This window comes from Schistocerca piceifrons, chromosome 8, assembly GCF_021461385.2.
Source record: "Schistocerca piceifrons isolate TAMUIC-IGC-003096 chromosome 8, iqSchPice1.1, whole genome shotgun sequence".
NCBI classification, from domain to species: domain Eukaryota; kingdom Metazoa; phylum Arthropoda; class Insecta; order Orthoptera; family Acrididae; genus Schistocerca; species Schistocerca piceifrons.
In genome coordinates this window covers 153128450-153272628 of record NC_060145.1, presented here as the reverse complement: position 1 = coordinate 153272628, position 144179 = coordinate 153128450, and the positions used below count along the sequence as shown (strand labels likewise).

The window sequence follows — 144179 nt, the reverse complement described above, 5'->3', positions numbered from 1 at the left end:
TTCCAAATTATCGGCGGAAAGAGAGGTTTTTGAAAATGTTGACGAGGTTTGTTTTTCCAAAAAACCTCAAAAGACCTTGCGTGTGCGGAACCATAGCATTTATTCAATGCAGTTGGTTCCGTTTAACTTTGTTTTTCATGTTTTTTACGAAAAATACCATCCGGCAACTTGTACTCGTAATGTCGAAAGCGACGATTTATTGTACATCTTTCGCAAGCCGTCCGTGCCGGTCAAAACTTGAAGGTAACAAGTCGTTTCGGGCTCCTTCCAGGTATAAGGGATTCCTCAAATCACGTACTAGCATACATTTACGTATTTTTCCCGTTACATCAATTGTAATATAAATAGTAAAGAAAGAACTGTGTTAGAATTATATAAAAAAAAAACTGACGAGCAGGACTCAATCCAGCGACCCAGCGAATACAGGGCTTGAACGCTAAACACTTTTTTTTAATCTCATTTTGTTCGCTTTCGTTCGTTGCATCTGCTCGGGGCGGACGTCGTAAGACATCCGTTTAAGTTCGTTGTTGATCGATTAACTCAGTTTTTTTAATTACAGAGGGCAGCTAACCCTCTGACCGAACACGCTGAGCTACCGTGCCCGCAACCGTTCGGCTGCTGGCGGTTCATGGTAAAAATGGCCACGCATATATATATATATATATATATATATATATATATATATATATATATATATATATATATATATATATGTTGTTGTTGTGGTCTTCAGTCCTGAGACTGGTTTGATGCAGCTCTCCATGCTACTCTATCCTGTGCAAGCTTTTTCATCTCCCAGTACCTACTGCAACCTACATCCTTCTCAATCTGCTTAGTGTATTCATCTCTTGGTCTCCCTCTACGATTTTTACCCTCCACGCTGCCCTCCAATACTAAATTGGTGATCCCTTGATGCCTCAGAACATGTCCTACCAACTGATCCCTTCTTCTGGTCAAGTTGTGCCACAAACTTCTCTTCTCCCCAATCCTATTCAATACTTCCTCATTAGTTATGTGATCTATCCATCCAATCTCCAGCATTCTTCTGTAGCACCACATTTCGAAAGCTTCTATTCTCTTCTTGTCCAAACTATTTATCGTCCATGTTTCACTTCCATACATGGCTACACTCCATACGAATACTTTCAGATATATATATATATATGACGACCGAAATTATCTTGCGATTTTCTCAATAACGCTTGAGAAGTACGCGCCACTGCTTACACATTTTGTTGTCCTCTTGGAGTACTACGAGTATACGAAGTTTGCAGTAAATCCGCGTTCCAAACGTCGTGGCCTCCCCTTGTGACTAAAGGATCAACAACGAACTTTAACGGATGCCATGTGACGTCCGCAACGACCAAACACAATGATCAACAACGAATGTCAATCCTCAGAGCCCGGGTTCGATTCACGGCTGGGTCGGAGATTTTCTCCGCTCAGGGACTGGGTGTTGTTTTGTTCTAATCATCATCATTTCATCTCTATCGACGCGCAAGTCGCCGAAGTGGCCTCAAATCGAAAGTCTTGCACCCAACGAACGGTCTACGCGACGGAAGGCCCTAGTCACACGACATTTGCATTTATTTATACTCATGGAATACGATGGTATGCAACGGAATACGGAACAGCTTTCGTGGAGATTATAACTGGCTTTAGTGCGATGAAATGTTTTATAGGCACGGAAAGAACAATTGGCCAAATGCAGTGCACATGTCATAGTTGTAGTTCTCTTACGTCCATTCTCCCATCCCTGTTTGCTGTGACGCAAATATTTCCTTCTGTCCTTGCAAGATCACGCACATGAGAAAGAACTGTAGTTTTGGAGCACCTCCAACTTCTCGCAACACAATAAATAACTTTCCCGTCAATTTATCATCCAGATTAACAGTCGACATAATTGTATACGAAAGTGTGAAGGTACTGATGTTAGGTGATCTTGATACAACTGTCTTGGTACCTCTAATTTCCAGGGTTCCGTTCATAAGCAGTTCCTCTTCAAATCCCAATCGGTCGGAATTGAAAATAAATTCCTTACTGAACTACGGGATAAGTTCGTTTATCTCATCTACAAATTTTCGTTCCGATTCCGCTGTTTGCTGTGCATCATCAAGTTGACGCTTTGTTTCAAATTTCATTCCAATTCCGTAGCATTCTTTGGAGTTATGCAACCATCCACTGTTTCCCTCGAAATCACTGTAATCTATTGTTGATAATTCTTCCGGGTTATATGGCCGTGGTCCATGGAATTCTTCTGTTCTTAACGTTTCGTCCAATACTACATTGGACATCCTCAGAGGTATGGCTGGTCCTGCTGAGTCCTGCCGACTGACGAGTCGGGCGTCGGACAGCGGCCTAAATACCGAGGGAAGTGGGCGTGGTCTAGCTTGCACATAGTAGCAGAGAGAAAACTAGTCAGAGGTAAAATGTAATTATCGATAATAGTCCGTCATAGATAAAAATCACTTATCGCTTCTGTAAAGCCACTGTCCATATCTTGCTTGATTTCAAGGCCTCTTCTTTTCTATTAAAACTATCTTCATGTTTATAAATTTCAATAGCCTCCCTATACAGTCGTGGATAATAGTTCATGGTAGCACTTAAAACTGTAGTTTCAGAAAACTTAACTACATGATCACCTGACTGAAGTGCATGTTCCGCAACAGCCGATTTATCTATTTTTCCCAGTCGGCAAAGACTTTTATGCTCCTTTACCCTCTTATTCACACTTCTTTTCGTAGTACCAATATAGACCTTGCCACAAGTATACGGAATTTTATACACACCGCATGATGATAATGGTGGCCTTCTATCTTTAACAGAACGAAGTACTTGTCCTATTTTTCTGGTAGGTTTGAATACCGGGATCACTTTATGTTTCAGCAAAATTCTGCCAATTCGATCTGTAACCTTACTAATGAAAGGTAAAGACACCGTGTTCTTCCATTGCTGTGTAACATCCTTGTCCTTTGGCCTGCTGTAATTAGGTCTTAAAACTCTATTAATTTCTTTGTTTGAGTACCCATTCTTTTCGAAGGCCTGTTTCGGATGATCCAGTTCCGTATCCAGATGTTCCGGCGTACAAATCCACGAACTATTATCCACGACTGTATAGGGAGGCTATTGAAATTTACACTCCTGGAAATTGAAATAAGAACACCGTGAATTCATTGTGCCAGGAAGGGGAAACTTTATTGACACATTCCTGGGGTCAGATACATCACATGATCACACTGACAGAACCACAGGCACATAGACACAGGCAACAGAGCATGCACAATGTCGGCACTAGTACAGTGTATATCCAACTTTCGCAGCAATGCAGGCTGCTATTCTCCCATGGAGACGATCGTAGAGATGCTGGATGTAGTCCTGTGGAACGGCTTGCCATACCATTTCCACCTGGCGCCTCAGTTGGACCAGCGTTCGTGCTGGACGTGCAGACCGCGTGAGACGACGCTTCATCCAGTCCCAAACATGCTCAATGGGGGACAGATCCGGAGATCTTGCTGGCCAGGGTAGTTGACTTACACCTTCTAGAGCACGTTGGGTGGCACGGGATACATGCGGACGTGCATTGTCCTGTTGGAACAGCAAGTTCCCTTGCCGGTCTGGGAATGGTAGAACGATGGGTTCGATGACGGTTTGGATGTACCGTGCACTATTCAGTGTCCCCTCGACGATCACCAGTGGTGTACGGCCAGTGTAGGAGATCGCTCCCCACACCATGATGCCGGGTGTTGGCCCTGTGTGCCTCGGTCGTATGCAGTCCTGATTGTGGCGCTCACCTGCACGGCGCCAAACACGCATACGACCATCATTGGCACCAAGGCAGAAGCGACTCTCATCGCTGAAGACGACACGTCTCCATTCGTCCCTCCATTCACGCCTGTCGCGACACCACTGGAGGCGGGCAGCACGATGTTGGGGCGTGAGCGGAAGACGGCCTAACGGTGTGCGGGACCGTAGCCCAGCTTCATGGAGACGGTTGCGAATGGTCCTCGCCGATACCACAGGAGCAACAGTGTCCCTAATTTGCTGGGAAGTGGCGGTGCGGTCCCCTACGGCACTGCGTAGGATCCTACGGTCTTGGCGTGCATCCGTGCGTCGCTGCGGTCCGGTCCCAGGTCGACGGGCACGTGCACCTTCCGCCGACCACTGGCGACAACATCGATGTACTGTGGAGACCTCACGCCCCACGTGTTGAGCAATTCGGCGGTACGTCCACCCGGCCTCCCGCATGCCCACTATACGCCCTCGCTCAAAGTCCGTCAACTGCACATACGGTTCACGTCCACGCTGTCGCAGCATGCTACCAGTGTTAAAGACTGCGATGGAGCTCCGTATGCCACGGCAAACTGGCTGACACTGACGGCGGCGGTGCACAAATGCTGCGCAGCTAGCGCCATTCGACGGCCAACACCGCGGTTCCTGGTGTGTCCGCTGTGCCGTGCGTGTGATCATTGCTTGTACAGCCCTCTCGCAGTGTCCGGAGCAAGTATGGTGGGTCTGACACACCGGTGTCAATGTGTTCTTTTTTCCATTTCCAGGAGTGTATAAACATGAAGATAATTTTAATGGAAAAGAAGAGGCCTTGAAATTAAGCGAGATATGGACAGTGGCGTTACAGAATCGATAAGTGATTTTTATCTATGACGGACTATTATCGATAGTTACATTTTATCTTTGACTAGTTTTCTCTCTGCTACTATGTGCAAGCTAGACCACGCCCACTATCCTCGGTATTTAGGCCGCTCTCCGACGCCCGACCCGGACCTCGAACGTGCATATGACCGCGTATGGCATTCCGGTCTCCTCTTCAAACTCCAAACCTTCGCCCTTCCCATTAACTACGTCCGTCTGATCGGCTCCTTTCTCTCCCACCGTCCTTCCTATGTCACCATCCATAACACAGAGTCCTACACCTTTTTCCCCTCTGCCGCTGTGCCCCAAGGCTCCGTCCTCTCCCCCCTTCTGTACACGGCGGACATGCCGCCGCCGTCAGCCCCGGTCCACCTTCTCCAGTATGCCGATGACACCGCCTTCCTTGCCCTTGCCCCCACCCTACAGCGCTCCCAACACCTTCTCCAATCCCATCTTGACCGGTTCACCGCTTGGTGCAACCAGTGGTTGCTCAAGGTCAATCCCTCCAAAACCCAGGCGATCATTGTAGGCAAAACCACCCCTTCCTTCCGCCTCCTTGTTTTCTGTCTCACCATCTATGGCCGTCCTATCGCCCTCATTCCCACCCTTAAGTACCTTGGCGTCACCCTCGACCGTCGCCTCTCCTGGACTCCCCACCTCCGGACAATCCAAGCCAAGGCACGCACCAGACTCAGTCTCCTCAAGCTCCTCTCCGGCCGTACGTGGGGTCTGGACCCCTCCACCATCCTCCACACCTATAAGTCCCTCATCCGCCCTATCCTTTGTTATGCCCATCCGGCTTGGGTCTCCGCCCCCCCCCCTACCTTTTATAAATCCCTCCAAATCCTTGAACGTCATGCTCTCCGCCTCGCCTATCGCATCCGTCTCCCCTCCCCCACGCGGATCCGTACGATCTCATCCCCTTCCCCCACCTCCTCATTTTCCTTGAAAGGATACGGATCCTGTACACCTAACGCAAACTCGATCCTCCTCACCCGCTCGTCTCCCCGATCCTCTCCCACCCCCGCCCGCTGCCGCACCTGTATTCGCACGTCCCACCCGGTCTCCATCTCTTCACCCTCCTTACCCTCTCCCAAGGTGGCTTCCGCCAGCTCCCCCTCCCTGATGATGCTCTCCTCCCCTCCATCTACCCCTCCTACCAACTTTGATCCTCCCGCCCTCCTCCTGTGCCTGCTCCTCTGGGCACCCTCCCTCCCTTCTCTCCCTTTTCCCTCCATCCTCCTTTTCTCCCCCCTCCTCCCCCGGGCCTCCCCTCCCCTGTCCCTCTCCTCCTGCCCCCGTCTCCTCAGCCCTTGGCATCCTTTTTCTCCCCTCTCCCCCGCCTCACCCCTGTTCCCCTCTTGGCAGGTCCCCAGACTCGCACACACTAAGTGGACATTCGTGCGCCGGAGATCACCGCCATCAGTGTTTCGTGTGTGCCGTCATGTTTAGTGTTCAGTGTTCACCGTCACACTCCATCGTTCACCAGTGCCATCGACATCTTCAGTGTTTGTGCCTCGTGTCAACAGTTTGTAATGTGCATTGTCTTCGAGTGTGAACGGCCTCATGTTTTTTATGTTTATGTGTCTACTGTTTTTTCTCCCACCGTTTTGTTCCAACCCATGTGTCTTCTCTGTTTTATCATTGTACTATCTTTGGCTGAAGAGCGGCGTATTGTGCTGCTGCCAGCCTACCTGTTATACTGGTATTAAAATCACAATAACGAAAAAAAAAAGCCCGACCCGTCAGTCGGACCAGCAGGACCAGCTATACCTCTGAGGATGTCCAACGTAGTATTGGACGGAAAGTTAGGAATAGAAGAATTCCGTGGACCACGGCCATATAACCCGGAAGAATGATGAACAACAGTATCATCCGGTCGTGAAAGCCTTCATTGTTTCACTGTAATCTATGTGGCGCGCAGTGTGGTGTGCATAACGTAGTAGGCCACTATCGTGCACATCATGTAAGTTGTATCGAGCATCCTTGAAGCGTGCAAACACCAGTTTTTGTAACAAGTGCGCCCTGTACTCCCTTGAATATCCGTAGATTTCCTTAAACACCACACGGTCATGTTGCTGCGGATTTATTCGAAATCTGTTCATACTTCTTTTTTTATTATGCTGCGAATGATGTTCCATGTACGTAATTATGTTTCGTAACCGCTGGAGACGGGATTTGTGGCTACCTGTCCGACAAGGATGATGAATTACATGGGTCGACACATGCTCCAATATCAGTTTCACTTGTTAAGCACCTACCGCCATCGCTGTAATCCTCATGTATATTGTCTGCGCAGTCGAGCGTATACAATACCACACACTTCACTGAATCATCTTGCAGAAACGTAATATTTCATCTTCCACTGCTTTCACACTATGCGAAATTCGTTGAGTTAGTTTCAGACGAAATATCGACTTCGGCATTTGTTTTTGTAGATATACCATTGCAGTGTTTGCCATTGCTCTGCTTTGTATCAACAACACTAACAATGTAGCACAACTGTGTACAGTTCGTCAAACAGACAGTGAAACTACGCTTCATGGTCTCATGCTGAGTACGCCATTGGAAATCTCCATCCCTCCCACTGTTGTCATTGTCAACCAGTACTGTGGTTGCACGGTAGCAACATGTGGGGCGTCGAATGCCGTAAGCATCACTGGCCTTTTGCGACCTCGCACTCAAGGAGTTCCTTGTAAGTCTGCGGGTTCTACCATTTGGCAGCCTTCTTAAGAGGCGGCGTGAGTGTTCTGGCGTAGGCAGTTCCAAGTAGTTGAAAGGAATTCTGAACCATTAAAAAGACAGTCGCATAGGTCGGTGATTGTGCTCTCCATCTATCAGTTTGGGCAAGACATTTCCCAGTGGTTACTGTCTACCAATGTCTGCACGTTGAGGCTGTGATGCTTCTTTCCGGGCATAAACGCTTCATTCACGCGACGAGCACCGCTGCGACGACAGATTTATTCTTCGGAGCTACGTGGAGCCTTGTGGTGGTGCAGGCAGCGTTCACTCGAAGAATCTCCAAGAATCGAGAATAAATGGCTGTGATTCCTCTATTATTATCATGTATGAGCAGACAGTTTTTCAGTAGTCATAGCGCATCTGTTATTTACAGATTAAGACGTTGGTGGAGGGTTAATTGTTATTAAGGGGGAGGGGTGCGGGGGTGAATCTTAGGAGAACAGATTTATCGACAGACGTTGCGCAGTCTCTGTAGCTCTCTAAGATCGCATTCTATATTACAGCAAGAGATGTACCGAGGCTCCTGTGTGTCGATGACTTCGCATGTAGAAACAATTTACTTTTTCTGCACTATGGTCTTTGCTCAGTCTCATTTTGGATGGCGGGGTTATGTACTCTGTATAAATTTGCAAATATTACAGTGCATTTTAACTGCGCTGTCACGGTGCGTATAGTCGCTAATGACATTCGTCATTAATAACCCATCACAATTTAAGAAGAACAGTGATGTATATACCTAGAACACTACAGGGAAAAATTGTCTGTATTACCCACTGTTTAAGCTGTCAATGACTCAGAGAGGAGTGCATTAAGCAGCAACAAAATTTTTTGCTCATTTGCACAGTAGCATAAAATGTTTCAAAGGTAGGGAAGCAAATTTTAAATATAATTTAAAATTATTTCTACTGAAAAACACTTCCTATTCCACTGGCAGATTTCTACTTCAAAACTGATAGCCAGCATAAAAAAAAAGAAGTGTAATTGCATATGTAGGATTAAAAAAATAATGATTTCATTGATGTTAAGACTAATCATGTAAACATATCCTGTAGACTAACTCGTTCCACATCATTTTGGTAAAATAAGCGTTCAAATGGTTTATGGAACATTTAACTATCTGTGGTGTTTATGTTGTCTCACGTGGAGCTCTGGCTGGCCGAGACTGACATGCCCACGAAAAATCGTTTGTTTTGGAAGATTCATTCTTATTGGTCCAGAGCAAAGACGTCAACAGATTTCCGTAGGTGAACATGTATGTGTGAGCGAATTACAACTTTAACTGTTTGCTGTGGTGGGATGCCCCCCCCCCCCATCCCCCCGCTCAATTCCTAATTTTCGTATGAGTGCCTTTTACACCAGCCACAGAGTTGGACACGATTACACATACATCTTGTTAAAAGCAGCGGAAAAATGCCCCTATCAGAGCACAAAAATGCGAATACGCTCCTCTTTATTAAAACACTCTGACTGAAAAGTGGGGTACCAGCTACCTCGTTCTACCTTCCCCAGCAACTTCAAAAATTTTCTTAAAAATATTGGCGTGCAAACATAGTCGCACTCTTTTTACAGGTATGTTTTATGCTTCTGTCAGTCGGGGAAAGGACGACTATAAATATCCTAAATTCAGTGTACCATGCTCTTTTTCACTCAATCATAACATATGGCTTCATATTCTGGGGCCACAGTCCTGACTCCAACAAAATATTTAAGATCCAAAAAAAGCTGTCAGGATAATGTTATTTAAAAAACAGAGAGACTCGTATAAACAACTATTTCGAAAACTAGGTACTTTTCCACTTCCATGCTAGTACATATTGGAGATACTAAGTTTTACCAAGCTAAATATTGGCAGCCTGAAGCAGAATCTGGACTGTCACCAGCACGGCACTACAGGGAAATACTTGCTGACACAGTTTCCCCATTCTTCCAAATTACATGCTGTTAGTGTAAAATGCATGGGGATTAAAAAAATAAGGCTTAAATCGATATTATTAAAATATTGTTTTTATAACTTACATGAATATTTTGAATGTGATTTTTCTATATTATAGATTTTCACACTTATCTTTCTGTACTATAATTCATCTTCAAAATGTAAATTTCTGTAAGGCCTAACTGACTGTTATAAATTGATCTACTTGTATGTACTTATTAAATGTATCTAGTAAATCTTAACTATTTTTATAAGTTATGCTTATCTGTACTTAATTTGATTTTTAATGTATCCACAAATTTTATTTTTAATTAGGCCTTGTTTACCTTAATTTAGGACATCTTGTGAGTATACGAATACTATATCTTGTAATCTATAACTATTATACAATTGTGTAAGTCTAGGTGTATTTAATTTGGTGTTTTGCATTTTTTAAATGTTTAGCTACTATAATGACTTGTCCCATATCATGTAGTACTCTCAGTACACAAAATGATTCAGCAGATCAATAAAGAATGAATGGAATGAATGAACTTGCAACTCACCTCGAATTCCCACAAGCTCCCCTAACTGTAACTCGCTCACACTCCCTAGTCCATCACTGTCAAGTCTCTCATTTTCATCCGCTCCCAGTTGCTGCTTTTCACTCACTCATTTGGCCCAACTCATTGTAATTATCTCTTTGTGTCTCTCTGTTACTGTCTCCTGTCTCACAGCACCAGTCACCTTCATTCTGTCCTACTACTAGTACCTCCTCCTCCCGTCTCCCCCTTGCTGTCTCTTACTGCTACTATCTCATTCATTCCGTCCCACTGCTTCTGTCTCTTCTCACTGTCACTATATCTCTCTTCCTCGTTGTCATTGTCATAGACTCTGTCTCTCATTATCACTGGTTCTCACCTACCTCTAGTTTCTCCTTCCCTTTATTCCTCTCCCATTGGCACTGTCTCCCTCATTTTTTTCCTAGAATTGTTCTCTCACTATCTGCTACACTCTGCTGCCGCTATGTCCCTCTCTCTCACATACTGCTATTGTCTCATTCGCTCTTTTTATAAAACAACCACTGTCTACTATCTTCCAGTATTTGTTACCTCTCCATCTCTTTCCTGCTGCCACTGTCACCTTCCCTCTCAACGTGTGTTACAATAGGGGCCTTTTTTTCGCTAGTCTCCCTCTTTTCCCTGCCACAGTTGGGCATGGCACTCATTAAAAAAAATTGATGTATCAGTAGAATTTTGATAGTTTATCTACTTGAAGCTGAAACTAATTTTACAACTCAGACGGGATTTTACAGCGTGGAGTTTCCATAACCCTTCTGATGATAACTGAGACACTTGACATTCCTCCGTACTGTGTCACTTTGTAAACTACGTTTAAGCCTCACACCACATTTTACATGCATATTTTACGTTCACAAGTAGCGTAACGTTGAACCTCTATCTGTCGGAAATGGATACGAATATCTAAAAATTTTCAAATTTATTCTAGATCGGAATCTTAGGAGTATATCATAAAAATAACATCAATTTATATATGAAGACAGTAACTGTTCTCGAAAGAACAGATGCTGTAGATGACTGTGCAGCTTTTCTCTGGAATAAATGATGACTAATTGAAACCCTCAGCTGCCGACAGGTGTTGTTGATATACCTCGATGTGGACAGCTGAAAATGTGTGCCCCGAGCGGGACTCGAACCCGGGATCTCCTGCTTACATGGCAGACGCTCTATCCATCTTTTTTTTTTCATTTTGTTCGCTTTAGTTCGTTGTATCTGCTCGGAGCGGACGTTGTAAGACATCCATTTAAGTTCGTTGTTGATCTGTTAACTCAGTTTTTTATTGTAGAGGGCACGTTACCCTCTGACCGAACACGCTGAGCTACTGTGCCGGCGTCCATCTGAGCCACCGAGGACACAGATGAATAGCGCGACTGCAGGGGCTTATTCCTTGCACGCTTCCCGTGAGACATTCCCAACTGTCCACAATTATACCTATGTAATGTACCTTATAGACATTTGCCCGTTCACTCATTACTCGCGCACGCTTTGGCGATTCCCGTAAGAGTTTGGGCAACCTGTGCGCATTCGAAGGTCAATGGCTGGGTAGCCTTTAACTATATATATGAAGACAGTAACTGTTCTCGAAAGAACAGATTCTGTAGATGACCGTGCAGCTTTTCTCTGGAATAAATGATGACTGATTGAAACCCTCAGCTGCCGACAGGTGTTGTTGATAGCCATCATTTATAACATCAATTTGCCGTGCACAGCCATCTTGGTATCCACGACCGGGGTTTGGGCCGCTCCTGACGGCGAAAAAATTGCGAAAAACGCTTTTTGGTTATTTCCTCAAGAAGATCTCTTGAGTTCAGATGCATTATTCATTTATTCACATATTCATTCACTAGTATACCCGTCAATTTAATTAAATCATGGGTTTATAACACGTATATCTGTCATCAATCAATCAATTTAATTTTTACATGCATATTTTACATGTACGAGTAGGATAACTTTGAACCTCTATATCTGGGAAAGGGATAAAGATAGCAAAAAAATTTTCAAGGTCGTTAGAGATCGGGATCTTAGGAATACATCGTAATAAGTTCAGCTATTTGCTGTGCATAGCCATCTTGAAATCCGAGGCTGGGGTTTGGTATCCAAAAATCATCATTGCAACAAATTTTTAAGCCTGCAGGTAATACAACTTTGGCGAATGGTTTCCGCAAAATACATTATTAACTCATTCATCATGGGTATACCCGTCAATTTAAACTACGCAATATCATGGATATAGCCGTCACCATCAATCACCAATCGATTTATTTAGCAATTTTACGTGCTTATTTTACTCGTACAAGTAGTGTAATTTTGAGCGTCTGTATCTTGGGAACGGATAAAGATATCAAGAAAATTTTCAAGACGTTTCTAGATCTGGATCTTAGGTATACATTGTGTTGTGGATTGGCAAGAGAGCCAACCCACTATGAGAGGAAGCCGAAAGGCACGCGTTTTAGCTCACGCAGGCTGGCGTGAGGTCTGGAACAGGACAAGGAAGTTAAACTTTAGCAAAAAAGGACGTAGCTGTTGGAATACTTAACTTTAATCCGTAAATGGTGAACATCGCTCTTGACGGTACATGTTTTACAGCATCAATAGTAACTGGTAATGGCGCTTTGCTAGGTCGTAGCAAATGACGTAGCTGAAGGCTATGCTAACTATCGTCTCGGCAAATGAGAGCGTAATTTGTCAGTGAACCATCGCTAGCAAAGTGGGCTGTACAACTTGGGGCGAGTGCTACGAAGTCTCTCTAGACCTGCCGGGTGGCGGCGCTCGGTCTGCAATCACTGATAGTGGCGACACGCGGGTCCGACGTATACTAACGGACCGCGGCCGATTTAAAGGCTACCACCTAGCAAGTGTGGTGTCTGGCGGTGACACCACACATTGTAGCGATTTCAATCGTTTACTGTGCATAGCCGTCTTGATACCTGCGCCTGGGTTGTGGTCTGCTGCTGACAGCGGAAGAATGGTGAAAAGCATATTTCTGGCGGCTTTGTCAGGAACTACCCATGAATTTACGTAAATGCATCACTCTTTTATTCATTCATTCACGGGTATACCTGTCTGTTTAATTAAATCAGGATTTTTTCATGGCTATACCCATCATCAACCAATCTGTTTAACTTTTACGTGCATGTCTTACATGTAGAGTAGGGTAACTTTGAACCTCAGCATCTGGGAAGTTTTCAGGATTGTTCGAGATCGGTATCTTAGGAACACACAGTAAAAATTTCAGCCATTTCCTGTGCATCCTCTGGTGGGTTTTGGATCGCTGGTGACGACGAAAATATGATAAAAAACCCTTTTTAGGGTTTTTCCGAGGAACCGCCCATGAATTGATGGTGCCTCGATAAATCCCATCAGTCCAACAACAGAACACGCCACATGCAAAAAGAACCGATCGATTTGTTCCATTTGCCTAAACAGAACAAGTGTGTAATATTCGTACTTTGAACCTTCACTGTAGGATAGTGACACTAAGACAAACCTTCTGTTGGATATAGAAATGGTCCCTAGCCTAAGGGCTGTCCTAAACACTTGACCCTACCTTTTTACCACCAAAGAATCCGCGGTATGAGCCCTGGAAAATCTCGTTTTTATGAGCGACGTTTTGGAACAAATTGTTAAGCTTACTGTTCATGCATACTGATAATTCACATTTCTTTGCCATTCCTGGAGAGGTAGTTTGGTGTAACGTTGGGCAATCATGTGGAGCACTCTTGTTCGCGTCTAGAGATTTGGTGGCGGCCGCAGCTGCCTGAGAAGTTCCATAACCGTGCCGACAACTCACTTGGCTCGGCATCTCACTTGGCCCGGCACATGCAAGGGAGAGTTCCTCATAATCTAGGTGTGCGTTTCTAGCAGTGTGCCAATTATACTTACCGTATTTACACTTGTCTTTGGGTGAAAGGCTTGGAAATCAGTAAAACTGCGGTGCTTAAGAATTTTCCTTTGACCGCCACGTCCTGATGTCATATAGTTTATTAATATTTACCGGAATATGCCGTGACATCATTATTTATATCAATCCCAACAAGTTAACCTCATCAAGCTGACAGACACACAGTTCAGCTGGAAGCGTGGACAGACTGTCACTTTGCTAAAAAAAAAGTCTAATAACCAGCAAGAACCAAATTTAGAAACAATGTCTTCCATTGTAATGAACATATTTTAGTCTTCTACCTTCCTGGACACATTTTTACACCATTTTTGCGTAATATGTCGTGACATCATTAATTTACCACACACTTCATTACGCTAGTATTTCCAGCCATTTTGCATTATGTATTGAGACGTCATTGATTTGGCCACACACAGCACTGTCATAGTAATGATAATGAGCATATGGCATTGGTGGCCGAGAGACCCCTCGCTGGGCGGTTCGGCCGCTGCTCCACAAGTTCTTTAACACCAGTATGGCGACTTGCGAGTGAATGAGGATGAAATGATGATAAAAGACACACGACACCCAGTCATCTCGAGGCAGAGAAAATCCCTGCCCCGCCAGGAATCGAAACCAAGACCCCGTGAGCAGGAAGCGAGGACGCTACCGCAAGACCACGAGGCGCGGACACTGTCATAGTGTCTTACCAATGTTCACGACTATATTCAACAGGTCCATGTTACAGGAGTTCTCTACCCTGCAGTACACACCTTGTCCTTCTGTTGCTTAGATGTATCTACCTCAAATGACTCTCAGTGGTTGGACATACTGGTCACCTCTCTAGGTGTGTGTTTTGCAGCGATGTACTAATACTTACAGGCACAGTAACTTTGGTTGGAAATCACTAAAGCTCACATATTTGCTATGACAACATAAATTTATTGATGTCATTATTTCCATCAACACACTCATTTAATACATAAACTATGACATCACACACAGATAATTTAGTGGTGGCTTAGCAATTATCTATTGCAGTGTGGTATTTCTTTTACATACAGCGTGTTTGGCTGGAAGTCGATAGTGCTTATAGAATTACCTATGGCATCATTATTTGTACCAGCAGGTTCGTTTCTGATACGTACACTATGACGTCATACACACACTAGTAATGTAGGTATGCCTTAACAGTGATAAATAATTCAGGCATGTGCTACATTATAACTGGCTGAGAATATCGTGACCTTGACATGTCACCAGCAGCAGTGTGGTGAACTTTCATAACTGCATTAAAGCTTGGAAAAATTTGGAAAATGTGGAAAAATACATGAAATTACGGAAATGAGTGTAAAACACATACAAGTATTGAAAAATTGTGGGAAAATTTGTAATATTGTGAGTGAATGATAGTACCTACAAACTACCAGGTGTGGTCTCTACTGGAGCCTTTAATGGCGAAATACTGAAATTGTTATTATCCAACACAACTTAATGTAAGTACAACAATTTGTTATTAACAAATAAATAAAGCTTGATCTTCTCCCTGTGCTGCCCCACTCCAAGGTGAACACCACCTACTCAAGTGTCACAGTTATAAAAGATGAAGATGGGGTGAAGGCTGCTATAATCTCATTGGTCCAGATGGAAAGGGAAGGGGTTGGGGTTCCCTTCAGTGACCTTGGTGAATTCTCAGTGGTTTTAGGGGAAGGGTTCATGGGGGTGACCTAGATTATGCGCCCAAGTGTGTAACTTGACACCAGAACTCCTTATCAGTGACCTCGAGTGAAGATAGTTATATGTCCCAGTTATGTCCTTGTATTACTTTACTCAGTGGTCAGCACGTCTGGCAGCTCTGTGAGGATCTGTGTTCGACTCCCAGTATTGTCAGGCATTTTTCCTTGGTGGGGGGGGTGCACTCACCCTTGTGAGGGCAAGTCAGGAATTGCTTGATTGAGAAGTAGAGGATCCAAAGTCAATAAAGCTGACAGTGACCAGAACAGTGGTGAGCTGACAGCACGCCCCTCCATACTGCATCTAAATGACGACTTTGGCACAGGATGACAAGGCAGTCAGTCTGTGCTTGATTGAGCATCTGGGCAAGAATACGGAGCTTTGATTGCTTGCTTTTAAAGCAATCAGAATGAAAATCAAAAGTAAACACAATGTATTATGTAAGATTTACACAAAATAGAAAGGTTACTAAAATTAACTGTCACACATGAAATTAAAAGATTACTATCATATTATTGTATTGTTCAAAAGTAACTGGACTTTAAAAGTCACGTTTTCTGGAAGTTCTAACCAAAAAACACAGTCTAATTATTAAAAATAATTTTTCTCACTGTTTGATTTTTCTGATTTTTCTGTAAAAGAAAATGTGCACTTCTGCTATATTTATGTTTCAATTATCAAATGGCTCTAATTAAAAAATGGAATGTTGTAGAAACTTCTGGCATCAAATTTTAACTTATAAATGCATGATGTATATATCCAGAGTGAAGCGAGGAATGAAAATTTGTGCCAAGACCAGAATTCGAAACTAGTACCCTGCTCACTAAGCAGATGCAATAACTAATATGGCACCCTGGCCCATGGGCTTTGCACAATTGCACAGACTACCCTAGCATGCCCCCCTCCCAGTCCAGATTCCCATTCACACCTCAGCCCACTTTGTATTCCCTCTATACTCTAGCAGTATTGCAAAGACTCTTCCGCTGTATTGGAATAGCACCTCAAATGAAATGTGGGGAATTACGGAAGCGTCCGATCCCGCCCGTCTGCTTTGACCCATGACGTCACAAATATGGCGGAAACAAAAACAAACACACACACTTTCCACAAGAAGCCTAATGACACTAACGGGACAAGCGCGGGAAATGGGGTGTTTTGGGTGGGGGGCAAACTAAATATAAACAAATTTAGACGCCTTGTGTAGCTACAACTTGTAAGTGAAGACAGCCATGCATGAATACCCACCCACCTCCCCAGGGGTCGTAACCCCTGCAACCCATAGAAGATGAAGATGCTTTAGTAGCTGATTAGTGTTTTTGTCTTTTTTAAAAAAAAATCTCATGGGATAGAACGAACAGATCAAAAAGATAAATATAGTAAACTAAAACAGAAATTGGAGGAAACAGATAATTAAAATAAGTAATAACAGTTTTTAAATTTAAAAAAAAATCTCACGAGATAAAACGAACAGATCAGAAAAGTAAATAAAATAAGATAAAACAGAACTGGAGACAGCCACACTCCAACCAAACTCCGCGCCGTCATGACGTCACACACAACACCCTTACGTCACGGGTCAAAGCCGACGCATGGGATCGGACGCTTCTGTCGACCTAAATGTGGGATCTTGCCTGAAACCTTGGGATAGCTGCTTTATCAAATGAAACTATACATTTTTGGAGACCTTTCAAGTCTCAGACATCTCTGATGTATGTATGCAAACTGAAGCAATGAATGAAAATTAGTATCAAGGCAGGGATTGGACTCACGTCTCCTGCTAACTAGACAGATGCACTAACAATAGCAACATCCTGAGCCATGCTAGATTAGTACATATAGTTGTGCAAAGCAACTGGGCCAGGGTGGTGTAGTGATACCCCACTGAATTAGCATTTGGAATTAGATGTTGTGGCAATGATGAGAATACACTGTGATATAAGTAATGTGTCTAAAATCAAAATAAATACTGTGCACAAATCATGTGTGCAAGTGTGTAAGAGTAATTCAACATACAGGGTGGTCCACTGATCATGACCAGGCCAAATATCTCACGAAATAAGCGTCAATCAAAAAAGCTACAAAGAACGAAATTTGTCTAGCTCGAAGGGGGAATGGTTGGCCCACCAGATGACGCTGCCATAGGTCAAACGGATATTAACTGTGTTTTTTTAAAAATAGGAACTCCCATTTTTCATTACATATTCGTATAGTATGTAAAGAAACATGAATGTTTTGGTTGGACCACTTTCTTCGCTTTGTGATAGATGGCACTGTAATAGTCACAAACATATGGCTCACAATTTTAGACAAACAGTTGGTAACAGGTAGGTTTTTTAAATTAAAATACAGAACATAGGTACGTTTGAACATTTTATTTCAGTTGTTCCAATGTGATACATGTACCATTGTGAACTTATCATTTCTGAGAAAGCATGCTGTTACAGTGTGATTACCTGTAAATACCACATCAGTGCAAAAGGCCTAAATGCTCAAAATGATGTCCGTCAACCTCAATGCATTTGGCAATACGTGTAACGCCATTCCTCTCTACAGCGAGTAGTTTGCCTTCCGTAATGTTCACACATGCATTGACAATGCGCTGATGCATGTTGTCAGGCATTGTCGGTGGCTCACAATAGCAAATATCCTTCAACTTTCCCCACAGAAAGAAATCCGGGGACGTCAGATCCAGTGAACGTGCGGGCCATGGTATGGTGCTTCGACGACCAATCCACCTCTCATGAAATATGCTATTCAATACTGCTTCAACCGCATGCGAGCTATGTGCCAGACATCCATCATGTTAGAAGTACATCGCCATTCTGTCATGCAGTGAAGCATCTTGTAGTAACATTGGTAGACATTAAGTAGGAAATCAGTATACATTGCACCATTAAGATTGCCATCGACAAAATAGGGGCCAATTATCCTTCCTCCCATAATGTCGCACCATACATTAACCTGCCAAGGTCGCTGATGTTTCCCTTGTCATAGCCATTGTGGATTTTCCATTGCCCAATAGTGCATATTATGCTGGTTTACGTTACTGCTGTTGGTGAATGATGCTTCCTCGCTAAATAGAAAGCATGCAAAAAATCTGTCATCGTCCCGTAATTTCTCTTGTGCCCAGTGGCAGAACTGTACACGATGTTCAAAGTCATCGCCATGCAATTCCTTTTGCATAGAAATATGGTATGGGTATAATCAATGTTGGTGTAGCATTCTCAACCCCGAGATTTTTGAGATTCCCAATTCCTGCACGATTTGTCTGCCACTGATGTGCAGATTAGCCACAACAGCAGCTAAAAGACCATTTGTTGCAGGTCATGGTTGACATTTCACATGTAGCTGAACACTTCCTATTTCCTTAAATAACGTAACTATCCAGCAAACGGTACGGACACTTGGATGATGTCATCCATGATACCGAGCAGCATACATAGCACACACCTGTTGTGCATTTTGATCACAATCGCCATACATCAACACGATATCGACCTTGTCCACAGTTGGAAAACGGTCCATTTTAACATGGGTGATGACTCATGAAGCAAATACCGTCCACACTGGTGGAATGTTATGTGATACTATGTACTGTACTTGTATGTTTGTGACTATTACAGCATCATCTATCACAAAGTGAAAAAAGTTGTCCAACTAAAACATTCATATTTCTTTATGTACTACACGAATATGTAATAAAAATGGGGGTTCCTATTTAAAAAAAAAAAAACGCAGTTGATATCTGTTTGACCTTTGGGGCAGTGCCATCTAGCAAGCCAACCATAGTGCCATCTGGTTTCCCCCTTCAAGCTAGACAAGTTTCGTTCTTTGTAGTTTTTTGTTTGATGCTTATTTCATGAGATATTTGGCCCAGTCACGATCAATGGACCACCCTGTATATAAGAGGCTGTATGATGTGGCACAAATAAAAGGAAAAAGATATGAAAAAACGTGTGATCTGCATGTTTAGTTCAAATTACACAACTTCCTTTATGAAGCATAGTATGCACTGTGATGCATCATTAAAAACTCTTTGCAACAATTCTTTGTCATGGACTCTTTATGGCAGACTTTTTCACCATTCCATGCAAAGAATCATGACCACATCTAGGTTTGATTCAAAGAAAGTAGATAGCTGAAAGTTCAGCCATCTGCTGCACTGCTGACAGAATGTACTAGTATTGTATGTAAATGAAGCAAAGTTGCTGAAGTGCTTTTTTCAGAAAACATTTTACTTGAAGCATAAAAAATTAAACATCACATATTTTGTATTAACATTATTTTTTGCAGTATGGTTATTCTCAAACAACTCCAGGGAAAATATTTGATTATTTCAAGCTGCAGGTCTCACATCACAGCCTGATGATGAAGTGGTTATCATTTTGTTATTGATGATAGTTATTACAGTACTTCAAAGTTGAGTAACTTGCTGCCCATAGTTTAAAGAATTTGTATTGAATTAAGAGTGTGTATTGTGAGTGATAATCTGGAGGAAATAGTATCGGCAGTTTGAAATTGTCACCACATTTCAAAATTCAGCCCTCAGCCATCTGCAGAAGTATTTTGAAATCTTGTGTATCCATTAGCAAGAGAATTCTGATAATAAAACCACGCCCATGTATTTATGATCTCTAAAAGGCCTAAGTCTCTTTCTTGTCAGTGGAGATTCATTTGCCAGTTTCTGTATAAATGGAAATGAAAATGTCCAAACAAATAATTTGTTTCATTCAACCATGTGTTTATGTTTGACTCAAGGAAAGAAAATGGGGAAGATTGAGACATCTGCTGCACTGCTGCAAAACTTTCTTTGCATAATCAAAGCAGAGCTGCAACCATTGCACAGGCACATGAAAACCACAGGTTCTGGACTCACATGTTTTTCTGCTTTGGAGTTGTTCTGAAACAACTGCAGGCAACTGGATGTCGCCAAGGTGACCTGCATGTCTCTAACTAGTTATCCTGCCAGGAAAATGGTGGGTACAGTGTAATGTGGAACCCAAGCCAAGTTTCCTCCTGGTGCATATCCACATCATTGAGAGGTAATGCTAGGTTAAAAGGCAGAGTGATAAAAAGTGACCAACCTGGGATTCAATCCCACAGTCTTTCAGTTTCTACCCAAACACTGGTCCACTAAACCATCACACCAAATACAAATTTGGTCACATTTTCTTCTACCCCAAGGAACTGCTGCTCTCTCAAGTTATGGTGGCAGTGGCACTGTTTTCACAATTTAAGTCATTACAGTTCAGATACTTTGTATGAAATATTTATATAGCATATAAAAAAAACCTTCTTCTGAAACATTGTATATATTGGTGGAAACCAGATGAAAATCACAACAGCATTTCCTGAGATTAGCCTGCTCATACAGATGGAAGCAAGGAGGCAACTTAAATTTATGTATAGAGAGATCACAGCTGATGAGTAGTATAGGAGAAGCAGCAGTGGTTTGTTTCAGTGTAGCTGCTTTTCCCCTAACATACAGATATAAAATGAAATAGAAATAACTACATCTACAGGGTGTTACAAAAAGGTACGGACAAACTTTCAGGAAACACTCCTCACACACAAAGAAAGAAAATATGTTACGTGGACATGTGTCCGAAAATGCTTACTTTCCATGTTAGAGCTCATTTTATTACTTCTCTTCAAATCACGTTAATCATGGAATGGAAACACACAGCAACAGAACGTACCCGCGTGGCTTCAAACACTTTGTTACAGGAAATATTCAAAATGTACCCCATTACCGAGGATACATGCATCCACCCTCCATCGCATGGAATCCCTGATGCGCTGATGCAGCCCTGGAGAATGGCGTATTGTATCACAGCCATCCACAATACTAGCACGAAGAGTCTCTACATTTGGTACTGGGGTTGCGTAGACAAGAGCTTTCAAATGCCCCCATAAATGAAAGTCAAGAGGGTTGAGGTCAGGAGAGCGTGGAGGCCATGGAATTGGTCTGCGTCTACCAATCCATCGGTCACTGAATCTGTTGTTGAGAGCGTACGAAGACTTCGACTGAAATGTGCAGGACCTCCATCGTGCATGAACCACATGTTGTGTCGTACTTGTAAAGGCACATGTTAGAGTATCCCGTATGAAATCATGATAATGTGCTCCATTGAGCATAGGTGGATGAACATGGGGCCCAATCAAGACATCACCAACAATGCCTGCCCAAATGTTCACAGAAAATCTGTGTTGATGAGGTGATTGCACAATTGCGTGCAGATTCTCGTCAGCCCACACAAGCTGATTGTGAAAATTTAGAATTTGATCACGTTGGAATGAAGCCTCATCCGTAAAGAGAACATTTGCACTGAAATGAGGATTGACACATTGTTGGATGAACCATTCGCAGAAGTGTACCCGTGGAGGCCAATCAGCTGCTGATAGTGCCTGCACACGCTGTACATGGTACGGAAACAACTGGTTCTCCTGTAGCACTCTCCATACAGTGACGTGGTCAATGTTACCTCGTACAGCAGCAACTTCTCTGATGCTGAAATTAAGGTTATTGTCAACTGCATGAAGAATTGCCTCGTCCATTGCAGGTGTCCTCGTCATTCTAGGTCTTCCCCAGTCGCGAGTCATAGGCTGGAATGTTCCGTGCTCCCTAAGACGCCGATCAATTGCTTCGAACGTCTTCCTGTCAGGACACCTTCGGTCTGGAAATCTGTCTCGATACAAACGTACCGCGCCACGGCTATTGCCCCGTGCTAATCCATACATCAAATGGGCATCTGCCAACTCCGCATTTGTAAACATTGCACTGACTGCAAAACCACATTCATGATGAACACTAACCTGTTGATGCTATGTACTGATGTGCTTGATGCTAGTACTGTAGAGCAATGAGTCGCATGTCAACACAAGCACCGAAGTCAACATTACCTTCCTTCAATTGGGCCAACTGGTGGTGAATCGAGGAAGTACACTACATACTGACGAAACTAAAATGAACGCTAACATGGAAATTAAGCGTTTCCAGACACATGTCCACGTAACATCTTTTCTTTATTTGTGTGTGAGGAATGTTTCCTGAAAGTTTGGCCGTACCTTTTTGTAACACCCTGTATATGTACATGTTCATAACTATTTTACAATTCTGTCAACACTTGCAGTATTTATCAGGCAGCTAGTTTCAAACCCTTTCAAGTTCATTTTCAAGCAAGTCTACTGAGGCTGTACTGGCATTGTCTGATCTTAATAATAAACATTGAGTGGCAACACATGCTCTACAAATGTTTGCGGGATGAATTCCACAATCCACATATGCCTGTTACCAATTCAAAATCAACACTTACGTGCCTGGTAGGGGGTTCATCAAATCATCTTCAAATTATTTTTCTACCATTCCACTCAAGAACAGTGCCTGGGAAAAAAAGACATTTGAAACTTTCTGTGTGAGCTGTGATTTCTATTATTTCATGATGCTGATCATTTCTCTCCAAGTAGGTAGACACCAGCAAAATATTTTCACATCTGGAGGAGAAAGTACAATAATTATCATTTTGAGTATGTTATCACTAGTCATATTTTGTTGTTATCATACTCCACATAAGTAGCTATCACAGTTGCCTCTGCCTGTCCACATATAAATTGGACCATGTTTGCATCCCTGAATGCTCTCTTTTATGCTGGGATTGATGGAACACAATGTGTGAACAAATGAATGAATGTTATGGTAGGTGTTTTGTAAACAAAAACCTGTTTATTTTCACAGTATTCAAGTGATTGATACAGAGACAGCTGAAGAATATTCATAATTTCCACCCTAGATGGTTCCTGAAATTTTTTAGTCAGAATTTCACTATGTATCAGTATATGATATATACTGCACAAAGCAAGAGTTTCTACTGCTTGTCTTCATGCTTGCCAAACTCTACTTTCACCAGCAAGTTCATCAGTCTCTCCCAAATTATGATCATCACAATAAAATAATAGAAATTATGGCTTGCACAGAAAAATTTAAGTAATCGTTTTTCCCATGTGCCATTTGAGAGTGAAACAGTAGAGAGACAGCTTGAAGGTGGTTTATTGAACCCTCTGCCGGGCACTTTGTCGTTGATAGCAGAGTAATCATGTAGATGTAGATGTAGAAATTGAGAACGTTTGGAACATTATGGGTAGGGCCCAACAACCATCATGGGATTTTGACAATCTAATGCACCAGTCGGACAGAATTTGTCATGATATCCCTCTGCAGGACATCTAACAACTCTATCAATCATTGTCAAGCTATATAGCTGCTTGTATAAGGGCTGAGGTGGACCAATGCATTACTGACTTAGTTTGTAAAGTTCTTTCTATTGAATAAATCATCCATTTTTTCTGAAACTGTAATAATTTGTCTGTCTGTACATCCACATCGCATCTTCTGATTTCTATCCCATTTAGGTAATATCTTCATGGTGCATTTTTTTTGTTTTTCTTAAAGTGGACTTCAGTATATCAGATATAGTTTTGTGATCCACATGGTTAATGGCTTTGGTAAGCTCACAGATCATACCAACAGAATAACATATTTTATAGCAGTGCCAGCACTTCTTTCAAGTTCTTTGTTTTGTCTGACAAAATTACAGTGTCATCGGCAAATCTCAAACTTTTTATTTCTTCTCCCTGAACTTTAATTCCTACTCCAGATTTTTCTTTTTTTCCATTAGTGCTTGCTCAGTATATACATTGGATAATATCTGGAATAGGCTACAACCCTGTCTCACTCCCTTTTCAACCACTGCTTCCCTTTCATGCCCATCATCTCTTATAACTGCCAGCTGGTTTCTATATGAAATGTAAATAGCCTTTCCCTCTCCATATTTTATCCTTACCAACTTTATAATTTGAAAGAGAGTATTCCAAATGACATAGTCTAAAGCTTTCTCTAAGTCTACAAATTCTATAAATGTAGATTTGCCTTTCCTTATCCTATCTTCTATGAGAAGTTGTAGGGTCAATATTGCCTTGTGTGTTCCTACATTTCTCTAGAATACAAACTGATCTTCACTGAGGTCAGCTTCTACCAGTTTTTCCTTTCTTCTGTAAAAGATTCAAGTTAGTATTTTGCAACTGTGACTTATTAAACTGATAGTTTGGTAATTTTCACACATGTCAGCACCTACTTACTTTGGAATTGGAATTGTTATATTCTTCTTGATGTCTGGGGGTATTTCACCTATCTCATATGTCTTGCTCACCAGATGGAATAGTTTTGCCATGTCTGGCCCTCCCAAGGCTATCAGTAGCTCTAATGGAGTTTTGTATACACCTGGGGCTTCTTTCAACTTGAGTCTTTCAGTGCGTTGCCAAATTCTTCATGCAGCATCATATCTCCCTTCTCATCTTCATCTATGTTCTCTCCCATTTCCATAATATTGCCCTCAAGTACATCTCCCATGTATAGACCTTAAAACTTTGAACATAGCTGCTAAGGTTCAGTGACCGTGTCAGAATTATATTGGAACAAATAAGCCCTTGGTCACAAATATTAAGTCACAATTGACCTGGTTTTGATGCTACTATGAGCGTTGTCTTCAGAATTAGACTAACTGTTCTAAAACATATTAGGTATATAGTACACTAATAAAATTAAAGTTTGTACTGACTGGAAAAGATGCAGTACTTACAAGTCACATATTAAAAAAGATCTGAGCCGGAAAGGCGACGTCATGAACAGTTATGAGATGGCGAGCTGCTAAGGGCTCCTCGTACGGTGAACAAGGGTTGCAACGAGACTGAGGTGCCCACTTTAGAAAGTGTGGGCAAGTAAACATGGTGTTGCTATGAGCGCCATCTAGTAACCGCAGAAACGACTAGTAGCATCGAAACCAGGTCAATTTTGACTTAATATTTGTGACCGAGGGCTTATTTGTTCCAATATCCTTCCAACTTTCTGCTTTCCCCTCTTTGATTAGGACTGGTTTTCCATCTGAGCTCTTGAATTTCATACAGGTAGTTCTCTTTCCTCCCAAGGTCTCTCTAACTTTCCTGTAGGCAGCATCTATCTTACCCCTAGTGACATCTGCTTCTACATCCTTACATCCTTACATTTGTCCTCTAGCCAGTCCTGCTTAGCCATTTTGCACTTCCCATTGATTCACTTTCACCTGCTTCATTTACTGCATTTTTATATTTTCTCCTTTCATTGATTAAACTCAATACCCTTTGTGTTACCCAATGATTCCTACTAGCCCTTGTCTTTTTACCTACTTGATTCTCTGCCTTTCCTCTCTCAAAGCTACCCATTCTTCTTCCACTGTATTCCTTTCCCCTGTTCTTGTCAATCATTCCCTAATTCTCCCTCTGAAACTCTCTACAACCTCTGGTTCTTTCAGTTTATCAAGGTCCCATCTCCTTAAATTCCTGCCTTTTTGCAGTTTCTTCAGTTTTAATCTGCAGTTCATATCCAATAAATTGTGGTTGACTCCACATCTGACCCTGGAAATGTCTTTCAATTTAGAACCTGGTTCCAAAATCTGTGTCTTACCATTATATAATCAATCTGACACTTTATGGTGTCTCCAGGTTTTTTCCATGTATACAACCTTCTTTCATGATTCTTCAAACAAGTGTTAGCTATGATTAAATTATGCTTTGTGCATAATTCTACCAAGTGGCTTCTATTTCATTCCTTTCTCCCAGTCCATATCCACCTACTACTTTTCCTTCTCTTCCTTTTCCTTATTATCAAATTCTAGTAACCCTTGACTATTAAATTTTTGTCTCCCTTAACTACCTGAATAATTTCTTTTATCTCATCATACATTTCCTCAATCTCTTCGTCATCTGCAGAGCTAGCTGGCATATAAACTTGTACTACTGTGTTGGGCATGGGCTTCATATCTATCTTGGCTACAATAAGGCATTCACTATGCTTTTCTTAGTAGCTTACCTGTGTTCCTATCTTGTTATTCATTATTAAGCCTACTCCTGCATTACCCCTATTTGATTTTGTATTTATAAACCTGTATTCACCTGACCAGAAGTCATGTTCCTCCTGCCATTGAACTTCACTAATTCCCACTATATCTAACTTTAACCTATCCATTTCCCTTTTTAAATTTTCTAACCTGATTGTCCAATTAAGGGATCTGACATTCCATGCTCCGATCTGTAGAATGCCAGTTTTGTTTCTCCTGATAATGATGTCCTCCTGAATAATCCCTGCCCAGAGATCCAAATGGGGGACTATTTTACCTTCAGAATATTTTACCCAATAGGATCCCATCATCATTTAACCATACAGTAGAGCTGCATATCCTTGGGAAAAATTATGGCTGTAGTTTCCCCTTGCTTTCAGCCATTCATAGTACCAGCAACGCAAGGCCATTTTGCTTTATGTTAAAAGGCCAGATCAGTGAATTATCCAGACTGTTGCCATTGCAACTATTGAAAAGACTGCTGCTCCTCTTTAGGAATCACACATTTGTCTGGCTTCTCAACAGATACCCCTCTGTTGTGGTTGCACCTACAGTACAGCTATCTGTATCACTGAGGCACACAAGCCTCCCCACCAACAGGGGCTGAGGGCAGTATTACTACTTTTGAGTGAACTGATAAAATTTGTAATCTCCTTATGGCTTGTGTTTTTGTAACTGATACCTGTTGGTGGTGCACACAGTGTCTGCACAAACAAATGTTACACATTTGTATTTGGTTGTCTATTTCTGAGTCCAGTGTTTATGGCCACTGTCAGGAATTAATCATTGCATTTGGTGATCAATATTTTGACAGTGTCATAATTTCTGCCATAGCTATTTTCTGGGGACTCCATTTTATTTGAGTCACTGTTTTTGTTTGTTTCTTGTTAAATGATGTTCCATAAACTTTTTCCCTTATTGTTAGTGTTTCATTTTAGGGGCATATTGCATGTATCTTTCTGTTTTAACAACACATGGAGAAGTTCACAATACAGATGGTAGTTGAGTTCAAAACTTGACTATCGTTTTTCCCCTGAATTAGGCAGAGCTCTCTCTTTCTAGCACAAAATGTACTTTATTCCCAGGAATTATTCACTTCTTATTCTTGCTGCTATTTGTTTTAGAAGAAATTAAGTGCTGTAAGAATATGTTTAAGAAAGAATTCAATTTTCCAACACTGTCTCTTTTATAAATTACTCCCCAGAAACTTCCCTTAATTTCTCTCTAAACGCTGTCATTGAGTCATTGTTTATGATTGTGCGATGCATTGTTTTTCTTCTATGATCTGTCCTAACTGATCAGTATATTTTATTGTTAACATTTGAGGATCATAATCAGATAAACTATTGAGAATTAGGTTTACATCAAAACCACAGCAGGTGGTTTGAGCTTGAAATAAATTGTCGATAGATGTTACCCTATGTCATTCAGTTCTCATATAAAATTTTACTGTGAAAAATAACCCAAGGCTGAACAGTAACAGCTCTATGTACACATAGCCAATATGCTACTATTTGACATTAAAGTCTCTACAAACAGTGATTCTCCAATTATATCTGCATAATCTTACTGAAAATGTTTCATCTGCTTTGTGAACCTGATACTTCCTTCTGATGGCCTTTAAACAGTTGGTACTCAGGCTTACATAGCTGGTGGACAAAAATATCAAAACACCAAAAATGCACCACATTACAATGCCTAATACAGTACAAGAACATTGATGCCATTAAAAACAGCTTCCAGTCATCTCAGACTTTATAAATACAGGTGCAGTATGGTTTTCAGGGGATTCTTATACCATTCTTTCTGTAAAATAGTGACAACTTGAGATAACAATGATGTGGTTGGATAGTAATCATGTACCCTTCTCTCCATAGTAGACCACAAACACTCGATAATATTCAGATCTGATGGCTGTGGTGCCAGGATTGATACAACGTTCATGCTCATAGAAAACCAGTGATGGATGATGTGAGTAGGGTGGATAGGAGCCCTCTTATCTTGGAACATTAAACCATAGGATTGTCCTGATCAGCCAAAATACTAAGCAGTACTGAGATCTTTCAGAGTAACCACAGAGCCCAAGGAATACTACAATAAGGCTGTCAAAATCATTACTAAACCCCCACCACGTTTCACTCTTGGAATGTAAACTCAGCCAGAAGTTGAAAACAATGTTCAACTAGACTCCCCCAACCAAATGACAATCTTCCATTGTTCCATAGTCCAGTTTTTATGGCTTTGTCACTACATTTTCCTGTTATGGAACATTTGCATCACTGATAAGTTGTTTTGGAATTCCAGCTCACCCTGCAGTTTTCAGCTCCCTTCATGCTGTTTTGGTGCTGACAGGTTTCGTGAGTATGAATTTCAGTTCTGCTGTGGCTTTTGCACTGTCATGACCACTCAACACATTTATTTGTATAGTGTCTTGGCAAAGGATGCTTTTCTTCTTTCTCTGTATGTAGCATAAATCCTTGATATGGTGCCTCTTTAAACACCAAACTCTTCTGCTCTCTTGGTTACAGGAGCCCCCACCATAAGGGCACCAACAATTTGTCCACATTCAAATTCACTTAGATCTGACATAATTCATTCACAGCTGCACAGATCACTATTATGACCATGAATGACACTTGCAACATGTTTAGGACATTGCACAGGAGTCAGTCACAGTCAAATAAAACAGCACAACCAGCTCTTCACTGGGATCTGTATTTATGTTCAAGCATACATTTCTCTTGGTGTTTCCATATTTTTGTCCAATCCCTGTATGTTTCATGATCCGCTATGGTGATACAGCCTCACTATTGTGACGAGCTGTTCAACACAACACCCATTAATTTCAAGGGCCTGAAACTTGACTTGATTTTTTTCATTTATAGCCACTCCCTCTTTCTTCTTGTTGGTTGTATAGTAGTATGATACTAGCTTATTTCTGTCAAGATGAATCTGTTAAATTTCAGTAATTTCCATCTGATGTTCCGATATGTATAACTATTTTTCAGAAATTATATATATCCTTAAATTTTTCTCTGTGTGGGAGAAGTTCGTCCTTTTTGTTTGCTGCCATTAATTTCAGTATCTATTTCATCCATGGGTACCTGGACACTACATGTGGTGCCACTGATGAGCTTGACATACGATCACAATTTCCTTGAATTTAGTGAGAAGTCTTTGTAAGATTCTCCTACATAATCACACTTGTCCATCTGACATCTGAAAATATTTCATTTAACATTTCTACACATATGGTCCCATGCCTTGATTTGCATCTATTAGGCAGCAGTCATTGTTATTTATAAGGTTTGACATTTCCAAATTTGAACCACAGCTATTTCACATGCCCATGCCCATAACTAAAGGTTTTAAGTTATTCCCTGAGATATGACATTACTGCCTCTTTATTTACTATTTTGAACACCTAAGTCTTTCTACCTGATTAAATGCCCTTTGAACTTTGGCAGTCATTTTTGCTGCAACTGCCTCATGGTCACTGATTTTTGGTTTGGACATCCTCAAAGAGATTAGAACTATTTATTGCCATCTAATATATTTCTGTCATTAATAGATTTCCAAACTATTTGCTGGTAGTGGATTTTCAGAGAAAGCATTTAGCATTGTTTAGCAGTATGTTTTGCCATGCCCACCACTTACTAAACTGTGATTATCTCTTTCAATTGTTGGATGATTACAGTTGACTCTAATCATTGCAATCTGATTAGGGAATATATGTATTGGTAAACTGAGGTTCCTTCTAAAATCTTCAGTTTCATCTCAGAGTGAGTCTGGTGGTCAGTAGAAGGACCTGTTTATAAGTTTATGAAGAAGAAAATATTTTAGATTCAGTCCTCTTTTATAGGGAATCTGTAGTTTACCAGCGGATCTACCCCACTGATAAACTGTGCCACTTGCTTTGAAATGTAACTATTTTTATGCATACGCATATGCCTTTCATAGCTGCACCTCTGTTGAATCTAGCTGAAAAGTGATTATTGAAAGAAGGCTTTTTTAAATTATATTTTCACACCAAGCTACAGTTTATTAGAAGATTGAGTCTCATTTACTTAAATTATGCACATCTAATCAGTTAGGCACATATTACACTCAGTTATTGTCCTATAATCTGATTTTTTTATTGCTGTAAGCAAACACTAAAATGACACAAAAATTCTTGTGTGGCAAACAAATATTTAACATAGTCACAGAACTATATCTGTACTACACTATCAGTCAAATCAGAATGAAAATGATGTGCACCTGTATATATAATTGGGAAATAACATAGTTCATGTCTGATACCTTTGCCACTGTGAGCATTATAACAGTTACACCTTCACAATTCAATTAATCATTTAAACAGTCAAAAAATCCTGGAATAAACTTCTGGACATGAAAATTTAATTAAAATGGTGTCCACCCTACCTCTTATACAAACTTACACTAATTATACCTATAAGCTGGCTATTGTTGTTTGCTGGATTTTCATAGTTTACAATTGTAGACCTAAATTTCTGAGTAATTGAATATTGGGGGGAGGGGGGGGGGAATATTCATTTTAACTAGTACTTTTATATATTGTAATTTATGTTGAATTATGCAAGCTAGTTTACCTAAATATGGAATTTTATTTCTGTAACAATGTTTGTGCTAAGAAACTAATTACACTGAAACTAAATGAGAGCAAAAGTTGCTAACATATTCTCACTATTAGCTGTATAAGTGCTATAGTTATTTATATGCCTTTTCAGCTACTCTATCAGGAAGTTAGTAATCAGGTGTGTGTTTACAAATGAACAATGATAGCAAAAACTGAGATTATGAGTATTGTGTAATTAACACAGTTTTCATATAAACTAATCACACTAAGAGATAATGGAACAAATGTCATAGATAATAAAATTAATTTGAATAAGCTCTGATTCAATATTCAAAGTCTTTAGGTATTGTGCCCATTCCATACAAATGATAATATTGAAGATATTTTAAAATGGCAATAATAATTTTTGTGTGTGAGAGAAATATAACAGATGAAGGGGATCCACCTGCTTTGTTACAACTTCAACTATAGTTACACTTCATATTTGAGTTACTCTGAGGTATCCACATAACATGGCTCAGTCTGATTGTGACTCATTATTCATGTATTCAAAGACACTGTTCTTCTACTTTTTATGAACTGCACAATTTAATTTGTCTATCAGAATGTTTCCAGTCTTTGCTTCAGATTGATATTGTGTCAAGATCTATTACAATTTTTATCAGATAACACTTCCAAATCAATAACTGCATCATCTGAAATTCCAACTAACAGCATCTTCTAAATTTATGAAGATATTAATCTATTTCTGTGGGTAACTTCTGGCCCTGTATATGATGCTCCAGTCTACGAATCAGACACATTGATAGAGGTTTCATACAAATATATTTTCTGTGGTAGACATTGGTGAGCTAAGGATAAATGAACAAGAGCATGCAAAGTTGTAGAATAGCAGAAATTCTGAGAGCCCACAGGCAGCAACCTCAGCACAAGAGTGTAGAGTAATTCAGTATCAAAGACTAAAAACTGTTTTATAATATCATTGTAACAGTCTTTGGTGAATGTTGTGATTCATTTCAATGTACTGTGATTAGATTGTTTGGGTTAGGATAATGATGGAGCTGTATGTGGTGTTACCTCTGTGTATTACTTCAACTATAATGGGTGATTGGTATGATGTGAAAAATATGTTTTGTGGTTCAGTGTGTGAAGGAATCTAATATTATGTCCTATGCTTTGCTCCTTTGCCTGTGACAACCTATAACATATACGAGGTTTGTTAAAAAAATTCCAGAACTTCATTCAAAAAATTTTTCTGCACTTACCTTTTAATTATTGTGCATGGTCTCCTTCCAAATCTCTCTACCACAACTAATACACTGCTCCCAACATTGTTTCCACTTCTGGAAGCAGTCTTGGTAAGCCTCTTGCTGGATTATGTGAAGCACCATCTATGAATTTTCTATTGTCTCATCTTCATTGCAAATCTTCATCCTTTTAATGGGGTTTTCAACTTTGCAAGTAAAAACAAAGTCTACAGGAGCCATGTCTTGAGAGTATGGAGGATGAGGCAGCACAGTGATTTCGTTTCTTGTGGAATAGTCATGCACCAACAGGGATGAATGTGTGGACACATTATCATGATACAAGAGCCATGAATTGGCTTGCCACATTTCAGGCTGTTTCCTTCTCACATTTTCTTGCAGGCATTGCAACACATCATGATATACCACTGATTAACAGTTTGTCCATGTGGCATGAATTCATGATGAAATAATCCTTCAAAGTCAAAGAAAACTATCAGCATGGCTTTGACATGTGAGCCAACCTGACAAGCATTGAAGGGAATCCTGAATGAGGGTCATCTTCAGCTTTTGTGGGGTCATTCTTAAACCATGTGAAACATTTGTAACACCTAATATGGCTTAATCACTTATCACTGCAGGCTTCCTGCATCATTTAGTGTGTCTCTATAAAGGTTTCTTTGAGTTTCATGGAAAATTTAATGCAGATGCATTTCTTCTGCCCATTACACATTAAACGTAGGTGTGTCTAGGTATGTGTGGCTGTGTTAGATGATACGGGTGCATGCCATGTAGTGTTTTCTTTTCCCAATTTACTTTCTTCGTATCTGTTGATGTTATGTAATCTAAAGGGTTGTAGAAGTGGTTATGAAATTGCAGTGGTGTAGCCGATGTATTTATATGAGTGATTGCTTTGTATATTTTGCTAGTTTCTGCTCGTTCTATAAAGAATTTTCTTAAATTGTCTACCTGTCCATAACCAAGATGGCGGCGTGTGTAGATATCCGCGATTTTACTCCAAAAATAAGTTACAGTGAAGCCGTTAAAAATTCGTGTGTAAGTTGCAAAAGTGAATTATTAAAGTATAATGAGCGTATTGCTAGTTTACAATGTGTAATCAGCAGTCTAAGAATAGAAATCGACAGCCTGAAGTCCGAAAATATGGAACTGAAGTCGAAGCGAAACATGGATCCATTGCTTCAAGACAGACAGAAGGACAAAAACTTTCGCGAGAACATGGCTACATTGGTGCAAAATGACGCTGATAAATCATCAGAATGGAAGGTAGTACACAACAAACGTCAAACAATCGGCACTAAAAATTCGTGTACAGCAAATGTTTCGAGGTTCGAGAATGTAAACAATTTTGATGTACTTTGTTCTAGTAATAGTCTCACTAAAAGTGAAAACAATCGTAAGAAGAGTGTGCCGATAAACTATCGGAAAAAGGTTAGGTTTGATCTTCCAAAGCCACAACGTTCAGTTAACAGCAATGAAAGTGGCAGTGGTGTGATCCAGTCTGCTGTGAGTGAAACATCAACAAATCGTTTTCACATTTTCGCTGATAGTCATGGTAGAGGCATGGCTGATATAGTGAAAAGCAGTTTTAATGCTGCCGATGTTTGTGGAATTGTGAAGCCAGGTGCTAAACTTCAAGAAGTTGTAGCGGGGTGTGATCCTGAAAAAGTAAAAAACGAGTGTGTGATCTTAATAGGTGGCTCAAACAACGTTGCCTGCAACGAAGGGAATGATGCCATACAGTCGCTCAGGAAGAAAATATCGGCGCTTCATCAGTCTAAGGTATTTGTTGTGAACATTCCAAAGAGACATGACTTAATTCCACAGTCCTGTGTAAATGAGGCTATCTCACAAACGAACTCTAAGTCAGCAAAGTTGTGTAAGCATTTTAAAAATACTTGTGTTGTAGATGTAAGCAGTTTTGGACGAGAATTATTTACAAGACACGGTATACACCTGAACAGATCAGGAAAAAAAGCATTAGGTACCCTCTTAAAAACAAAAATATTGGAAGAAGTCCACAAATGTACCCCAAAGTTGGAACCAATCGCACTTGAATGGCTCCAACCATCAAGTCAGACTCGGTTTCAAACTCAAATGTTTCAGGAAATTGTTAGTAATGAACGTACTGTGTCTGTAGCTACCGATAATTTTTTAGGCAAAAGTTTAGATCTGTCTCTAATTCCAAAGAAATGACGATTTTTCACCAAAATGTGGGAGGACTTGGTAATAAAGTAAATGACATTACTGTTCTGTTAGAGGAACCACAAGGAATAAAAGATACTGATACATTATGTTTCAGTGAACATCATGTGAAAGATATTGAAAGGTTACAGCTAAGTGGTTACTGTCAGGCAGCGCATTACTCTAGAACCATAATGGAAAAAGGTGGAGTGGTAATTTATGTAAAAAACAACATATCTTACAATGCATTAGATTTAAAGAGCCATTGTATAGAGCAACAAATTGAAGTATGTGGTGTTGAGATTACTGTAAATGACTTCACAGCTGTAGTGTTAGCACTGTATAGATCTCCCTCAGGGAATTTGAATGTATTTCTTAAGCACTTAGATTCTTTATTATCCATACTGTACTCAAAGTCCAAGAACTTGATAATTACTGGTGACTTTAATGTTGATTTCCTAAATGAGAGCAATAGTAAAGCTGATTTAGTACATTTAATGGAGTCTTATAATCTGATGGCAATAGTAGATTTCCCAACTAGGATTACTGTTAACAGTAAAAGTCTGATAGATAATATATTTATAGATAAGTCTAAATGCAATGAGCTCACTGTACATCCAATCCTTGGCTTTTCTGATCATGGTGGTCAATTGCTTAGGCTCAATTACATCAGTGTGTGCAACAGTTCCGAGCATTCTTGGAAATCTTTTAGGATAATAAATGAACAGGGCCTTAAAAAATTCAATGATAGCCTAAAAGAGATAGACTGGAGCCGAGTTTATAGGGAAACAGATGTAAACAAAAAGTACAATTCATTTTTAAATGAATTCATGTCTGTATTTGAGTCCATCTTTCCCAAAAAAGTAGTTAGAAATAGTCATATAGGCAATACCAAGAAGTCTTGGATCACTACAGGGATAATAACATCTTGTAGAACAAAGAGGATGTTATACAGTTCTCTCAGGACTTGTAATGATCCAAAGAAACGACAACACTACAAACTTTACTGTAGCATTCTCAAGAAGGTTATAAATAAATCTAAAAGTATGTGTATAAAATCAGAAATTGAAAGCTCAGAAAATAAAATTAAAACTATATGGAATGTAATAAAGAGGGAAACTGGCAGGACAACAGGGAACATGTCTCAGGTAGAGATTAATACAGGGGACAGTGTCATAAAGAAACCTGAGTTGGTTGCAGAAATATTTAATAACCACTTTTTGAGAGCAGCAGAGAAGACAGGCTGTAATGGTTCTATGGAAGAATCATTGTCCCTCCTACAGAAAGCTATTAGTAACAGAATCCCACAGATATCCTTACCTCCAGTTACTGTAAGCGAAGTCATAAGAGTAATTAGATCCTTAAAAAATAAAAATTCTGCTGGTGTGGACAATATTTCTAGTAAAATACTGAAACACTGTTATAAATTTGTTAGTCCCGTCTTATGCAACATATACAATGCATCCCTACAAGATGGGATTGTCTCTGACAGACTTAAGTTGGCTGTAGTGATTCCTCTCTTTAAAAAAGGGGATAAAAGCATTGTTACAAACTATCGCCCAATATCCCTATTAACTACCTTCTCGAAAATTCTAGAAAAACTCATGCACAGGAGGATTGTAGACCATCTCAACTTCCACAGTATCTTAAGCAAAAATCAGTTTGTTTTTCGTGCCGGTCTTTGTACTGAACAGGCAATATTCTCTTTCAGCAACCAAGTTTTGGAAGCCATTAACAAAAAAATATCTCCAGTGGGTATTTTTTGTGATCTTACGAAAGCCTTCGACTGTGTAAACCACCAAATTCTTTGGAAAAAGGCAGAATACTATGGTTTAGGTGGTACTGTTGGCTTGTGGCTGCAATCATATCTACAGGATCGGAAGCAGACTGTAATGCTAAATGGCTCTTCTGGAGAACCTGCCTCGTCTGAATGGGGCACGATAACGTGTGGTGTGCCTCAAGGCTCCGTTTTGGGCCCACTGCTTTTCCTCATCTTTATTAATGATCTTCCTCTTTGTTCTGAGACAAACAGCAAATTTACCCTGTTTGCCGATGATACCACAATTCTAATTGACGATTTGATTGATCATGATCTTGAAAAAACTACAAATACTGTTTTTAATGACATCTTAAATTGGTTCTCCTCAAATGGTCTCTCGCTCAATGCAGATAAAACTCATTATATGAGGTTCCATACATCACAAAGTAATCCCGATGAAATTAACATGAAATGTAGAGGTCAACCAATACAGAAAGTTGAAGACACAAAATTCCTGGGTGCTTACATAGACAGTAAATGTAATTGGTCAGTTCACATTCTTCATCTATGTAAAAAACTTAGCTCGGCAACATTTGCATTACGGGTAATTTCTTCAGTGCCTGAAGCTGACACTATTAAGGTTGCCTACTTTGGCTACTTCCACTCATTGATGTCATATGCTATCATATTCTGGGGGAACCAACCACTTGCAAAAAAAGTTTTCACCATCCAAAAAAAAGCAATCAGAATAATGTGTGGGGTCCATCAAAGACACTCTTGCAGGCACTTGTTTCGGAAGATAGGTATCCTAACAACTGCCTCACAGTATATTTTTTCCTTGCTCACCTTTGTGTGCAAAAATTATTCCATCTACCAAGACAACAGTAAATTCCATGGTTATAATACCAGAAACAAAAACAATCTACATTTAGAAATGAAATGTCTCACTCTGGTACAAAAAGGAGTTTACTATTCCAGCATTAAGCTGTTCAATGCTCTACCACGACATATCAAATGTGTTCATACAGAACTGCCAAAATTTAAACAAGTTCTCAAAGATTACCTGACAGAAAAATCTTATTATACTGTGGATGAATACCTGAAAGAAAATGTATACCATCACTAAACGTATTATGTCTAGAAGTAGTTCAATTGATTTTATTGTGCATTTGGGCATTAGCACACTTTTTGTAACAACAGATTGGCTGTACATGTATTTACTCTTGTAGGCCTAATATCTGATTTAACTTTGTGCTCTTATCTTTAACCTTTATTTGAAACTCCTTTTTCTGTCAAATGGTAGTTATGTTATCTAGCTGACATTGTACCTGTTACTGTATTTATAGTATGTCTTACTTAAACTATGTACAATTTGCCATTGAAATGCCCTTGTATTTATTGTAAGTTTAAATTGAAACCTGTACAATTTGACACGTTCCATATCCTTGTGATTGACTCACTAACTGGATCTACGGAACAAGAAATAAATAAATAAATATGCCAACTGCATTTCGCTCCAACATGCAATTAGCATAAAATTAGGAATGTTCCAAAATTTTTTGAGCAGACTTCATACGCAAGCCAGAGCTTGCTTTGCTCATTGATCTCTCCCCCCCCCCCCTCCCCCCTCTCTTTCTCACCTCCTCCTCCTCCTCCTGAAATTTCATTCAAGTAAAGATTATGAAATACTTCAGAGAAGATTACTGCATTTACAAAAGTATTTTTCCCCTTTTCACTGCACACAAAATCAGCTTTGTGTATCTTGCTAGAAGGATTGTAGACTTAAGTAAAAAGAGACTTAAGTAAAAAGAGAAAAATAATCAAATTTCTGCATTTCCATAATCAACAGTGTCCTCAACCAGCTAAAATCATGGTAACATCCATACAAAGGAAAATATTATACTTAACACAAGGAACTTTACAGTGCAATAAATGTTAATACTTGTTCACTAAGAGATGACTCATCATATAATAGTTAGTGGCATAAAGGTACAAAATGTTCAAATGTGAATAACAGTTTGATATGTGGTAATGCTATACTATGAAGTTATTTCATTAGTCATACAAGAACAGCTCAGGAAGTAGTTTGAAAATGAACAAGTACATTTTAATTGGTAATCATTAACTCAAACATGAATGCAACTGCAACAGAAAATTAAGAAATAGTATAAAATAAAAAGTGATGCCAATACTGTGATGCAAATGCTGCAAAATAAGTTTTACAGGCATAGACTACAGGAATACTGTCCTTACATCCTACATAAAGAGAAAAATACCTTTATTGATGGAATATTGGAATATAGCACAACGTTTCCTTGTTTTGTAAGCACATTTATTCATTTTTCAACCCCAATGAATAAGGAGTTCTCAGGTGCAGCAATAGATTTAATCATGAGTATATTGTAAGAAAACAGAAACTTACTTACCCTTCAATGGTTTTTACACATTAATTATGAAAATCGAGTTGGGACATACATATAAATAATCACAAATGAAAACATAAGATTTCGCTATTAGATGTAATTCTTAAAAAATGATGAGAACACAGCTACTCAAACTTACACAATAAATTACCATATTGCATATTTATGCATTTTATTCACAATAAATATAACAAAATAAATTATGAACTCACAGCTCTTCAACTTTCCACTGTAAATAATACATTAATAAGTTATATTTACATATTACCTGCTTTCCTCCTGTAGAGTACCTTTAACCCTGCAGATATATGTATTGCTTGCATAAATTCGTTAATGTGTCTTGAGGGTCCATGACCAGTACTGTATTACAAAGTTATCAGAATAGAATCTTGTTCTGTGTCATATAAATATTACAACTGTGATGACTCCTTCAGAGCTTCAGTCAATCAAATTGGAATATTTGGAAGAACACAGTCAGCTTCAACACTTATTGCTCTCCTTCAGTTTTTGGCAGGTATGGCATATTCAGATAAAATGAATGTACTAAGTGAAGTAGCATTAACAGTGATGTGAGACAGTCTATGTAGAAGAACGTTTGGTTGATTTTCATGACCATCTAGACAAATACAGCTCTGGAACGCAAGCTCTGGCGTGACCATTGTATCTTGACATCCTCTCTATAGCACCAGGCAACAAAAATATCACTGAAGAAGAGTACACCTTCTAGTATTGAGATTATTCCTGCACACACAGCACCAATAGTCTTCCTCACTTGTAGCAGACACACTCCAGAAGTAATGAACATAATGCAACCAAATACTGATGACAGTACCATCTGGAACACATAAAAGTAAGAATTAACTTTAGTTCTTGAATTAACACCACAGTTTCTAAAAACTACATTGTGTAAGATTATACATTTTAAAATCAGAACATAGTTATGAGAGAAACACAAAACTTTTTTTAATAGTTGAAATTTTTATACTACATATGCATCATGCATTGCCAATTTTCTTATGACTAGAAACAGTATTTTGTGCTTAATCCATTTCACATAATATGATAATCTGTTTAATCACTTTGGATTTGAGAGACAAGCTGTGGATGCCTAGACAAATTTCTCATTTAAATTTAATCAGAAGGTTTCGATTCCCTGTTGTCATTACACTTTTTTCTGATTCAGTAATGTTTTCAGGTTTGTTAATATGCCTATTAAATGCTCAATAGTTTATGTTTATGTACATAAAAATGCACAAACACTCCGTGTTTCTTATTCCATGTTTCACTGTGTCACCCCCAGCTATTAGAAATCTGAGGCGAAGAAAGAAATTAATGTGTTATTTGATTAATAGTGATTTAAACAACTACTTTTAGTGCATGTTCCCAAGTCACTGTCACCAAATCATCATTTCTTCCAGTTATTATTTGCTGAAAGAATAACTTCTTTACTAAAAATCATATATCTTTTTTGGAATTTACCCAATAACCTGATAATACTGGGTGATTTAAATAATAATGCAAATGCTTGTTATATGGGTAATTTAAAATTACCAAATTTATTGAATTCATATATTGTAGTAAATGTAGCAACTTCAGACACCAGAGTAACAGATTTAACCTCCAATAGGATGGACCATGCAATAAATAGCGAATATGATTAAGATATTATTAGGCTCACATCTCTGATCATTATTACCAGCAAATTGGACAACTGATAAAAGACCAAGAAACTATTTGTAACATTCTTAACAACCATTTTACCTACCCAAATGGCACCATAACTCCAGACACAGATGCATTCAACATCCTAATACTCTGCTACATAGCAGATAAGGACTCAGAATTGATGGAAGTAAAATAACAAGAGATCAACAAAATAATTCTATGGCTAAAAAACAAATACTCAGGTTGTTGGGATGGTCTTTCCAGCACAGAACTTAAAGAATGCACAAACATTGTAGTTAAATCAATTACATATCTTGTCAGTTGTAGCATCAAAGAAGGTATGCTTTTAAAGGAGCATTGTCAGATCAATACATTAAAAAGAATTAAAGGTGGAAGACCAATGTCTCTGACTCCTACATTTAGTAAGATTTTTGAATCAGTGATTTTAGGACATCTTAGTGTGTTTCCACTACAAAGAATGTCCTTGCAGAGACCCAACGTGGATTTTGTAAAGATCTCAACACCACAATAGCTGTCACAGAATTTTTGCACCAACTCTAGCTATATAGATGAAGGAAAGCATACTTTAGGCATAATTTAGGTCTCACAAAGGCTTTTGACCTCATCAATCATGCACATCTCTTTCAGAAACTTAGGGCATACACTGTCATGCACACATCTCTTAAACTCCTGTCAACTTACCTAAAAAACTGTAAACTTTGTACAAACACAAAATAATCAAAATGGGATCAGAAAAATTCTTGGTGCAGTAAACTTCATTACAACAGCAATTAATATACGATCAGAAAGTATAACTCTTGATCAAACACCTTTATTTGTCCACATTGAGGTGACAAATGTAATAATATGTAGATATTATTTTCAGTCCACATTGAGGTGACAAATGTAATAATATGTAGATAATAATATATGAGACCTTATTTTGCCTGGTGTAGTGCAGCAACAAGATGTGGGAGGGATTCAACAAGTCATTGGAAGTTCCTCTAAGAATTATTGAGCCATGCTACCCCTACAGCATCCATAATTGCAAAAGTGTCACCACTGCTGGATTTTGTGCACAAACTGATCTATAGATTATGTTCCATAAATATTCAATGGGATTCATATTGTACAATCAGGATGGGCAATTCATTTCCTCAAATTTTCCAGAATGTTTGTGATGAAGCAAGCTGGGATCTTTTTACTTCCTCTCTTGTTTTGCCATCTGTCTCCTTAAAATTCATTTCTTCATTTTTTAACCAATTATGATTAACATATGTGAATATAATCTGCATTTTCATAAAAGAGAAAAGTTGGCCCTCAGTTTCAAAGAATATAACACCAGATCAAATTTTGTGCTTAGTTTTTTGTGTATGTCATCAATTTCCTAATTTATTTTGACTATTCCTAGTTAGTATCTTTTGTTATAGGGTGAAATAAGTAATTGTTTCATAACTTAAATTCTATTGTTGACTTATAAACAAATATAAATTCTGTACTATTTATAAACATTTGGAAGATGAAACAATGGCGTTCTTTAGGTATTTATTTGGCTCTAATCGAAAACATGTTAGCAAAGCCAGCCCTAAATTAATTCCAAAGTAAATACCAGTTTTGTCAAAAGTATTGTTCATGTATCTATATCTGTTAATTTCAAGATGTAAACAAGTAATACGGCTTAACCCTTGTAGTAGAAGAAATTGTTAAAAAGACGGAATTTTTCTATATATTCAGTTAATTGAATGAAGTATGTTTCAGTTGTAATTTCTGTAACTTAAACATTGAACAATGTTTAGTTCCAGTACTATTATTGTAATGATATATAAAGGCCCAATTTTTGGGCTCGAGACAGTCAGCCCACTGCTGATTTTCAGATGAGAACCCATCCTGGTTAGGTCAACAACAATGCATCAGCTTATCTGTGAAATAAGTGTAAGACAAATAGGCCATGTGTTAAAACAATGATAGTGTCTGTTCAACATGTATTGTATTATTCTATAATGGCTGAAAATGGTCTCCTAGGTAGCCAGACATAACCATGTCCAGTCAATGATCAGTTCAGTCCATATAAACACAGCTCATACCATTATGGAGCCACCACCAGCTTGCAAAGTGCCTTGTTGACAACTTGAGCCTATGACTTCGTGGGATCTGCATCACTCTTGAACCCCACCATTAGCTCTTACTAACTGAAATCAGGGCTCATCTGATCAGGTCATGGTTTTCCAGTCATCTATGATCCAACTGATATGGTCATGAACCCAGGAGAGGTGCTGTAAGCAATGTCATGTTGTTAGCAAAAGCACTCGCATTGTGCATATGCTGCCATAGCCCATTAATTTCAGATTTTGCCTCGTTGTCCTAATGTATAAGTTCTTCACACAGCCCACATTATTTCCTGTGATTATTTGATGAAGTGATGCTTCCCTGTTAGCACTTCTGGTTACACGAAAAGTGCGCGAAAGTAAATCTAAAGTTCGTCAGCGATGATTTTCCGTGGACATGTCACGGTTGTTTACGTGACGAAACGGCCGATCTTGTAAGTGCAGTTGATACAAAAAACGAAATTATAAAGTTACTACGAAGTGACATTGAGGCATTAAAAACCGAACTTTCAACCATCAAGAAAGAAAACGATACATTAATACAAGAAAAGAAGTCCTGTGTGTGTAAAAGCCATCAAACGGAAAAGCAAGAAGATCGCGAAAATACGAATGACCGATCGTACTTTAAAAACAACATTTCAAGTGTTCCCGTTGATGTCTCGGTAAACTCAGTAAGCCAAAAACCGGAAGATAAATATAAATGGAAGGTGGTGACATACAGCAAAAGGAAAAACAAGGCGACAGATACGCAACAAAAGGAAAATGACTTTTTAATAATTGGCGATTCGCTGCTGAAGAATATCGCTGTCCCCAATTGCAAGATCGACGTACGACCTGGTATTAGAACGCATCAACTCGGTAAACATTTTAAAAATATGTTAAATGCAAGACAAGATACTACAGAACCAGATTCTGAAACCAGACATAACTATAATGTGTTTATACATGATGGGACGAATTCGTTAAGGAGCAGCAGTGAGGAAGAAATGGCAAGCGAAACAAGAAACATGATTCGTACTGCAAGAAATATGTATGCAGGATCTCGTCTGATACTTAGCGGAATCATAAACAGAAGGTCGGTGAGTGAAAAATATATCGCCAAAATAAACTGTGCTCTTAAAGAACAATGTGATCGTCTTGGGGCAATTTTTATAGACCCAAACAAATTCCTATGTAAAAACTCACTAGCAAAGGATGGCTTGCATTTAAATAGACTGGGGTCTGTAACGTTCAGCAGAATGTTTGCAGATGTCTGCAAAATCATTAGATGCAAGGGAAACTAATATGGCCTGAAGGGGATGAAAAATTATACACCCCAGCTGGGAAAGAAAAATATAAGCACCATACAAAAAAAGACGATACTAAAGAATTTGCCCCAGAATACAGCTCACAACATGTAAACCAACAAAATAAAAATTACATAAAAGTACTTCATCAAAATATTCAATACTTTGGTAACAAAAAAAAATTAGAAGCAGAAGTACTCCTGAGTGAAGTAAGACCAGACATATTATGCATAAGTGAACATGGACTAACTGAAAGTAAAATACATAATGTGGCAGTAAAGGACTACAAACTAGCTAGTTACTTCTGCAGATCTAAATATAAGGGTGGTGGCGTTTGTATATATATTAAAACAGGTACTCTTTCAAAGAATGTAAACAGTGAAGCTGCTACATTTCCCATAGCTAGAGAAAAAGACTTTGAGGTTACTGGTATAGTGGCAGAGGATTTTAGAGTGTTTTGTGTGTACAGGTCACCATGTGGCAATATTAGCATTTTTCTAAAAAAGTTGCTAGCTTATTGAGAATGAATATGAAGAGAAATCTTATTATATGTGGAGACTTCAACATTGACATGGGAAAAGACACAAAAATAAGACAGGATTTTGAAGAATTGTTAATACAGCATAACATGAAAGTGACAATAACTGCACCAACAAGAGTGACTTCACAAAGTGAGACAATTATTGACAACATAATTACTAATATGTGTAACTATGAGTCACATGTAGTTCAGACAGAAATATCTGATCATCATGGACAACTAATCAGCTTTTGCAGAAGTAATGACACAGTATCAGAACCAAAACAAACAACCAAAGAAATTAGGATCATCAGTGAACAAAATATCAACATCTTTAGAACAATGTTAAGTAAGGAAACCTGGAATGAAATCCTACAGGCCCAGAGTGTAAATGAAAAATATGATGCATTTATTTCAACAATTAAGTACCATTTTAATGTAGCATTTCCCAAAGTAAAGAGACAAGAAAGGCATCAAGATCAAACACAGTGGATTACGAGTGAAATACTAGAACAGCGAAGGAAGCTTCAGGATGTGAGACGGATGGGCGAAGCTGAAAACTATAAAATGTTAAAAAAGAAGTATAGAAAAACAATAAGAGAAGCGAAAGCAAGAGCAATTGACACCACTACAGCGAACTCAAAAAACAAGGCAAAGGCAGCTTGGAATGCAATCAATGCTGAAAGAAAGGAAAAAGATGGGTCAAACAAAGAAGAAGGTATTAGGTCAATTATAGTAGACAACACAGTGGTCACAGATGGTATGGAAATAGCAAACATTCTGAATAATAACTATATCAGTGTAGTAGAAAACCTAAAATTGGAAAGAAATAGTCAAAAACAGAAGGGTATTAAGGTACCAAAAAGATCATGCAGTACTATGTTCTTAAGACCAGTCACGGAAGATGAATTGCGGAAAACTATACAGAAACTGAAGTCCAAGAAATCAGCTGGTGATGATGAAATATCAAATGTGAGGAGATAATAACACCACTGCTGAACATAGCAAACTGTTCTTTCAGAGATGCAATTTTTCCAGAAAAACTGAAGATAACGAAGGTAGTGCCAGTGTACAAGAAAGGGTGTAAGGATGATCCCAACAACTACAGACCAGTTTCACTGATATCAGGTTTCTCAAAAATCCTAGAAATGCTTATGTATACCAGATTAGTTAACTATTTGGACAAACATAACATTCTCATGACCTCACAACATGGTTTCAGAAAGGGTAAATCTACAGAATCAGCAATTGTCAGTCTAACAGAATACATTTTACAGTCCTTAGATGAGAAAAAGGTTGTCTCTGCAATGTTTCTGGATCTTTCAAAGGCATTTGACACCATTGACCATGAAATGCTGAGACAAAAATTAAGCAACTATGACATTCGGGGGCAACCAGGTGAATGGATAAAATCATACTTGTGCAACTGCAAGCAGTATGTATCATTAGGAAACTCGTACCAATCAGAAACCAAATCCATCAAATATGGAGTGCTGCAGGGTTCGGTAATGGGGCCATTGTTATTTAATGTATTTGTTAATGATATAGGTGTTGAGGAGGAAGAAAAGAAAATATTGTATGCTGATGACATGACAATACTAAATAGTGACCAAAATATGGAACAGCTTGAGAGAAGAGCATACATATCTGCAAATGTCACAGCTCAATGGCTGTTGGAAAATGAACTGGTTATAAATCTAAAAAAGACTATGTATGCAGTGTTTAAAAACAAGGAAAAGGCTGTAGACATGGATTTAGAGGTTGACGGAACAAGGCTGGAAGAAGTAGAATCTGCTAGATTCTTAGGTATTCTTGTGGATAATGAACTGAAATGGAAAAAACATATTAATAATGTCTGTAAGAAACTGAGCTCTGTCATATTCTTAATGATGAAGCTATCACAGTATTCAGACAAGAACCTTCTGTGTACAGTGTATCATGGACTTTTCGAACCATACTTACAGTATGGAGTGACGGTGTGGGGAAACTCAAACAAACAAGAGACAAAACGAGTGTTCACATTACAAAAAAAAGCAATTAGGACCATTTTAAGAAGAAAGACCTCTGAAACATGCAGAAACTGTTTCAAGAATTTAGGTATCTTAACTTTTTCATCATTATATATATACAAAACAATAATCTACATCACAAAAGGTAGTGAGGACTGGATTACAAATGCTAGTGTACACACCCACAATACAAGAAAGAAGAATGAAGTACGGAGCATACCCCACCGACTGGCAATGCTAGAAAAAGGACCCCAGTACTCTGGTATCAGACTACTAAGAAGTCTGCCCAAAACCCTGCAAGATAGTGTACTTCACAATGAATTTACAAAGAAACTTAAAGACTATCTCATTGAAAAAGAGTTTTACAGTGTTGCAGAATACTTATGCCATTAAATTTGTATATATTGTTACTCATTATCAGTGATGTAAAAATGTAAGCTAAAGGTGTAGAAAAATAATTGATAAAGAATTTTAATACTTTGACATGTCCTATATTACACGTACATTTACTGTACATGATGTAATCTTACAGGATCAAATAAAATTCAATTCAATTCACAACTTTATATAAACATTGCTGTCAGTCATGAAGTGAAGGCTGTCATCCAGTGCATTGTCCATGGTGAGAGGTTATGTCTGAATGTGGTATTCACACTCTCGACACTGAGGATTTTTGAATATGGAATTCCCTAATGATTTCTGAACTGCCTGTCCAATGCACCTAGCTCCAATTAACATTCCACTTTCAAAGTTTGTTAGTTCCCATCGTGTGGCCATAATCACCTCGTACATGAAGCACCTGAGTACAAACTACAACTCTGCCAACTCACTGCCCTTTTATACCTTGTGTATGCAGTACTACCCCATCTTTATATGTGCATACTGCTCTCCCATGACTTTTATCACCTCAGCATATGACAGAAACAGTAATGCAGGGCGTGACACAGGGGTCAATATTATGATTATTTGCTTTTATTGTGTATGTAAATGATATGCATCTTTCAAATTCCCATATAACTACTCACACTGAAGACACATCTCTACTGTTTTATGGTGACCATGAGATGGCTATAACATATTTTTCTATATACAGGATATGTGAGGCGATTAAATATTTTAGTAACCAAGGCCCAAGAGCAAGTAGCACAAAACCAGAGGTACTGGAGTTAAAATAAGGCAATTCATGTAAAACTTATGGGAGATATTTGTGGAATTTCATCTACAGACCTCAAAGACAGTAAATTTCTTGGTCTACACTTGTATGACAGTCTTTGGTGAGAAAACCATGTTAACTACATATGCGGGATAATAAACAGTGCATTGTATTTGTTTAGCCAACTGTCCAAAATTGTATGTAATAAAACACTAAAAAACAGTGTACTATGCCATTTATAAGCTGTGGGATAGAGTTGTAGGGGTGTGCTACTGTTGTGCACTTGAACTGAAGAGAGATGTTAGGCTGGTACATGGTCTGGGATATAGGTAAACCTGTTGTGATTCTCTTGTCAAAAATAAATATCTCACTGTGCTATGATGTACATAATTGCAACACAAGAAATAAGAACAGTTATTACAGACAAAGAAGAAAATTATAAGTAATAGATCACCATCCATATATCAGTGGCTCAATGTTGTACAACGAACTGCCAGAATCGATAGGACTATGTGCTGGGGATCCATTTCAAACAAATTTAAAAAACTTTTCTTGTAAGTAAATCTGGGTTCATTGAAAGAATTCTAAGCTATAACTGTTATTTATTAACCTTTGTAGTTAAATATGTTGTTACTAAACCTTTGTACACAAATGTGATATGTATTATATCTTTGTAGCATTATTACTTTTGCAAAAGCCATCATTTGATGACTGCATACAAAAAGAAATAAAAGTACGCGTGGTGCCGATGAGATCGACACCAGTATCAATCTGAGCATCATCTTTGAACTAAGCAAAACATTATCTTTGTGTAGTTCCACCAACCAGTTCTCTGTAAGCCTTACTTGTGTGAAGGGCAAATAAGTGAACTCCTGATTATAAGGTGTTGTTTGGTGCATCTCACCCAAACATCCACCTCATATGTATTAGGATTACACAATCTGAATTGTTGTTTATGTTTGGGGATGCAAATATTATAACAGATATATTATATGTTAATTTTTAATAGCTGCTTGTCTACTGAGTAACGAGATCACACTAACTAACAAGCTAGTCAGTGCTTGTATTTGGTTGTTAGTGAGCTTTTCCTTGATGAATATGCCCAGTGATATTCTTCTATGCAGGCTACTTAACATTTCTTAATTGAAGCACATACATACAATTGAATACATCTGTTACACTTGGATTTAAGAAGAGAATAACTCATGAAGTACAGTTATGAACAATATCATCTCTAATAGTATACGAATATGTGTTTGTACATGATATATTTAACTTACAGAAATATAAAATTGATATACTATTGTGAAAAGTTATATAAAAATGGCATGATTACATATGTTTGTTGTTTGTTGGTTTTGTGCAAAGACAAACTTAGAGGAAAACGTAAAACTGTTATTCATGTTTTTACTATTTTAATTGGGAAGAGTACTCATCTCCTAAGGGAACTTTTTGCATTAATTTACAAACAGTCTGAAACTTTCATAAAATTTTCTGTTAATAGAACTTCCCTCTTTTTTATAACAAAAAGGTAATGAATCCTCATAGTGGTAGGTAAAATACTTTTTTTTTAAATACTTATAAATATATAACTTTGTCAAGTTTATTAATTATAAAAGCATTATCCCTTATCTCTGTTTCAAAAAACTTATTACTGTACCGGTGCTTTGCCTATTGGCTGTGTAAGTTCAGCAAAAACTATGAGTCCATTGATCATAATAAAACCAATTGTTGTTCCATGTACTATTTCTGTTTTCAGTATGGTGTTTGTTATATCCTCTGCTTCAGACAGCAATCCAGCAGCCAAGCATGCAAACACCTGAAATGCATCAATTTGGTCAATATCAGCTGTTTATGTGTAAATAAACTGTTGTACCTGTAAGGCTAGCAATCAGCACAGTAAAAAAACAAAATAGTTTCATAGCATGCATGTTGTTGGTGTTATGTTCTATCCAGATTTACATTGTACCTACTTCTACTGCACCAGGAAGTAGGAGAGTGTACTCACCAACTCCCCCCAGGAAAAAAAACATTAAATTAAATTTTCAGAGATTGAACTTGCATCTTGCCCTGTCCAATAGACATATTAAGTGTGTATCAGTTCAAAGAAAGCCAGAACATCTAATGCACATTGATCTAGTAGTATGTTCACCTTCAGCAATATCTAAACTGCAAGCAGTCATCATAAAGTTTTAATTGTGATTTTAAAATCATAAAGTTATATAATTAAGCTCCTGTTTATTTGCAAGTACATGTCTTCAGTACTGGTACACACTGAAATCCCCATGCCTCCTCTTACTGTACCATGTTTCTAGAGAAGCCTACATAAAGTAGCACAGCCCTTCGATAAAGTATTGTGTAGTAATTTTTTTCTTCTTTTGAAGAGGATCAATGCTGCAACAATCCACAGTAAGTTGGTGGAAGTTAGGGACATCAACACACTTAATCATATGGCACAGTGTTTGGATGACGTGGATGCATGAGGTGTTGTTAAACAAGTCCAGCTGACACGTCTTTCTTTGAAGAACCATAAATAACAAGAGAAGTAGAGTCACTGGTGCAGAAAGACATACATACCACAATCAAGATAAGGTAGAAAACATGAAAAATCAGGCATGGATCAGTTTTCAGCATCTTGCATGACATGTTGAAGATGACAAAGCTTCCCACTCTATTCTGCAACTGCTCACACCCATTAAAGAAGCCTGCTGTACTGAGGCAGCAGTGGCAATATTTCACCTGTGTCAGAACAATACTTCTTTAGCTGTCCCATCACCAGTATAAAAAAAGATCAAAGCAAGCAACATGGATTCACTACCACCAAAGAATGTGAAGACCCAACCATCATTGGGCAAGGTGATTCAGACTGCCATGGTGTGACTATGCCCATAATGGGCATACCTTCACAAGAGCATACTGCCAAGTTCACCCAATGAAGCTACAGGAAGCTTTCAAAACAAAGTGGCATGAGAAGCTACAAGGGGGATGTTTTTGCTCCATGACAATGTCTTAGCTCATTCTCCACTGGACTGCTACTTATTTTGACTATCAAATGTGACAAGTCACTCAATGAGTTCTTCATTGGGTGAAGATGCCTTTACATTAGAAATATTACCAGAATGATGGTGAAGCGCTTTTCTAGGTGAAATATTTCCTGAATAGCCAAAATGAAGACTTCTACTCGTTAGATCACTGACAGTTTCTTCACCATTGGGAAAAATAAATCTGTCTCATTGGAGGACTAAAACAATCACCGAGTTTTATGTTTGCAGCTCTTCCCCCCTCCCCCCCTTACTTTGTCTTTCTCTGTGAATCTAATACAAATTGCCTCCTTCAAGCCACCTCACCAGTCAGGTCCTGGGTACACTCTTGCTTCTACAGTCTAGAAATCAGGGTAAATAATGTGCATTCCTTTATATAACTTATAGACCAGGGGTCTTCAAACAGTGAATTGTGGCTCCCAGGGATGTAGTGGACTTAACAGTAGGGACATTGCAGACTTGGCAGTGGGGACATTGTGGTGCTTTCATAACAAAATTTTTTTGGTTTATTTGCTTTCTGAGTGAAGGAACAACTTGTGCACTAGTAGTTACTCCTAGCATGCTAGCAAGTAACTATCGTTATGACAAGAGTAGAAGGTGGAATGTAGAGAAATAGATAGAAGTTGCAATATCAAAACTTGTGCCAATATGATGAAGAACTAATGGTGAAGAAGCAAGTTAATCCTTTGCATTGATTTCATTGCAACAATAAGATGTAATGACATTAAAAATAGATTCAAATGTGTTATGTCAGCAATCAAGAAATAAATATCTACTCTCAATCATTTTCTTTAAGGTTAAGTTTATTCCCCCCCCCCCTTCATATTGGGTGTCATGTAGTTAGGAGGAGAAGAACTTCTTAGCTGAGATCGCTATAAAAACTTCATTGTAGATAATCGGTTTTGGTAAAACTAAGTTACCATCTTCAGATCTTCATAAAGATTATTGCAAACATCTTGTGCCAGCTACACAGAAAATCTTTTCATTGAATTTCCAGGTACTTCAATATGAAATAAGCAATGTATTGTCATATCAAAAATTAAAAAATTAACAATTACTATGTGAATCACAATTCACCAAAACATCATTCCTTGCATATAAGATATCTTGCCTACCAGGGCACACAAGACTAACTGTCAATAGCTAATGCAAGAGGCAAACTCATGCATTGGCTATTAACAGTTAGTCTTACAAATTCATGCATTGGCTATTGACAGTTAGTCTTTTGGCACCCTGTTTATGGAAGATACGAAAATGGTAATTTAGTTTTACCAAAACCAGTTATCTACAATAAAGTTTTATGGTGATGTCAGCTAAGTAGTTCTTCTTCTCCTAAGTAATCACTACAGATCACCCCTTCAAGCTCAATATGAGTAAACTAATGGGTGTCATGTGTGTAATGTTAAGGTCAAGGTAGCTGTGGACTCACAAAGTTTGAAAATCACTGTCATAGACAAAAGAAACTTTTGGCTGTTGGAGTACCCATGGGAGTAAGAACATTTTGCATTTGGTTCAGGATTGTAAGTGGAGGCAATTCTTGTACTTATATTACTACACAGCACAAAAGAGACAGTATTGCAATGGAATGGTAGTAAATCGCAAAATAGTTTTGAGATTCATAAATAATGGCCATGGGTACATTTGCTACTAGTCAGTGTTCGTTATTTGTCCTGGCTTTCTTCAAACAGATACTTCATTAAACCTTTCATTGTGGGGTAGGCCAGGATGCAAATTTGGTTTGCCAAGATCATAATTCTATTTTTGTAGGATTTGGGGGTGGGCGGGGGAAGCTGCTGCTGCCCTTGCTGCTGTATTTACATGTTATTTTGGTGCCAGGCAGGCATTATTCAGATAGATGTGTGTACTTTCTGTTATCACATATTTGGTAGTTGTGGACAGAGGCTGGTAACTCAAGAAAAAATGCTGTAGCTAAATATACACCACTAGCAGAAGCTTTTAAAATTAAATCCATCTTTTTTTTCCCCCCCGAAGTAACAACTTTCACTAGTTTACTTGCTCAATTTTAGTTGGTATAAGCACAAATATGGCAGCCACCATTTAACTTATTACAGAAGGCCAGTAGACAACACTGTGAGATGTGACATTGATATTGTTTTAAAACTTGTCATTTGTTATTGTTCCAAAAGTGGCAGCGAAGAAATTGGCCAAGTAGTTTGTTTACAGTGAATGTGTAAAGTAACAGTGCAGCAAAAAAAAAAAAAAATGAAAATTTCACAAGGAATTTTTCATCTGATGATTTTTTTTCAGATCTCATAAAGGCTTAATCTAAGAATATCTCCAAACACTTTTTTCAATTTTAAATGTCACTTACCTTCAGGAGAAACTGTTTATAATTGTTTTGCAGCATTTATTTTGTGGTCTTGCTTCCAAGAGTAGTGAATTTTGTGAGAGTGGGGGGAACTTATTGGTGCTCCAAAAAATAAATAAATACAAATCAGCTCTACATGCAGCATGATTAAGGAGGATCTGTATGTAGCTTTCCACAATACAGAGGAGTCTTTAGGGATACGGAAGACTGAAGATGCAGAACATTTTGCATTAATATTTATGTATGAAAAGATCCACTCCTAATAGATTCTGTGCAATTTAACTGACACTCAGAAACAGGGTTGTAAATGCTAAAATAAATTCAACTGAGAAAATTCAGAACCTGAGTAAAACAGCAGAGTCAAAACTTGGAGATGTCTGCATGATCCAGAAACTAAGCAGCAATAAACTGTTTGGGCATTCCAAGGTGAACCAAAACCAAAATAAATGGTTCAATCAAAATGAATTTCCAAAAACATGACCATTTTTTTCTTTGCTTACATTGGACATGTTGCAACCAATATTTTAGACTTTTAGGCAATTAAAAAAATTATAGAAATATAAAAAAATTGGTCTTTAATATCAAAGGGGGGAAAAATATTTTAAAGGGAAATATTTTGAGAAACAATACAATGATTTGTGCAAAAAGTGATTTTCTTTCATTGTTTTGCTAAAAATTTAAAAGGCAGCCTTCTTACTATTAAGCAGTATGGTGACAGTTTATTGTCAATACAGTATATAGATTAAGTTTCTGTGATATTCTTGTCTTTTGTTAATGTATACGTGGATCACTGCACATCCTTCAAGGTATCATTGCTTGACAAGTATTACAGAACATGATGAATATATGAATGAATTAACAGATCAGATGTTCAAGGGGTTTATATCCATAAAACATGCAAATAACAGTGGTAGTGGTACTAAAACACCAAAAAATAGTTCATTTCTTTGAGGAAAACCTTAAAAAAATAGGAGGAAAACAAGTGAACACTTACAGGAAGCAAATCCTTGTGCAAAGTGATGTAGAAAATGTCTAATGATTCTTAAATTACAGGTTTTATCAAGTTTCTTAACATCAAGCCAGTAAGTGTGACATCTGTAAATAGGAGCAGCATCTTTCATTAAAACCATATACAAACGTAATTGTATCACTAATCTCTTGACTGTTAAAGTAAGCCGTTGTCAATGCTGGAGTAACTAGAGGCTGTGGAATAAAAAACTTGAATATATGCAGATATGAAATGGACCACAATACCAAGTATTAACAGTAATGTTTATTTCATCCTTCTACCTTTCATTGTCATTGTTTTAATTTAAAGCACATTAAGTAGGCAAGTGGACAACGGCCTTGCCACAGTGGATACACTGGTTCCCGTGAGATCACCAAAGTTAAGCACTGTCGGGCGTGGCCGGCGCGGCCGGCACTTGGATGGGTGACCATCCAGCCGCCATGCGCTGTTGCTATTTTTCGGGGTGCACTCAGCCTCATGATGCCAACTGAGGAGCTACTCGACCGAATAGTAACGGCTCCGGTCAAAGAAAACCATCATGACGACAGGGAGAGCGGTGTGCTGACCACATGCCCCTCCTATCCGCATCCTCACCTGAGGATGACACGGCGGTCGGATGGTCCCGATGGGCCACTTGTGGCCTGAAGACGGAGTGCTAAGTAGGCAAGTGAATGTTCCTATCCCTATAGATACTGAAATGTTTATTTTGAAGACCGAAATCCCAAAGTTCATTTGGCCCTCCTAACTATTAATGACATCTGATCTAGGTTTTCAATAGAAGAACTTACATTCTGTCTCATACTTATAAATAGCATAAGAAGGAAAGGTAACTTGTCACCCTGTAGTTGAGTTTTTGAGTGACTGATAAATACAAGAGGCATTCAACAAGTAATGTAACACTTTTTTTCTGAAAGCAGATTGGTTTTGTATGAATGCAGAGTCTCGCAGCAATAATATTGAATAAAATGTTCTTGGGTTTCCAACTGCGTCAATTGCTTAAAACTCCACACACATACCTGTACCTGCATGCCACCAGCCATCATCATCCAGCACAGAAGCGCATAGTATTACAAACTTTGGTGAATCGTGCAAGAGTAATATCAGACAACGATAACCTGCCCCATGAACTGAGCTACCTATGCAAGGTTTTCAGGAATAACAGCTACAGTGCCCATCAAGTGAAAGAAGTGATTTCTGGGAAATATCAGAATAAGACCACCGATGAAGAGCAGGAAAAGAAACTTGATTTGCTGCCATTCTGTGGCTCTGTGTCAGGCAAGATAAGCCGCCTGTTGAAAAGACACAAGATCAAATCAATCTTCAGGCCTTCAACAAAAATCCATCAATTACTGAGACCAGTTAAAGATGCAGTAGGTCTCAGAACACCTGGGGTCTACGAAATACCTTGTGAGTGTGGCCAGAAGTACATTGGACAAACAGTGCACACTGTAGAACAATGCAGGAAAGGTCATGAGAGGTATTATCGCCTACACTATCCAGAGAAATCTGCTTTAGTTGAGCATGTGTTAGAAAACGGTCAATACATAAAATTTGACAATATCTCTGTCATGGCTTGCACTAATGGCTTCTGGAACAGTTTAATAAAGGAAACTATTGAAATAAAAATTATCGCAAACACCTTGAACAGAGACAGTGGCTTGTAGCTCAACGCTGTGTGGGATCCAGCGATCACACGGTTGAAGAGGGCACATCGAACGCCGACTCAAAACATACCCATATATATTGCAATGTCATGGGCACCAGTGACATCTCAGCTGGCAGCTAGCATATATAAGGGTGCACCAACAGCCCACTGGCAGTCATAACACTTGACAATGGCCAGGGAGTGCTCGGCTGAAAGCTCGTGGAGTTTTAAGCAATTGACGTGTTTAGAAACCTGAGAACATTTTATTTAGATTGGTTTTATTCAGGATTTCAATACAACATATTATTCCCCAATATTTCAGCTACAAAACCCTAGTTTTCAACATAATCCCTGTTCAATGCAACAGCCTAATGCCACCTTACTGGGAGGGCCTATATACCCAAATGGTGTATAGCCTCTTACTTTACTGGTCAACAACACAACCAATAACTTGTTGCATCAATAAGCTCCTCATCATCCATGTACTGCTTTATGTGGAGTGCATCCTTCATTGGGCCAAACAGACAGATGTCAAAAGATGCAAGACCTGGACTATAGAGTGGATAAGGAAGAACAGTCCAATGAAGTTTTATGAGCTCTCTCAGGTCTGCAGACTTGTATGAGACCGTGCATTGGCTTGGAGAAGGAGAAGTTCATTTGCATTTTTCTGGCAACAAATACACTGAAGTCATTCTTCAATTTCCTAAAGGTAGCACATTACACCTCTGATCTGACGATTGCAGCATGAGGGAGAACACTGAACAGAATAACCCCATCAGCGTCTCAGAAGACTGTCATGACTTTATTGGCTGAGGGTGCTGTTTCAAACTTCTTCAAAGGAAAGGCATCACTCCATGGATTTCTATTTCCTTTCTGGTTCAAAGTTGTTTCATTACCTGTGATGATGTCTGATAAAAAATTGTCATGATCAGCCTTGTAATGAGCAAGCAATTCAGCACATATGGTCCTTTGTTGCTCTTTATGTTCTTGTGTTAGGCGGCAAGGAACTTAGTGTTTACTCACACCTTTGACTACCGCAGCTGGTGGACAAGTGTGTCAGCACTACCAACAGAGATGTCCTGCTGTGCAGCAAGGTGTTTGATTTGCAGTCAACTGGCACACAGGACATAGGACAAGTATGTGTGATAATGATAGATACCTCACCCAGTAACCACCGTGCTTTTTTTCACTTCACTGTCAGGTCTCCGTAGACATTCTACAAGTGCCTATGAATATCTGCAATACTCTGGTTTTCCACCAAAATAACCTCAATGACATCTTTCTGCTTGGAATGCACCTCTGTCATTGACACCATTTTCTAGGCTACATGTAGGGCTTCCACACATTAGAACTTCATGAAACTATAGAGGTTTATGCATGAATATTGCTCAATGTCCCACACCAAATTCCACATATTTTTAACTGAAATTGGCCAGGAAAAAAAGTGTTGCATTAGTTATTGAATGCTCATAATACATGCCGAGCTTTGGAACAATGTTGTTCTTCAGAGTTGACTAATACAAAATATAGATTCACAGAAACATACACATCCTTGATCTGTCATTCAGCTTGACTGGAGATGAGAGACTGTGTTGAGTGTGAAAACCTCCTTGCATCTCTTACTTGCAGCCTTGGTGGCACTGTGCGAAGTTCCACTCACAGACATTGCTAGTATTCAAACCCTGTATTTCAGTCGAGACAAATTAGACAACTTACTGTTCTGCAGATTTACTCATAAATGTTGATTGGTGGAACCAATCTATTTCTCTGCCCTGCTTTTACATACAAGACAGTTTTTTCACTTCTCCTAAATAAATAATTACTGCCTTGTCGCTATCTAACCACATTCAGCAAGATTCTGAGATGTGACCACTGTACTGGAATACATATACCACAAATAGTCGATACACTGCCTCCATCTGGTTTCTGGCGATTTATGCTGTGCTCTGTTGAGAAGACTTTCTATTAAAAACATGCACAGTCACTAAACTGCAACACTTGCTTCAAAATTCAAGCATTGGCACAATGGAATGCATTTTCTCTAAGTCTTGCAGGCTTTATGAAATGGAAAAATAGCTTTTATGATCACTGAGGACCACTCACTCCTGATGTGATATACTTAAACTATCAAAACATCACCTCCACTCCAAAAGGCCCATGACTCACCTACTACAGCTGTGAGGGCTGTTGGCCAAGTACTCAATTTTGCAAGCTCCCAGCCACCCAACAAAAATGTTTCAATACTCAGACTTTTCAGCTAGTTGACAACAAGAGCAAAATACATGCATTTTTATTGCCAGTTTCCTTCTCCCTCTGATAGCAGTCCTCAGCAAACTGCTGCTTCCTTCCAGTTTTTCCAAAAGTTTGTTTCAACAGGTGCTTCAAAAATGCATCGTAATGGGAAAGACATTACTGGAAACTGGCTCTGGTGTCCACAGTTGCCATGAGTGACATGTTACAAGTACAAGTGGAGTGGGTAAGAGGAGAAAGGGGATGGGGATGGAGAGGAGGATGGAGGATTGATGTAAAGAGTGGCTGAGGGCTGGGAGGGAGAGGCAGCCAGGCAAGAGGATCAAGCTGCTGTGCCATGACGAGGAATATGACATAACAATGTAGACACACTTACGTATGTGCATTTGGTGTTAGTTCCAAAAAAGGTCATTGTTTGAAGGCTCAGCAATGTTTTGAGTCTTTTTTAGGTGCCTAATAAACAAATAATTATTTTTAATGTGGTAAGTTTTGTTGCAGATACTTCAAAGTCATACTCTATAGATTGAGTTCCAATGAACACTGATAGTGTTCAGATCATGTCCTAACAAATATACATATTCTTCAATGAGCAGAGACTTTTCTACAGATACATAAAGTTAAACAAAAAACCTCAATGCATTGTCAACACTAGAATATCTTTGGTTGAACTGCATTCACTAAAATATGTTATAAACATAATTTCCATCTTATCTGACAGTACTATTCTAATATTATTAGGCACTGACTTAACATTTTGATAAACTAGCATGAAATATGGCACACTACTCTGTGGTGGCATATTATGTGTGCATTTCATGTGTCATAATATGGGGTTTATTCCTAGCATTAAGTTTGCTACCATTGACATATAGAATTTCTCTTTTTGGTGTGTCACTATCTTTCTAGTACATAAATCTGATGTAGCTAATGATAACACCTTTGCTCCTAGCTTATCAAACTTTGGAGAAATTATGGAATTCTCTGTGTGTGAGCATAGCTTGTCAAACATGAATGGGCAGCAGTTTGGCTGATCCCTTGGCAACACTGGATGCAGTTGTCACATCTGCGTGCACAGCTTATTCACAGACTCTAATGGGTCAATGGATTCATCTTGTACACTGGTGAAGAACTCACCAGGAAGACATACTGGTTGACCATACATAAGCTCTGATGTAGCTGCTTGGAGGTCTTCCTTCAGGGATGCATGTAGACCTAAGAGAATGATAGGTAGTGTCACTGTCCATTGTTACAAATCATGGCATCACAGTGATCTTATCAACTTCTGGATTCCATTGAAGTTTATCCTTAGGTCTTGGTCTGACTTGTACGAATTTGTCCAGTAGCACAGCTAGGAGTGCATAATGATAATAATAGTTCATGACACCACAGAAGTTTTGTAGTTCCTTGATTGTTTTAGGTCATGGAAAAACATGTATTATGTCTACCTTCTCTTTTGATGGCCAAATTCCTTGAGGATTAATGGTATATCCAAGAAATTGAACATCTGCCCCAAAGACGCGTTTCGACAGATTAATAATGAGGCCATGGTCATGTAGATGGGTAAAGAGTTGTCATAGATGTGACAGATGCTCTGCTTCTGAGTGCGACATGATCAAAACATCATCTATATATACATAGCAATAATCAAGTCATGAATAACCTCATCTGTAAATCTTTGTTACATTTGAGTAGCATTATACAGCCTGAAAGGTGTGCAAGTGAAGTTAAACAATACAAAAGGCATGCAAACAGCTGTCCTAGGAATGCTGTCTGGTGCTGCAGATGTCTGGTAAAAGCTCTAAAAATATCTAGCATAGAAAATATGCTCTTACCATAGACATTGGACTTGAAATCCTTGATGTGTGGTATAAGATACCAGTCTGGAATTGTTCTTGCATTTAGCTGTCAATAGTCTCCACAAGGACACTATCCACTGTTCTCTTTTGGTATCATATGGAGCAGAGATGTCAAACTACTACTTGATGGACAGCAGATTCCCTGAGCGAGCATCAATGCAAACTCCTGTTTAATCACTTTCAGTTTCTATGGCATTAAACAAAGTGGTCAAGCATGAAGAGGTGGTGCAGGTGTGGTCAAGTATAGTGGACTGTGGAATGCTTCACAGGAGCTAACATGGGAGCTTGAAACCTGATCTCTGGGAACTGTTCCAAAAGTTTGATAATCAGAAAATCTTGTTTCACTCCAATGCCAGCATCTTCCACATGATGAACTAGTACACTGCTAGATAAGTAGTGCTAGTGTCCAGTGGCACTGATGCTGAAGGTCAGGCTCAAGTCCATAAAATGATAGAAAAATCTGCTCCCAGTATAGTATGTGTAGCGCCTGCCATTACAGCAATTGGCTGCAAAGAAGTGGTAACTACAATACTTACAAGGTGGCAAATGGGTGAATGGATAGAACATTACATCTGCACCCATACCTACTAAGATCTGTAGTTTTGTACCCAGGTCTGTGATAAACAATTGATGGCTGCCATTCAGAGTGTCAGTGGCTGTCATCACTAAACTCCTGTTGTGTTTACCTGCTTGCAAGGTGGGCTATACTTCAATGACTTGGATCCAAATTGGTGGTGGTACTTTCATAGCTGTACATGAATAGCTGCATTTTCTGGGTGAGTGATAGTGATGGGATTGGCAACTGTTGTCCTGAGCTCACAGTGCAGTGACTTGTGTGGTGAGTTTGATGATCTGAGCTTGTAGCACAGCTAAATTGCTGTCTGTCAGACGTTGTGGGCTAACTGCTGCAACACACACAGATGGATACATTTCAGATATTCTATTGGCAGTTTGTACTAGCTCATCTAGATTGCTGGTGCACACAGCTAAAATCTTTTGAGCGTCAGGTGGTACCCATGTAGCCAAATGCTTTGCAAATTTTCTTACTTACTGCATTGCTTGCCAATGTATGTAATTGGTGCAGCAGCTATGATGATGTGCAGTCACCCAGTCTCTGGTACGAAGTAATTTTTCCAGTCTCTTCACCTCAGACTGTGAAAGGCAAATGATTAAGGTGTCCTTAATTGCTCAATATTGGTCCACATTTGGCAGTGATGACAGAACACCCTACACTTTCAGTGCCATTTCTTCACTGAGTGCTGTCACAGCATACACAGGTGTACCACAGGGCTCAATCCTTGGACCCTTTCTCTTCCTTATATGTGTTAATGACATAGCACAACCAATTAACTCCCATATTGTAAGCTATGCAGATGACACGTCAATCTTATTCTATGGAAGTGAATCTAATGAGCTAGAATCTCTTGCTACTAGTGGTGTAACAGAAGTAACAAAATACTTCAATGATCAGTGAGTCAAGATGAATGTCACCAAATCTCAACTACTGACATTTGAAACAGACAGTTCTCACTACAACAATACGAATAGAGTGTGTAATATCTCTGCAACAGAAAATGGTAACTGTAATTTCCTTGGTGTGTATGTTGATGAAAATTTGTGGTGGACATACCACATTAATTTTGTATGCAGAAAAGTCAGTAGTGCCACATATCTACTCAGCCAGCTCGCAACGATAGTACCTAGCCAAGCACTGAAATTAGTATCTTATGGAACACTTTACCCCTTCCTCAATTATGGAATTGAACTATGGGGCTGTGCAGCCGATGTACATTTAAAAAGAATACTACTACTACTACTACAGAAAAGAGCAATAAGACATATATATGTGATGGGACATAGAGATTCTTGTCATGAAGTGTTTGTGCGGCACAAATATCTGACAATATATTCTCTGTACATCTTCAAAATAGTTGTATTTTTTATAAGTCAATGAACAGAAGCTATCAAGGGCAGTGATGTACATGATCACAACACTAGAACAAAGTGTAACTATTTCCGTAACAGAACAACATTAAAAATGACTGATAGAAGTCCATATATCAGTGGTTTGATCTGGTATAACAAGCTACCAAATGCTCTAAGAACATACACGGCAAATGCTTTTAAAACAAAATTAAAATCTTTTCTAATAGAAAAATGTTTATATTCTTTCACCGAATTTTAAGGTAGTGATTGTAACAGCCGTAATGTGATAAATATAAAAAAATAGACATAAGAAGCAACAGCTACAAAACATAGTGTATTTTATAAGTGTAAATATAACCATAGTATTAAGTCTGACGTTTGCAAAAGCCATCATTACGATGGCTCCATGCAAAGAAAATGTAAATAAATAAGTATATTTTGTGTTTGCCACAGTGAATCATGACAGGAAAATTGGCTTTCTAACTGTGCAAAACATAGCATTTTTAATGCCTGTGACCGTCATGTATCATGTCAGAGTCGCCAACTGCTTCAGGTTAATAAAACTCGTTTTGTTAGCCTTAAAATAACCCATAACACAAAATGACATTAAAGTGACAAAGCAAACAAAACATCAGGACAATATCTCAGAAAAAACAAAGAGTAAACATACATCACAGGTTGAGCCAGAAATAAAACAACAAGAAAATATCTCAGAAAAAACAAAGAGTAAACATACATCACAGGTTGAGCCAGAAATGGTCTTGCATGGAACCATCACTTGCATGTAATACTACACCATACATACACACTCTACACTAGCTTGTGTACACTTCACAAATTTTCAAACAAGGAATCACACGGCCAACTGGTTGCAAATAACTGTTTGGTACACTGAGCTAGGTTTTGACACCTCTAAGGATATCTTCATCAGAACAAAATTTTGAGATACACTATGAAATAATACATAGGAAATTAACTATGACAAAAAATATTAAACAAGATGACAATTGTCATGATTAGTTACATAAAATTGCATTGCAAGAAGGCAGTGGTCAGATTTTCAAGCAGATATGCTCATATTCCTAGGCAGGAACAACATCAGACTGTTTGGCCCAGAGGCTTACATTGCTGCCATGAAAACAACACAAGCTATTGGACGTGGCCAGCAACAAGTGCCCATTTGAAACATTATAACATAAATAACTGAAAAAACAACAGTTAATTATAAAAATAAAATACAAAGGAAGAGAGCTTAAGATATTTTTGAAAATACACAGCAGTCAAGCAGATGAAGGATAACTAAGAGCCATCTATCTGGCTTTACAGAAATTACTATTATCTAAAGGACAGAATAATATAGAAAATTTTGTGCAAACATCTATAAAATCCAAAAAATATCTGCATGAAGGTAACTTTAGTAGCATACATCTATGAGGTTCAAAGAAAATAATGTTTTGGAAATAGAGGCAGGAAAATACAGTAAAAAATAAAGGAATCAAAATTCTGTGAGTGGTGAATGAAAATTGTAGAAAAATTTTTGTTGCATAACAGTATCAGTTCATTGAGGATGAGACCATCATTCTCAGAAAGATCTTCCAGTTTGTCCTATATAAGGAACAGGACATGTATCACACATGGTTCTAAAAAGACCTGAATGGTGTATAGGAGCAGCTGTGGACTTAAGACTGAAAATAAGATTTTTTTTGCAAGTTATTGTTAGCGGAAAAGCTAATTTTGCATCCATATCTTTTAATTGGAAGACAACGAATTTTATAATAAATAAAGTCTAGAGATGGAATGAAGAAAACATTTTTCTACTTGTTAGTATCAGAAACAGCACTGGTGCCTAAAGTGGTCACTTAAGAGTCAGTTTTAACTTTGAAGATCTTGTCAACTCTCCATAGATCACAGCCATTATTAACTGCAATAGTTTTTATTATATTCATCTCTCTGCTGAGCGTGTCAGGTGATAAAGGTACAATTACTGCATGATGAATGGCTGAATGGAAAAATGCTTTCTTACGTGAATGCGGATGCACTGAACTATTGAGCACAGTTTGATCTGTATTAGTGGTTTTTAAAAAAAATACTGATAGAAAGTCTGTCATTGTCAATAACAATACTGAGGTCCAAGTAATTAAGCTGATGATTGTTATTTTCTAATTCACATTAAAACTGATTTTTCATTAATACTATCAAAAATTTCAAACAAATGTCGAATTCCTTCCTGGGAACCACTTTATGTGATCAAAATGTTGTTTACATACCAAGAATATGATAAAATACTCAGATCAGCAGTTGAAAAACTTCTAAAGAATTTCTCTTCCAGCAGATTGATGAAAATATCAGTGAAGATGCCTGCCAGTGTGTTACCCATCGCTAGGCCATCAGGCTGATGGTACAGTTTGCTATTCAAGTACAACTATATTGTTTTCACTTGAATACACATATGCTATTTGCAAAACTTTTTTTTTTTGCCTGCACAAATCATCAAAGAGTTTTATTTCTGTATTTCATTCATTTCTGCATTAAAATTAGCGTCTAGAAGTACAGATACCTTTTTGTCATAGGAAATTACTTGTAAATACCTCTATTACTCTCAAATTGCAGTGGGTTATTAACAATAAATTTAATCGATGAATATATGTATTGTGAGGTTGTGGTTAAATAATCCCAGCTGCTTTAATGAATATCTTCAAGCTGTATGTTTATAGACCTACAAATAATTCTAATTATTTTCTCCATGTAATGAATAAATTTTGGCTGAATGAGGGATTATTCCAGAATATCATCAAATGGGAAGTTAGTGAATGAAAACATGCTACTGATTTCTTTACCTCCAAACCTCACAATTATCCTTACGGAAAAGGTAGATGAACATAAACCTTTTGATCTGTATACTATGTGGAGTTTCTAGTTAAGATTTCCATCATTATGGTAACCTAAAAGCTTAGAACTTTCTGCCCATTATATTATGTTTTGTTGGTATACTTCGTTGATAATAAGTGAAGTATTTTTGACATACAAAATTGGATTTACTGTATTTATTTGAACATTAAAGCTAGACCATTTGTGTGAAACCAGTTAATAGCTTCAACAACAATATCATTTACCATTTTTCTTATGATGCCTCTTTTCTTAGTATGCAATAATTTTTGTTTTGTCGGGAAAAATAACTAATCTTCTCTTTCACATTTATAATAAATATACATGGGCATAGTGAAGTTTCAAATCATGTGGCATGGTTTGATGGCTCAAATGGTAAGAACATTGCTTAAAAACTGTATAGTCCTTGACTGGGTGCTAGTTCAGTGCACAGCTTTAATTTATAAGTAATGTTTGTGTTTATTAATGTTCTTCTAGATTTACACTTAAGCCTGCATTAGTTTGAATTAATAAATCAATAACAACCTATAGCTGGACTGGAGACTCATCTCTATTCAACATAGTGCATGAGCATACTTTCCGTGTGAGCACATTATATTTTGGAAACTACTAATGCTGCCACATTAAAAGTCATATGTTTCATTAAGCAAAATTGTTAGGAATATAATTACAGTTATTTTGGACTAACCAGCTCAGTAATCTTCATAAAAAAATGCACCCTTGTACAAAGTGCTGTTTTGTTGCCTCTTGTTCTTAAATCACTTTCTTCATCTGAAAAAAAGCAAAAAATGGCATAATAAGCTAACTTTACACTGCTGTATTATTTAACATTTCAAATATGGTAAGTACAATTACAGCAGAATTTTAATGATTTAGGAATAAATAAGACAACTCACTGACTAATAGAAGCATTGAGTCATTGTCTGGCACACAAAAAAGAGTTAAAACTTCACTAGCTTTTGGATAAATGCTTTAACAAACTAGGTCACACACTTGTGCAGCTACATTGTGGCAGCTGAATATGCAGTGATAGGACTACAGTTCAGTAGGTAGACTGGGGTGAGGTTTTGTGTCAAATAGTGTGGCTAGAGAAAGGAAAGAGGTGGTAAGTAGGAGAAGGGGTGGGGGAAGTGTGGCTCATGGTTCAGAGGGAGGCAACAGATGTTCAGGATAGGAACATAGGAGGGAGAGGCTGTACACATATGGGATAGGAATGCAACACATTGGCACCAGAACCACTGAGTTTATGTGGAACATGGTGATGAAGGGGTGGAGGAGTGGATTGGGAGGGCATGACAGGATAGACGAAGGAGCTACTGTAAGTTAGATGGTGTGGAAGCAATGGCTTTGTCGAGATTGAGACTATGACAATTATGGCAATATAGGATGTGTTGCAAGGATAATGCGCATGTATGTATGAGGTGTAAAACTTTGCTTTCGCCGTTTGCTGATAGGTGGTGACAACGGTAAGTAGCAGTCAAAAGAAACAGATCGCAGACATCAGGTAGTTAGCTTGGACCTCACATAACCTCATTCAAACATTAGTCAATTTGTGTCTGCATCATAAAGTTCTTCTTGATTGAAAATGTCAGTTTATGACATTCTCATCATTTGTGGGAGGTGTTACTGTTTTGTTTCAGTATGAAGAAAACAGCAGCTGAGTCTAATCGAATGCTCTCAAGTACATATGGTAAGGATGCTATTAGTGAAAGAACATGTCATGAGTGGCTTCAACGCTTCAAGAACAATGATTTTAATGTCATATACAGGCATAGTGGTGGAAGAGAGAATGTTTTCGAAGATGCAGAATTAAAGACATTGCTGAGTGAAGACTCGCATCAAACTCAAGAATAATTCGTACAATTAGTGGGAGTGACACAGAAAGTCATTTCAAAATGTCTCAAGGCTATGGGCATGATTCAGAAAGCAGGAACATGGGTCCCGTGTGAGCTGAAACCAAGAGACGTTGAACGACGTTTGTGTGTTTGTGAACAGTTGCTTCAGAGGCAAAAACGGAAGGGATTTATGCATTGCATTGTGACCGGGGATGAAAGATGGGTTCATTATGATAATCCTAAATGCAAAAAATCATGGGAATATCCCAGCCATGCTTCCACATTGATGGTCAGACTGATTATTCATGACTCCAAGATCATGCTCTGCATTTGGTGGGACCAGCTCAGCATCATGTACTATGACATGTTAAAACCAAGTGAAACAATCACACATGCTCATTATCAAATGCAACCAATGCATTTGAGCAGAGCATTAAAAGATAAATGGCCACAATACAGCAAGAGACACGACAAAGTGATTTTGCAACACAACAACGCTCAAACCCACATAGCGAAAGAGATAAAAACATACTTGGAATCGTTAAAATTGGAAGTCCTACCCCACCTGCTGTATTCTCCAGACATTGCTCCCTCTGACTATCACCTGTTTAGATCAATGCACAAGGCCTGGCTGACCAACTCTTCTGGTCTCATGAAGAAGTCACAAATTGGATCGATTTGTAGATCACTTCAAAAGATGAACAATTTTTTCAACACAGGATTTGTACACTGCCTGAAAGATGGGAGAAAGTAGTGGCCAACGATGGAAAATACTTTGAATGATACATGTGTAACTAATGTGTTTCATTAAAACTTCAAATGTTTGGGAAAAAATGGCGGAAACAAAGTTGTACACCTTGTAGTTGATAAAAGTAGATGTTTTGGGAAGGACCCAAGTGGCACAGGTAGTGTAGCAGCCATTGAACCCAAACATGTTGTGCTCTGCAGTATATTCTTGTAATGGTTGGTTCTTGACCACAGTTTGACAATGGTCATTCACTATGATAGACAGCTGGTTGGTTGTCATGCACACGTTAAATGCTGTGCAGAAATTGCATCAGAGCTGGTGTACAACATAGCTGCTTTTATGTGTGGCTCAATCTCAGGTGGTATAGGATAAGCCTGTGACATGACTAGGCTAGCATGTCCTGGGTGGTTGAATCAGACATATCTTGCACCTGGGACTTCCACAGGAATGTGACCCATGTGGTGAAGGGTTGGGAGTCAGGGTGTCATAGGAATGGGCCAAGATGTTGAGTAGGTTGAGTGGGTGGCTGACTACCACTTTTAGAAGGGTTTGGAGGGATTGTGGGTAGAATGTCCCTCCTTTCTGAGCACAACAATGGATAGTCAAAGCCCTAATAAAGGACATGGTTCAGTTGCTCCAGCCCAAGATGATGATGGTTGAAGAGAGGGTAGCTTCTTCGCAGTTGATTTTGAGAGGTGGAGGAGGATTAGGTGTATGATGATATGGAATGGGAAATCTGTTTGTAGATTAGTTTTGGGAAAAATATTTGTCTATGAATTCTCATCACTGCAGATATGTTTTCCACAAGTGACCAGTCTAAAAGGGAGTGATTTTTTGGTACGGAAAGGGTGACAGCTGTCAGAATGTAGGAACTCTTTATGGTTAGTGGGCTTCATGTGGGTAGAGGTGTGGATGGAGGCATCAGAGAGGTGGAGATCAGCATCCAGAAAGGTGGCACATTGGGCTCAGTAGAACCAGGTGAGGAGGATGGGGAGAAGTTGTTGAGGCTGTGGAGGAATGATAACAGTGTGCCTTGGCCCTGGATTATGTAAATGTCGTCAATGAACCTAACACACATTCAGGCAAGTGCAACTCACACACATGACCACAGTCTCTGGCAGCTGAAGCCATACTACAAGCAGCAGCAGCAGTGCATGATAAGAAAGGCAACTGGGTAGGTGTAACGAGGATGCTAGGGTGGGGAAGCCCCACCCTCCTCCTTACTCCCACTCAGTTACCTTTTCCGTCATGCACTGCTGCTGCTGCTCATAGTGTGGCTTGAACTGCCACAAACTGAGGTCATGTGTTTGTGAGTTGCACTTGCATGAGTATGTGAGTACATTTGTCATCTATTTTTGACAAAGGCCTTGTTGGCCAAAAGCTTATTTTGTGATAGTATTTTTGTTGTGCCTATCTGTGACTCAGCATCTCCGCAGTGTGGTGAGTAGCAACTATCCCTTTCATAATAGTGTTACATTCCATCCTGTTTGAGCAATGAACCTAAGCCAGACAAGAGATTTGAGGTTTTTGAGAGACTAAGGAAGTTTCCTCTAGATGGCCCAGAAACAAAATGATACAGAAGGGTGCCATGCAAGTGTCCATAGTCATGCCACAGAGTGGTTTATATGTCTTCCCCTGAATGAAGAAGTAGTTGATTCAGTGTTTCTGCCATTCAGTGAGATGTACTTAACATTTCAGTATTATTTAGTATCATGGGGAAAAAGGAAGTGGCTCAGTGATAAAGTGCCGAACTACAAATCTTAGCACATTGAGTTCAATCCTCTTGCCAGTCCTAAAATTTTTATCTCTCAATTGTCACTTCTTTCAGCTATGGCAGTGTTTGATAATGTGAAAAATGCTGAGTTTCGCTATGGCTTTGTGGCCCCAATAAACTAGAGGTCCCCTAAAATCAGTTGGGTGAGTCAGTTTGGAGGCTGGAGTAAGCCAAGGCAGACCAACTCCAGCAGAACCATGCCTAGTTAAGCACTGTGGTATTCAGCCACCCTTCATTGTCAATGTCCTGTTCTGCAATGTCCACCACGTGGAAGATCCAGGGGAGGTGGAGGTGAAGCTCAATGGAGCTGCAGGTATGAAGTGTAGATGAGTTCACAGGTCACAGGAGAGCACTTGTGCATGTGAGGGGGCATGTGACCATTGGTTTAGGTACAATTGAGATGTCAGCGCAGGTGTCCATGCGGAAGTTGCAACTCGAAGAATAGTCTTTGATGTAAAGGTAACTGCACAGCGGGACAGAGGCATGAACAGAATGCAGTGTGGGTTTGCGCTTATTGTATGATTGGCTTTTTGGACACGAGGGGCAGAACTTTTCTGTATCATTGCCAAATATGGTGTGGTACCAATAGTGAGGGTATGTTGGGAGAAGAGGTGGTCAATCATCCTCCATGTGTTCGGGTTCGTACGCCAGGGCAGATGGTGCAGGCATGATATGCAGTAGCTCGGTGGGAGGAGAGTGTGCATATTGGGTGACAGGTGGTGCAGCAGTCTGGGGGGGGGGGGGGGGTGGAGCACAGCATGCCCCCCTGCCTGCGGCCCGGTGAACTACCAGTGCAGGAGTGCAAACCAGCTGCATGAGCTCGTGCTGGTGCCACTGGTGTTTGAGCAAATAGACTGGTCAGCCATCCACAGATGCAAAGCAATGGATTCCAGGGGAGGAGATGAATCTGGAGATCTGTAGGCAGTTTTGATAACCGCACCAACCACATGGTTTCATTTGGCATCATCTGCTCACTGACCAGGTGGTGCTGCCAGTACCAAAGCTTGGATCGTGATGTGGTCGCCGAGATGTTCCTCATGCAGTATTTATGGAATAATCTCTTATGGGGAATGTGGGAGGTGCTTGATGATAGTCTATTTTGTGAAATCTTACTACAAAGTTAGCAGCAGCATCAGAAGTTGGTCACAGAACAGGTCTGTGTGCCTGTGCAGATGAGTCATGAGACACAGGAATTTTGAATTGTCATTGATGGTTTGGTACAATTTGAACAAGTTTTTCACCAGTGCAAACCACATTGCTGGGTTGTCCTCAGATAGTGGGGGCAGGGTCAGTAAGCAGCCTGGTGGTGGCAACAGTGATGCAGTTAGTTCTGTATCTGAAACCCTCATATCACTTGTACGATGTTAATACTGGACCAGCATGGTCAACACAGACGGCACTGCGTAGGGTGTGAGTGAGCAGTCTGTCAGAACAGATGAGAAGGGCACTAGGAAATGATGCTGTAGAACTGTCTGATGCAACATTCATGGTGCAGAAGTCCAACACAGAAGACATGGCCGGTGCCATTTGAAAAGCGAGCGGGGTGAACGGCTGCAGCTGAAACCCCCTGAAAATTTACTTGTGGTGGCAGGGGTTGGTGGAAGAGCAGATGTGCATGGAGGAGCACAGTAAAATGTTCCCACCGGGCTGTCAACATTATGAGCCAGGGTGTGTTTGGAGGGGCAGAAACCACAGTTAGTATCACTACACAGCACATTGTTCACATTAGGTGGTGGTCTGTAAAGTGCACTGATGTGCTGAATGGTCACTGGGGGTCGAAACGTACCTAGAAATGTTTGTGATATACACTGGGCGTTGTTCACTTCGTTAACCAATGAAGCAGTAAAGCACTCTGGCATTGCGGGGGCATGATTGATACACATGGTCTGTCCTAACAAAGGCAAGTTGTACATGGCACTGTTGTAATGGTTCCCCAGGCAGCTCGCGTCTGATACATAGTTTGTGCACAATATGCAGAACCCATGTTAGCATGATGAAATGCAGTAATTTTGTCCTCTTCATTATCGTATTCAAAATGCGTATGTTGATGCACACTTGCTGGAGAGGCAAAAGCCTGAGTATGAAATCACATGTTGCACTTTCGAGTGGAGAAAGTGTTGAGGTGATGAAATGGAAACATGTTGTAGAATCCAGGTCGTGGTGAAGCAATGAAATGTCCCATTGTAGGTGCAGGAGCTTTGATTTCCATGTGCTGCACATCAGGATGCATGACCAAGTGGAGAGAATGAAGGCGTAAACAAAGCCAGTGCAGTAGATGCGAAAATACTTGCACTACAAGGAAACGGCATGTGAATTCTTACTCAGGGTCACCACTGTGAGATTTCTGTTGGGTTTTAGCCTAAGGAAAACACACTCAATACTGTAAGACTCGGTATGTTTTGAACAAAGATCAACATTACAAGAAGTCATACAGCGAACTGAATAAGTAAGATGGTGTGGGCCATTAGGTTACAGAGTCAAAGAACTTGAGATGGCGGAGATATGTCATTTGTACTTGTTGACATCACAACTGTATTAGAGCCCTCCTAACAGGAAGAATGCAATATGTAGAGAGGCATCATCAGAAGCAAAAGTAGAGTTCATTGTACTTCCAAGTAGTATGACAAGGCTGCTGTTATTCACAATATATATAAATGACCTAGCAGAGAGTATCTGATGAAACCTATTTCATGTATGCGACCTATAGTTGATGAATGAATATGGATATGACTATGGACATCTCAGTCAGAACTTAGTTTGTGGTGTCATTTACAACTTTTTCCTTGATAGCCACTATGGAATAAAGCTTTATAATGCTCTACCACTCTGCAACAGGGGAACAGAAGATGAAGGAAAATTTGTCAGAATTAAAAAAGTTTATGATAAATAAATGTTTTTATAGCATAGAGGAATATTTTGAATCCTTAAATCACTAACTGATAGTTGTATTGTCAATATCATGTTCTCATTGTCAGTTCTATGTCTCATTTATACTCTTTTTAACTCTAAAATTATGGTAATATGTGTTTTCCAAAATGTACTAAATATATATAAATCCATCACATACAGTACATGTTAAAGGAGCATGTAAAAGAACAACACATTAATTTAATGTTTTAATTTTCAACATATTATATAATGTTAATTTTATGTATTTTAATTTAATGTTTTAATTTTCAACGTAATGTTAATTTTATGTGTTTGATAGAAATTTGTAATATTCTGCTGTGCATATTCTGGACTGTATTATGACAATTCCTATATCATATAAATGATGAAAAGGATGATAATAAATGAAATGAAATGAAATAGTGAGAATCTGGAAAACTTTAGCAGACATTTGCAGCAGTTGGAATGGAACATTATTATAAACTGATGACATCCATACAATATATATTGTTCCACAGATGAATAAATAAATAAATAAATAAATACAATATATCAGGCTAAAGATGTCAATGATAAATTTAACATATTCCTGAATGAATTCGTTACAATTTTTCCCCAAGAGAATTTCAAAAAACTCCAATCTTATTGATTACAGGAGACAATGGCTCACTGCAGGAATCAGAACATCCTGTAAAACAATGAGAATGATTTATGTCTCAGTCAGAAATTCTATCAAACCCCTGGATAGGGGGCACTACAAATTATACTGTAGCATCTCAAAGAATGTCATCAAAAAATCCAAGAGCATGGTTTTTAAATCTAAAATTAACAATTCAAATAATAAAATAAAAACTATTTGGAAGGTAGTCAAATGGGACACTGGAAAAATTACAGAAGATACAGACAGTATCGAAGTGTGTCATAATGGAAGCATGGTAGATGAAGGTGATATAGTTGCTAATATATTCAACAACCATTTTTTGCTGGTAGCAGACCAAATTGGTTATAAAGGGTCTAGATTTGAAGCTATGAGTCTTCTACAAACAAAAAAAAAGTGCAGAAGAAAATTATTCAGATGCATGTACCCTACACTAAAACTGAAGAAACTGAGAAGGTAACAAGGCAAATGGAAAATAAAAATTCGACTGGTGTTGATACTATAGCTATCAAAGTACTGAAGCACTGCTGCAAATTTATTATTGAACTTCTCTGTCATATATTTAATGAGTCCTTAAAAAAAGTTACTGTCCGTAATAGACTCAAAGATGGAGTTGTGAAACCACTGTTCAAAAAAGGTGATAGAGCTGATGTTTCCAACTACTAGCCAATTTTGTTGTTAAGAACTCTCTTTAAAATCCTAGAGAAACTGATATTCAAGAGAATCGTGGATCATCTCAATGAAAATAAAATCCTTATTAAAAATCAGTTTGGATTCAGAAAGGGTACTTCAACTAAACACACCATTCTTTCTCTCTCATTTGTCGTGCCCCCCGATAGCTGAGTGGTCAGCGTAAAGGACTCTCATGCCAAGGGGTCCCAGGTCAACTCCCGGCTGGGTTGGGCATTTTCTCCACTCAGGGACTGGGTGTTGTGTTGACTTCATCATCATCATCTCGTACCAATCGATGCACAAGTCACCGAAGTGGCATCAGCTCAAAAGACGTGCACCAGGCGACTAGTCTACCCAACAGGAGGCTCTAGCCACACAACATTTCCATTCTTTCTCATTTGTCAACCAACTCCTTGAATCCATAAACAATGAAATATTACCAGTTGGAATCTTCTGTGATTTGTCTAAAGCATTCAACTATGTAGATCACAGAATTTTACTTATGAATGCTGAGCACTATGGATTAAATGATAAAGTAAGGATGTGGCTCGAGTCATATATAGACAACAGAAGGCAGAAGGTAGTTCTGAACTATTCTGCAACGGCACCTGCCTGCTCTAATTGGGTAACAGTAAAATGTGAGGAGCCACATGGCTTAGTGCTGGGTCCCTTACTCTTCCTCATCTTTATCAATGATCTGCCATGCTGTATGACACGAAAAGAACTCTTCACCCTATTTGCTGATGACACAACCATTACGATTGGCAAAATAGCCAATTGCAGCCTGGAGAACACTGCAACCACTGTATTCAAAGAAGCTCTAGATTGGTTCACTTCAAATGGTCTGTCACTCAATATGAACAAGATTCAATTCATACAGTTTCAAACAGCAAATAAAAAACAGGAAAATATTGAAATAAAATGTGGTGACAAAGAAATATTGAGAGTTGAGTTTTCCAAATTCCTGGGATTACACATAAACAACAATATAAACTGGTCAGTTCACATCAGCAACCTACAGGATATAAAAGACTGAATTCCACAGCATTTAGCATTCGCTCAATTTCAACTCTTTGTGGCTTGGAAACAATTAAAGCTACATACCTAGGATATTTCCAGTCACTTATGACACACAGCATCATAGTTTGGGGTAACCAGTCATAAGCAAACAAAGTCTTTATTGCGCAGAAAAGAGTCATCAGAATTATGGCTAGAGTGCACCCCAGATGCTCTTGCAGAAACTTATTCAAACAGCTCAGGATCCTCACCATACCATCTCAGTACATTTTTTCACTAATGTGCTTTATGTACAATAATAATACAATTTACAAAACAAACAGTGAATATCATGATCATAATACAAGAAGTGAACATGATCTTCAGAAAGTTATAAAAAATCTCAGCATGGCACAGAAAAGAGTACATTATTCAAGCACAAAAGTATACAATAAACTTCTATTTCATATTAAAACAATCCTTAGAGATGTGACTAAATTTTTTTTAAAAAAGCTGAAACTTTGTCTTTTGACTAGTTCTTTCTATTGTTTGCACAATTTTTTTGATGATGTGGAACAATTAGTGCAACGTATTTAATTTAAATCATTCCTATAAGAACTGATTATGTAGCACTGACATATCAGTTGATGTCAGAATGCTTTTTGTATGTATTAGAATGTAAGACTTATAATTTGTTTGTATAATCATTATTACTATTGTAATCTGTGTTGTTGCTTAAACACTTGAACATCATGTATCTGTTTATATATGATTCAGTTTGTAAGCCACATGACCATTTAGATATGGTTATTAGAGTAATAATCTGACAAGTTCTACATCCTAGCAGTACATTTGCATCAAGCATCTATGGAACACAAGAATAAAGAAATAAAAACTTTGTTGATACCTACTGTTGATGTTTGGCTAGCACACAGATTTGCCTGCCTGTCTAATATGGTACTGTCTTCACCACCATTCGAGCACAAGCTCTTTTTTCCATGAATGAATCAATGGCAAACGGATGCAACAACAGTGCAGTTTGTATTTGAGTATTTCCCAATCAAACTTCCAAACCGTGTTCTCCTACACTTGCTTATGAATTATTCAACAAACTTCCAGAGTACTGTATTGGACAAGAGGTACTGACCAACAGAAGATTTTTATTTTATATATTTCCAGAAGAGTCAGCAACTATTACACTTTGTGGTTTATTTTTAAATACTTTGTGCTTAATAAACTCCACATTGTTGAAGAAGTACACTTACAAAAGAGGTGACAAGGATTTTTTGGAACTGTAACCAACCTCTTCCCAGAATAGTAATTGTCTTACCCTTTTGATGGATGTTTCAAACACAGTGGAAAAAGCGTTTAAGCTCTGAAAACAGCAGCTTGAACAGCAGCATGAGCTCATGCAGAAACTGATAGATCTGGTACATCTACATTCTTTTCTGGCAATTCTGGCTTTCCACCTGTTCAAAGAAGCTCAAGAGAACTAGAAAGTGAAACAAAAGCGTTTAGTCCTTCATTTCCAGGCAAGTGCTGTTAAGTTCCCTGAGTGACACAAGCCTTTCTATTGTCTACAAACCCATGGCTCTGTTACCTAGTGCAAAAATTGGCTCCTTTATCTAACCTGTCAGTGCTGCCCCTCACCACTGTTAATTTGCTTTTAAGTGAACATTTTTCTACAAAAATTCAAATAGTGGCCACTTATTTAGAGGTACTTCAACACTGTAGGACAGCATTGGATACCTGTACATTGCAGATTGCAGACCTGTGAGGCCTGAGTAGAAAATGCAAGTTTACATGTGGACTATCACATGCAGAATCATTGGAGCTTGATATGGTTATTAGATTAGCACCAGACAATTAAGTGTGTGCTCGAGTATTAAAGTAGTCAGATTCTTCTTTAGCTGAAATTTTGGGTATGCTATGCCTAGATTTCTCAAGAAGATCAGGCTTCCATTTCTGCAGACTGAGAGACATCAGAGATGCAATTTGATCTAGTCCATCTGATGGTGAAACTGCGCACAGTCCAGGTCTGCACTGGAGTGGTTCCTGCTTGTCCAGACTGGAGTCAAACTCAATGCCATAAGAGTTTTCCACTTAACCCTGAAGAAATTTTCTGTACATGATAGATGAAGTTTTCCACATTATAATTATGTTTGTCAAAAGTATTTTCATCAGGAGCATGTAGCAGAATTTTGTCAGAGCCAGCTGTGCTGTCAACTGTGAAAGCATTTATGCAAGTAAATATCACAGAGTCAAGGATACCACCACATTGTCATACACTGTTTTAATGGTTGTGGTATCCCATTGTGTTCCTGTTTGATACAAGGGTTTCAGTTTTAATTTTTAATCAGCCTACAAACCTGCTGTCGGGGGTCTCCACCCTTAAAATCAGTAACAACTAAGCTGTAGATTTAATCTCATTATGAAATTTTGATACTAGACCAGATAGTTACAGACTTAAGATGCAAGTAAATAACCAAACCCTTCCTTTCTTTGTAGTAGTGGAACCACCATTGGAAAATATTTTTGGCCTGGATGAGTATACAGCCTTCATGTCTTCTTTTCCATGGCTAGTCTAACCAACTCAGAATGCCTGTCCATGTGCAGAAGTGGATTTCTTGTATCTCCAGTATTCTCTCTTATTTTCTCTAGGCCTGTGACTGGCTTCTAATTTTTGCAACATTACATTAAAAGAGTTGGCCTGATATCAATAACACTTGTGAGACAAGGATAAGGTAGAACTGGATCTCTTAGAGGAGTCAAAAATACTTTCACCCAGTCACTTTAGTCAATGTGCATCACCTTTAGACATTGTTCACAACCCAGCTAGTGCATTATACAAATCTGAGGACTTCAAAAACATGATAGACATTCAGTCAATTGTAGACTCATACCCCCCTTCTATGTAACTCTGAATTATTTCCAAAACTTGTTTCAGAAGCTTATTTTTACTTTTCATGTAAGGCACTTCCAAAACTGTTATGCTGTTAAATATGCCTTATGGTCTATATCAATTTAATAGGTTACCTTTTGTCATCACCATGGTAATAGTAATCTTTCATAAATTTTTAACAAACAATTGCAAGCATTCAACAGTACATCGTTTATCTGGACGATTTAGTTAGTGGTTATAGGACAGATTCAACAGAAGCATATGTTGAGTCTCAGATGAATATTTTCCACCCTTTTGCAAGTTGAAGTAAAGTGTGATTCTTTCAAATATTCTTTTAAGTTTTCCAGTAAGTATATGGGATATATCCTTATTGAGAGGCCTTAAACCAATGTCAGAGAATATAGCACCAATTTCCTATTCTCCTGTACCAAAGAACATAAAGGATCTGTAACTATACTTGGGAACAGCTGGAAGGTATGGGAAGATTCCAGCTTAACAATCAATGGATCCAAGTTGCTGACAAGAATAATATACAGAGGCACGGAAAAGAAAACTGAGGATGTGCTCAATGATGATCAGTTTGGCTTTTGGAAAGGTAAAGCTGCCAAGAAGCAGCACTGATGTTGTGCTTGATAATGGAAGCAAGACTGAAGAAAAATCAAGACACAGTCATATGATTTGTCAACCTGAAAAAAAGCATTTGAGAATGTAAAATGGAGGAAGATCTTCAAAATTCTGATAAAAATTGAGGTAAACTATAGGGAAAGATGGGTAACATACAATATGTACAACAATGAAGAGGGAACATTAATACTGAAGACCAAGAACAAAGTGCTCATATTAAAAAGGGTGTAAGACTGGGATGAAGTCTTTTGGCCCAGCTGTTTAGTCTATACATCAAAGAAGCAATGGTGGAAATTAAAGAAAGTTTCAAGAGTGGCATTAAAATTCAGGGTCAAAGGATGTTGGTAACAAGATTTGTTGATGGCACTGCTGTTCTGAGTTAAAGTGAAGAAGAATTGCAGGATCTGTTGAATGGAATGAACAGTCTAATGAGTATAGAAGATGGATTGAGAGCAGATCAAAGAAAGATGAAAGTAATCAGAAGTAGCACAAATGAGAACAATGAGAAACTTAACACCAGAATGGGGAGTCATGAAGTAGATTAAATTAATGAACTCTGCTACCTATTCAGTAAAATAAACTCAGGTGGATGGAGCAAGGAAGATATTAAAAGCAGACTAGCACACACAAAGAGGCCTTTCCTGGCCAACATAAGTCTATGGGTATCAAACACCGGCCTTAATTTGAGGAGTAAATTTCTGAGAATGTATGTCTGGAGCACATCATTATATGACAGTGAAACATGGACTGCAGGAAAACCAAAACAGAAGAGAATCAAAGTATTTGAGATGTGGTGCTACAGAATAATGTTGAAAATTACATGGACTGATAAGGTAAGGAATGAGGAGGTTGCCCTGCAGGATCAGTGAAGACAAGAAGAAAGGACAGGCTGTTGGGACCTGTTAAGACATCAAAAAATAGCCTCAATCTAACTAGAGGAAGTTGTAGAGGGTAAAAACTGTAGAGGAAGACAGAAATTGGAATACATCCAACAAATAATTGAGGGTGTAGGTTGCAAATGGTATTGTGAAATTAAAAGGTTGACTCAGGAGAGGAATTCGTGGTGGGCCGCATCAGACCAGTCAAAACAATGATGACGCAAAAAGCAAATAAAAAAAAAAAAGATAAAGGTGGGAGGGGGGGGTAAGTATGGGGGGGGGGCGGGGGGGGGGGGGGGGGGTAAGTACCTGAATAGTTCACAGCAGCTTATCCCATTCACCTCTGAAATCCTCACTGTATCACAAGAAAATTATTTCCAGATAGAGATGGCATTGGTAATTCTATTTGGTATCCAGAAATTCTGCATTTTCCTATATGACAACAAATTTTATCTGGTTACAGTTAATTTTTGTTGATATTTGGACCTTCAAATTACCTGCAGTTCATTCATTATTGTACATCAGCATAGCACACAAATGTAGACACACTGTCATGGTTCCCTAAGGATTCCAGGGAGAAATTTGCTTTCACATTGATTCACAATTTTAACAGCCAGTAGAATTTTTAACATCACTTCCAGGTTGCAGCAGCCACACATATGGATCAGTTCTTGAGACAGGCTTGTTAGTTGACACAAAACAATTACCTATTATTGAATCAAGGTGACATAGAGTATTGAGTGGTGATTCTGTAGGTTCTGTGCTCCCATATATTGTCACCCCTGCCTCACTCCAGTGAGAATTTCCACAATGAAGAATCTGGTATGGCAACATGTCTAATGGCTATGAATCAGTGAGCATATAATGCACATGGCTCAACACTGCCAAGCTTGTCAGAGGCAGCTAGAGGCACTGTTTCAAGTCTACCAGCCCTGGCCTACACTTACCCAGCCATGATAATGGGTGCATGTGGATAGTGTGTCCATTCCATGGGGCCACATGGTTGATTTTAATTCATGTATGTTGTCATTTTCCGTACATTATTAGGACTACAACAGCCCATGATAGAGATACAACAAAGACCATGTGCACTATATTTTTCTAATGAAGGAGCCCCTGGTTATCTAGTCACCAATAATGGACCACAGTTCTTAACACCCTGGTTTTCAATGGTGTTGCACCTTGAGAGGAATCAAACATATTACTGTACCTCCATTTCACCCTGGCTCTAATCACATGGCCAAATGTAAAGTGCGAAGTTTAAAATGGAGATGAAAAAACAATTGAGATCCATGTCTACTGATTCTGCACTACTTTCATTTTTATTCTCTTACTGGGCAACAATGATCCACAATCAAAGCCTGGTACAGCTTTTCTTTGGAAGCCCTCATCGCTCCTTTTTAGATCTGTTGCATCCTACTTCAGTACAAGAAGAGGATCAGCCACATCTTTTAAGGTGGTTCACCCCATCCGGCCACACACATTCATACACACACCTGGCTGGATATGTGACTCCACCATCACCCACTGACATTGCCAACTGGTTCAGGTGGCCACACATCTAAGCATCTTTTGCTGGCATCTGTATAAGCATATTTTGCAGGCATCTAAATTAACTATGTTTGCACCACCCAGGGCAGACTCCACCTCCAGATCTTCCACGCCAACATGTGGCAGCCTGCCTCATCCCCTTCAAAGAACAAAAAAAGCAGATGTGAAGTATGGTTCAAACTGTGTGCACCTGGCATTCCCAGTTCTCCAGCTGCCATACATCACCCAAATGGATCTGGCCTTGGACAATACACAGAAAGTGTCCTCAGAACCATCAACAAGTAACAAGTTAGAAGCACTGTTGCCTCCTGCCTCTCCAACCTTGGAGCTGGGAGCAGCTTCTCTACCACCAGTAGCATCTGAAGCTGCACACAAGCCTTTGCTGTAGTCCACATCATGACCATCTCATCCCCTGCACTAACCAGTATGGTTCTGGCTTTATGTACTGATTAAAGGGGAGACATATCTTGTAATCCCAAATCCCACTGTATATATTGATAAATCAATTGATATAGTTATGGATGTGTACAGCAAGGTTGCTAGGATAAATTCACTGGCACTCAGCCATATTGCAAAACATCTGCAATAGGTTTAAGGGCTGCTGAAGACAGTCAAGACATGACTTGTTATAAATCAGACAATGTTTATAGTATGCTCTCCAGTGTTCTTATTCTTGATAACCCCATGCTAAGTGTGTTTTTTCCTGGACTGTGATTTGGACCTTGTTGCTACTTACCGCTGATGTGTGGCTAGCGCACAGAATTTCCTGTCTGCCCAGTATGGTACTGCCTTCACTCACTGTTCAGCTGTCAGCTGGTTTTCAGCAAATGAACTGACAGCACATCATTGCATTGATAGCATAATTCATATCCCAGTGCTTCCCAGTTGAATATACAGCAGTATTCTCCTGCAGTAACTTGTAAGTTATTCAACAAAACTCAACCTGACCAACAGGTAACCTGCTGCAGAAGTATTTTGCTGAGTGTATTTCAAGAAGAGTCAGGAACTGTGTGTTCAAGGAGCATGCTTATAAAACTGTCTGCCTGGGAATAGATATTTAAGTAAGCACAATTAATCAGTCTCCAGTTGAGTCTGCATAACCTTATCAACACTGCCACTTAACTGCCTGATGAAACTTAAAATGTTCATTGCTAGTGGTCTATAACTTGTTGTTAGTGTAAGGTTTTATGTTTGCAGACACTGTTGTGGCACACAATGAAAAATTTGTACAACTCAATATATATTAACCTCTAATGTCTACAAAATAATACCAATTACTGTGTACATAAAATCAATGCTCTTTTCCTTTCATTGAAACTATTTGACATGTCATTATCTTGAATCGAAGCAGGATTAAGTGCCTAACTTTTTGTTCTCAAATTACTTTTGAGCCATTAAAGACATTTGTAATCTATTTTCATCTAGATGGACAGTGGCCTGTGACACATGAAGCAAAACAGCAGTGCAATTTCACATTTCATTAATAATTGAGATACAGGCAACTCCAGTGATATAATACTTTTATAAATCAAACAAAGAGTCACAGAGCAAAAATACATTGAATATTGGGGTTTTGTATGCTTTTGTGGCCATTGAATGGCTTGCAATCTGGAAATTTATCCTATTCTCCCAAGAAACTTGCATCACTGATGCAATAGATACATAATTTTTACACTATTCTTAATAAAACCTGTGTCGCTTAGGCAAGAGATACGCCATCAGTTATGTGTTACCCTTTATAGGCTGTAAGTCAAGTGCAGTGGAATGACTCCCTGCATAGATCAAGTTTGTTATAATGAATGCTGCAATTAATCCACAGAATGTTGCTTGTAAAACATCCTCATAATCAATTTGTTAGCAATGCATAAACTTTTTTCATGAGGGCAAAGCCATTTACTAATGAAGAGTTGGCAGAAATGCTCTTAATTTATGGTAAATATCATCAGATTGTATCAAGAGCTGCACAACTGTAAGATGAATGGTTTCAAAGTATACACCGTCCAACATGTCCCAATTTCATTCAAACTAACAAAACAGTTTACAAGACTCCAGGTTTTGGCAAAAGAAAGTGTATGTGAAGAAAGAATGCAGCCAAAAGAGCTACAGAAGTAGCTGGTGAAGTAAATCTGCATGCCAGTTCTTGTCAAATACAAAGAGAGGTTAGTTTCAACCAAAGAAGTTGCATATTTTGTATACATATAAATATTACTTATTACATATTTTCCTGCTTCCATATTTCTCTATGTCAAGGGCTACTTGACAGTGATTTTCAACAGTGTTTTGAATACTGTCAGAGTGGTCTTCAGGAAAACAGTAATTTTATGGGAAATTATTAATTAATGATGAGGCTGCATTCACAAATCATGGGAATGTAAATTTGTAAAACTTGCACAGTTAATTAATGTAACACCTACATTGGCTTCATTATGCATCCAACCAATGACAGTGATGTGTTAATGTGTACAGTGTCTAACTGGACAATGCATGAATGGCTTTTTTTTTAATTGATGGTACATTAAACCTGGAAAACGAGACACAATTTTTGATAACTTTACCCTTGTTATTAGAAAATGTGCCCTTAAGAAGGTTATAACATCAAGTTGAACAAATATATTTCTAGGATGACACAATGCATGTAAGTCACAGATCAAGTAAACAAAGTAAGATGTGTATACACTGTAACAGTCAAATCAGCACTTAGTCCAAGTCTAGCGGCCACTGGCTGGCTGGCCGCTTAGGTGGCATGGCTGCTGCATGGCTGGCAGACAGCGCCGCATGTAGAGGACGCATGTAACTGTGTGGCAGCACTTTGAAACATCAGCGAGTCACAACACTTTTCCCCCCTTTGAATTTTTTGCAATGGTGGCCTGTAGATTGCTAATGTCCATAGGTGTTGTTTGACTTGCCATAAAATCTGGAGGAGGAGGCTTCCCGTACAGACGGAAATGTCCCCCATGATAACAGGTCGAAATGACAGGAGATGCGGCGGTTGAATCTGCTGGGGCCCCATGCCCCAATCTGCCCATTGCGGCAAGTCCAGTTCTTATAACAGGAGACATGGGCGATGTGTCGGCATCCATAGGAAAGGAGGCGAGTAGAGTTGCTCCGACAGATGATGGTCATCTGGTTCCTGCATGGGCATGTCTCCTGGTGGCGTCAGTTCTTGTGCTGGCACTGAGATGATGGTGAGAGGGCTGCGTTGTGAGTAATGAGAGATTCCAAGATCTCAAGCATCAGGTAGAGCCAAAGGTGGTGTAGCAGCATTCGGAACAGGCATTGCCGGCACATGAGGACGAAGCTGGTCCAAATGACGCACTGCAACACCCATGTCAGTCTGGATCTCATACAGGCATTCGCCACTGTGTCGTAAGATGTGGCCAGGACTCCATTTTGGCCGCCTGCTGTATCCCCAGACCCATACAAGGTTGCTGATGGTGAACTGGCCAAGCGAAGGCACCCGCGGCCATGAGGTGGAAGGCTGCAGAAGATGAAGTAGCATGCAGGGCTGTCGGCCATGTAAGAGCTCAGCCGGGCTGTGGTCGCCCATGGGGGTGAAACGGTAAGAAGCCAGGAATTAGAGAAGCGCATCATCAGCAGCAGAAGAAGTCAGGAGTTTCCTCACCTGAGCCTTAAATGTGTGGACCAGTCGTTCAGCCTCACCATTTGACTGTGGATGGAAAGGAGGGGCCGTGACATGCATGACGCCGTGACGGGCACAAAAATCTGCAAAATCAGAAGAGGCAAATTGTGGACCATTATCAGTAACAAGAGTAGAGGGAAGGCCTTCCAAAGAGAAAATGCGAGCTAGAGTATTTGTGGTTGCCGCGGTGGTAGGCGACATGCAACGGACAATGAAAGGAAAGTTAGAGTAGCCAATAAGTACTTAGAAAGGTTCCCACAAAGTCAGCATGAATACGCTCCCAGGGCTTCTCAGGCGAAGGCCACGGTGACAAAGATGAATTCAGGGTGGCGGCCTGTGCCGCACAAGGGCCACAGGCAGCGACCATGTGTGCAATTTCAGAGTCAATGCTGGGCCAGTACACATGATGGCATGCCAGAGGTTTTGTGCGAGAGACACCCCAGTGCTCTTGGTGAAGGAGGCACAAGACCAAAGCACGCAAAGATGCCGGTACCACAACACACGGCAAAGCATTGTTGGTGGAAAGGAGGATAACACCATCCCTAGCCGTGAGGCGGTAACACAAAGCGTAGTAGTTCCGCAACAGATCAGAAGTCTTAGCGGATGGACGATCTGGCCAACCCTTGTGAATACAGTGTAAAACCTGGGAGAGGGTAGGATCAGAACCCGTAGCAGCCGCCAGCTGGTCCCTGGTGATGGGTAACCCATCCACAACCCACTGCTAGGCAACATCCAGCTGGAAACACAAAAGTTCGTCCCTATCGAATGCCAGATCAGGACCCATGGGAAGGCGAGATAGTGCATCAGCATTTGCATGTTGAATCGTCGGCCGGAAATGAATCTCATAATTGAAACGAGACAAGTAAAGAGCCCAACGCTGGAGGTGTTGTGCAGCCTTGTTGGGAACCGGCATTGATGGATGAAACAAGGAAACAAGTGGTTTGTGGTCCGTAACAATATGAAATTTGGATCCATAGATAAAAACACCAAACTTATGAAGAGCATAAATAATGGCCAAAGCTTCTTTTTCAATTTGAGAATATTTTCATTGGGCATCCGTGAGCGTTTTGGAGGCATAAGCAATGGGTTGTTCAGAACCATCAGAAAAACGGTGAGCAAGGACTGCACCAACCCCATATTGAGAGGCGTCTGTGGCAAGAACAAGATGTTGGCCAGGTCGATAAATAGCCAGGCATGGGGCCTGTTTCAGCATAGTCTTCAATTTCTGGAAAGCCGCATCGCATGACGCGGACCAGTGAAAGGGCATGTTTTTATGCAACAGGCGATGCAGCAGCTGAGTCACCGAAGCCGCAGATGGTAAAAACCTGTGATAGTATGCTATTTTCTCCAAGAAGGCCTGCAGTTCCTTAACAGATGTAGGGCAGGGAAGGGCATCGATCACAGTGACAGTTTGCCGAAGCGGACAAAAGCCATCCCGAGAGAGTTGAAAACCAAAGTAAGTGATGGATGCCTGAAAAAATGTTGATTTCTGAAGATTACACTTAAGACCGGCAGTCTGTAAGACATGAAGAAGTGTGCGGAGATTCTGAAGATGTTCTTCAGTGGTGGAGCCAGTGACAACAATGTTGTCTATGTAATTTATACACCCAGGGACAGGGAGCAATAATTGTTCCAAGAATCGCTGAAAGAGAGCAGGGGCACTGGCAACCCCGAATGGCAATTGTTGGTATTGATGATAGAGGCTGAAAGGCGTGTTAAGGACCAGGAATTGCCGGGAAGCAGCATTGAGAGGAAGTTCTGACAGGTCAAGTTTAGAAAAATACTGGCCTCCAGCAAGTTTAGTGAACAATTCTTCAGGTCAGGGCATAGGGTAAGTGTCGATGAGGCATTGAGCACTTACAGTGGCTTTGAAATCACCACAGAGACGAATATCACCATCGGGCTTAGCAACGACAATGACAGGAGAGGACCACTCACTGAAAGTGACAGGAAGCAAGACCCCTGAAATAGTGAGACAATCCAGCTCCCATTTGCCCCAATCATGAAGGGCCAGAGGAATGGGCTGAGCCCGAAAAAACTTAGGCCAAGCAGTGGGTTTGAGCGTGATATGAGTTTCAAAGTTGTTTGCGCAGCCTAACCCAGGAGAAAAAGGGACGAAAATGTCGTCAACAAGGAATCCAATTGACCATAACGAATAGCATCAGAGACGATATTGACAGAGTCATCTATGGAGAACCCAAAAACGCAAAAGGCATCAAAACCAAAAAGATTCTCCGCATTACTAAGGTCGACCACAAATATGGGAACAGTGCGAACAATGGATTTGTAAGATACCTCAGCATTAAATTGTTCCAAGAGAGAAATCTTCTGTTTATTGTACGTCCGTAATTGCCTAGTGACAGGTGATAGGATTGGAGAACCCAACTGAAGATACGTCTGAGAATTGATGATAGTGGCAGCAGAACCAGTATCCACCTGCGTGCGAACATCCCAACCAAGGATTTGGACAGTGAGGAATAACTTCCCTGAAAGGGAAGAAGTACCATTGACAGACAACACAGAAGCAGAATCAGTGTCACGTTCATGAATGTCAGGTATGCAGTCAGATTTGCAAACAGATGACACATGACCCTTCTTTTTGCATTTGTAACACACGGCCCAATGTTGGGGATAATCCTCCCATTGAATGTTTTGCAAAACACCGCGGACATGAAGGAAGTTGCCGTGGGTTTTTCTGCAGTTGCTTAGAGGTTTGTTTATGGTTAGGCCGAGGCTGTGCTTGGGAGCATACTGCAGCCACGTCGGCCAGCAGGGACATGCCGCACATGTCGTCAATGGCACACAGAGGTTGAACTTCCCCGACGTCACCCAATACCTCTATATGCGCTCCAGCGGTGTGAGAAATTTCCAAGGCTGAGCGATGATTAGGACTTCATCTAGAGTCAGATTTGTCAACTGAAGGGCATGTTGCCTAACTTCTTTGTCGGGTGCTGACCGGAAAATAGCATCCCGTACCGTGGAATCGGCATAGGATTCTTTGTGAACGTCAGTTACAAATTGACACTTTCGATTGAGGCTGTGAAGTTCAGCAGCCCAAGCATGATAGGATTGATTCGGTTGTTTTTGACAACGATAAAAGGCTACACAAGAGGCTACCACATGCATATGCTTTTGAAAATATATGGACAGAAGTGAGCACATTTCAACAAAGGACAAAGACACAGGATCTTTCAAGGGAGCCAACTGCGACAACAACCAATACATTTGAGGTGAAATCCATGAAAGGAACAGAGACTTACATGTTTGGTCATCCGTGACATTTAATGCCAAGTAGTGCTGTCAAAGATGTTTTTCGGAATCAGACCATTCTTCTGCCATCTCGTTGTAAGGAGGAAAATGAGGTAGAGACCACAATGATAGATGCCTCGCATTGGATGCCACGATGAAATCATGAATCACAGAGGTGAGAAGCATTTGCTGTTCAATGAGACCTTGCAATAGTTGCTCTAAAGAAGAATGGAAACCTGTCTGTCAACGATGAAAAAGAAAAATTCATGACCTCGTCACCAATTGTTATAACGTCAAGTTGAACAAATATATTTCTAGGACGACACAATACATGTAAGTCACAGATCAAGTAAACAAAGTAAATGTGTGTACACTGTAACAGTCAAATCAGCACTGAGTCCAAGTCTAGCGGCCACTGGCTGGCTGGGTGCTTAGGTGGCACGGCTGCTGCATGGCTGGCAGACAGCGCCGCATGTAGAGGACACACGTAACTGCGCGGCAGCAGTTTGAAAGATCGACGAGTCACAACAAAGAACTCATCAAGTGATGTGGTATTAACGTTATGGGTATCATGTCCATAATACTTTAGTAGCTCAAGATGCAGTAAATTGTTCATTTCCAAACCAGTGGATGGGAAAAGGCAGTCCTGTTCAGAGGTATCTGGTGTGATTGCCTGAACTGATGCCATTAGACTTCTTCCTCTGGGTCATGCAAAAAATACGATCTATAAGGATGTTCCAGTTACTGTGGAGGACATGACAGATAAAATTACTGCTGCATGTAAAGTGATTACTGCAAGTATGTTGACTGCAGTGAGTTCATCAATGATGCAGCATATATAAAAATTTCATGATGCAAATGGTTCTCACTTTGAACATTCTTTTTAAAAAAATTTACCAACATCAGTATGATAGCACATAATAATGTCCTGATTGGTTTTGTTCAAAATATTTGGTTTTATTTATTTCAGTCAGTATTTTAAACAATGGAAAATTCAGGATGGAATAATGACAATATAATGAAAAGGATAGTTGCTACTCAACACATAGCGGAGATACTGAGTCGCAGATAATCCCCACAAAAAGACAGTCAAACAAAGCTTTCAGCCAAACATGCCTTCGTCAGAAGAGACAACACACACACACACACACACACACACACACACACACACACACACACACACACAAATGCAACTCACACATCCATGACAACAGTCTCTGGCTGCCAAGGCCTGGCCTCAGCAGCCAGAGACTGTGGTCATATGTATGTGAGTTGGATTTATTTGAGTGTATGTGTGTATGTTGTCTGTTGTGATGAAAGCCTGTTGGTTTGATGAAATCTTTGTTCGAAAGTCTTTTTGTTGTGCCTGTCTGCGACTCAGCATCTCTGCTATATGGTGAATAGCAACTATCCTTTTCATAATACTGTCAGTCATTATGTTTTTACCAGAGTGCAAATGACACAGCATCTGTAAAAAAATGATTTCCATTTAAAATAATAAAATTTATCTTCAAAATTTAACAAATTTGCCCTTAACAAGCATTCCTTTTCAAGCAAAAGAAATTGTCTTGTGAGGACATCAGTACTAGCGATATCAGTGATCAGAGTTTTCATGCTGATGAGGAATAAGACATTTCAGTTTAGAACCTGGAATAATGTGGTTGTGCTGTAGTGCTTCTGTCTCAGTAAAGGTGTAAGACACAATATCAAGTCATCTACATTAATGGCATGTCTTCTTATGCCATTTAGGTAAATCTTTTATACCATTTGACTACCTCTTATGCAACAGTACTATTTCACTCCGCCTTGACTACTCCAAGCTGGCAGATGAACAAGTCCACAATCCATTCATTACAGACTTACTCAGCAGTTATGCCTCCAATTTCCACATCAAACAGTGAGTGAGTTCCAGCACTGATGCCCACATCCTCTTTGATGTCTCATACAACAGAATCTGACCTCTCATCCCCATGTCCATGAGCAGCCCTATCTTTCACCAGCTTTGCAACCTGGCTTACTTGGGGAGTTGACCAGTGGTATGGCTCATAACCAAATTATTCATTTACGTGAAATGTATACACCCTTGGAATATGAACACCCATCAGCTGTATAATCGGATGACAACAATGAAAATTAGTGCTGGACTTTGACTCGAACCCGGATTTCTGGCTTTCCACAAGCAATCACCTAACCTTTAGGCAACTCACAGCCAGGCTCAAAATTACACATGCCGTCAACTATGTGTCTACAAACTGTACTCAAACATCCATTATGTATTATCCCATACAGTGGAAACATTGTATTTGAAAGTCATTTCTCTGGTATCAGTGGATAAATATATTGCAATGCTGTGTTATTCTGAATTGTGGTGTAATGAACAGGTAACTACAGCCATTATGAAATATATGAAATGTATTCACAGTTGCAAATATTAAGGACATATGGGATAATGACAGCAAAAATTTGTGCCAGGCAGGGACTCAAACCCAGATGTCCCACATTGTAAATCAGATTAACACAGGCACTGCAATATCATATCAAAATGATTCGTTTGGCTGAACATCAAATGTGACTGCTATGCTTGGTTGCAGGCTTGCTGGCATGCAAATGCACCAAGGTTGGCAATCATATGCAACCTCCTCTCAGTTGCTTTGATGTTCTGAGGGCATGATTTTGACATGTGTGCCTTCACCCCATTGATCCATTCCCAGAGTCAGAAGGTTACAAATACCTACTGTCAATAACTGATCAAGTCTCATGATGGGGCAAAGCTGTGCCTCTGAAAGACATCACAGTGAAATCCAAGTGTTCATCAACATATGGACATCTTGCATCAGTTGTCAGGAAACAATAACATTAGATCAAGGGCAGAATTCAAATTTTATCTGTTTGAAGCACTCTGCCACCTCCAGGGCATTACCCAGAATTGTACAACTGTGAACCACACACAGAATAATGGGGTCATAGAGAATTGGCTTCACACCCTGAAGACTACATTCATGTGCTATGGTAGGTTATAGACGGAGGCCTTGCTATGGGTGCTGCTCAGTGTTCACATGGAATTGAAGGAGAACCAACAGGCTACCCTTGTGGAAGTCTTGCACTGCAAATCCTTAATGCTCCCTGTAGTAACACAATACACGTTTCCATCACACTTCACCTAGTGTAGACCGGGAACTGTCTGCAAGGCATGCCCGATGTGAACTGACTGGGCATGGCCCATGCTGGCTGAGTTGTTGTTGTTCCGCCGGCAGAGGGCACGGATGGATTCTCGCGTGTCCTCTGGTGGATGGGACTTTTCTTGCAGCAACTACTGTCCATGATGCACCATGCCGATGTGCGCCTCCCATGATCTTTCTGGTGGCTACTGCACTCCTCCTCCTCTGGGGGGTGAAGCCACTGTGATCCACTGCGTCATAAGGTGGAGTGTCGTGCAGTAGCAATGACCTCCACGTCCATTGCAAAGCTGGAGTCAGGGGGATCTGCCAACCCTTGAGCCGGAACCTTCGAATATGGTTGGAAGTGACCCACACGAAGAGGCCCCCGCCGTCCCACCACCAGAGCCAGGGACAGAAAGGGTGACAAGCCGTCGAACTCTGGATCCCAGTCCACCTCAGGAGGGGCAAGACTCAGGATGGGGACGACAGGGAAGGGACGACCACAGGCGAAACAAGCCTCCTGAGAAACCAGGCCTGTGAGGGGGGCCGGCTCTTGCCGGGGCATCTCTAATGATGGCGATGCCAGTGCTGGAGCTACTGGAGGCTGCCAAGGCTGAGAGCCATAGCAGTGTGGCGGAGTCACAGGTGGGAGGGGCAATAGCATCCCCTGAGAAAACAACATGGGTGCCTCAATGGGGAAGCCGGCGCCCGAGGGGTCGGAGGGTGGGTGGCCAAATGTGGACGTAGCTGATTTTGGTGATGACGCACCTCCCGGTCCCCTGCCTGCAAGGTATAGACTGAGCGGCCATGGCGGTGCAGGACCACCACCGGTATCCAATGTGGATTGCGACCAAACCCCCGTGCCCAGACCACCATACCCAGTGGAAAGCCGGGTACCCTGTTTTGCGAAGACTGGTGAGGATCAGGCCAGAGGAGGTGGAACAGAGTCCTAAGTTGGTGCCCGTGGAGGAACTCTGCAGGGCTGCGTTCTCCCATTGGTGTGGTCCAGTATGCTGTCAGGAAAAAGGTCAACACCTCCTCTGCAGGAAATTCATGCACATACTTTTTCATCTGCATTTTAAATGTGCGCACCATGTGCTCGGCTTCCCCATTTGATTGTGGATGAAAGGGGGGAGAGCAAACGTGCTGAATACCGAAGCACCGACAAAAATCCTGGAAGGTTTGTGCGAAATAAACTGAGGTCCATTGTCTGACACCAGGGTGACTGGCAGAACTTCCACAGAAAAGATTTTTGCTAGTGCCTGGATTGCAACTTCTGAAGTGGCTGAGGAGCAGTGAACCACGTATGGGAATCAGGAATAAGCATCAATGACAATGAGCCAAAAGCCATTGAGAAACGGGCTTACAAAATCTATGTGAACACGTTCCCATGCCTGGGTTACAGGTGGCCATGAAGAGAATGCTGACCTGGGAGACGCCTGTTGGCTTGCACACTGGGAACAGGCGGCCACCAAGTTCTCATTTTCTCTGTCAATACTGGGCCAGTACACATGCCTGTGAGCCAAGGTTTTAGTATGGGAGACACCCCAGTGCCCCTCATGTAATAATGTGAGGACCTCCCTTCACAAACTTGCAGGAACAATCACGTGAGGAGCTGTATCATCGGTAGCCACAAGGAGAACTCCTTCCAAGACTGAGAGGCGGTTTCGTAGAACAAAATAGTTACGAAGAGGGTCCGAGGCCCAACCTGGAGGTTGGGATGACCACCCCTGCTGCCGTTTCCCTGGCGACTCTAGAACTAGTGATCGGGAAGCCATCAACCGCTTGGCGGGACACCACATCCAAATGAAAACACATAATCTCCTCCTGATCGAACTTAGGATCCGGGCCCACCGGAAGATGGGAAAGAGTGTCGGCATTGGCATGCTGCCCGGTAGGGCGAAAATGAATGTCATAATGGTACTTAGAGAGGAACAAGGCCCAATGCTGCAGTCTGTGGGCCACCCTATCCAGAATCTGAGAGGTGGGACAAAATAATGATATGAATGGCTTATGGTCACTGATTAACTGAAATTTCATGCCATACAAGAAAGGGTGAAACTTGGTAACAGCGTAGACAATGGCCAAAGCTTCTTTTTCCACCTGGGAGTAATGGGCCTGCACGGGACTAAGAGTTTTAGATGCAAATGCCTGGAGCCATCCGCATTGCAATGGGCCAGGACTGCCTCCACCCCATGCTGCAAAGCATCTATAGCCAGGACTGATGGTTTATTGCAGTCAAAAGTAGTCAAACAAGGTGCTGACGTGAGGAGGCGCTTCAACGAGGTGAACGTTCACTCACACGCAGGTGACCAATCAAAAGGAACACTCTTGTGCAGAAGGCAGTACAGGGGGCGGGCTATGCTGGAAGCCCTGGGAATGAACCAGCAATCTTGCCTCAAAAAGCTTGTAACTCTTTCAGCGAAGTGGTCCACTGAAAGTCAACGATACCTTGGACCAAACTTCCTAGTGGCTGGACACCGTGCTGCGAGATGGTGTAGCCCACATACTCAGTAGACAGTTGGAACAAGTTCGACTTACGCAGCACAGACCAACGGACCTGAATTTGAGAAAGAGGGTTCAAAGGTTGTGCATATAGCACGACGCACAGGATGATAACAGGGGCTGGCAGCCAGAACTCAGTTTATGTGCCGTGTGGGAGTGGCCATAACGGCCGGATTGTACCGCTCACATGTCGTCCATCCCGGACGTAGTGGACGCGGCCGCGCCGCCCTGAACCACTGCGACGTTGCACCACACTTCCAACTGTTGACCTGCGGTGTGAGAGACTTCATACGATTGAGCAATGGACAGGACTTCCTCAAGGGAAGGGTTTCCAACTGCAGGGCCCGTTGCTGGACCTCCCTATCAGGGGCCAAACGAACAATGACGTCGTGCACCATAATGTGGGCATACGACTCTCGCGACTGCTCCGTGACAAAATGACACTTGCGACTAAGACCGTACAGGGTAGCGGCCCACGCCTGGTAAGACTGATGGGGGTGTTTCTTGCATTGATAGAACTCGACGCTAGCCACCACAACATATGTGCAGTGGCAATAATACGAAGACAGCAATAAACACAATGCGTCAAAAGACAAGGATGAGGGTTCCTGCAACAGCACTAGCTGCTGCAAAACTTGATACAGCAAGGGAGATATCCAAGACAAGAAAAGAGCACGACATACCACCGCATCGGAAACATGAAACGCCTGGAAATGCTGCCGAAGGCGATGTTCATATGCGTCCCAATCCTCCTCAGTCTCATCATACGGGGGAAAGGGAGGAGGGAACGGCACTGGAGCAGACTGCATGGAGAGCAACGCCAGAAGCACTTGTTTCATGGTTGCCATGAGCTCCATCTGCTGCTCAACCAAAACCCGCACTAAATCCTCCATGCTGTGGATAAGCTGTGAAACCGGAACAATGATGCAACACGCGAAAGAACGATCTTACTCGTTGTCAATTGTGTAGTAACACAACTCACGTTTCTGTCGCACTTCACCTAGTGTAGACTGGGAACTGTCTGCTAGGCATGCCCGATGTGAACTGACTGGGCACGGCCCGTGCTGCCTGAGTTGTTGTTGTTCCACCGGCAGAGGGTGCGGCCGAATTCTCGCGTGTCCTCTGGTGGATGGGACTTTACTTGCGGCAACTACTGTCCGTGACGCACCGTGCCAATGTGTGCCTCCCACGATCTTTCTGGGGGCTACCGCACGCCCCCCCTCACCCCTCCCCCCCCCCCCCCCCCCCCATGGAGTTCATAACTCCCCTTACACCAGTTCCCAGCCCAGCAGTTCAGCCAGCATTAGTGCAGCAGGTGAAGTGTCACATCCACAATTTGCAGGTGTCACAACCTACTGTACACACTGCCCTGAGAACCTTCCTGCACAAGTCTCTGCTGGACTGCAACTACTAAATGCTGTATGATGACACAATCCAACCAATCTAACAACTGCTCTATTCTGGTTTGGTAACCATCGTACAAGTGGTCAAGCAGTCAAGACTTGACTGCCTCCCAAGAAAAACATCTGTTGTGCTCAATGTCTTGATTACAAGAGAGAGAAGTGACTGTGTTCTGCTCTGCAGATGCCTCCAGCACCGACTCACATGATCTTCCTTCCAAGCACACTATTAGCTAAACTGACAGTGTGAATTCACCAGCAACTTCAGCAGAGGGCTGAAGGTGTCTCTTGTCAGCAGCTTTAACCAGACCTCAGTTCTGAAAGGCAGGCAGTTTAGGTCACATAGGGACAGCCAAAATCACTTGGGAGAAAACCTATAAAGATATGAACTAGGACCTTTGAAATATTATTTTAAACCAATTCACTAAATGTTTCTTGACTGACTGCCACCTTGTACAACATTGTCGAGAATGACATCTTGCTCAGTGATAAAACAACTACAGTTTCCTTACACAGGCTCAGACAGGCAAGGGTTCATCGTGACCCTTTCACTGCATGCCCCATGAATTCTGACACCCGCACAAGAATCAGGACAACCACTCTCCTGTCAACACACCATTTTCACCACCTCTCCATGGAAACTTGCGGCACCAGCTTAAGAAGCAATATCACTTTTATGCAGTACATTTCACAATGGTTTTTACATGTTTTGTACCAAAGTTCTAACTGTCAACCAGCTATTTCACAGACCAGTGACCTGACAGTCATCACCCTCAATGTCCATGACTGTGATCCTAAAGGTATCTATGTCAAACTCATTGATGACCATGACATCATAGTAATAACATGCTGTGATGTTCATGATGCAGTTATTGCACCGATCGCTGGCCTCTCACCCACGTCTGTCAACTGCTGCCACATATGGACTATGCAGCTATATCACCATGATTGTCAGCAAATGGTATGCTCACCATTACTATGCCAGCATATGCTTCTCTTTGGTTATTTCCTTACACCGTGCCATTGACTCCACCTCCACCATGCTCCGAAGGACCACCCCCAGTGGTTCATCCAAAGTCACTGCCTGTGCCTAGCACATCTCACTTTGGCTATCCCCATTGGCCTTGATCTCAACTGGCACAATATCATCTCTACACAAACATCACAAGGTAACAGACACCAAGAAATGGCCCAACTATATCCTGCTTTGCAGCTGGCCATGACATGACTGGTCACACCCATCTGCACATGGTTCCCATGACTGATATGACTGATGACATTTATCAACCATCCAATCATCAGTTCCACCAGTGCTCTGCACTAAGGCAAGGAGCAGGGGAAGGGAAAGGGGGGGGGGGGAAGCTGTGTGGGGACATCATCACTAGAGTTTCCATGGCAGTGTGGAATATCTGTGTGCAGTATGAGCAAGACAGTTTGGTTTTGAGCTTGGTGTAATGTGGTGATGCTGTAGTGCTCTCTGTATCAATAAAGATGTATCACACTATATTGTGTTGGCTACATTAATGATACATCTCCTTATGCCATTTAGGGAAATCTGCCACAGTCTCATCCTAACCCTAACTGAATGACTTTCCAGTGATATAACTTTTTCTTTGGTACAAAACCTGTGTAAACCATTTTAAAATGTAATGCATAAGAGTGACATTGCTTCTTAACCTGGTGATGCAAGTTTCCCTGAGGAATTGATGTAGACTTCTGGGTGGCAGGCCATTAAACATCCACAGCATGGCACAAAAATTCCTGTATTCAGTGTTCTTGTACTTCATGATTTCCAAAGTGTTATATCACTAAATTTGACTCATCAATATCTGCTATTGTAGTGGCAAAAAATAGCATAGTTGAATTTAAAATGCAAAATGCAAAGTTGATGCCTGTATCTGAGTTATCAATAAAGCTGTAAGAATACATTTCTGTTTTCTCTCTCTCTCTGGTTGTTGTTGTCGTTTTTTTTTTTTTTTTTTTTTTTTTTTTTTTTTTTTTTTTTTTTTTTTTTTTTTTCACTGGTTTTCTAGATAAAAACAGATTGCAAATGTCTTTAACACATGAAGCTTAATCTGTTGGGAAAATGTTATTTTTTTATATTCCTGTTTGCCTTATATGTGCAATAGTGAAATCTGTTTATAAAAGACATAGATAAGCACTTGACTTGCAGCAATTACAGGCCCACTTCAGTCCTTGTTGAGATTTCACAGAAAGAAGGAGAGAGAGAGAGAGAGAGAGAGAGAGTATGTCTTACAATTCATTACTGGTACCGACTTCATATAGCTTGTACACTGCCTTTCAATTTGGGTTTAGGTTCATGATTGTCTGTACAGAAAGCTGTATACACTTTCACATACTAAGTGCTGGTAGAACTAAATAACTGAAAATATCCTGTTCCTATGCTCTATTATCTTGATGTAGTCCTTAATTATGAGAAATGTAAACTATACTTCAGAAATTAATATTATATGGCATTAATGATGTTCCTCTTGCATGGAAGTGTTCATAACAGAAATTAGAGAGACATATTGACTAACTGTATCACATGAATGACCCTAATCTCAGAAATGGGGAAACATACAATGCACTGTCTCAAAAAGTTCAGAACTTGGTGTATTATTATTCCTTTGGTACATAAATGACCTTTCAATGACTTTAAATAATAGAGTAAAAACAGTAATTTGATAATGTCATGGCATAATATGTTGCACCAGTCAAATGCAGCCCCACTTTGAATGCTGTTCTCAAACACTGGATGAGTTGGTTTATGTTCTTAGACAGCTGGAAATCACCCAGACTAGTGTCAAACAATTGGCAGCTGCTGTGAATTGGTGTGTTGTAAGAGCTCCTGTGAGTCATGTACCTGTGATACCGGTACCAGAGATACTTCAAGTACTATCCTCTCCTGTGCATCCTGTCTCCTTCACCGAAAGTACAGGATTTGTCATTACTTTTATACTTGGCTGCAAATGGCATCTCAGTGTTAGATCTGGGTGTCCTGTATGAGGTGGACTCAGGGTGTTGTATCAATCCCCCTAACCAACAAGTTTCAGGTGCTGTCTTTCATTGAAACTGGGGACTCACTTAACTTGTTTTGGGGAAACCTGTTTTATTCCAATGTCAAGAGCAGACAAGCACAAAAGGGCACAGGTCCATTAATCACCGGCAGTTCAAACATACAGTGAGTGATGGTACCCCTTAGGGAAATGGCAGCAAGGAACAGAAAAGGACACCGGCTGCATTCAGTGTTTATGCCTGGTGGTCTCATTCACCATGTTGAAGAGACTATTCCAGCAGCCATTGAGAGAACAGGATGCAATCAACTGCAGGCCATGGTGGACATTGGAACAAATGATGCATGTCATCTGGGCTCTGAAGTCATACTTCAGTCATTCCACCAACTGGCAGAGAAGTTGGGAAGACCAGCCTTATGCATGGAGTTTCAACGAAGCTCACAGTTTGCAGCATTGCCCCCAGAACAGATCGAGGCCCTTTGGTTCTAAGGTGAGTGGAGGACTGAACCAGGGACTTCAAAGGTTTTGTGACAAGCTAGGGTGCAACTTCCTGGACTTGCACCACAGGGCTGAGAACTGTAGGGTTCCCCTAAATGGACCAGGTGTGCACTACATATGAGGTAGCTAACTGGGTATGGCGGGCAAACTAGGTCTTTTAAATTAGATGACCCTCCATCCAATCCAGATAATGAAATCTGTAGAAACTGAGAAGTATCAGTATAAGACTGAAAGAAATGTCTCCCATAAGTGAGAGTATTAAAATCCTAATGGTAAACTGCCAAATCATTTGCAATAATGTTCCAGGGATTGAAGTTCTCATGAAAAGCAATGAAACTCACATAATACTAGGTAAAGAAAGTTGGTTGAAACCTGACACTAACTGCTGGTGAGATTGTTGGGTAAAATTTAAATGTATATTAAAAGGATAGGCAAATTGGAAATGGAGGTGGATTATTTGTTGCAGTAGACAAGAAACTCAAATCCATCAAGATAGAAATTGAAGCTACATGAGAGATTTTTTGAGCAAGACTCAGTTTCAATGGGCATAAAATGATAATTGGATCCTTCTATTTCCCAGCAAACTAATCTCTTAATGTAGCCAAAAACTTTAGAGAAACCCTCAGTTCACTTGTATGTAAGTTTCCAAATCATACTGTAATCATGAGTGGAGACTTTAATAATCCAACAGTTAATTGGAAAAATTACAGCTATGTTACTAGTAGGCATGATAAGACATCCTATGGAACATTACTAAATGCCTTCTCTGAAAACTACTTAGAACAGATAGTTATGGACTTCACTCATGTGAATACATATTGGATCTATTGGCAGCAGTAGACTGACCTCTTTGAGGATGTTCATGTCAAAACTGGTATCAGTGACCATGACACAGTTGTTGCAACAATGAGTACCAAAACACACAGAACAACTGAAACAAGCAGAAAGAAATATATGTTCAATAAACTAGATAAAAAAAAATCATAAGTGTCATATTTCAATGAAGAACTTGAAACTTTCACCACAGGGTAGGAGCATGTAGAAGAACCATGTCTCTTTAAAAGAATAGTTGACACAATAGGAGGATGCCTCCATGATATACAATCAACATAAATATATTTCTATTGAAACAGAGACTACTATGTATAGGTTCACAATGAAGCATAGGTCTACAGACAAAGAGATGCTAAATGAAATGTGTTTGGCTGTCAAGAGAACAATGTGTGCTGCCTTCAGTGACTACTGTAACAGAATATTGTCAAATGATAATTTGGAAAACCAAGAGAAATTTTTGTTATATTAAAGGCTGTTAGTGGCGCCAAAGTTCCAAGTGTATGAGTAATCTGCCAACGAACATAATTTCTCAAGCACCAATATATGTGCAGGACAAAAACGAAAGAAATTCCAGAACATTACATAGTAAGAAAATCTCAGAAAAAATGAAAGTACTAACATTAAGTGACAGTCATGGAAGAGACTGTGCAAATACTGCAAGACAAACTAGGGCCATCATACCAGGTAAAAAGCATAGTAAAACCTGGTGCCCCACTAAAAGAGGTGATAATAAATGCAGAAAATTTGACAAGAAGCTTCAGTACATGTGATACTTTGATTGTAATAGGGGGTTCTAATGACATAGACAAACCTCTCAATCTAATGTTGAAACATGTGGTAGAACCATTGGAACCAGTACCTGCTCTAAGTCACAAAATGAATATCATTATCCATCCTGTACCCAGGAGATATGATGTTCAAAATTTAAATAGTAAAATTAATACTGCAAACCTCCACCTGATATAGGCACTGAATTTAGCAAAACATGCATACAAAAAAGAATTGCTGTGAACTTTGAAATAGGGAGACTAGCCAGAAACCACTTCACAACACATGGTTTACACCTAAACAAATGTGGCAAGAAGATTATCTGCAATTGACTGGCCTTCCTGACAACTATGGGGGAAAATAAGAAACCAAAAGTCAGAAATCATAAACAGATGCTAATAAGCAATTGGATAAAGACAAACAAGATGGGAAATAAAAAGAGTAATAGTGGCCATACTGTGGAAACTACACTAGACAAATGGGTCACAAAGTCACAGAGACAAAACACAAACCCCCTGACCCCTCAAAAAGGTCAGGAACCTGAAAGGATGAATAATGTGATGGTGAACATTATCGAGACATCCCTCCAAAATGTCAATGTGATGCCTCAGCAGTGTGAAGTGCATGTGGATACTTTTCAGGCCCACCTGGAAGATGAGTCAGCTGCCAAGGGTGACCAACAGAACCAGCACAACTGCTCGGAAGTCAACATACCTGGAATACAGCACAATTTAAACTAAAGGTCTGTGACACAGTAAATATGACTTCGAGCAGCCTGAGTAAACCCCACTCAGACCTGAAAATCTATTATCACAATGACCAATCCTTGAGCAACAAAACTGATGATTTAAGCATTTTGCTGACCAGTGAACTCAGTGATATCTCAGTAGTATGCCTAGCAGAGCACTGGCTCTGCACTGATGTAGTTAAGTTAATCTCACTATCAAACCTCAAATTGTGTGAACACTACTCCAGATCTAGTGATGGACATGGTGGGGTTGCCATCTTCATCAAACAACACGTTGAATATAGCCCACTTCCTACCCTAAAGGAAATAGGAACAGACAAGATCTTTGAATGTGCAGCCATAAAGCTTACAGATCTAAATCTAATTGTAGCTACAATTTACCGTCCCCCCTCCAGTAGCATTAATGATTTTCTGTTACAAATGGACTTGTTTCTATCCAAAATAAGTCAGTGGAAACAGGATGTGATTATATGTAGTGACTTTAATATAGACTTTCTAACCCACAACAGAAACAGGGACACATTGATTAAAATTGCAAAAACTTATAATCTGCAAGGCCTTGTAAATGAGCCCACTAGAATAACACCCACATCCAAGACAGCTCTAGATCAAATTTTTACAAATAGAAATAAACTTAACCCAACTCTAGAAGTATACAATGCAGGATTCAGTGACCACCAAGCTGTCATTCTAAAGGTCAATGTTAGCAAAGATGCCTCAAACCCAGTCCCACCTAAAACTTTACGAAGGATTTTCACCCAAGAGAACTTGAACAAGCTAAATGCCCTCATTAGTAAAGAAAAGTGGACAGAGATGTACACAGCCAATTATGTCAACATGAATCTGGACAAAATGATCCACAACTTTGAAGAGGCCTTTCCAAAAAAACCAGTAAGAATAAATAATAATAATAATAATAATAATAATAATAATAGAAACAAGAGTTGGATTACACCAGCTATAAAAATCTCTTGCAAATGTAAAAGAATACTCCACATGTTATGTAAACAAAGTAGTGTCTCCCCCCAACTAACAGAATACTATAAAAACTACACATGTATCCTAAGAAGAGTGATAAGACAAGCAAAAAGGATGGCATTGACAAATCCAGCAATAAAGTAAAAGCAATGTGGAATATCATAAAAAGGGAAAAAGGGGAAATGAAAGCTTCACACATGAACATAGAAATCAAACTCAACAATGAATCTATATCTAATCCCGAAGTTGTGGTAAACTCTTTCAACAATTTCTTTATGAGCATAGCTGAAAGATTGGTCAAAAATAATCCTAACACAAATTACCAACCAGCAAACCAAAAATATCACACATATGCAGAGTCAATTTTCATTACCAGAGTCACTGAAAATGATGTTGCAAAAGCCCTCAGAGAGTTAAAAAACTCATATTCACCTGGAATTGATGGTATCCCAGCAGCTGTAATCAAAAATTGTGAACACACAATTGCTGAACCATTAACTAACCTCTGTGACTGTTCTTTCCAGGCACGTATCTTCCCTGAAGCTCTGAAACTTTCTGAAGTAATTCCTGTCTTCAAAAAAGGTGATAATAAAGATATGAATAACTACAGGCCTATCTCAATCTCATCCTTCTTTTCTAAAGTTTTTGAAAAAATTGTGTAAAAAAATGATGGACTTCGCTGAAAAAAAAAAGATTTACTAAGTTCAGCTCAACATGGGTTCAGAAGCAAAAAATCTACTGAAACTTCAGTATATAATTACATAAATATGCTATTAGAACAGTTAGATAGAAAACAACCCGTAACAGGCATATTTCTGGATCTGTCAAAGGCTTTTGACCACAAAACATTACTGGAAAAAATAGAACACTATGGTATCAGAGGAATTGCAAACAACTGGATTGCTACTTTCCTAACCAATGGGATGCAGAGAGTCAGCATGAAATACACTAATAGACAAAGCAACTCAATAACCAAAATACTATCAAGTAATAAAACTGTAAAGCAAGTTGTTCTACAATGCTCAGTATTGGGACCCCTACTTTTCCTCCTGTATATTAATGGCTTGAGCCTGAATGTTGATGCACACAAAACAATTATATTTACTCATGACACAACTGTGCTCCTCAAAGGGGAGAATACAGAGGCTGTGCAAAAAGCTGTGACCTTGCCCACTGAACAACTCAGCAACTGGGCTAAAATCAATAGATTAGCTATCAATACCAAAAAGACAGCTTCCATGAACTTACACACAACACAAAATGCAAATTCCTCTCAGCCATTTGTCACTGTAAATAACCAGCCATAACCAGCCAATAGATACTGACACTGTTTTCAAATTCCTGGGTCTGTGGGTTCAAGATAACCTGAAATGGAATACACATACAGGAAAGGTAAATGACAGGATTTGTACTGGCTGTTATGCATTGAGTGTACTGAAAACATGTGCTAGCCTGAAAACATTAACCAGTGCATACTATGCTTACATACAAGCCCACCTAAAATATGGTGTAATATTCTGGGGAAATTCTCCAACTACTCTGAGCACATTCAGATTCCAGAAGAGAGCAATGAGAATTATTACCGGGAGCAAACCCACAGACTCCTGCAAACCCATCTTCAGAAAGTTGGACACCCTTACACTGCCTTGCCTCTGCATTCTCGAGACTAAAATTTTTCAGAAACCACATAGTGCCAACTGACCCCAGAGTCGTAAAAAATAATGAAATACACAAACACAACACCAGGAAAAAGGCAAATCTGCATGTTATACGTACAAACACTTAACTGTGTAAAAAGAGAGCTTTCCACATGGGCCTCCAACTGTTCAACAATCTTCCCACTAATATTAAGTCCATCGAAGACAACGTAAAATTTAGCAAAGTCGTGAAGTCATATTTGTTGCGTCACTGTTTTTACTCTGTAAAAGAATACTTAGAACAGTAATCTTGCTATTTGTGTTAAATTGAAAACATTGAGCAATATAATACATTAGGATACTATAGGCCTATGTTAATATATGTTAACAATGTTATCTGATATTTTCCGACATCTGCAACACACTGTGTACCATCAGGTCACATGGAATAAACAAATAAATATTTACAAAGGAAAACCCAGAAGAACTGCCCCAATTTAATCAGCCTGCCAATGAAAAGATGAAAGAAATAAGTATTAGTGTCAGTCATGATGAGAAACATCTGAAATCATTAAAAATGAACAAAGCTCCAGGGCACAATGGAATCCTTGTCAAATTCTATACTGAATTTCTGGTTGAGATAGCCCCTCTTCTAATTACAATCTATTGTAGGTCTCTTGACCAAAAAATTGTGCCCAGTTCTTGGGAAAAAGTACTAGTCAAACCTGTCTACAAGAAGGGTAGGAGAAGTGATCCACAAAACTACTGTCCAATATCGTTGACAACAATTTTTTGAAGTATCTTGGAACATATTCTGAGCTCAAGCATAATGAGATATCTTGAACAGAATGACCTCCTCAATGCCACCAGTATGGATTCTGAAAACATCAACCTTGTGAAATAGAACTTACTCTTTTCTCATGACATATTGCATGTTTTGGATCAAAGCAGCCAGACAGATGTGGTATTTCTTGATTTCCAGAAAGTATATGACTCAGTACACATATGGTTATTATCAAAAGTACGATCATATGGGGTATCAAGTGGAATTTGTGACTGGACTGAGGACTTTTTGGTAGGGAGATGGAGAGTCAACATCAGATGTAGAAGTAAATTTAGGTGTGCTGCTGGGAACTGTGTTGGGACTCTTGCTGTTCATGCTATATATTAATGACCTTACAGAAAGTGTTAATAGTAACTCAGACTTCTTGCAGATGAAGCAGTTATCTATAATGAAGTACTATCTAAAAGAAGTTACATAAGTATTAAGTCATATCTTGATAAGATTTCATAGTGATGTAAAGATTGACAACTTGCTTTAAATGTTCAGAAATGTAAAATTGTGCACTTCAAAGTATGACAAAACACAGTATCCTATGACTATAATATCAGTGAATCAATGCTGGAATCGGTCAACGCACATAAACACCTGGGTGTAGCCCTTGGTAGGGTTGTGAAATGGAATGATCACACAGGCTCAGTTGTGGGAAATGCTGGTGGTAGGCTTTGGTTTATTGGTAGAATACTGGGGAAGTGCAATCAGTCTAAAAAGAAGAGTGCTTATAAATCACCTATGTGGCCAGTTATAGAATACTGCTCAAGTGTGCGGCACCCATACCAAATAGGGCTAACAGGGGATATTGAACATATACAGTGTAGGGCAGCCCAATTGTTCAAAGGATTGTTTGATCCATGGGAGAGTGTCACAGAGATACTGAAGGAACTGAATTGGAAGACTCTTGAAGATAGACATAAACTATCCTGAGAAAGTCCATTAACGAAATTTCTAGAACCAGCTCTAAATGATGACTCTAGGAATATACAACAATTCGCAGTGTATCGCTCACATAGGGATTGTAAGGATAGGATTAGAATAATTACTGTATACATAGGGGCATTCAAACAATCATTGTTCCCACACTCCATACATGAATGGAAGGGGAAGAAACCCTAATAACTGGCACAATGGGACATACACTTTGCTATGCATCTCATAAGGGTATGGAGAGTATAGATGTAAACATAGACGTAGATATACAAATAGAAGTTAACTAATCAAGGACCAGATCTCTACCAGACACAGCCTATGCAATATCTAAAAAGATCTACAACTTCAAAATGAACTTGTGCTCTGTAATGGTTCATGATTCACAACCTGCCTTCAGTTTCAATCCTGCCAGTACATCTCTATTACCTTAAAAATGCCAGGTGACTGCCTGTGAAAGGCTATGTTACAAGTTTAAGTGCCTTGTCTTGCACCCCATTTTAATCTGCCAGGAAGGTTCAGGTCTGGAAATGGTCCACAGTGAACAGTTTAAGTCTTAAACATACAAAAACTCCTACTTTTCAGTGTTAAACAAATAGATAGATATGATCTGTTAATATGTATACATTAATAATGTGGAAATAAAAGGACATAGTGCAACAATGATTGATAATTTATTTCTGAGACCAGCTGTGTTTTGTGAAGTAGATGTGAGGCCCATAACAAATGGTTTGTAGGTATGACAGTTGACAATTAAATGAGAATTGTATTGACACAGAACACATTATATTATTGATAAAACACATGTAACCCACCAAAAGCATAGACCTTAAGCAAGTAAGGTGGAAAAAGACTAGTATATTACTTAAAGTGAGGACATTCCACACTTTTTATATGAATGTTCAACCATTGTGTTGCCATGCAGCTCCCCCTCCCACAGAGTGGAGCTTCCAAGATAAATGGATATTTGTGCTGGATGATTCTCCCAGCCCTGGTGCACACTGGGTGTAGTGATGGAGAAACGGAGTGAGTGTCCTGGGAGTGTTCTTCCTGTCATGGCACAGCATTGACAGAAGCTGCATCTGCTGGCATAGGTAGGAGAGAATGGCTCCATCTGGCAATGGTGTAGGTAGGGTGGCTGCAGCATGTTCCAATGTAGGTGCTGTATGACAGTGGATGGGATGGTCCACAACATTGTCCACTTGGAACAGCTAGGCTAGCTTTACATGCCCAGCAGAAATTATGGTTGGTTTATCATTAATTAAGGCCATTATAATGTGGCTAATATGGTTCAAAACCAGGTAGCAACCCATATGAGGTGCTTGTAAAGGGGGCCAGATGAAATCTGTGTGTTGTATCACATGAGTGCACATAGATAGATCTTCGTGCGTAAAAATGGGAGGGTCTTTGTGAGGTGACTCTAAGGATGGACAGAAATTGGAAATCTAGTTTCTGAAAAGCTGGATTATGAAGGGTGCATCTCAAGAAGGGTAGCCTCATTTCCAACTGAAAAAATTCTGACAGAAGCCTGACAGTCTCACCATTTGCAAATTCTGCCACTGATGCACCACAGTGCAGTTTGAATGCATCATGTAAACAAAATAATGCAAGGGGCATGGGAGTCACCCAAGACGAGTTGTAACATAGTAGGGCTAACTTGAAGTTCTGGTGCCAATGTTCCACAATGCCATTGCTGGTCAGCTGGTACAGTGATGTATAAAACCACATTTTTTCTGTAAGTTTGCAAAAAAAGGTTGACTCAGATTGTCAGCCCTGCTCTGTTGTCACACCTATAGGGCAACCAAATGATGCTATCCATGCATTTAGAAATGTTTGTGAAACAGTTTCTGCCAAGTAGTGGAATAAGGTACCCTCTGCCATGCATGTTATGGTGATCCATGGAGTATGTATATACACTGAAGCACCAAAGAAAGTGACACAGGCATGCATATTCAAATACAGAGATATGTAAACAGGCAGAATATGGTGCTGCAATCAGCAACAAATATATAAGACAAGTATCTGGCACAGTTGTTAGATCAGTTGCTGCTGCTACAATGGCAGGTCATCAAAATTTAAGTTTGCTGCTGCTACAATGGCAGGTTACCAAGATTTAAGTGAGTTTGAACATGGTGTTATAGTAGGCATACGAGTGATGGGACATGGCATATCTGAGGTAGTGGTGAAGTGGGGATTTTCCCATACAACCTTTTCACAAGTGTACCGTGAATATTAGGAATCCCGTAAAACATCAAAGCCCCGACATAGCTGTGGCTGGAAAAAGATCCTGCAAGAACAGGTCCAACGATGACTGAAGAGAATCTTTCATTGTGACAGAAGTGCAGCCCTTCCACAAATTGCTGCAGATTTCAATGCTGTGCCATCAACAAATTTCAGCATGTGCACCATTCAAAGAACATAATTTGTATGGGATTTCGGAGCCAAAAGTCCACTTGTATACTCCTTATAACTGCAAGACACAAAGCTTTATGCCTCACCTGGGCCCATCAACACTGACGTTGGACTTTTGATGACTGGAAACATGTTGTCTGGTTAGATGAATGTCATTTCAAGTTGTATCAAGAAGATGGAGTGTATGGGTATGAAGGCAACCTCATGAATCTATGGACCCTGCATGCCAGCAGAGGACTGTTCAAATTGGTGGAGGCTCTGCAAAGTGCAGTTGGAGTGGTATGGCACCCCTGATACATTTAGATATGACTCTGACAGGTGACACATATGTAAGCATCCTGTCTGATCACTTGCATCCATACATGTACATTGTGCATTCTGACAGGCTTGGGCATTTCTGACAGGACAATGTGACACCCCACACATCCAGAATTGCTACAGAGTGGCTCCAGAAACACTATTCTGAGTTTAAACACTTCCACTGGCCACCAAACTTCCCAGACATGAACATTATCGAGCATATCTGGGATGCCTTGTAACGTGCTGTTCAGAAGGACACTCCACCCCCTCATATTCACGGATTTATGGACAGCCCTGCAGGATTCATGGTGCCAATTCCTTCCAATACTACTTCAGACATTAATTGAGTCCATGCAGCACATCTGCATGCTCATGGGGGCCTACATGATATTAAACAAGTGTACTAGTTTCTTTGGCTCTTCAGTATAGATATAGATGGGTGAAATTTCTACCCGTCAGGTGGATTTATCAGTTGCAATGAATACATACTTGAAACCTCGCACAGAAGTGCCCTGACTTATAGGCTTGATAAAAAGAAAACTGTGTATGCTCTTTGAATGTATCAACTGGACTGTGGATGTGACATCCTGCTTTAGCTGAATGACAAGGCAATCAAGTTTTAACCTGTAACTGACAACCATACTGCACACCCAAACACACAAATCTGCCCATTATCATTAGTATAGAGGCATTAGCTACTAAATGCAAGTCCATGGCTGCTGTTAAAAACCTGTTTCCAGAAACACAAAGGAATGAACAGCCATGATCGGTTTTTCGGAAAAATCACACCACACAAGAAAGTTAGCCATTGGTAATTTCTGCAGGAGCAATCCTGTGTTTGATTTGTTTGTAAACTCCTGTAGCTCTGTGATAGTTTCTTGTGCCTTAGCAAATTGGGTGAAGTTGACGTATGTGGAAACTGCATTTATTTGGAAGAAATAATCATCCACAACATCAGCAGCACCCACAAGTGATGAAAGTTGGTAGTAAATTGAGTGATGAATTCTATATGGCAGAATTGATGAGGAAGAGTCTTCAGAGGTTTTGAAAACCATGAAAAACTGGTTTATAATTAGTAAAAAGCGTGAAATAGCATGCATCTATACCCTATCAAAGGTTTAATGACTCCATAGACAGCCAAAAGTTCTCTATTATAGGAACTCCAATTTGTCTGTGCTTCTGTCAAGTTATAGGAAAAGAACCCTAGTGGCTACCATGTATCATTCGCTTGCTGTTGTAGAGTTGCTCCAGTCGTAGTTGGGCAAGTATCAATGACAATAGCTAGTGGTGCAGAAGGGAGAGGATGTGCTGAACAACTGATCACCTGCTCATGTAAGTGTAAAATCCTGGAGATGCAGAATGGGATAGCAGTCAGCCATAATTTGCATGTTTAAGAAATGTTATTCAGCACAAGCATGGCAGGAATCACCTTTCTTGTTTGCTAAACAAAGGGGCGGGGTGGGGAGGGGGGTGGGGGGGGGGGTGCTCACAGGCTATTTCAATGTTGAATATTCTGTTCACCCAGTAATTCTTCAAATTTCTTTTTCACTGTGGTGTGTTTTGAACCTGTCAACTGGTTGGCTTTACAAGCAACCAGCTGTCCCGGCATAGTAGTGATGTGGTGGGCAATGTTGCCATATTCCAGGCAGTAACACAGACAGCTGTCTTGTTTTATCCAAGGTTGCTGCAGGAGTGATATCATTCTGTAGCTTACCTATGTGAAACTGGGCTGTCTCAGTTGCAGTGATGCAGTCTTTAGTGTGTGTGCAACGCATTATTGTCTGGAATAGTGCAAGTTTTCTCTTCTTCCATGGCTGCTACTTTCCCAGTAAGTTATTAATGGTGTTCAATATGGTAAGACTATTTAATAATGGTGATTTCATGCCAACAGAGGCACAAACAGGAGAAGTATGTGCTCATTTGTGCATGTCATGTGAATATGCAGAATGTCCAAAAATAGTCTCATCATTCAGTCTGAGTTGTACTGTTTGTGTGGACACTCCAATGAGGAAATGAAATAGAAAGTCTGCACCAAGGAGAGGCTTGGCAACATCCAAATCAGGAAGATCCACCAGAACTTTTTTATGAAACCCAAATACACTGCCTCATTGCAGGTCTTTGAACATTGCTGGTAGGACACTAATATCAAATCCTACATTGATTAAATACTTTTGGGGCACTGCAGGTGTTCTGAAGATAAAGTGGTGTGATACAGGAAAGATGTGAACAGCACAGCATCTGTCAGCTGTGTCAATGGCAATAACAGGGATGAGACCCTCTTTTTAAAGATGCAGGATTCACTGCACACATCAGGTCATATGACGAACAACTCTTTGCAGTCATGTGTCAGCATTTTACTTCAAAACAGTCAATCATACCTTTTTTATTGCTGTCTGCATTTGAGTAATTACACAGAGGGGTGCATTTTTGAGCTAGCTGACCAAGACAGAAGTGATACCAACACTCTATGAGGTGCTGGGCGACAACACAGTGATCGCTGTATTGCTTGGCATGCAGATTGTGTTGAGAGGTGCAGGAGTTTGTCGGAGTTGTTGTGTGAGTCCACTGAGGTCATGTTGTAATGATCTGCCTAGTTCTATAAGTGGAAGCTGCCCTCCTCTACCAGCATCTTCTGTAACTACAATTGCAGTGCCATGTCAAGTTCTTGGGGCCCTGATTGCTTTATTACACAGCAACAGGTTGTGCATTTGATCAACTACAAGTAACTGTAAGCCTACATTAAATCAAATTTTGAGGAGTTGCTTCCAACCACAGCACTCTTAGCTGCTAAAGGTAACTGGTAAATTCACATTTGCTTCAAGCTAATCTGCAACACTTCAGCTTCAAAAATCGGACCCCAGAGATGACACCAGGTTACAGGTGATTTTTCACTGATAACTTCAGTCTTTAAAACTTGTTGTACAAGAAGGTCTGTCAGTTTACACAACCATCAAAGCACATCATCCTTAAGGTGTGTATATTTGTTCACTTTCAGCATGTTGTGCATGACATCACACAATAATAACAACGTATGACTGTCTAGTACTCTGATCGTCACAACGAATTGCACGATGTTATCCAAAACAGTTTAGTCTTCTAAAGAAAGTTCTAGGAGCTGTAAAAATAGATTGGGTTGTTGAGGCATGGCAGGGTGATGAATTTTACATGCAGAATGTAAAAAACAATGCAGCTTGTTAGCGGATTGTTTGCAGGCTCCATATCGTCCAAAGTGCCTGTCACTTGCCTGAAATTCAGCATCAGCAGTGGAACTGTAGTGTTATCTCTGATGCATGCAATAGCTCTTCTCAAGCAGTGGTATCCACAGTCACCATTAAGGTAATATCACTTTTAATGTTTTTATCATCTGTCGTTGTGTATACGATAATCCATAATTAAATAAGAACTGTGTTAATACAAAATGCTATATTATATTATTGATAACAGACATGTAACACATCAAAAGCATACACATTAAGCAAACAGGTTACACAAAGACAAGGTGGGAACTGGAAAGAACTCCAAAGTAAATAAATCAACCATTCCACAATTTTTGTCTTAATGACTGACTGTTTGCATCGCCACAGGTTTATATGACTGCTATGGTCAGATGGCAGCAAAAAAGCACAGCAATAAATGCAAAGGCTGAATGTAGAAATGCTAGAAATCAGTGAATTAAAATAGAAAGAATATAAGAATTTCCATTCAAATGAGTACAAGGTAATATAAACACTGACAGAAAACAGTATAATGGGAGAGAGATTCTTTATAAGTGGGTTCAAATGGCTCTGAGCACTATGGGACTTAACATCTGTGGTCATCAGTCCCCTAGAACTTAGAACTACTTAAACCTAACTAACCTAAGGACATCACACACATCCATGCCCGAGGCAGGATTCGAACCTGTGACTGTAGCAGTTGCGCGGTTCCAGACTGAGTGCCAGAACCGCTAGACCACCGCGGCCGGCTTTATAAGTGGGAGGACGGGGCGAAAAATGAGTTACTTTAAGCAATCCAGTGATAGAATTACTCTAATTTGAATTGCCAGAATCTCAGTGTCAACAGAAATCTTTCAGTTATATGTGCAAGTGTCACATGAAGAGAGAGAGGGAATTCATGAGAACTGAATGAGTAACTCATTATGTAAAGGAAGATGAAAATCTAATAATATTGGGGAACAGATTTTTAGGGAAAGGGATAAAAGATGGAGTTATGATAGAATCTGGGCTCAGTAATAGATGTGAGAGAGGAGAAAGATATTGTTCAAGAATCAAAAGAGAAGGATGTATACTAGTAAAATGTGTGGTGGTACAGGAAGATGCCAGGTGGATACATCATGATTAGACAGAGATTCCAATATCAGATATTGTACTGCAAGGTGTACTCAGGACCAGATATAGACAGATCACAATTTAATGATGATGAAGAGTAGAATGAAGAAGAGAATTGTCAATAAAAATCTATGTGTAAGGTGGTGGAATGTTGAAGTACTGAAATCACGGAATTTCGACAAACAAATATGGGCATGAGGAAGGTAATTAAAAAACAAAAAAACTTGAGTAACAGTGGAAATACTGCAGTTGATCAATGAAAGAGGGAAGCAGAAAAATGTCCCAGAAAAGAAGGAATACTGCAGTATAAAGCATATGGAAATGAAATCAATACAAATAGATGTACAGTGGAGCTAAATTAAAATAGCTACAGAAAAATGTATGGTGAAATTGAAATGGAAAGGGTCATTGGAAGAAGTCATTCAGCATACAGAAAAGGCAAAAATAGTTTTCAGGGAAATAAAAAAAAATAGGTGTCAACATTAAAACTGCAAAATAAATGCCACTGTTAAGTGCAGAGTAGAGGATGGATAGGTGGAAAGAGTACATTGAGAACTTCTATGAGGAGGGGGGGGGGGGGGGGGAGAGAGAGAAGTGTCTGCTGATGTAACAGAACAAGAAATGGATATCAGTTTTGGAGACACACATGAAAGAAGGGATTTACTATATTTGTGTATGGTCTGGATCATTTAATTTTTATCCCAAGTAAGTATATGTGTTTTTTGTTTAAATGTGTATTTTATTTATTGTTATAATTGATTCCTAAATAATAATAAAATAATTCATGATGAAAGTGCTCAGATTAAAGAGGGCATAAGACAAGTATACAGCTGCTCTCACTTCTTATTCAACCTGCATATTAAAGAATATGTAATGGAGCAGGATTACAATTCAGGATGAAGGTATATCAATGATAAAATTTGCAGGTGCTAGTTTTTTTCTTAGTGAAAGAGAAGAAGAATTACAGAATGGAGTGAACACTATAAGGAGTATGGAATATAGACTCAGGGTAAATCTAAAACAATGGCAAAATAACAAGTTTAGCAATAAACTCAACATCTGAATTGGGAAGAATATGCTAGATGAAGTGAAGGAATTCTGATATCTTGGAAACAAAATAATGACTGATGTATGATACAATTATGATATAAATAGAAAACTAGCACTGGCTCAGAAGACATTCCTCACTAAAGTGAAGGCTGCTAAATCAGAAATTTAATTATTTCCTAAAAAATATTCTTACAACATTATGAAACCAAATGTCATTTGCAGAAGATAAAGGAAAACTGTAATAGAAGTGAGGAAAAAGGAATCAAAGTATCTTGTTCTGGGAAGAGAGAACTTTATTTAATACAGAGGACTAGTGTTAGTCAAAAATATGCTTCAAATGGTAGTGCAAAATTCTTCATGTTGTTATCAAAAAAGCAAAACTATGTACTACACACAAAAATTTTGAAGACTAAAGCAAAAACAATTTATATCATTATTGGGCTTCGGAAATGAAACGAAATTCATTAGATCCACAATCCAGAAGACCAAGATGGATAAGTTAAGGACGAGGAGATGAGGAAGAAAGCCAGACTCAAGAACTCTGAGAAGTGAAAGAAAATGTCCTATAGAATGAATGGACAAGATCAAGTATGTTGTCACTGCCAGAGGAAGCACAATGCATAATATTCTCTGTGACAAGGTTTTAAATGGACAGGCAGAAATGGATGAGGCTCATTAGCAGTATCCGGGAAACTGGAACTGTACAATGACAATGATGATTGGATATGAAATGTATAAACTCAATAAGACAAATGATGATATTCTTCAAGATGTGAGAAAAAAACTAGACACATGATAATAAATTGAAATCAAGAACCTCAGTCCAAAGTAATTTACACTTAAAAGTGCTTCTCAATCTGTTGACTTAAAAACTATGGTGTCAGCTTATTTTGAGTACTTACTGTTTCATCTTCTGGGGAAATGCTCCCCAAGTAAAGGAAGCATTCATTCAGAAAAAGAAAGCAGCATTACCTAGTCAGCTTTAGTTGAATTTGAATTTACGACCTCAATGCAAAGCCCTGAAATAATGTTCATCTAGACACTGGCTTGTTGATGTGGGTTCAGAGTGGAATTGTGTAGTCTGGTGCAGAGGTATTAAGGAAGCTTCCATTTGAAATAAAGCAAGAAAGTGATGATGTTTGTAAATTCAAAAGAAAATTAAGAATGTACACTATTAGTCACCCCTACATATTATCTAGTTATCTATATTCTGTATTGAATGTTCTCATTAGTTGCATTCACTATTTTTATGACAGACAGTTGGTTACTGTTACAATATTATGGAAAGGAAAATTACTTCTCACCATACAGCAGAGATGCAGAGTAGCAGATGAGCACAACAAAAAGACTATCACAAATAAGCTTTCGGCCAGTGAGGCCTTCGTCAAAAATAGATGACTGACACACACACACACACACACACTTATTTCATTCACAGTTGTCACCTATTTACAGTAATTATAATAAGTCTTTGTAAAGGTATATTTTAATCAGAAGAATTCTCCAACTGTGATGTTAGCAAATTACTACAGCTATTAAATTTTGAGGACCACAGAATGAGAGAGTAGTGTATGTAAATAAAAAATAGAGATATGATATTTGACTGTGGGATTTTATGAGCAGTTACAAGTACAATAATTAGGGAATATAGCTTATAATTCATGCATTTGCTGTCCATTTTCTATCCACATATTTTATTACAAATTATTGAGTTCCTGCATCTTTTGTATCCTTAAGAGCCACTAGAAATAAATTTACATGGAGCAAAAGACAGTTCTATTGTATCACATCATTAGCCACCTGAGATCCAAATCCAATACACACACACACACACACACACACACACACACACACACACACACACACAGAGAGAGAGAAGAGAGAGAGTGAGTGAGAGAGAGAGAGAGAGAGAGAGAGAGAGAGAGAGAGAGAGAGAGAGAGAGAGACAGAGAGAGAGAGAGAGACATACATACAGACTTTATTCACCTACTTAAGTATTTTCTAAAGTTACATGATATGATTAGAATAGCATTATGTCAATAAAAATGACAACGCAAGAAATCTTGTGCAAAGACAGATATGTCTTACCAAGCAAATAAACAAAAAGTAATACCTTTCATAATCTGAGGGAAATTGAAATGTAACATGTATTTTAACTTGAAATGGACAGAACATTTCATTAACAGTATATGTGTTGTATTAGTTCAAAATAATTATAAAAGTTTACCTGTATAATAAATATCTGTTTTATGGTTAATATGAATCAGTTATACAAAATTATATGAAAAACTCAGGAACAAAGTTCATACATATTTTCATTGTGGCAAATTAGATCAATCTTTTGTGAAAAATGAGAAAAATAAAATCCTTACTAGTACCAATAAGAGTTTCTTGCATATTCCAACAGGGGTTGTATTGAAGTAAATGTAAATGAAATATTTTGTTGGTTATCATTTACTTATTTGTCCAGCTGTGTGCTAATTATATTGCATGGGTGCAGAATCAGTCTACATACAAGATTGATATTATCCCATACAAACTGAACATAATATGTATATGTATAAAACAATCACTATATACATACGTGATTCTCCATCTGACTCACTGTTGTTCGAGCCTGTCATCAGCTCTGACTAATGCAGGCTGATAAGAATGTTTCACAGCTGTGAAGACAGATTGCTGATAACAGGTTCTTATCAGTTTAGGAACCAATACTGTATATGAGATTTGTGCAGCATTTATCTACAGCAAAGAAAAATGTTCTGAATAACAAGAAAACTGGGTAAAATTACATTTCCATGAAGCATATTCATTAGGTCTCACTGAGAGGAACATCCATGACATGGGAAGAATGCAAAGCTGAAGTCGTGAAATACTGCAGTCCAGAATTATTGATATAAATTATAGCATAATGAGAAACTTTGTAACAAATTCATTGTTAAGACACATACTGATTTTCTACCTCCCACTCAGACTTATCAGAACATTTTCATACATAAACTAATCTGTAATATAAAAATGTGACAATCTACTTTTCTTCCATGGTAGTACACTCTATATTATGTATAAAAGACAAGATTGTTACATTACTAGAAGACAATCTGCAGTCATGATTCTCAAATAAGTATTATGTTTTACTGGTTATTTAGGTGTTAATACACTTACAATATAAAAATATTCTGTCTTCATTGATCTGAACTCCCTTCCTTACTATTGTTTACTGCAACTGAACTTCTTTCCTTCTGTGTAATGAATTAAATGCACTGAATAAAATGAATCAAGCACTGGGGATGATATCAGCGGTGATGCAATGATATTGGTTGTATTATGATAGTACAAACCATTCTGATATGCTAAACCTATAGCAATGAGTATGTAGCAGCCAATTGCAAATTTGTGCCAGACTAGGACTTGGACTGGTTGAAATAAGAAAGAAATCTGGGATTGAGACCAAGTCTGGCACAATTTGTCACAACATAGTCTTCCTTTCTGTTTATTCCAGGTGGTAATGATTAAACTGATAGTGTTCTGATTGCTGCAGTATATACATCACAGGATGTTCAAATATCATCAGTATGTTCATTAATCTGTGTACATGTGGAGTATGCTGAAAAACTAATTGTCCCGCTTTCCGCCAACAGGTGAAAATATGAAGCTGTAAGCAGTCACAATACGGTGTGGGTGCAGGAAAAGAGGAATAACCATCATTATGCTGTAAGCAGTCAGAATGTGGTGTGGAGCTGAAAATGGGGAGTATTGACCAAATACCTGATGATGGTGATTCTAGCACATTTATTGGAATCTGATTACAAGTTACACAATGTGTCCAGTATGATCTCTTGAGTCAGCTACATACTGCATCCATATGAGACCATGATTGACAGCTGCTTGCAGCATATGCAGTGTAATTAGAGTGATATAGCACTGTATGCTATCCTTCAGATCAGTAAGAGTCTAGATACAGTCCTGATAGACACCACCTTTCTGACATCCCCGCAACCACAAGACACATCAGTTTATGTGGGGGGGGGGGGGGAAATCTGAAAGGCCATATATTTTTAACTTGCTTAAAGATGGTGTGCATCTTACTGAACATTTTTTTAAGCAAATCTTGCACCTGGCAAGTAACATGTGCTGCCACCCCATCTTGCAAGAAAATAGTTATGTGGACACAGTTGTATTCTTGCAGAGCTGGAATCACATTTGCATAAGGAGGTCCTCATAAGATGCACATGTCAGTGTACACCTAACAGGCCCATGAAGTGTCACCTACTTAAAGAAATGTGCATTGAGAATGCAGGTGCTCATGAAACAACACCATGTAGTCACATAAGCTGGGTGCAGCAGATGTTCCTGCACAACATGTGGTGGTGTAGAATCTGATGTACAACAATAGTGTGTATTCACAGCACCATGCAGAGTAAAACACGCCTTTTCTATCCAAAGTATATTCCCCAGCTACATGCCATCTCTTTCCATGCATGCCCAAACATGAAAGCAAAGTCATGGTGTTGTAGCCTGTCTTGGGGCTTCATTTGGTGCACATCCTGAATCTTGTAGGGCTACCAGAGTAAAATGCACTACAAAATCTTACGAAATGTTGACCAGGGCAGAGATAATTCTCATGACACAGCTCGAGCACTGGATTGCAGAATTTGTATGTTCAGCTATACCTACAGCAACTTCAGCATAAACTGCCATGTGTAATCTCCCCACACCTTCCTTCTTCCATCTATCATCCACATTAAATAATGCTTAGTCTAAGTAATTAATAAGCAAAGTCTTTTATGAAGATTTGAGAGGAGCAAAGATTACAATAAACTTTCAAGTTTACTTAGCTTGTTGTGTTGAGATGGCTCCAGTTCTTATTGTCTAGGGGTCCAATTCTTGAAGCTGAAAATCTCACATTAGGTCCTCACAGTTGGTTTGAACTAAATAAATCTGAAGACTGTTGCTGCAGCATTTTTTTTTTTTTACATAAATATACTTTCTCACATTTAATTATATCACACAGTAATTTGGTTTTTCACATTAACAAAGCTGAAATTACATTGTTCAACATGTTATACAAAGATACATCTGATCAAATCAGAAGAAAGCTTATGACTTTCACACTCTGCAGAAATAACAATATTCCAAATGGTTCACAATTTTTCTTGACAAATGAATTCCTACTATTTTATGTTACATCATTAATTTTGATTAGTATTTCATATATGAGTCCAGAAATAAGCATAGTAAACAGTACAGGATTGCGCATTCAATAATAGAAATTTTAAGTGTGCCAATAATTCATAATTTCAAAATGTTTCTAAAAAAATAATTTTAATTGTACATGCAGAACTAGTACTTATCAATTATGACATTGAAACCAAAATATTTTATAAAGAAGTTCCTTTTCGTAAATTTAAGCATGAAATATAAACATACTGTGAATAAAATTATATGGAAGTTTTCAGAAAATCAACTGAGAGAACATTGACCTGTACAAAATTTGATAAATAATACTGGTATCGACAACTACTGTTGGGGGAAAATAAAGTTAGAGGAGGATGTCCCATTACACATGGGAATGGGCTGCCTCTTGTGGCAAAGCACGTAGGGATAATTTTAATTCCCTTCTTGTTTTGCCACCTGCCTCTTTAAAATTCATTTTTTCCATTTTAACCGATTACTATTAACACACATAAATAGAATCTGCATTTTCATAAAAGAGGGAGGTTGGCCCTTAGTTTTAAAGAATGTAACACCAGATCTAATTTTGTGAGGATATGATTATAAGGGACCAGTTTTTTGTCACGAGACAGTTAGTCCACGTCTGAGTTTCAGACAAGTAACCTGTGTTGGTTAGAACGACAACAATGCTTCAACTTAACTGTGGAATAAGTGTTAAACAACTATGCTGCATGTAAAAGCAATGATAAAGTCTGCTCCATATGTACCCAATTATTCTTCAAGAAGTGTGAACTTTGTGGTTAGGTTTTACTGCTTGTAGATGTTCAACAGGAAACTGCTGTAGCGGTATGTGGAGGTTTGCCTTTAAACTATTAATGAGGCTTATGGAAAGTTTACACATTAATGCACTGGCCATATATATATAACTGTGTATTATTGGGGGGCTGTTCAAAGTGAAAGTAAAAGACTGTGAACTGCAACTGTGCATATGTTGGCTACATTATTTACTGTAGACAGTGTTGGAATCCACAACCCATTTCTCAGCCAGTGTAGCAATGCTGTACATCAACACCAAGTACATCAAACAAAGAGATAATTAAAGCAGGTGGAACTGCTACACCCTCTCTTCCTGCTGCACCAACTATTTCACCTGATTCTTCAAATTTCTTCAGCATATTCCTTAGTTCATTTATTGATATGGGGCCTCTTTGTAGCTATTTCTGCTTGTGAGAGTCCCACAATGCAGCAATGCAACAGCTGCTATTTTAATAAAACAACATTACCAGCAGTGCACAGTCTTTCTTCTCATTAGATATTGCATTCAACCTCCATAACCTTTTACACCCACAGTCACTTCACGAAAGAAATCACTACCCATGACAAACAGCATACTGAATCAAAACATGAAAAATTTCACATTCTGACTGCTTAATGCACTCTATTTTCAGTGGTGGCAGGAAGTGGAAGCATACTAGTGTTGAGTTTGTATCTTTTCTTGAGTGCCATGACTGACCTCATTTGAACTCTTCTGTCAAGAGAATTAATTTGGAGTTGGAACAGCTGCTTATTTTGGGTGCAGGGTCACACATTGGTGTGGTTCCTGTTGATTATTTCAATAGGTGGGATTATATTAGGCATGACCTTCACCTCAACAGGAAAGGGAAGGATAAACTGTCTGGGTAAATAGCAGGAAAGTTGAAGGGGGAGGCACTGTCATTAGTGATAAAATACCAGTGGTTATTGGGTTGAGAAAAGACCCTTTTTTTAGGGTAAGGAGGACAGAAAGAAACCAAATTTTAAGAGAGGTTAGGACCGAGACAAACCTTCAGTTTGAGAAAGAAACCAAAAAACATAATTATAGCTTATTGCATCAGCATAAACAGATATTGGTTAAGAATTTTCAACAGTCAGTGGATATTTCAACTCTACCCAATTTTAACTCAGTCATGTGAAATGTCAGCTATCTTTATTGCATCAAAATATTTGAGGACTGAGAAATAAAATTAATGAATTAATTATCTGCACAGATGAATTAGAGTCTTCAAACCCAGCTGACATAATTTGCCTCTCAGAACATCATGTGACCACTGGTATAGAACTTTTAAGTGTTACAGGGTTTAGGTTAGCATCTTACTTTTGTAGCGCAGAAATGGATAAAGGAGGAGTTGCCACATTCATCAGGAGCTGTCATAAATTTAAGAACATAGACATTCATAAATTTTGCATAGAACAGCATATGGAAGCATGTTCAACAGAAGTAGAATTTCACAAAAAGTCCTTCATGATATTAAGTGTATATCGAGCACCTGCAGGTAACTTTAATCTGTTCACAAACCACCTTGAAGCTGTACTGGCCCATTTGTATTGTACTGTATTTATTGGTCCAGTGAATCTTACATGTACAGTACAGCACATCAGATATTGGACAGGTCAAAGTATATCTTACAATTAAAACACTTTAGAAACTAGAAAATTATGTTCACAAAATTTTACAGCACTTCATATACTGGCCAAGTCAATGTGTAAGTTATAATTAAACCACATTAGAAACTTGAAGTTTACAACTGAATACATGTATAAACCAATATTAATGATTACAGTATTTGTATGATCCTCACTTAAGCTCTAAGGATTTTTGAGGAACTCTTCTACACTATGAATTGACATGTATACTAGAGAATTACATTCACAGAATTTTACTTCATATACTGGGCAAGTCAGTATACAACTTATACTTGAACCCCATTAGAAACTTGAGAATTACATCTGAATGTATTTATAGGCCAGTATTAATGGTTACAGTCTTTGCATAATCATCACTTAGACTCTTGAGAATTTTGGAGGAACTCTTCCACACTATAAAAGGAATGTGCCAACAGATATTCTTTTAATGCTGCTTTAAAATTTTTTACATCAGTCTTTACTTTAATTTCTCTTGGCAATTTATTGTAGATAATTTTTCCATGGTGTAATGTTCCTTTTTGGCACAAACTGGTTTTTGTATGGAGTACATGAAAGTCAGTTTTCTGTCTTGTATTATGATGATGAACATTTTCATTTTTGGGGAGGATACTAGGATTTGTTATTATATATTTCTTTATAAACATTGCACTTTCAAATAGGAAAATACATGGAAGGGGAAGAATCCCCATCCTTTTAAATAATGGTCTACATGGTTTGTTCCTTTTTATTCCAGCCATGATTCTCACTATTCTTTTTTGCATCCTGAAGAGTTTTAGGCAGGATGGTGAGTTACCCCAGAAAGTGATCCCATATTTTAGGACAAAATGTATATTAGAATAGTAAACTGTCATTAAACAGTCCTTATGACAGCAGTTCTCTAGCACTCTCATTAAATAACACATGGTAATTAGTTTCTTTAATATGTTGTCAATGTGAGTTTCCCATCTAAGATTATCCTGTAGCCAGACCCCCAGAAATTTTGTATTAGGCACACTTGCAATATCTGTGTCTGACATCTGAATTTTTATATCCTCTTCAGTGTTTCTCTTGACATGAAAATTTAATGCTACTGTTTTACTTTTATTTATTATTAGTTTGTTTTGGTTGAACCAGTTTACAACATTTGTTAATGCCTCAGACAGTCTTGTCTGTAGTATCTCTGCAGTCTACCCACTGACTAATATGCTTGTGTCATCTGCAAACTGGATAGTGCTATGGTACTGGTTGGTTGATGTTAGGTCATTTATATATATCAAAAATAGGATGGGACCCAGTACCGAGCCCTGCAGTACTCCATATTTTACTGATTTATAATCAGAATAGTGTCTTGTTGATTTATTTTCTTTGTGAAAATGTATTTCTACTACTTGCTTGTGGTCAGTAAGATATGATCTAAGCCAGTTGTTAGGCATACCTCTTTCAAGCTTCTGCAGCAATAGGGTGTGGTCTATGTTTTAACAACCAAAAACAAAGAAGTAGTGGTTGCTGGTAATTTAAATGTAGATTTCCTTAAAGACTCTCCCAATAAGAACTTATCTGAGTTAGTAACACTATCTTTCAACTTAATTCCCACTGTAAAGTTCCCTACTAGGGTAGCCAATTGCTTACAAACAGCCATTGATAATATGTTTATAGAAAAGTCCAATGAACAAAATTATATTACAAAACCAATAGTCAATGGCCTCTCAGACCATGACATGCAGTTCCTTCTGTTAAATGTTAATACTGAACAGGATATAAAAGCTGTTAAATCTGAGCTCAAGAGGGTAATCAATAAGCCAAAAATTGGTTATTTTAGGAAACCCCTCAGAGACATTCACTGGAATGATGTTTACAGTGCTCATGGCATGAATGAAAAATATAACACTTTTGCTAATAAAGTGCTTACCTTATTTGAAGACTGCTTTCCCCCAAAACTAACCAAGGTTAGAGCAAAGTCTACAAAGAAGCCATGGATTACTCAAGGAATAGGTGTGTCTTGTAAAACAAAAAGAAAACTGTATCTGTCAATCCAAAACAGTTCTGATGTTGGTGCTATAGCACATTACAAGAACTACTGCAAAATATCAAATACTGTAATATGGACATCAAAGCAAATATATTACAAGGAAAAGATTATCATATCAGATAACAAAATAGAGACAATATGGGATATAGTGAAGGAGGAGACTGGTAGAACTACACATGAAGAGGGACAAATAGCATCAAGAGTAATTATACATTGGTGACAGATGTATATAGTGTTGCAGAACTTTTAACAAACATTTTGTAACTGTTGCTGAAAAGATGGGGATGTCTGGTTCTGTAGAAGCTGCTATGGAATACCTCAGACCAGACATTTCAAGTAACTTCCATAATATTAATTTGACCCTCACTACCCCAGCAGAAATAATTTCCATCATAAAATCTTTAAAACCAAAAACATCTAGTGGGTATGATGAAATATTAACAAAGTTAATTAAAGAATGTGATTCTGAGTTAAGTAACATATTAAGCTATCTGTGTTTATCAGTGGAATATTTCCTAAATGGTTGAAATATACTGAAGTTAAGCCACTGTTTAAAAAGGGAGATACAGAAATAGCATCAAATGCCCATCCAATTCCACTTTTCTCAGCATTCTCAAATATTTTAGAAAAATGTACAATTGGCTTTATAGCCATCTTATCTTGAATAACATACTGTCAAAGTCGCAGTTTGGATTTGTAAGGGGTTCTGATATCGAGAAGGCTAGCTACACTTACAATGAAGTTGTGCTTAATTCATTAGACAAAAAATTACAGGCAACTGATATATTTTGTGATCTGTCAAAGGCATTTGACTGTGTAAGTCACAATATACTTTTAAGTAAATTAGAATATTATGGTGCAACAGGAAATGCTGCGAAATGGTTCAGATCTTATATCTTTGGCAGGAAACAAAGTTGTGCTATTAGGAAAGAGAGATTTATTAAGCTATCAGGCATCATCCAACCGGGAACTAATTACATTTTGGGTCCCACAAGGTTCAATTTTAGCGCCCTTACTTTTTCTTGTGTATATCAGTGACCTTTCATCAGTAACATTACCAGATAGCAATAGCAAGTTTGTTTTTTTTGCCGATGATACAAACATTGCAATAAATAGCAAATCAAATGTAGTCTTAGAAAGATTGGCTAATAAAATATTTGTGGACATTAATCACTGATTCCTAGCCAATTCTTTGTCACTAAACTTTGAAAAAACACACTACAAGCAGTTCAGAACTTGTAAGGCATGTCCCACGAGTATATGCCTAACATACGATGACAAGCAGATAGAAGAAGTGGACAGTGTTAAATTCTTGGGATTACAGCTTGACAATAAATTCAACTGGGAGGAGCACACCACAAAACTGCTGACGTGTCTTAACAAATCTCTATTTGCAATGCAAATTGTGTCTGATATAGGGGATATACAAATGAAAAAGCTGGCATACTATGCTTACTTTCATTCCATAATGTCATATGGGATTATTTTTTGGGGTTATTCATCAGGCCAAGCTAAAGTTTTCTGGCCACAAAAACGTGCAGTAAGAGTTATATGTGGTGTGAACTCAAGAACATCTTGCAGAGGCCAGTTTAGGAACTAGGAATGCTAACTACTGTTTTCCAATATATTTGTTCCTTAATTAAATGTGTCATTATGGTGTGTGTGTGTGTGTGTGTGTGTGTGTGTGTGTGTGTGTGTGTGTGTAAGTACAATCTAACTTCTGCACCATTTCAGTGCAGTAATGTGTTCATTGTAAATAAGTATTATAGTAGTTCTATTACATGTTTATTACCTTATAAATAAAAAAAACTTTTTTATTTTAAATTCAGTGCATTAGAGTTTGTAAAATGATTCTTTCATATAGTGCTCATTAAAAAAAATGACGATCATTCCACTTGGGACCTGTGGAAGGTATATTAGCTTATTTGTTTCAGTTGTAAATATTTGTCATGTATTATTGTTTTTCTGTCAAGTATTATTGTTTTTCTGACATGTTCTACATTCTTGAAGACCTTCTCACCATGGATCAATTGGAATGAAAGTAAATCTAATCTAATCTAAATATTATTTCTGCATCCTATGATGTATACAGCCCACACTGGAGCACTCCAACGACATCAGTTTAAAAATAACTACCTTGTATATTCTGGGAATATTAACTTGAATGTGCTATACATGTAATTTACTTTAAAGAGAATATAATAAGAAATGCCTATATTATTTGCTTTTACATTTGACAATTTTCAAGTCTATACAATCTATAAATGCCACAAAATTACAATAAGAAGTATACTTTAAAAACTCTATCACTTATTGAGACAGTTAAATTGTGTGTAGAATAAACTGGTTTGAATATCAGCAATCAATCAGTATGCAGTGATAAACAACTTAACAATACTAAAAAATGAGACTGTAATAAATACAGTCTACATGGTAGCAGGATGCAGTACCTCAACATTAACTGCACTTGAAATCAAAGAACTGAGTAGAAATACTGTTAAGTAACACAAACCACAGTCATTTCTGAAGTTACATACATTAATCCTTGGTCCATAGATCATGAATAGAAAATTCTTTTAATTCACTTTTAAATGTTGGTTGGGTATATGTCAGACTTTTAATAGTACAGGGAAAAATGACCAAAGATTTTTGTGGCAGCATAACTCATCCTTTTCTGTGCCAAAGTGAGATTTAATCCAAAATAGTGAATATCATCCTTTCTTATAGTGTTGTAGCTATGCTCTTCGATGTTATTTTTGAAAATTGGGATGGGTTATTAATGGCAAATTTCATAAGCGAATATATGTATTGCCAAGGTACTGTGAATGTCCCAAGTTCCTTAAATAAATGTCTGCAAGGTGATCTTGGGTGGGCTCCAGCTATTATTCTGATTACAAGCTTTTGCGCAATGAATACTTTCTCTCTTAATGATGAATTGCCCCAAAATATGATGTCATATGAAAGCAGTGAATGAAAATAGGCATAGCAGGCTAATTTGTTGATATGTTTATCAACAAAATTTGCAATAACCCTAATAGCATAAGTAACTAAACCTAACTGTTTCAACAAATCATTGATGTGTTTCTTTCAATTCAATTTCTCATCAATGCACACACCCAGAAATTTTGAGTATTCTACGTTAGCAACAGATTTCCATTCATAGTCTATATTTATCAATGATGTTATGTCATTTATTGTATGGGATTGTATAAACTGTGTTTTCTCAAAATTTAGTGAGAGTCCATTTGCAGAAAACCACTTAATAATTTTCTGAAAGACATTATTTGCAATTTCCTCAGCTGATTCTTGCTTCTTGGGTGTGATTACTATACTTATATCATCAGCAAAAAGAACTAACTTCGCATCTTTATGAATACAGAGTGGCAAGTCATTAATATATATTAAGAACAATAAGGGACCCAAGACTGAACCCTGTGGGACACAATTCTTGATACCTCCCCAGTTAGAGTACTATCTGTACTGTTAATTTCAACCTTCTGCATTCTTCCAGTTAAGTATGAATCAAACCATTTGTGCACTGTCCCACTCGTACCACAATACTTAAACTTATCTAGAAGAACTTCATGATTTACACAACCAAATGCTTTGAGAGATCACAAAATATCCAAATGGGTGATATTTGGTTATTCATTGCATTTAATATTTGTCAGTGAAAGCATATATAGCATTTTCTGTTGAAAAGCCTTTCTGAAAACCAAACTGATATTTTGTTAGTACTTCATTTTTACAAATATGTGATGCTGCTCTTGAATACATTAATTTTTCAAGAATTTTGGATAAAGTTGTCAGAAGTGAGATTGGGCGGTAGTTTTTAGCATCAAATCTATCCTCTTTTTTTATGCAATGGTTTAACAATAGCGTATTGCAGTCCATCTGGAAAAATGCCCTGTTTCAGTGAGCTACTACATAAGTGGCTGAGAATCCTACTTATTTGTTGGGAACAAGCTTTTAGTACTCTGTTGGAAATGCCGTCAATTCCATGTGAGCTTTTACTTTTGAGTGAATTTATAATTTACCTTATTTCAGTTGGAGAGGAGGGTTGAATTTTAATTTTATCAAATTGCATAGCTACTGCCTCATACAGCCTTGCTTTTTCTAATGAATAGCTAGGTCCTATTTTCTCTACAACACTTAAAAAATGATTATTAAAAATGTTTTCTACTTCTGAATGCTTGTTAACAAACTTTTCATTGTGTTTGATAGAAATACAGTCTTCCTGTGCTCTCAGTTGCTCTGTTTCCCTTTTCACAATATTCCAAATTGTTTTAATTTTATTATCAGATGTGCTAATCTCAGACATAATGCACATACTTCTGGACTTTTTAATAAATTTTCTTAATATAGTGCAGTAGTTTTTATAATGTTTCATTTTTTGGGATCGTTACTCCTCCTAGCTACAAGATACATTTCCCTTTTCTGTTTACAAGATATTTTTATCCCTTTATTAAGCCCTCACTTTTTATAAGGTTTCTTACAATTATATTTCACTGTTTTCTTAGAGAAACTGTTTTCAAATATACTCACAAGGGATCATGAAATAGGTTAAATTTTAAATTAGCATCATGTTCCCTGTATGCTTCATCCCAGTCTAACTGTTGCAAGCTTCCCCTAAAATTTTAATTTGTTAAGTCGTTAATGGAATGAACTATTTTGGAGGACTGTTTTGCATTACTGTATGGAGCTATATCATATACTGTAACTAGTTGTGCATCATGATCAGACAGACCATTCTTAACAGGAAAAGTTTTTATTTGCTTAAATTTATCTTGGTCTATGAAAACGTTATCTATCAGTGTGCTGCTTTCCTGTGTCACCTGAGTAGGAAAATCAATAACTGATGTCAAATTCAAAGAACCAAGTAATACTTCAAGAGAAGCTTTCTATCAGACTCTTTCAGAAAATCTACATTGAAATCCCCACAAACAATAATTTGCTTTCTTTTGTCTGACAGGAAACACAACTAAGAAGCCAAGTTTTTTAAAAATAGTTGAAAATTTCACCGTGGGGACCTATACATGGCTACAATTATAAAAGTGCCATTATTTAATTTAAGCTCACATGCACATGCTTCTATGTGTTGCTCTACGCAAAATTTTTTAGTTTCGAAATTTTTCACCCTATGACTGATTTTAACATATATGGCAACTCCTCCTCGCTCCATAGTCTCTCTACTTACATGTGCTGACAGCTTATATCCACCTACATTTACCATTTCCATACCTGTGACTATATGGTGTTCAGACAGACATAGTACATCTGTTCCACCTTCAGCTTCTAAATCTTCTAAAGAAACAAGAAGCTCATCTACTTTGTTTTGAATCCCCTGGCATTCTTATGCAACATAAGAACATCATTTTTCACTATGCTTTTATGTGAATCTTGTGAGATACTAACATTAGTTTTCACTTATGAGAATCTTGTGATACTTTCACATCTCTAGTACCTGCCAGTCTGAACTTTTCATTAAGCTTAATTTCAATCAATGTAGGGTGACTGGACACTAATCTTAGCCTAAAAAAGTACTCCCATGAGTTTCAGTGCCCCCCTTAAAGATTTTGCTATCATTTCAGCCATTTACCCTTCCATTTCCTATTGAGATGCAGGCCATGTCTTGTGAAGTCCCGCCTACCAATACCTTCAACAGGAACGAAACCTATGCCTGACAAAGCAGCTGCCTGAAGCAGCTGATCTAGCTCCATATTGACCCTCCTGACAGAGATGTTCAATAGTGGCTGGTATTACCACATGAAAGCAAGAGCCAAACCAACATTTGTGTGGTTTGTTGCAGATGCTATTTTTACCATGTCACACTCAATATTGTAGCCCTGATCCCTATCAGTACTGTATCCTGCTCCACCCACTACCACAACATGATCCTGCTTTGTAAAACACTTGCACAATGATCCTACATCCTCTATCATTTGGCTATGACATGCACTGGACTCAAAAATAATTATGATCAGATACCTGTCACCCAACTTTTCCTGCAAAATCTGGTCCACACCTCTTCCATGGCTACTACCTAACAACAGAACTTTCCTCCTTCTTTCTACTTTTTTTTTCAACAGTTGGTTTCCTAGTGAAAGTCTGTTGAGTGATGACTACACTTACATCTACTTGAGCCTCTTCCTTAGCTGACTGAGGTAGAAAGACAAATATATTGTTTGTGCCAATCATGAAACTGTCTGATGCTGTTCTCTTTCTGTGTCCCCTGCCCCTTGCTACCACTTCCCACCTGTCTTCACCTTAAGCTTAACCTCATCAGTTCATTCCTAGCACTACCCAATTCAGCCTGGAAGGTTCTAATCTTCCCTTCCTGTTCCACTATTTTGCTATCCCTTGAACGTAATCTGCAATACCACAGAAGAGACCCATTTACTCCCCGGTTCCCATGCCATTACGTTCACCCCCAATGTAACCATCTGCCACAACAGCTGCACAGAACCCCAGAACTGACTTTCCTATGGCACCTCAAACACTTCTCACACATGGTTGTTTACAATATTTTTTTACAAAATTTAGCTAGGCAATAACAGTAATATTCTACTAACTACAGATCACAAAAGTGACTAAATTTATGTGGAACACTAATACACATGTATACTATTAATATAGCAACATAATGTTGTTAAACTAACATTAAAATTCAAAACTTGTATACCCAAAAAATTAAGCCTAAGATCATGTATGCACGATATGTACTTTACATTATGGTGCCAACTGATGACATCCAACAACTGAGATTGTATGATATGATGGCTGATGACAGAGATTACTGTGATGGCTACATTTAAGAGATCTGTATGTGCTTCACACAGTGGGTACTAACTTAAGAGAAAATACATACCAAAGAGTTCAAAAAATACACTAAGTAACAGATTTTTTTTTAAAAACATCACTTTTGAATATTCTTTGTTTCATGCTATTGGTTTTGATTGAGGAAGAACAATAAAATAACAACACAATGGGCACATGATACAATAGATGTAGAAATCATCTCAAAATGAATGGCACCATGACTTCAGTAATGTCTCGGTTTTGTCATACACAACAGTTTTTCTATTCACATCCATGACTTCAAATGTAGTTAATGTTGAAGTACTGCATCCTGATCTCAAGTCGAGCATATTTATTACATTCTCATTTTTTAAGTTTAAGTTGTTTGCCACTAAAGTATTGATTGATAACTGATGTTCAGACCAGTTTATTCTATACACAACTTAACTGTCTTAATGAATCATACAGTTTTTAAGGTATAGTTCTTATTGTAATTTTGGCAGTATTGTGTAGTCTACATAGACACAGAGACAAGTGTAAAAACAAATAAGACATGCATTGGTTGTCATATTCTCTCTAGAGTAAATGGCACATATAGCACATTCAGGTTAATATTCACAGAATATACCAGGTGGATATAATTAAACTGATGGTATTCTGAGTGCTGTAGTGTAAGCTACATACATCACAGGATGCTGAAACATCATAGGTATCTTCATTAATCCATGCATTCACTGAATATGCTGAAAAAAGAGCATACATACATAAATAACTAAAGAATATTTGAACTATATAGACAGTATCATTATCACATTACTCATGTAGGTTACAGGCTCTAAGACTTAGTCACAAAATTCGTACCCATTTATCCATTTAGGCACACTCACACACATAAAATGAGTGGATAAGTTGACAGACATGTGCCACATGTGGCTCACATTGTTCAGTCATACTGCAGGTTGAAGTTTGACATAACAAATTCAATGCTGTTCAGAAAAAAGACTGAACACTGCTGGTAATGTTGTTTTATCACAACACAGCATAGCACTGCTGCATTGTGGGAATGTTCCCAACAGAAACAGCTACAAAGAGGGCCCCATGTCAATAAATGGGCTAAAAAATACAATCAACAAATTTGAAGAAAAAGTGATTTACAAGGTGCAGCAGAGAGAAGGATCTGCAATAGTATACCATTTTCTTGTATTTATTTTGACATACCTGTAATGTTTCAATACTTTCCAAGTGATTTCTTGATAAGCATGATTCCTCTTCTGGTATGTGTGACCTTTCACTTTCCTGTGTCAACATAATAAGTTTGGTCTTTTTATTTATCAGGCTTCTACACTTTGATACAAGGTACTAAATGAAGATTATTTCTGATGCACTGGTTGTCCAGGCAAAGGAATTAGATATATAAAAATAAAATTATGCAGTTTTCCAGTGCAAACAAGGAACATCATGGGGCTAAAGGATTTTACAATAAATCAAATACTACTTCTAATAAACTACTGCTTTTACAGAAGACAGGAATTGTTAGAAACTGCAGCATGTCTGAACAATGTGAGACATATGTCTGTCAACTTATCCACTCATTTTGTGTATGTGAGTGTGTATAAATGAACAAATGAATACAAATTTAGTAGCTTAAAGCCTGTAACCTACCTGAACAATATGATAATGATACTGTCTTTGGAGTTCAGATTTTATTTAGTTATTTGTGTGTGTATGTTCCTTTCTTTACATATTGTTAGTTAGTTGAATTTCTTTGTACACATCTCTTCTCAGATTAAAACCAATTATCTGAAGCAATGTAGCTTTAGAACCATTTTTTTAAAGGTATCCGTTAGTTAATATATTTTATGAGCTCTTTAGTATGTGTTTTCTCACAGATTAAGGCCCACTATTGAAGCTTGAACAGTATTTCTTATTCTTAAGTGTAGCCATCACAGCGCTCTTTGTTGTCTACAATCATATCAGTCACCCTGACCTGTTGGATATCATGATGTACTTTCTAAGAAGTAATGAATGCAAAAGAGCTAAGACATTAAATAACTATCAAAAAAAAACATAGTTACACCACTTTCTGACATCAGGTGGAAACTATGACACTGTAAGCAGTCAGAACATGAAATTTTTCTTGTTCTGACGTCAGCATATGCTGTCTGTCACTTGGCAATGAATATTGATTTCTTCTGTGAAGTGTAAATGCTTCTGAGAATGTCTGTATTTTTTTTTTATAAGCAGTGGATTATCAGAAATGATCTTAGATTTATTCTAAAATCCCTTAGCTCTGTTATGTTCTTTATTAGTGATGGAAAACGTATAATTTTATTCTCAATATAATAGAGGGAAACATTCCACATGGGAAAAATATATTTAAAAACAAAGATGATGTGACTTCCATACGAAAGCGATGGCAGGTCGATAGAAACACAAACAGACACATACATACACACAAAATTCGAGCTTTCGCAACAAACTGTTGCCTCATCAGGAAAGAGGGAAGGAGAGGGAAAGACGAAAGGATGTGGGTTTTAAGGGAGAGGGTAAGGAGTCATTTCAATCCCGGGAGCGGAAAGACCCACCCTAGGGGGAAAAAAGGACAGGTACACACTCGCACACACACACACACACACACACATCCATCCGCACATGCACAGACACAAGCAGACATTTGCAAAGGCAAATGGACTTCGCAAATGTCCGCCTGCGTCCGTGCATGCGCGGATGGACATGTGTGTGTGTGCGAGCGCACACCCGTCCCTTCCTCCCCCCCAAGGCATGTCCCCCCGCTCCCGGGACCGGAATGACTCCTTACCCCCCCCCCCCCCCCCCACTTTCTCGAACGTCTGGAATCCTTACCCAATCTGTTACCCCTGGAAACCATCCCTGTAACCATTGATGCCACTTCCTTATACACAAATATTCCGCACATCCAGGGCCTCGCTGCGATGGAGCATTTCCTTTCAGGCTGATCACCCGCCACCCTACCTAAAACCTCTTTCCTCATCACCTTAGCCAGCTTCATCCTGACCCACAACTTCTTCACTTTTGAAGGCCAGACATACTAACAACTAAAGGGAACAGCCAAGGGTACCAGGATGGCCCCCTCGTACGCCAACCTATTCATGGGTCGCTTAGAGGAAGCCTTCTTGGTTACCCAGGCCTGTCAACCCAAAGTTTGGTACAGATTTATTGATGACATCTTCATGATCTGGACTCACAGTGAAGAAGAACTCCAGAATTTCCTCTCCAACCTCAACTCCTTTGGTTCCATCAGATTCACCTGGTCCTACTCCAAATCCCATGCCACTTTCCTTGACGTTGATCTCCACCTGTCCAATGGCCAGCTTCACACATCGGTCCACATCAAACCCACCAACAAGCAACAGTACCTCCATTATGACAGCTGCCACCCATTCCACATCAAACGGTCCCTTCCCTACAGCCTAGGTCTTCGTGGCAAACGAATCTGCTCCAGTCCGGAATCCCTGAACCATTACACCAACAACCTGACAACAGCTTTCGCATCCCGCAACTACCCTCCCGACCTGGTACAGAAGCAAATAACCAGAGCCACTTCCTCATCCCCTCAAACCCAGAATCCCCCACAGAAGAACCACAAAACTGCCCCACTTGTGACAGGATACTTTCCGGGACTGGACCAGACTCTGAATGTGGCTCTCCAGCAGGGATACGACTTCCTCAAATCCTGCCCTGAAATGAGATCCATCCTTCATGAAATCCTCCCCACTCCACCAAGAGTGTCTTTCCGCCGTCCACCTAACCTTCGTAACCTCTTAGTTCATCCCTATGAAATCTCCAAACCACCTTCCCTACCCTCTGGCTCCTATCCTTGTAACCACCCCCGGTGTAAAACCTGTCCCATGCACCCTCCCACCACCACCTACTCCAGTCCTGTAACCCAGAAGGTGTACACGATCAAAGGCAGAGCCACGTGTGAAAGCACCCACGTGATTTACCAACTGACCTGCCTACACCGTGATGCATTCTATGTGGGAATGACCAGCAACAAACTGTCCATTCGCATGAATGGACACAGGCAGACAGTTTTTGTTGGTAATGAGGATCACCCTGTGGTTAAACATGCCTTGGTGCACAGCCAGCACATCTTGGCACAGTGTTACACCGTCTGGGTTATCTGGATACTTCCCACCAACACCAACCTATCCGAACTCCAGAGATGGGAACTTGCTCTTCAATATATCCTCTCTTCCCGTTACCCACCAGGCCTCAATCTCCGCTAATTTCAAGTTGCCGCCACTCATACCTCACCTGTCATTCAACATCATCTTTGCCTCTGCACTTCCACCTCGACTGACATCTCTGCCCAAACTCTTTGTCTTTAAATACGTCTGCTTGTGTCTGTATATGTGTGGATGGATATGTGTGTGTGTGTGCGAGTGTATGCCCGTCCTTTTTTCCCCCTAAGGTAGGTCTTTCTGCTCCCGGGATTGGAGTGACTTCTTACCCTCTCCCTTAGGACCCGCTTCCTTTCGTCTTTCCCTCTCCTTCCCTCTTTCCTGGTGGGGCGGCAGTTTGTTGCGAGGGCTTGAATTTTGTGTGTATGTATGTGTCTGTTTGTGTTTCTATCGACCTGCCAGCACTTTCGTATGGGTAAGTCACATCATCTTTGTTTTTAAATATAATTTTATTCTCACATATTTAATGCTTTGCTGTAGAGTACTGTTGATAGCGGAGCCTGTGACGAAGCAAGCTGGGATAATTTTAATTTCCCTCTTGTTTTGCTATCTAACTCCTTAAATTTGTTTTTGTACTTTTAACTATTTACCATTAGTGTATGTGAAAATAATCTACATTTTCATAAAAGAGAAAGGATGGTCCTCAGTTTTAAAGAATATGACACCAGATCTAATTTTGTGCTTAGTTTTATGTATGTAATCGATTTTCTAATTTAGTTCAACTATTCCTGGTTTGTATCTTATGTTATAGGACAAAATAAGTAATTGTTTTAAAACTTGAATTCTATTGTTGCCATATAAGTGACTATAAATTCTGTACTAATTATAAACATTTGGAAGATGAAATACTAGTAATCTTACAGTATCTATTTGGCTCTATTCAAAAACATGTTAGCAAAACTAGCCTTGAATTAATTCCAAAGTAATTAACAGTTTTGTCAAAAGTATTGTTTACGTAATGATATTTGTTAATTTCATGATTTAAACAAATAATTCAGCTTAACTCTTGTAGCAGAAGAAACTGTTTAAAAAAAATTTTAAAAAAGCAGAATTTTTCGATGTATTCAGTTGAGTTAATGACTTAAGTTTTAATTGTAATTTCTGTAAATTAAACTTTGAACAATGTGTAGTTTAAGCACCTACTATTGTGATGATATATATGCGCCCAGTTGTTGGACACAAGACAGCCAGTCCATGGCCGAGTTTCAGATGAGTAACCAGTGCTGGTTAGAACAACAACAATGCTTCAAATTAACTGTGGAGTAAGAGTTAAACAATTAGGCCATGTGTAAAAACAGTGACAGTTTCTGCTCCATATGTTCCTGATTATTCTTCAAGAACTGTGAACTTTGTGGTAAGGTTTTAGTGCTTGTAGATGTTCAACAAGAAACTATTGTAGCCATATGTGGAGGTTTGCCTGCAAACTATTAATGAGGCTTATCAAAAGTTAAACAATAGTGCACTGGCCATATTACTGTGTATTGTTAGGGGGTTGTGAAAAGTGAAATTAAAGTACTGTGAAATGCAACTGTGCACCTGTTGGCTACATTACTTACAGTAGTCAGTGTTGGAATCTACAAACTCCATTTTTCAGTCAGTGTAGCAATGCAGTACGTCAACACTGAGGACAGCAAATGAAGAAAATAAAGGAGGTGGAGCCACTACATATGGTGCCCTCATGGGTGAGGATTACTGTATATATAATATTCGGCATTCCCCAAGGAAGTGTTATAGGCCCTCTATTGTTCCTGATCTATATTAACAACATAGGAGACAATCTCAGTAGCCGTCTTAGAGTGTTTGCAGATGATTCTGTCATTTACCATCTTGTAAAGTCATGAGATGATCAAAAAGAATTGCAAAATGATTTACACAAGATATCTGTATGGTGCAAAAAGTGGCAATTGACCCTGTATAAAGAAAAGTGTGAAGTTATTCACATGAGTACTAAAAGAAATCCACTAAATTTCGATTATGTGATAAGTCATACAAATCTGAAGGCTGTAAATTCAATTAGATACTTAGGGACTACAATTACAAATACCCTAAATTGGAACGATCACATAATGTTGTGGGTAGAGCAAACCAAAGACTGTGATTCACTGGCAGAACACTTGGAAGGTGCAACAAGTCTATTAAGGAGACTGCTTACATCACACTTGTCCAATCTATTGTGGAATATTTCTGTGTGGTGTGGGATCTGCATAAGATGGGACTGACAGATGACATCGAAAAAGTACATAGAAGGGAAGCTCTTTTTGTATTATCGCAAAATAGGTAAGATAGTGCCACAAACATGATACAAGAAATGGAATGACAATGATTAAAACAAAGGCATTTCATTGCAATCATGAGAAATGATCATCATGATAAAATAAGGGCTCACACAGGGTTGGTTACTCTATACACCAAACATTTAATTCTCACAAAAGTTTTAGTTCTGACAGAAGGCTTTATATTCAGTTCCATATCCTATTCAGTTATGCTGGATTTGTCAAAGACCTACTCTTCTCTTTGTGATTCCTACAGTGGAAACAAATTTTTTGCTAGCAGTCCCACCAACCAAGATCAACCTAATTCCAAGTTCACACCACCATCCAATCATGACCCCTCCCACTTAATCACCACCTGGTTATCTTTTACACATTCCTTACTTCCAACTTGGTCTCATCATGCATCTCCAGATCCTTTCCCAGAAACACAACCCTCTCAGCAGAAGAAATCTGCAACCTCAAGTTAGATCCCAATTTAGCATATTCCCTGCAGGCAAAGACTCCAACACTGTTGTGGTGAATGGCAGCAATTACTTGACAGAAGACAACTGCCACCTGCAAACCTGCCACAGTGGTCCCATCCCAGAAGTTAACCATAACCTCCAATCATTATCCAAATCCTTTGGCCCATCCCAGAATCTCTCCTACAAATCCATCTCCCCTCCTCACCTCAACACCCTCCTCCCCACTCCTGTCCTCCTTGCACACTCATCTTCTACATGCTTTCCATAAATTAAACAATCCTGTATGCCAAACCATAGGCAGTAAACTTTGCACCCACTGATTGAACCTCTGGTACTGTTAACCAACACCTTCAACCAATTACTCACAGCCTAGCCTCCTGCATTAAAGTACAAACCACTTACTTTGCTGACTCTTAACCATCACCACCCTGCTTCTACCTGACTCCCTTCTCATCACTGCTGATGCTACTTCCCTATCTGGATAGAACCTTGCTAGCCTTACTGAAACCCAAACTTCTTGTCTGGTTCAAGTTCACTGATGATACCCTCAGGATCTGGCCCCAGGGTCATTACTTTACAGCCTCAGTGCCTTCTCTCCCATTAACTTCACCAGGTCCTCCTCAATCCAATGTGTCAGCATCCTGCACATTGACCTCCTTCTTTCTGATGACTTCATCCATACTTCTGTTCATATCAATCCCATTTACCATCAACAGTACCTGTATTTTGACAGCTGGCATCCCTTCCATGTGAAAACAACACTCTCATGTTGCCTGGCCACACATAGATAGTGTATTTGCAATGATGAGAATTCCATTGCTCAGTATGCTGAATATTTTACAAAGATCTTCTACTGATTAATTCATAATTTTACAAATAATAATTAGTTGGTGGTAGTTAGTGTTTAATGTCCCGTCGACAACAAGGTCATTAGAGACGGAGCGCAAGCTTGGGTTAGGGAAGGATTGGGAAGGAAATCGGCCGTGCCCTTTCAAAGAAACCATCCCAGCATTTGCCTGAAACGATTTAGGGAAATCACGGAAAACCTAAATCAGGATGTCCGGAGACGGGATTGAACCGTCGTCCTCCCGAATGCGAGTCCAGTGTGCTAACCACTGCATCACCTCGCTCGGTCAAATAATAATTATCATGGAAATTTACTGGCACTGCACAAGAGGTGCAATAATAGTGAGTTCACTCAGGAGCATGCATCTCAGCTAATTTACTCACAGCGATGCAGATTCCAGCCAGTCCTGTAACATATAGTTGTATTACTACTTGATAGTTTTTTGAGTCTTGAAGTTTTTTAGCTATTCTTCTTCTTTAAAGACAATGTTAAGGCAGCCAGCTTGTTCTGCTTAAATTCCTTGCTTCTCCAAAGTATTAAGGTGCTGGTGATGCAGAGAGATAAGGCCAGGTGAAATAAAGAAATAATAAGTGACATTGACTTTGTACCATCAGAATTAATATATTTCACATTATTAGTGATCTGAACAGAAATCCATGTCCTCTCTCTATCATAGACAGGAAAAGACAGGCAGTGAAACATCTTGTGGCGAAGCAAGCTGGGATATTTCTACTTCCCCTCTTGTTTTGCCATCTGCCTTCTTAAAATTCATTTTTTCAATTTTAACTGATTACCATTAACATAAGCAAGTATAATCTGCATTTTCAAAGAAGAGCAAGGTTGGCCCTCAGTTTTAAAGAATTTAACACCATATCTAATTTTGTGCTTAGTTTTACATATGAAATTGATTTTCTAATTTATTTTGACTATTACTAGTTAGTATCTTTCATTATAGAGCAAAATCAGTAATTGTTTTCTAATGTAAATTCTATTGTTGTATAAACAAATATAAATTCTGTACTAATTATAAACATTTGGAGGATCTATTTGGCTCTATTCAAAAATATATTAGCAAAGCCAGCCCTCTGCCCCAAAGAAGTACTTGACATGTATTTCCATCTTTATGCAGCGTAATGAACAGTCAATTAATTTTTGGGCATGCAGCTGTGCAAATAAAATTTTGTCTACTGATATTTAGGCCATGTATTGTCTGGGTATCCTCAGAGTTAGTTGCAAAACTGATGACAAATTGCCAAGTGTGGCTTTTTAAGCTCCACCGTGGCAGTACATGCCTGTGAGTTACAGATGCTTGTCAGCAGCAAAGAGATGCATTTACACATGCACAGCATGTGGTGAAGGCATATAGATGTTTGATTCGCTTATCAATGTGGTGATGATACTATGATGACTTCTCTGCAGTTTAAATATCTCAAGAGCCAGATTCCATACTTTGTCCAAATTAACCCCCCCTCCCCCCCACCCCCATGAACCGTGGACCTTGCCGTTGGTGGGGAGGCTTTCGTGCCTCAGCGATACAGATAGCCGTACCGTAGGCGCAACCGCAACGGAGGGGTATCTGTTGAGAGGCCAGACAAACGTGTGGTTCCTGAAGAGGGGCAGCAGCCTTTTCAGTAGTTGCAAGGGCAACAGTCTGGATGATTGACTGATCTGGCCTTGTAACAATAAGCAAAACGGCCTTGCCGTGCTGGTACTGCAAATGGCTGAAAGCAAGGGGAAACTACAGCCGTAATTTTTCCCGAGGGCATGCAGCTTTACTGTATGATTACATGATGATGGCGTCCTCTTGGGTAAAATATTCCGGAGGTAAAATAGTCCCCCATTCGGATCTCTGGGTGGGGACTACTTAAGAGGATGTCGTTATCAGGAAAAAGAAAACTGGCGTTCTACGGATCGGAGCGTGGAATGTCAGATCCCTTAATCGGGCAGGTAGGTTAGAAAATTTAAAAAGGGAAATGGATAGGTTGAAGTTAGATATAGTGGGAATTAGTGAAGTTCGGTGGCAGGAGGAACAAGACTTCTGGTCAGGTGACTACAGTGTTATAAACACAAAATCAAATAGGGGTAATGCAGGAGTAGGTTTAATAATGAATAGGAAAATAGGAATGCGGGTAAGCTACTACAAACAGCATAGTGAACGCATTATTGTGGCCAAGATAGATACGAAGCCCACACCTACTACAGTAGTACAAGTTTATATGCCAACTAGCTCTGCAGATGACGAAGAAATTGAAGAAATGTATGATGAAATAAAAGAAATTATTCAGATTGTGAAGGGAGACGAAAATTTAATAGTCATGGGTGACTGGAATTCGAGTGTAGGAAAAGGGAGAGAAGGAAACATAGTAGGTGAATATGAACTGGGGGACAGAAATGAAAGAGGAAGCCGCCCGGTAGAATTTTGCACAGAGCACAACATAATCATAACTAACACTTGGTTTAAGAATCATGAAAGAAGGTTGTATACATGGAGGAACCCTGGAGATACTAAAAGGTATCAGATAGATTATATAATGGTAAGACAGAGATTTAGGAACCAGGTTTTAAATTGTAAGACATTTCCAGGGGCAGATGTGGACTCTGACCACAATCTATTGGTTATGACCTGTAGATTAAAACTGAAGAAACTGCAAAAAGGTGGGAATTTAAGGAGATGGGACCTGGATAAACTAAAAGAACCAGAGGTTGTACAGAGATTCAGGGAGAGCATAAGGGAGTAATTGACAGGAATGGGGGAAATAAATACAGTAGAAGAAGAATGGGTAGCTTTGAGGGATGAAGTAGTGAAGGCAGCAGAGGATCAAGTAGGTAAAAAGACGAGGGCTAGTAGAAATCCTTGGGTAACAGAAGAAATATTGAATTTAATTGATGAAAGGAGAAAATATAAAAATGCAGTAAGTGAAACAGGCAAAAAGGAATACAAACGTCTCAAAAATGAGATCGACAGGAAGTGCAAAATGGCTAAGCAGGGATGGCTAGAGGACAAATGTAAGGATGTAGAGGCCTATCTCACTAGGGGTAACATAGATACCGCCTACAGGAAAATTAAAGAGACCTTTGGAGAGAAGAGAACCACTTGTATGAATTTCAAGAGCTCAGATGGAAACCCAGTTCTAAGCAAAGAAGGGAAAGCAGAAAGGTGGAAGGAGTATATAGAGGGTCTATACAAGGGTGATGTACTTGAGGACAATATTATGGAAATGGAAGAGGATGTAGATGAAGATGAAATGGGAGATACGATACTGCGTGAAGAGTTTGACAGAGCACTGAAAGACCTGAGTCGAAACAAAGTCCCCGGAGTAGACAATATTCCATTGGAACTACTGACGGCCGTGGGAGAGCCAGTCCTGACAAAACTCTACTATCTGGTGAGGAAGATGTATGAGACAGGCGAAATACCCTCAGACTTCAAGAAGAATATAATAATTCCAATCCCAAAGAAAGCAGGTGTTGACAGATGTGAAAATTACCGAACTATCAGTTTAATAAGTCACAGCTGCAAAATACTAACACGAATTCTTTACAGACGAATGGAAAAACTAGTAGAAGCCAACCTCGGGGAAGATCAGTTTGGATTCCATAGAAACACTGGAACACGTGAGGCAATACTAACCTTACAACTTATCTTAGAAGAAAGATTAAGGAAAGGCAAACTTACGTTTCTAGCATTTGTAGACTTAGAGAAAGCTTTTGACAATGTTGACTGGAATACTCTCTTTCAAATTCTAAAGGTGGCAGGGGTAAAATACAGGGATCGAAGGGCTATTTACAATTTGTACAGAAACCAGATGGCAGTTATAAGAGTCGAGGGACATGAAAGGGAAGCAGTGGTTGGGAAGGGAGTAAGACAGGGTTGTAGCCTCTCCCCGATGTTGTTCAATCTGTATATTGAGCAAGCAGTAAAGGAAACAAAAGAAAAATTCGGAGTAGGTATTAAAATTCATGGAGAAGAAATAAAAACTTTGAGGTTCGCCGATGACATTGTAATTCTGTCAGAGACAGCAAAGGACTTGGAAGAGCAGTTGAATGGAATGGACAGTGTCTTGAAAGGAGGATATAAGATGAACATCAACAAAAGCAAAACAAGGATAATGGAATGTAGTCTAATTAAGTGGGTGATGCTGAGGAAATTAGATTAGGAAATGAGGCACTTAAAGTAGTAAAGGAGTTTTGCTATTTGGGGAGCAAAATAACTGATGATGGTCAAAGTAGAGAGGATATAAAATGTAGGCTGGCAATGGCAAGGAAAGCGTTTCTGAAGAAGAGAAATTTGTTAACATCCAGTATTGATTTAAGTGTCAGGAAGTCATTTCTGAAAGTATTCGTATGGAGTGTAGCCATGTATGGAAGTGAAACATGGACGATAAATAGTTTGGACAAGAAGAGAATAGAAGCTTTCGAAATGTGGTGCTACAGAAGAATGCTGAAGATTAGATGGGTAGATCACATAACTAATGAGGAAGTTTTGAATAGGATTGGGGAGAAGAGAAGTTTGTGGCACAACTTGACCAGAAGAAGGGATCGGTTGGTAGGACATGTTCTGAGGCATCAAGGGATCACCAATTTAGTATTGGAGGGCAGCGTGGAGGGTAAAAATCGTAGAGGGAGACCAAGAGGTGAATACACTAAGCAGATTCAGAAGGAGGTAGGTTGCAGTAGGTACTGGGAGATGAAAAAGCTTGCACAGGATAGAGTAGCATGGAGAGCTGCATCAAACCAGTCTCAGGACTGAAGACCACAACAACAACAACAACAACAACATCTCTATTTATTAAATTATTAGCTAATCTAATCTCTATAGCTTCCTTGAAGACAGAATTCCAAAACAAAGAGGTAGATGTCAGAATCTTCATATCACTGTAGTTCATGGAATGCTCTGTATCAGTACAAGGTTCGGCCACGTCTGACTTGTCAGGCTGTGATAACTGTGTGTATCGTTGATGTTCCACACATCTCTCATGAATGGTGCATGTTGTTTGACCTATGTATGACTTCTCACAATTCCCGCAAGGAGTCTGATACAAACCCACCTTTTGAAGCAATAAATCATCATTTACAAAACCAAGTAAAGCTGCAATCTTTGTGAGAGGGCAAACAATCACCTTAACACAGTGTTTCTTGAGAATAAAGCCTACCTTTGAGGGAAGAGCACCCACATAGGGCAAAATCACACTTTATCTAAAGGAATTACTATCTTCTTCCCCATCACATACCTGCATTCTAGGTTTTACATTGAATGCTCTACGAATCTGTTGCAGAGAAAATCTATTTGCTTTAAAAATGCTCCTGAGGAGCTGTGTTGGAGCATATAAGTCCACACTTGACATCTTGTCTTCAGTCTGTGGCTAACTATGAGGATGGCTGGACAGTACTCAGCCAAAATGTCAGTGGAATATGTTTTAATTGGATGGATGCATGCCCGAAATTTAATGGACTATTCATTGTTGCTGTTGTTGTCATCTTTGGTCCAGGGACTGGTTTCATGCAGCTCACCATGCTACTCTATCCTGTGCAAGTCTCTTCATCTCCAAATAACTACTGCAACCTACATCCTTCTGAATCTGCTTAGTGTATTCATTTCTTGGTCTCTCTCTATGAGATTTACCCTCCACACTTCCCTCCAGTACTAAATTGGTGATCCCTTCATGCCTCAGAATGTGTCCTACCAAGCGATCCCTCCTTCTAGTCAAGTTGTGCCACAAATTCCTCTTTTCCCCAATTCTGTTAAGTACCTCTTCATTAGTTCTATGATCTACTCATCCAATCTTCAGCATTCTTTTGTAGCACCATATTTTGAAAGCATCTATTCTCTTCTTGTCTAACCAGTTATCATCCATGTTATACTGCAAAACATGGCTACACTCGGTACAAATACTTCCAGAAAAGAGTTCCTCACACTTAAATCTATACTCAATGTTAACAAATCTATCTTCTTTTAAAACACTTTCCTTGCCATAGCCAGTCAACATTTTATATACTCTCTACTTTGAACATCATCAGACATTTTGCTCCCCAAATAGCAAAACTCATTTACTACTTTAAGTGTCTCATTTCCTAATCTAATGCCCTTAGTGTCACCTGATTTAATTTGACTACACTCCATTATCCTTGTTTTGCTTTTGCTGATGTTCATCTTATATCCTCCTTTCAGGACACTGTCTATTCCATTCAGCTGCTCTTCCAGGTCCTTTGCTATCCATGACGGAATTACAATGTCATTGGCAACCCCCAAAGTTTTTATTTCTTCTGCATGGATTTTAATTCCAGCTCCAAATTTTTCTTTCATTTCCTTTAGTGCTTGCTCAGTGTACAGATTGAACAACATCACTGATTGAATAACACTGAGGACAGGCTACAACCCTGTCTCACTCTTTTCTCAACCACTGCTTGCCTCTAATGCCCCTCAACTCCTATAACTGTCGTCTGATTTTTGTACAAATTGTAAATAGCCTCTTGCCCCCTGTATTTCACACACAACATTCAGAATTTGAAAGAGAATATTTCAGTCAACAATGCCAAAAGCTTTTTCTAAGTCTACAAATGTACGAAATGTAGGTTTGCCTTTCCTTGACCTATCTTCTAAGTTAAGTCGTAAGGTCAGTATTGCCTCACATGTTCCAACATTTCTATGGAATCTAAACTGATCCTTCCTGATGTCAGCTTCTACCAGTTTGTCAATTCGTTTGTGAAGAATTAATGTCAGTATTTTGCAACCATGACTTATTAAACTGATAGTTCGGTAATTTTTACACCTGTCCACACCTGCATTCTTTCGGATTGGAATTATTATATTGTTCTTGAAGTCTAAAGGTATTTTGCCTGTCTCATACATCTTACTCTCCAGATGGAAGAGTTTTGTCATGGGTGGCTTGTCCAAGACTATCAGTTTTTCTAATGGAATGTTGTCTACTACTGGGACTTTGTTTCTACTTAGGTCTTTCACTGCTCTGTCAAATTCTTCATGAAGTATAATATCTCCCATTTCATCTTCATCAATGCCTTTTTCCATTTCCATAATAATGCCCTCCAGTACACTGCCCTTGAATAGGTCTCCCATATACTCCTTCCACCTTTCTGCTTCTCCTTCTTTGCTTAGTAGTGGTTTCCCATCTGAGCTCTTGATATTCACACAGGTGGTTCTCTCTCCTCCAAAGATCTCTTTAATTTTCCTGTAGGTGGTATCATCATATCCCTAGTGGTATATGCCTCTACATCCTTCCATTTATCCTCTAGTCACCTCTGCTTAGCCATTTTGCACTTCCTGTCGATCTCGTTTTCATTACATAGTGAAAAGTTGGAAATGCATATCAAGTACCTCTACAGGGAGGAAATGGTCTCATGGGTCCATAGTTTGGACAAATTATGACACCAGAGAGTAAGATTATTGCGGTCCTTGAGTTTCTTGCTGAAGTGCCGGGACCATGGAATGATTCCAAAATTTGCAAGGTTGGTTCACTTTGTCAAGAACACTGCAGTAAATAGAATTTTACATAGGGCTGGTTCTGCAATTGTCAGAGAAAGAGTTCATTTTACTCATCAGAAGTTGGACATTGTTTCTGAACACATGTATCATCTTAATTTGAAGATAGCAGCTGCTTTACCTCCTGACTCATGGGACTGGATTGATGGCACGACATGGGTTAATCTGACTGGGTTCATGAAGTGGCTACAAAAAGACAGACTACCAAGTACAGCTGATTAGACCAGCCTTCTCACATGGTCTCTGTTATTCAGTGTCCTGTCATAAATTTGACAGGTAAG

The 144179-nt window shown here is 39.2% G+C and overlaps 1 protein-coding gene across 3 annotated transcripts; it reads right to left on the bottom strand.

Moving 5' to 3' along the window:
* Positions 1–38813: 38813 nt before the first annotated feature.
* On the bottom strand, positions 38814–114817 carry LOC124711900. Of its 3 annotated transcripts, none has more exons than XM_047242150.1 (4): positions 114734–114817; positions 65024–65106; positions 49054–49212; positions 38814–39490 (listed from the first exon to the last, which is right to left on the bottom strand). In XM_047242150.1, the coding sequence occupies exons 1-4, from the start codon at positions 114771–114773 to the stop codon at positions 39272–39274; spliced, it is 501 nt and encodes a 166-aa protein (XP_047098106.1). In that variant the 5' UTR covers positions 114774–114817; the 3' UTR covers positions 38814–39271. The 3 variants fall into 3 exon arrangements, with proteins under 3 accessions (XP_047098106.1, XP_047098104.1, XP_047098105.1); XM_047242148.1 differs by lacking the exon at positions 114734–114817 and adding an exon at positions 114522–114697; XM_047242149.1 differs by lacking the exon at positions 114734–114817 and adding an exon at positions 114528–114697.
* Positions 114818–144179: the final 29362 nt, after the last annotated feature.

Excerpts from the sequence above, each read along its gene's own strand:
- LOC124711900 (XM_047242148.1), bottom strand. The coding sequence starts at position 114,603 with ATGATAACCAACAAAATATTTCATTTACATTTACTTCAATACAACCCC. Across the intron at positions 65,107-114,521 it reads AGAAACTCTTATTGGTACTA|ATGAAGAAAGTGATTTAAGA; the intron begins GTAAGGATTTTA and ends GCTTTTTTTCAG. Across the intron at positions 39,491-49,053 it reads AGCCAATAGGCAAAGCACCG|ATGGTACTGTCATCAGTATT; the intron begins GTACAGTAATAA and ends TATGTGTTCCAG.